This window comes from Hyla sarda, chromosome 3 (assembly GCF_029499605.1).
Source record: "Hyla sarda isolate aHylSar1 chromosome 3, aHylSar1.hap1, whole genome shotgun sequence".
In the NCBI taxonomy this organism is placed as follows: Eukaryota; Metazoa; Chordata; class Amphibia; order Anura; family Hylidae; genus Hyla; species Hyla sarda.
Genome location: NC_079191.1, coordinates 223,004,252 through 223,148,430, shown reverse-complemented (window position 1 = coordinate 223,148,430; position 144,179 = coordinate 223,004,252). Strand labels below are relative to the sequence as shown.

General features: G+C 43.1%; 1 protein-coding gene across 3 annotated transcripts; it reads right to left on the bottom strand.

The window, feature by feature from the left end:
* Positions 1-75,720: 75,720 nt before the first annotated feature.
* Positions 75,721-139,962, bottom strand: FHL5 (four and a half LIM domains 5). Of its 3 annotated transcripts, none has more exons than XM_056563259.1 (6): positions 139,944-139,962; positions 93,885-94,056; positions 92,483-92,657; positions 90,381-90,550; positions 86,834-87,020; positions 75,721-77,732 (listed from the first exon to the last, which is right to left on the bottom strand). In XM_056563259.1, the coding sequence occupies exons 2-6, from the start codon at positions 94,041-94,043 to the stop codon at positions 77,581-77,583; spliced, it is 843 nt and encodes a 280-aa protein (XP_056419234.1). In that variant the 5' UTR covers positions 94,044-94,056; positions 139,944-139,962; the 3' UTR covers positions 75,721-77,580. The 3 variants fall into 3 exon arrangements, with proteins under 3 accessions (XP_056419234.1, XP_056419233.1, XP_056419235.1); XM_056563258.1 differs by lacking the exon at positions 139,944-139,962 and adding an exon at positions 102,969-103,010; XM_056563260.1 differs by lacking the exons at positions 92,483-92,657; positions 93,885-94,056; positions 139,944-139,962 and adding an exon at positions 90,883-90,999.
* Between the last annotated feature and the right edge of the window lie 4,217 nt (positions 139,963-144,179).

Genomic DNA, 144,179 nt, shown 5'->3' with positions numbered 1-144,179 from the left:
GGTTAGTGTTATTTTCGCTTCAGATGCGGCGGTCAGCTTTGATCGCCGCATCTGAAGGGTTAATACAGGGCATCACCGCGATCGGTGATGTCCTGTATTAGCCGCGGGTTCCGGTCGTTGATGGCTGCAGGTATTTGCCGTATAAGATGCACCAACTTTTTCCCCAAAGTGCATCTTATACGGCAAAAAATACAGTATACTATTGTCATTAGTTGACTGCTTTCCCATACATGTAATCTATTAGACAGCAGAACGCTGCCTTTAGGGTAACAGTGAGCCTCGTTTTCTACTGAGCTCCAGTGAAGCTGCACAGGTTGCACATAAGGGATGTCCACCCCTATTCCGTCTGTCTGTCTGCGCTCTCTATCTTAACATTACCGCAAGGTGCTTAAAGCCTGACAACTAATTAAAAGTTCCCAGTAAACGAATGGTAGGGAAACGCTGTGTCTCCAGGGAACCAATGCCCTTACTGCACATCACATCAAGTTAAAAATATCTTGTTCTGTGTTCACATTCAGGGCAGTCATTTCTAAGAATCCATCTCTATCTGCATTTAAACCAAACGTTTTTCCCTTGTGCTACTTTTACAGTTCACCTCTTTAAAAGCTTTTAATAGCTCCTGCTGAGAATTTACAAGGATTCTGAACTGACAATGCATTCTCCAGGCTTCCCAACCTTTTGTCTATTATACAAACAGATGTCAGAGCATTTTCTGCTGCAAAAAAAGAAAGAATACCTTTTTGTACCTTTAATGTTCGTAAAAAAGATGGATAAATAATGCGTCAGATTACTGTCGTTACTGCAAACAATATGTGTAACTGTAAACCCCCAAATCAACATGAAACATTAGGATCTTTGTTAAATATAAATAATGAACAAACATCTCTTTTTCTAATCCCGCATATTGTTACATAGCTAAGACTTGTCAGCTACAGAGTTGAGCATTTCATTTGCCTACACACGGCTTCCCACTGTTACCTATTGTTCTCTGCCAGGATAATCTAGTGCACAACTGGTGATGAAAAATATGATCTCTTTGTATATTATCTCTTGTGGGGAAGTGCTTCGCTACTTTATATTGCAAACATATAAAACATTTTTGGCAGTATAGTAGTGAGTTAAAAAAAATCACATGTAATAACACAATAGATGCAAAAAGCAAAAGGTGCAAAAAATGTCAAAAAATTCCAGCTCCCCAAAAAATCGGTAAAATCCAAAAATTTTATGAATCATATTAAAATGATACCCAAAAATGGTGAAGAGTAAAAACAAGCAGAAACGCCAACGGCGTTTCTGCTTGTTTTTACTCTCCACCATTTTTGGGTATCATTTTAATATGATTCAATACATTTTTGGATTTTACCGATTTTTTGGGGAGCTGGAATTTTTTGCAATTTTTTGCACCTTTTGCTTTTTGGATACTGTTCATACCAAGATTTGCGGCTTGGACCTGTATTCCGTGCTTCCTGTATCACCTGAATTTCCTTCCTATCATACAACCTCTACAGGCTCCCATTAGATGGTCGGCCAATCCTGCCAAAATCAGAGGGTTTCAGCACTTGTCTAATGATGTGGTCTCCTGAACATTGGACAGGGGTTGTATACAAAAAATAAATAATTTGTGCCCTTAGAGAATAAAAATGTACATACACATAATTGAGGCTATGGAGGGAAATCCGAGTGAATGTGAAAATCCATTACAGGAACATGAGGAGCCTACAGAAATGGCAAACGCTGTGTGTGAACAGTGAGTAAAGGTTGCAGGAAACTTGTGTGTTAAGCTGGTGGAGACTAACTTACCAGTGGATAGAGAGGGAAGTGACTAATGTGTAGTCAGTGGCTAGACGGACTAGGATTTTGTTTGTTCCTGTGTTATGTTTTCTTTTATCCTGCAGCCTATCTAATAAAGCTGGCGAGGAGCCAGACTGGCATAAGGAACTATTAGACACACAATAGTACTTACTGGGTGGGGACCTATTATTATCATATCCATAACTATATCACATGGCCATGTTCCAAATACTGATCCTATTGCAATATGCATACCGCTCTTTATCAATATGTATACCAAAGAGAAAAAGAAAGAGCTTTACCACTGCTTTACCAATAAAATCAATAAACTTTATTTATATTTCCATAAAAACATGATTAACTTTACATATAATACACATGATTAGGTCTTACAGTCCAATACTTAAAGTTCAGGGAGGGGGATGTCAGTCACTGAACCACTCTATAATCTTCTATTGTTACATTAAATCATATTGGGGGGCATTTATCAACGGCTTTAGTCAATTTTTTTCTTCTAATTTTGACGCGAAATTGTCGCAGTTGCGCTACACAATTTTCCGTGTGACTTTTTGTTCTGACAGCGAGAAAAGCTAATTTTTTTTCCCCGCTTTTTTTTTTTTGTAGAAAAACTATTTTGACTTGCAGTAATCAGAAATTTATGAAGAAAAAAGTCGCAGGGCATGAAAAAACCTACTAAAATTACTCCAGCTCAGACATGGAGCAGACAAAACCAATACCAAAGTAAAAAAAAAAAAAAAAATTGCTTAAGTGAAAGAAATTTATCAACAGGCTGAAACCAGCTGATAAATACGTCGCGCATAAGCAAAAAAATTGTAAGAAAAAAATAACTAAAAAAAGGAGTACATAAGCAAACATTGATAAATGCCCCCTTTTGCCACTGGGTAAGTATACTATATGGTTCTATTTTTCCATAGGTGGGGGGGTCATAGGTTCCTCTGCTATAGAGACCCAGATCCCAGTGATCCCAATAAGTTACAACCCCAAAAAATGGGAACATTTGTATATTTATTTAATATAGACCTAAAATATGGAAAATAGTAAAAAAGGGTAACTTAGACAATTTATGGACAAGTAACAATCAGATCTAATCTTTTGTCTGTTACCCTTTTTTTTTTTTTTTTTTTTATTTTTTTTTTTTACTATTTTCCATATTTTAGGTCTATATTAAATAATATACAAATGTTCCCATTTTTTGGGGTTGTAACTTATTTTTATATATCTTTTTGTTTCCCTCTTTCTGGTCTTTAGTTGAATCGTGGATGTACAACATGCTATACAAGGAAAATGGAGGTGATCTCTGAAGTCCGCGGGTGGTTGCCCTTAGCAACACAAAAGTGAGAATGATGTGATCGAGTCCACAGTGATTGATTATGAAATCTGGTACTGCAAGTAAGGAGGGGAAGTTCCAACAAACTTATCATATCCAATCTATCACCCTTCAGATTGGGTCGAGCGCATTGTAAGGGAATACCGAATAGTATGACACTGGGAACAATGCGAATGGTATGACAGTGTGAGCAATCCATTTTGCAACTTGTTATATCCTGTAAAAATGGACACTGTGGACACCACATCAAAAGAACCGCCCGCGTAGACACAGAGACCACTTCCACTTTTTTGGGATTTACTGGTTTTCCATTTTGCCTTGTATTTGACAAATGACATAATTGGGTGACCCTCCACATGTATTTTAACTTGTGTGTAATGTTGTAAAGCTAGTCTTCGATTAAGCACGTAAGTGCGAAACGCGTCAGTCGCTTTCTCTCTGTCTGTGACTATTGTCTGATGATACTTGAGAAAAACTTCTTTTACCGCATCCCGAGTGCTGGACGATACATCCTTTTTGCATATGCGGCATTACGTGCCTATGAAATAGAGGGACTAAGAGATCATTATTCCAGAGGAAATTTTAGTCCCAGACAGAAAGATAATGTTAAACTGTTAGGGCCGTATTTTCCACAGATGCTGTAAAAACTATCACACTGTCAGCTCTCATTGTAATGTAATTGTATTTTCATAAAACAATCTGCGAGGCTCTTATTTGTGCTACCTTTTATCATATACCTGACACTTTGCACATAAACAATAATGAGAATATGCAAAGCAATAGTGGAATTATATGAGCTTCCATTTCAATTGCCCACGGATTGGATGTAAATAGATATTTAAATTATACAGTGAATGTGCAGCCAGAATAATGACTCGTGTATTTTAGGACCGTGAATCCTTTGCCAGCCGATGAGCTGTGTTTCTACATATTGCTGCATCATGTGCTTCTGTATTTGCCAGATTTTATATATAGCCAAGATGCAGAGACACTGCTATTTATAGCACTCCAGGTTTTAGGCCTTTGAAAGCGTTATAATAGATCGCTTCCCTAGCAGAATATATCAGTAGATAAAATGTTGCTGCTTAAAATACAGTATTTGTGTTCATGGTGCTTAATTTACGAAATCTTATTTCTACCTTACACAAGGTTATTATTCACATACAGGTGATGCTATTGATCTTGATTGAGCTGTACATTTGTGTTTAATGCCATTTTTTTAAATGTATGTCTTACATTTAGGTTACATTTATGTTTGACATTTATGAGAGAAAATTACCATTTAGGTTATTATATATTCAAACATTACTGTCCCTTCTAAAAACTTTTGACAAGTTGTCCAAACATAGTGCCTATATATATGGAAAAAACTACTGAAGAAACACCGTACGATAAAATGTTTAGTCTTTATTTCATATTAATGAATAAAAACAAAGTAAAATCATAAAGAGTATGGAAAGAAAAAGGTGGGATACTGGGGAAGTAAGTACTCCAGGGAACATGCCGTATGCATGTACCAGAGCCACACTGATAAGTGGGAAAACACAGTATACAAATAGTTGGGTAGGCGTGCAGATTAAAGTAATTAGTAAAATTGAACATATATTTTTGAAAAAATATGTTGGGTGAAGAGATGATAAATCCCTTTCTATGTTTATTCCCTTTTTTTTTTTTATAGAAATAACCGCATGTATGTTAAGAAGTCATTTGGGTTCCCTCTAAGGATACAAAGTTGGTGACTGCTTAGTCTAGAATGAGCTGAATCAGCTTTCCTATCTTAAAGCGGTTCTCCACCATAAGGTGATTTTAGTATGTACCTGGCAGACAGTAATGGACATGCTTAGGAAGGATCTGCACTTGTCTTGGGGCTAAATGGCTATGTTGTGAGATTACCATAACACTATGGCTAGCTTTTTGTGAACTGGTATTTTCTGTTTGAGTTTTCTTCTTTGACTACAAATCCCATAATTTTATTTTTCTCCCTCCCACACATCTGCCACCCCACCCATTGAAACATAAATGAGTTGCATCCATTCAAAAGACCTGTGGTTTTCAATCAGGGTGCCTACAGCTGTTGCATTAGTTGCAGATTGATCCCTCCAGCCATTGAAGCAGGCAGGCTCCCTGTCATCAGCTGACTAGTGAGTCAGGTCTCGGCCGCATTGCAACCTGGGAAAAATCGCATTGCAACCTGAGACAACTACAATTTTGTATGCTGTTAAAAATAAATATTGGGGTGAAAATCACAGAAGAATTGTGAGAAAACCGTCACACACAGGTACAGACACTATATTATGGACTACACTAACCTTATAGCCCCTGTAGCATAGTCAAATAAAAAAAAATCCTGGAATACCCCTTAAGGACGCCATCTGTTTTACCTTAATGACCAAGCCCATTTTTTTTAAATCTGCCATTTGTCTCTTTAAATGGCAATAACTTTGACATGTTTTTACTAAGCTACGTGATTCTGAGATTGTTCTTTTCGTGACATATTGCTCTTTATATTAGCGGTACATTTTTTGTGAAAAACTAGTAAATTTCTGGTGTTATTTTTGAAAATCAGGTTGAAAATCGGGGCCATTGACTCTTTACACTGTATAGTCAAGGGGACCAACAATGATTGTTAACCATAACTGCATTTTAATACATTGTAAACGATGCATGCGCATGATGTAGCTCTGATGCAACATTACTCCTTAGAGAGCTAAACCTTCTGTTACCTCCCAAAGGGCTGCTCTAGTGTGGCAGGACGATAGGTTCCTTAAAGGAGTACTCCGGTGCGCACTTTTTTCATTTTATCCCGTCCGGGCTGCAAAATAAAAGAAAATGCACTTTCTCTTACCTGCCAACGAGCCCCCGGAGCTCCGGTACAGGTGTTCGGTCCCCGGGCTGTATTCTTCTTACTTCCTGTTAGCCCGACACGTCACACGGAGCTTCAGCCTATCACTGGCCGAGGCGGGACATCGCTGCGGCCGGTGATAGGCTGAAGCTCCGTGTGACGTGATATCTCGGCCACCACGCTGAATACAATAGACCATAACAAAGAAAAAACATGCACTGCTTCAGTCCTTTCTTCTCTTGTAAGGGGCTGTTATTATGATTGTGGATGTAATGACTGTATGTGAGTCATGGCTGTGTGTATGTATGAGTGACTGTATGTAGTGAGCAGATGCAGATAGGTGAAGAGATATTTTACTGGCACTTCCTTCCTATAGAGCTGAGTTCACATTAAGAAGGGGGGTTGCCAAATACCAAGAGGCAATGCACATACAGTGGTCCCTCAACATACGATAGTAATCCCTTCCAAATGGACCGTTTGTTGAAACTATCGTATGTTTAGGGATCCGTGCAATGTAAAGTATAGGACAGTGGTCTACAACCTGCGGACCTCCAGATGTTGCAAAACTACAACACCCAGCAGGGAGTTGTAGTTTTGCAACATCTGGAGGTCCGCAGGTTGAAGACCACTGGTATTGGAGGTTATACTCATGTGTCCCTGCCGCTCCGGACCGTCACTGCTCTTCACTGCCCTGGATGTTGCCATCCATCACTGTCGCCGCGTCCCCGGGGTGTCCCTGACGCTCCGGCAAGACTTCTGCTTCCCTGGCATCCTCGCTCTCTGTCTCCTCCATCACGTCGCTACGCACGCCGCTCCTATTGGATGACGGGACGGCGTGCGCAGTGACGTGATGACGTTGGAGGAGAGCGCCGACGATGCAGGGATCCTGAAGAGGACGCGCCGGAGCCCGAGGACAGGTAAGTGATCGTCAGCGGACCACACGGGGCACCGTAAATGGCTATCCGGTGAAGCAGTCTGTGCTGCCGGATAGCCGTTTATGCGATGGCCACGACATACAAAAGCATCATATGTTGATGCTGCCTTTAAAATGCGATGGCCTCTGAGAGGCCATCGTATCTTGAAATGATCATATGTCGGGGCCATCGTAGGTTGGGGGGGTCACTGTATGTTCCACTTAATGGGGTACTCTGCTACTGGTACAGTCTTTAATGTAATATCACATTTAGAAGAAATGAAAATGGCACTCACCAACTGTGGAGCTTCTTATACCTTTAATATGTTATAATCCAAAAGACATCCTGCAGGAAAGATTTCACTGCAAGGGAATATATAAATACAATAGCGCCCAGATATAAACAATGAACCCCAAAGAAAAGGAAACACTATCACTACCAATTAGTAGAAAAATGAATAAATCTTTATTAGAAACACAATAGACATGGCACAATAGACAGTCCCTGTAGTAGACACAGACTATGGAAGGCTAGTGAACGACATATAAGGTATCTTATATCCAAAATAGCCCACTCCTAATAATGACAACAGTAACATCATATAGATATAACACACAAGTTGTAAATAACAAAGCAGAGGGGTAAACATAACAATACAAGATCCCAGTACCACAGAACAGAGTGTGCCAAACCTTTAATATCTTGTATGCATACATAAAACTGTAGCGAAGAGCTTCCCGCCGCGCCTGTCTCCACACAGCTCCGGATGCAGTTTTATGTATGCACCGACAATATTATAGATATAAGAAACTCCACAGTTGGTGAGTGTCATGGTCATTTCTCCTTTATGTGATATTTCTGCATGTAATGAGTAAGAGTGCATGCATTTGTGTAGTGGTGTGTGTACCCACGGCTATAAAAATACTACATATACCACTGCTCACACCATAGTGTTCACAGCATGTCATAATACATTGATCTGATTGAGGTATAGAATAAATAATCCTGTACCTATTCCTCCCTCACACAGCGGACTATAGCTTTATATATTTGACTGTCTGTTTGCCTCCACATGCTCTGATTGCTAATGAATAGTCATTTAGATTGTAGACTCTTGAACAGACCACAATCAATCTCCACCGAGCTGCTGGACAATCCATGCTGAATCAATAAGATCAGACACATAGATGTTCTCTGGCATTTGATTGCCGCCATTTGATTAGTGTTCTTTTCTCAGTGCTCGACTGCGAGTACTAAAATAAGCAGATGGTGGCAGTTTTATTGCTGTGTGTGACTAAATATACTATAATATTATATAATATTATGTTTATTTATTTGTATTACTAAAATTTCAGATTTAATCAAATACTTTTTCTGAATCTTGTATTGATCATGTAGTGGTATAAGTAGGCAGTGGAGGAGGTGGATAGTAAAGGACCCCTATGCAGGGACAATATACAGTATGATCTCTTGCATCCGAATGCTAGTTAGATGGGAAGCAGGGTGCAGGGTGCTACTCATAGATCATTTACTTTCACAAAGTCCCTCACTGGGATTCTAATGGAATTATTAGCACAGTCTCCTAGACCAATACACAGTCTAAAGTGGTATTATTTTATTGTTAAAAGAACCTGTGACTTTTCTGTTTTACTAAAGACATGTACAGTGATCCCTCAATTTACAATGGAATCAACATACAATATATGGTCTTTTCTGGACCATTGTAAGTTGAAACCAGACTCAACATACAATGTACGGACAGTCCAGATCTGTGAAACTTGCCAATGGCTGTAAGAACCGACCAATCAGAATGGGCATTCACTGGTAAAACACCTGTATTACTGAAGTGCATGCACTGACTGGTGTCTGGTAGCGCCCCCTACAGTACAGGGAGGTATTACATGTTCTGTACTCTTTACCTATATTACTGAAGTGCATGCACTGACTGGTGTCTGGTAGCGCCCCCTACAGTACAGTGGGTATTACATGTTCTGTACTCTTTACCTGTGCCAGGGTTAGCTGCTCCTTTGGACACCAGGTGAGGGAGACTCCATTACTTTTTTAGGACACTGTGTACTGTACAGGACCCTGAAGAAGCTCCTGTCCTCTACATAGACCAGTGTTTCCCAAACAGGGTACCCCAACTGTTGCAAAACTACAATTCCCAGCATGCCTGGACAGCCTTTGGCTGTCCAGGCATGCTGGGAGTTGTAGTTTTGCAACAGCTGGAGGCTCCCTGCTTGGGAAACACTGACATAGACAGTGATTTACAGCTCCCAGCAGATCTTTCTTACTTTTATATGTAAGGACTTGCTTTATCTATATTAGTTATCTACTTATTTTTCTTCAATTCTCACTTTTTCGTATTTTTGGATGACATTTTGGTGCCTTTAGAACCAATTACCAGGTTTCCATAGAGTTGTGGTCTCAACATACAATGGTTTCAACGTACAATGGTCATCCCAGAACCAATTAATATTGTAACTTGAGGGACTACTGTATTCTTATGACATAACTGTTCTAGAACCTCTTTCCTTATAGTCTGTATAAGGCTGGGTCCACACTACGTTTTGTCCCATACGGGAGCGCATACGGCAGGGGGGAGCTAAAAGCTCGCGCTCCCGTATGTTACCGTATGCGCTCCCGTATGTCATTCATTTCAATGAGCCGACCGGAGTGAAACGTTTGGTCCGGTCGGCTCATTTTTGCGCCGTATGCGCTTTTACAACCGGACCTAAAACCGTGGTTGACCACAGTTTTAGGTCCGGTTGTAAAAGCGCATACGGTGCAAAAATGAGCCGACCGGACCGAACGTTTCACTCCGGTCGGCTCATTGAAATGAATGACATACGGGAGCGCATACGGTAACATACGGGAGCGCGAGCTTTTAGCTCCCCCCTGCCGTATGCGCTCCCGTATGGGACAAAACGTAGTGTGGACCCAGCCTAAGAATGTATTGTGTCATTCCTCTGATATTCTAACTGATTCTGCTGGTTGTTTCCAGTTGTGGATGTGTCCCTACACTTTGTAGTACTTTCCGCTTTGATTGGATCTGCTCACATCTTGATTTTCGTGACATATTCTACTTTATTTTAGTGGTAAATTTTCGTCGTTACTTGCATCCTTTCTTGGTGAAAAATCCCAAAATGTCATGAAAATTTACAAAATTTTGCATTTTTTTTAACTTTGAAACTCTCTGCTTGTAAGGAAAATGGATATTCCAAATAAAATTTGTATTGATTCACAAATACAATATGTCTACTTTATGTTGGCATCATAAAATGGACATATTTTTACTTCTTGAAAACATTAGAGGGCTTCAAAGTAGAGCAGCAATTTTCAAAATGTTCATGAAAATTGCAAAATCTGAAGGGACGGATGTTACAGAACTACAACTCCCAGCATGTCTGGGCAGTCTAGGCATGCTGAGAGTTGTAGTTTTGCAACATCTGGAGGGCTACCGTTTGGGCACCACTGTAATAGTGGTCTCCAAATTGTGACCCTCCAGATGTTGCAAAACTACGACTCCCTGCATGCAAAGACAGCCTTTGGCATGTGGTGAGTTGCAGTTTGGCAACCACTAGGAAAGCAGCAGTAAAGATAGCTTTACTGCCACCTTTCTTGATGCTCCATGCCGTTGCCTCCCTACCTGCGCCGCTGATCTCCGCTGATGCCACCGATGATCGCCGTTCCCCACCGCATCTTCTTCACAGGTACCGGCCGCCATCTTCTCCCCCCGTTCTGCCAGACATCCAGGGCTGGGCAGAGCGGGGGGTTTCCATGGCAACCCCCCATCTTCAACTGCCATTGGTCAGTACTCATTGCTGACTAATGGCAGGGGATAGGAGGAGGTGGCACCACTGCAACCTCTCTACTATCCCTTAGGATGATTGGGGCTGTCATTCAGCTCCGATCATCCCTATTTTCCAGCTGATCGGGTCACCAGAGACCCAATCAGTCTGGAATAGCAGAAAATCGCATGTCTGGGGGGGGGGGGGTCTCAGGACCCCCTCGGCGATGTGCCGTGATGCCTGCTGAATGATTTCCGCAGGCATCCCGGTCCCGTCCCAGACCGGCCAGCAGCGGGGACCGGAATTCCCACAGGCGTATCCATACGTGTGCATATGCCCTGCATCCTGAACAGGTTAAACCCCTGTCTAACACTTTTAGGAATGTATTCAAGTACAGTAGTTATAAAGTGTTTTTGAGGCTCAGTTATGACGACATGCGGTAACCCATGATAACTATTACCACTTGCCCATTTTATAGGCTTTTTCACACCAAAATAAAGCGGCATAAAGTATCCCTGGTTGTCGATAGATGCCTGCCAATGTTAATATGCAAACTGAGGCATGGGAGGACACAGTGGCTTTTTCCAAGCATGTCAAAAATTATGCCTTCTGTGGATGATGGGTTGGGTATTGTAGGCCTTGCTGGAAGTAGCGTACAGCAGGTGGTGGCTGATTGATGTAACTAGTGTACAGTATAAGATTGTGGAATTATGTCAATAGCATACAGCAGGAGATGGCGGACTGGTAGTAGCAGGAAGGTGATGGTTTTTAAATTAAATTTTGAAAATGTTTCCATTAAGTTTTTTAATTTTGAAATAAAAATAAAAATTCAATTGTATGGTTCCTGGACTGGTGATGCTGACATGCATGGGTTGTGTATGCGTAGACCTGGCTGAAACTACAACAGAACATGTCATAGTGGCTTACTGGAGTAAGTTATAGTAGTCTATATACAGCAGCAGGTTGAGACACCCTTAAAATTAATTCAAATTTGGCCAGACAGTTGACTCGGGCCTGAATGGATGGAGGGAGGTTGCAATAGCAACCTTCAGCATGTCACAGTGATTTACAGGAGGAAGCTGTAGTAGCCACATCCAGCAGTAGGTTGCGAAGCCATTAAAGGAGAACTCCAATGCAAAGCTTTTCCTGTGACAATAAAGCAGTAATGAAAGTTATATAAGTTAGGCATGTACTTGCGTTTCCTATTCTGAAGCTCTGATGGACATTTTCAGATTTTTTCCTCCGACTGAATGTTCAGTAGTTCTGGCTGGTGTGATGACGCTCAACTTTTTCATTGCAGGCCGGCATCTTTAGCCCGATAACTCATCCTCCCATCACTCCTTGCGCTGTTCCCCTGCCTCCCGGGCTAGAGTCGGCTACTCCCCTTGTATAAATATTCATATATTCAGTGATTGCAGAGCCTTAATTGGCCCAGCTCTGCAAACGCCCTTCTTATAGCCTCGTCCAATCGCATTACGTAGCTTGCGCATTTGACTGTAATTGCGATTCGGTCATGTGTTCTACCTGGACGAATAATAAAGCCCCTATCTATGCTAGTGTAGGTAGTACGCTTTTACATACAGTGAAAGGCTGATTCCAGCAGCATGACGACTACAAGTCACAGCATGCCCTTACATAAAAATGATGTACGGGCATGCTGGGACTTATAGTTTTGAAACAGCTGGAGACAGGCTAGTTGGGAAAGTTTTTTTTATCATTACCATGATGGATGGGGATGGGGTGCAATACTTTCCATTGGTTCGGCAAACTGCTGCTCCGGCAATACAGCATCTAGCAATGTTAGCTGTAGGCTTACGACGCTAGATGCTAGCATGCAGTGCCTGCCGACAGCTCATTGGTGATTTGGTAACATGTGAGGACGGACGTACTTTGAATGGGTGGGGATATGGAGATGGGAGGGCAATGGGTGCGTAATTTATTATAATTTGAGGAGTGGGCAGAGCTCTTGAAAAGCAGGGGGAGGGCAGGAGCGGACCGGACATTATGCTAAGGCATTATGGGAGATGTAGTCTTTTACGCTACACTCCCTATGCACTGTACCCGGAAGTGACTGGATTTTCAGATGGGCGTAGCAGAGGAACTGCTGGACCAATTCTTGCGAAAATGTGCTCTATCAACAGGTAGGAGCCTAGGCTATATTTAGGTATTACTTTAGTGCATCGGAGTTCTTTAAAATATATTAAAATTTGGCCAGCCAGGGGACCCAGACCTTGCTGGCTGTAGGGAGGGAAGGAGGTTGCAACAGCAACTTTCAACATGTCACATTGGTTTACTGGGGGAAGGTTTACTAGCCTGCGTGCAGCAGCAGGTTGAAAAACCTATAAAATTTTAATTTTGCCCCAGCCAGGTGGCCCAGGCTCGGCTGGAAGTAGCAGGTTTGCTAAAAAATGTATTTTAGTTTGGCCAGCAGCCCTGGCTGGCCACAGGATGTTTGCAAAAGTAAACACAATCAATTAGAATTTTGCTGCATTGCTGTGGTCTCAGTGTGATCAAACTAAGACCACAGTAATGAAGCAAAACTTTTTTTGCCGACACATATTGCCCCTGACAGTAGCTTTTACTCCACTTATAAACTGTGGCATGCACTGTTCTGCACACAGAAAAGTTCATGGAGTTGCCCACCCTCTCCACCACAATATATAGTGAATTGCATGCGCATTGGAATAATCTTCTGAGCGCTGGTATATATGTTTTTTCTCATTGGAATACACAATGACATCGTCCAGGTATAATAGGACACTTTGAAAATTCAGATGGCCCAGGCACCTTTCCATCAGACGCTGGAACTAGCAGGGGCATTGCACAGCCCAAACGGCATACTTTTAAACTCGCACAGTCCTATGGGCGTTATGAAGGCGGTCTTCTCCCGATCCTCCGCAGCCATGGGCACTTCCCAATATCCACTGGTTGAGTCCAGGGTGGAGAAGTAAGCAGCCGACCCGGGGGCGGTGAGTGACTCCTCAATACTTGGCAATGGATAAGCGTCCTTGTGTGTGACATTGTTCAATTTCCTGTAGTCGACACAGAAGCGGATGGTTCCATCCTTTTTCTTGACTAGGATGAGTGGCGCCGCCCAGAGGCTCTGACTTTCCTGGATTACGTCTGCCTCTTTCATGTCAGCCAGCATCTTCTTGACAGTCCATTACATGCCGGGCACGACCGGATAGTGTCTTTCCTTCATAGGTGGGCTGTCACCTTTGAGGATTCGCTGCTGAATCATTGAAGTCTGCCCGAAGTCTGTGGGGTGCTTGCTGAAAGCCTAATGGTATCTCTTAGCAACTTTGATGATTCAATTGATTTGGGGTAGTGTACTCTCCAACCTGGAGTTGCGCCAACCAGGGCTCTGGAGGGCTCACACTGGATCCTTCAGCCACTTGTGATGCATGCTGTCGGGCCACCAGACGTTCTGTCACAATGTCTTTCGACTCTAGGAGGTACAGCTGGGCTACAGGAGTGTATTTGGGCAAGACAGTAGCAGAATCAGACAGGTTTACTAACCACACCGGGACTCTCCCGTTAGTGACAGTGACAAGGCTTCTCGCAGTTTGAACAAGAGGATGATCCTCCAATTGCATAGGTTACAGCAGGGTTTGATAGTCCCTATTCTTGACTCTGGGATGTGCACAACACCAGATCATGGTCTCCGTGTTGGGTTGTAAGGTCACCGACCTTATGTTTTGAAATTGTACTCTGCAGATTTCACCTTGCTTGTTGGCAAACTTCTGCTCTACCTGTAGAACTTTCAAGTGGTGCTGCGCAGCATGCTGGCCTGAAGGGGACATACGGGGAAGAGAGGCATGCAAGGCATCTAACACTTAAGTGAAACAATTCTTCATAATGTTCATCCCCAATATAAACTCAGCAGAACCCTTATCTGTCACATTAGTTCACTCCCTGCCCGCTAAGTACATGCTCTCCCAACTGAATTGTTGGCTCCCAGTATCCATGTCTGGAGACTAGTTGCCCATTACCCACAACTACTCGGAAGTTAACATCATCAGGCTCACACAATAAACTAGCATCCCAATGCTGATAGAAAACATTTTTAGGTATAGTAGACACTTGTGACCTTGTATCTATCAATCCCTCCAACGGTACACCTTCTACAATAGCTTTTACATAGGGGCAGGAGGTGGCATGAAGTGAGAGTCCTGACTTAGGTCATTCGGGGATTGGACCTGATGACTGTTTTCCTGAGGGTCGGTCCATGACCTCAGGGGAAATCCGTTTAAGTCCCAGCATTGCATTTTCCAAAGTCTTTACATTACAGTAAGTGCAAAAGGGTCTTTGAGTCCCCGAGGGTCTTTTGGGCGGAGGATTGCGGTAATTGAAATTGCGGGGAGCAGGGGCAGGTTTCCTAGGCAGGGGCAGGTCACAGTCAGGTGGAGTGGCCCGGGTGGCAAGCTCCTTCACAGCCTTAGTCAGTTGTTCAATGTCATGCCTAAGACTCTGTAAATCTGAGGCTGCGGTGACTGGCAAAGTAGATAACACTAGGGTGCGGGCTGGTGACGGTGGTGGTATAGGTCTGGCTACTGCCCCTAGATGCTCTGGAACGGGTGTAAGAGGTGTACAAACTTCTTCTAACTCAGTCCCGGACTCAATCACTTGGATAGCCAGTCTTTTGAAAGCGGGGAATGACATGTTGGGGTTTTGGACCGCTAACATTCTCAGCTGGGCTTTGTCCCACTTATTATGAGCCCCATCAATAAATCTGTCCATTAACACCTTGTTGCCCTGCTTGGGAGTTATACCATCTAATTTTTCAACAGTCTCTAGGGCATTCTGTATGGCTACGGCATATGCTCTCAAGGTATCACCTGGCTTTTGTCGCCTTTCATACAGCCAGTGTGACTCAAATTCCCTGTACAGTCCTTTAAAGATCTGCTCTACAGTCACCTTCTCGGAGGCTGGCCAGGTGCGGACTTCCTCTAACAATGGTCCCTGGAGTTGTCCTGTGAGCGATTGCACCTGTTGGTTAGGAGGGAAAGAGTAAAAGACAAACAAACTCTGGATCCTCTCTATTAAATCCCTCAAGGTGAAGGGGTCTCCATTGTAGGTAGGGAGGACAGGATTTCCCATGAATACCGGTGCTGACGCTGGAACACCAGGACTGTAGATGTTGACTGCAGGCAGGACTGGCAAGATCCTAGCTGCTGGCGCAGGTGATGACCTCGCTGCTGGAGATGAAGGGGCACTGTCGCCTGGTTGATCTGGAGGGCTGGGTTCTGATATCCTGTTGAATTTTGAGTGCGCTGTCGCTTTAAGGGAAATAAGGTGCATTCTCTTTAAGATGCTTACTGTAGCACAGCAGCGGCTTTGACTTGACTGATGGGGGTACTGTAATGGATGCTCCCCCTCTGTTTTGCAGGCACCTGGTTGTAATCCGTCTTGCGACCAGACTTGCGGTCACTAACGGGTTAATACTCCACAGGTAACAAAAGAGATGAGCGCAGCAGCCGGAGCTTCCAATATGGCTGCGCCCAGGGAACTTCCTGGTTTGGTCCGGTTGGCAAAATCTTCCCCTGTGCAACTCTTTGGTTCCTCCTCGCAGCACTGAAGAGGCATCACCGTTGGGGACTGACAGGGCGGAGCTGCGATCGCGAGTGCGGGAGACACTGGACCAAGTTAACCCTTTCAGGTACCTACTCTATACAGTTCACACAGTTTACAGTAGCAGATAACAGCCTTTTCTTCACCTCCCCATCTATTTCACAAGCGTCTCGGGTATAACACTCTTCACTGGTAAAGTCCCGTACACTTTTTGGTGCAGACTTAAATCGTATTGGCATGCGGTTTTTGCAGACAATATTGGACACAGTTTAGACAAGGGGGGAGGACTTGTGGCATAAGGCGCACACCCATATCCTGTTCGTCACATCAAAAGTTGTGACAGAGGGTGTGATGCAAAGGGCAGATGGAATTACCCTAGGGGCAGATGACATTAACCCCTTGTATTCATGACGCCAGGGTATGGTTTATCCAAAATACCACCCGAAGGTATACTGCTGGATCCTGGGCTAGGCACGGGGGCAATAATGACCCTGACGCCAAGTTACGGACAACGGTAGCTTTACTGAGGTTAGACAGGTGGAAAAGTCTATACAGTTCAACCAGGGCCCACGGAGGTGACCAGTGACTCAGAGACTTTAAGAGTATGCAGGGACATGTAGTAGATGGGGTCCCTTTAATGCAGGCCACGTTGACTTGACAAATGATGACTGTGACTGACTTGACTTGACTGATGACTGCAATACTGAAACTGTGGCTTACTTGTAGCTGCTTGTGGCTGCAGACTGGACTTGAGGTCTCCTATGATTCTGGACACACACCTAGATTCGACTGCTCTGGACCTCAGCAGGAAGTAAGAGATCGAGCAGAGGCTCCACCCAGGGCTTTCATGGGGGAGGCTCTGGGGGGATCCCATTGGTCACCATTAAGTCACCTGGTCAATTATACCTTCTGGGTAACAATCACGTGACAACTCACATGGTAAACAGTCTTAACCCCTTGCTGCAAAACGCCATTTCTAAACGGCGCTGCGGCACGGGAGGGTTATGAAGCTCGCATCATACCCATACCGTCCCGGCTGCTATCAGCAGCCAGGGCCAGTGGCTAATGCCGGACATTGCAGTTCAGGCAGATGTCTGGCATTAACTCTTTAGACGCGATGATCAACAAAAATACCGCCCTGTATGTGGAAAAATAATAAAGTTATAGGGGTCAGAAGATGACAATTTTAAATGTATAAATTTTCCTGCATGTAGTTATGATTTTTTTCAGAAGTACGACAAAATCAAACCTATATAAGTAGGGTATCATTTTAATCCTATGGACCTACAGAATAAAGATATAGTGTCATTTTTCAAAAATGTACTGTGTGGAAATGGAAGCTCCCAAAATTGCGTTTTTTCTTCCATTTTGTCGCACAATGATTTTTTTTTCCAGTTCGTCATAGATGTTTGGGTAAAATGACTAATGTCATTACAAAGTAGAATTGGTGGGGCAAAAAATAAGCCCTCATATGGATTTTTAGGTGCAAAATTGTAAGGGTTATGATTTTTAGAAGGTAAGGAGGAAAAAACAAAAGTGCAAAAACGGGAAAGGGTTTAAAGTGACAATGCTTTTTCACATATTACACAGTATAATACATAATAAACATATTTACATGGGGGACAGATGCAAGTGGGGCCCAGGGGACACTGAAGGGAGGCTGCCTGACAGGGCAGCAAGGGTACGGGGTAACACCTCCCGTACTGGGCCACCACAAACATATGCATGTTGATTCCCATTCAGTCACTACTTAAACTGATTTCTGCTGGCAACATTGCTTGAGCAATTTGCTTTTATTGTATAATAATGTGTTACTGGTAGATTTATTTTTACATTGCATCGAGAGCAAATAAAATGAAGCTTATCCCTTATCGGTATTAAGTATTTACTGCTCCTAGCTCAGCGTTGTCATGCCAACATAAATGTCACTACATTGGAAGTGTAATTTGCAGACTTTTAGATCACTTCAAAATATGCGATTTATAATAGCTTAGCGTCTGCTCCACTGGTATTGCCAGCAACCACTGTTGTATTTTGAGAATTATTTCCATGTCCCATAATTTGTTTATATGGTAATAATTAGGATGCATTAGAATCCATTAAATTATGGATAGGGTGATGACTGGATCCATGTTTATTTAAACAAAGTTTGGCTGGAAATGCTCCTGTGTATACTCCTCCTCACAGTCTTACATATTCACTTTTAGGAAAAAGTTCCACTTCTTAAAGCCAGTTTTCTACAAAGTGTTTCCCTGGGCAAAATGAAAAGTAGGGCCATAATTCTAAAGGCAGTTTGTTGGGCATTTCAACACTCATCTCTAATGCTTGCAGGAGTCATGATAGGGTCTTAACCTCTTCAGGACACTGGGCGTATGGATACGCCCTGCATTCCGAGTCCTTAAGGACCGAGGGCGTATCCATACGCCCGCGGGAAATCCGGTCCCCACCGCTAGCCGGTTGGGGACTGGAGCCGGATGCCTGCTGAAATCATTCAGCAGGCACCCCAGCACATCTCCCAGGGGGGTCCTGAGACCCCCCCCCCCCCCCCATGTCGGCGATTGGAGAAAATTTTCTCCAATTATGGGCTGATCGGGTCTCTGGTGACCCGATCACCCGGAAAATAGAGCTGATCGGAGCTGTCAGCCACAGCCCCGATCAGCCTAAAGGATAGGAGTGAGGTTGCAAAGCTGCGATCTCCTCCTATCCCCTGCCATTAGTCAGGGGGGGCCAAACTGCAACTCCCAGCATGCCCAGACAGGAGTTGTAGTTTTGCAACATCTGGAGGGTCTCAGTTTGGAGACCACTGTTACTGTGGTGCCCAAACAGTAGCCCTCCAGATGTTGCCAAACTACAACTCTCAGCATGCTTCGATTGCCCAGGCATGCTGGGAGTTGTAGTTCTGTAACATCTGTCCCTTCGGATTTAGCCATTTTCATGAAATTTTTGAAAATTGCTGCTCTACTTTGAAGCCCTCTAATTTTTTCAAAAAGCAAAAGTATGTCCATTTTATGATGCCAACATAAAGTGGACATAGTGTTTGTGAAGAAAAATAAAATTTATTTGAAATATCCATTTTCCTTACAATTAGAGAGCTTCAAAGTTAGAAAAATGCAAAATTTTCATGAAATTTTGGTATTTTTCACCAAAAAAGGATGCAATTAACGCCGAAAATTTATCACCAAAATAAAGTAGAATATGTCACGAAAAAACATGCTCAGAATCAGAATATTCGGTAAAAGCGTTTTCGCGTTATTAATTCGTAAAGTGACGGTGGTCATAATTGCGAAAAAGGGCTCAGTCCTTAAGGTGAAAAAGGGCAGCGTCCTTAAGGGGTTAAAAGATCATAGGCCCAAGCCTTAAGGCCCAGCGGTCAGACCCCCCTCAATCAGATACTTATCCCCTATTCTGGTTACCGGACAACCCCTTTAAGGGGTTAAAGGTGTTATCCACCATAAGATGATTTTAGTACGTACCTGGCAGGCAGTAATGGACATGCTTAGGAAGGATCTGCGCTTGTCTTGGGGCTAAATGGCTATGTTGTGAGATTACCATAACACTGTGGCTAGCTTTTTGTGAACTGGTATTTCCTGTTTGACTTTTTTTTTTTTTTTTTTTACTACTAATCCCACAATTCCATTTTCCTCCCTCCCACACATCAGCCACCCCACCCATTGAAACATAAATGAGCTGCATCCATTCAAAGACCTGTGGTTTTCAATCAGCTGTTGCAGTAGTTGCAGTTGATCTCTCTCCCACCAAGCGATCACTCCACCCATTGAATAAATATTGGAGTGAAAATCACAGAAGAATTGTGAGAAAACCGTCACACACAGGTACAGACACTATATTATTAATTACACTAACTTTACAGCCCCTGTAGCATAGTCAAATATAAAAAAAAAATCCTAGAATACCCCTTTAACCTGTTAAGGACCGAGGGCATACCTGTATGTCTGAGTCCGCTCCTGTTCTATAAAGCGGGGCCATGGCATGTCTAACAATGGCCGGGACCCATGGTTAATAGCTTGCGGCATCATTGTGCCGCACGCTATTAACCCTTTAGACGTGGTGAAAGTAAATAATTGCCGGTAAGCTCAGGGGGCTGTTCGGGATGTACGCGGCATCCGGAACAGCTGTGACACAGCAGGAGGGTCCCTTACCTTGCCTCCTGGTGTCCGATTGCCGAATGACTGTTCAGTGCATGAGATCCAGGCATGAGCAGTCAAGCGGCAGAATCATTGATCAATGGTTTCCTATGAGAAACCATTGATCAATGTAAAAGATCAGTGTGTGCAGTGTTATAGTCCCCTATGGGAGCTATAACATTGCAAAAAAAAGTGGGAAAAAATTGAATAAAGGTCATTTAACCCCTTCCCCCAATAAAAGTTTGAATCACCCCCTTTTCCCATAAAAAAAAACCCAGTGTAAATAAAAATAAACATATGTAGTATCGCCGCGAGCGGAAATGTCCTAATTATAAAAATATATCATTAATTTAACCACATGGTCAATGGCGTGTGTGCAAAAAAATTCCAAAGTCCAAAATAGCGTATTTTTGGTCACTTTTTATGTCATGAAAAAATGAATAAAAAGCGATCAAAAAGTCTGATCAATACAACAATGGTACCGCTAAAAACTTCAGATCACCCCAAACGCGGAAAAATAAAAAAGTTTTAGGGGTCAGAAGAGGACAATTTTAAACGTATAAATTTACCTGCATGTAGTTATGATTTTTTTCAGAAGTACGACAAAATCAAACCTATATAAGTAGGGTATCACTTTAATCGTATGGACCTACAGAATATAGAGAAGGTGTCATTTTTACTGAAAAATGTACTGGGTAGAAACAGAAGCCCCCAAAAGTTACAAAATGGCGTTTTTCTTTTCAATTTGGTCTCACAGTGATTTTTTTTCCCGTTTCGCCGTAGATTTTTGTTAAAATGACTGATGTCATTACAAAGTAGACTTGGTGGCGCAAACAAAAAGCCATCATATGGAAAAAATGAAAGTGCAAAAATGGAAAAAACCCTGGTCCTTAATTAAGGGGTTAATGAAACTCAGATACTATGACTAGTTATTATAACCGTATCCCTATTTTGTCAGTGATAAGTGTGGTAGACAAGATGCCATGATTATGGTAGCCTTTTTGCTAGAGTTAGTTTAAGGGAGTGTTCATAAAAAAATGTTATGTATATAAGGCTAAATTATAGTATAATTTTATAAAAGCTATGCACCATTCTAATATACATTTCTATTATATTCTAATGTAATATAGTTGTAATTCCTTTATTTTTTAAAAGTACTATTTTCATATTGTAGAATGCTCTGGTAAAATGAAAACTGAGCTGTGATAGTTTTTTGTCTCAGACAGTTTTGATAAATTTGCCTTTTTTTTAAATCCATTGAGTAATACACAGCAAAACAAGTAATTCATGGCACTATGAAATTTAATAAATACATGAATTTATTTACATAAGTTGTGGATATATGTACAGTCACAAGAAATGTATAATCCATATAGATAAGTGTTCGATTCTTTTATCTGACTTATTATACAGTAGATTTTTATATAGATTGCAGATATACAGTATATAGTACAGAGAGGTTTCGGTCCACTAGGACATTTGTCAAGCCCTATCTGCTTTGGCAAGTGGAATGTCAGTAGTAGTCAGTCAACTGTATCACCATGCCCTAAGGAACTGTGTCCCTAATGACCTGTGCCACCATGTCCTAATGAACTGTGCAACCATGCACTAATGACCTGTGCCACCATCCCCTTATGACCTGTGCCACCATGTCCTGATGAACTGTGCCACCATGTCCTAATGACCTGTGCCACCATCCCCTAATGACCTGTGCCACCATGTCCTAATGAACTGTGCAACCATGCACTACTGACCTGTTCCACCATCCCCTAATGAGCTGTGCCACCATGTCCTGATGAACTGTGCCACCATGTTCTAATGACCTGTGCCACCATCCCCTAATGACCTGTGCCACCATCCCCTAATGACCTGTGCCACCATCCCCTAATGACCTGTGCCACCATGTCCTGATGAACTGTGCCACCATGTCCTAATGAACTGTGCAACCATGCACTATTGACCTGTTCCACCATCCCCTAATGACCTGTGTCACCATGCACTAATTACCTGTGCCACCATGTCCTAATGACCTGTGCCACCATCCCCTAATGAGCTGTGCCACCATGTCCTGATGAACTGTGCCACCATGTCCTAATGACCTGTGCCACCATCCCCTAATGACCTGTGCCACCATCCCCTAATGACCTGTGTCACCATGCACTAATGACCTGTGCCACCATGCCCTAATGACCTGTGCCACCATCCCCTAATGACCTGTGCCACCATGTCCTGATGAACTGTGCTACCATCCCCTAATGACCTGTGCCACCATCCGCTAATGACCTGTGCCACCATCCGCTAATGACCTGTGCCACCATCCCCTAATGACCTGTGCCACCATCCCCTAATGACCTGTGCCACCATCCCCTAATGACCTGTGCCACCATGCACTAATGACCTGTGCCACCATGTCCTAATGACCTGTGCCACCATCCCCTAATGACCTGTGCCACCATGTCCTGATGAACTGTGCCACCATCCCCTAATCACCTGTGCCACCATGTCCTAATGAACTGTGTCCCCAAGCCCCTGTGTCCTCTGTTGCACCACCTGTCCACTGGCACAAACATACCCTTGTCCTCATATGTTTGCAGCCTGGCAGCACGTCCGAAGCACCGCCACCTCAGCTACTGTACCTTGTTCCTGTTCTGGTGAGCGATTGGGGTCCATGAAAGGACGTCACCAGCAAGGGGCCGACTTTGCTGGCTGGTGCCGTCGGGAATAGCAATGAGCTGGTAAAAACTGGACCAGTGCTGGTCAGTCAGCAGAACATGACCGACCATGGTATTGCCAACCAGCCAGCCAGCAAGCAAGCAAGCTAAGCTACTGCTAGGGAGAAAGGGGATGATGAGGTTATGGGGGAGCTACTGCCAGGGAGAAAGGGGATGATGGGGGTGTTACTGCCGGGGGGGGGGGGGCAGTAGCGCCCTCATCATCCATCGGCAGGATCATCTTCCTGGCAGTAGCACCCCCATTTTCCTGGAGGATGGTGCTGCTAATGGATAATGGGGGTGCTACTGCCAGGAGGATGATCCTGCTGATGGATGATGGGGGTGCTACTGCCAGGGGGGGCAGTAGCACACTCATCATACACCAGCAACACCCCCTCAGCAGTAGCACCCCCATCATCCACCAGCAACACCACCAGTCCCCCCCTGTCCCATGGGAATAGCATTAGCTAATGGATGATGAGGGGTGCTACTGCTGTTGTAGTATTGTATTCAGAGGGTGCACTGTATGGCAATGTTATATTCAGAGGGGGCACTGTATGGCAAGGTTATATTCAGAGGGCGCAGTGTGTAGACACCATTTTCTACCTCACCAGGTGACACCAATCCTAACATTGTCACTGGTTTAACCAAGGAATTGAAGGGAAGGGGTATGTTGGATGAAGGGGAATGGATGTGATTTTATGTTTCTGCATAAGCATTAATGTTTTATTGTTTTAGGAATGTATCTAACCCTGTTTTGAAGCTTTCAACTGTTTCTGCAGTGACTAGTTCCTGAGGTTGACTGTTCCATAAATTCACAGTTCTTATGGTAAAGAAGGCGTGTCGCCCCATTAGACTAAACCTTTTCTCCTCCAGACGGAGAAAGTGCCCCCTTGTCCTTTGAGGGAGTTTAACCTGAAACAGTTTTCCCCATATTTTTTGTATGGGACATTTATATACCTATATACGTTGATCATATACCCCCCCCCCCCACCCCTTAAACGTCTCTTCTCAAGACTAAACAAATGTAATTCTTTAAATCTTTCCAAATATGTTCCGTGCCCCTTATTAGTTTAGTTGCGCGTCTCTGCACCCTTTCCAGCTCCACAACATCCCTTTTATGAATTGGTGCCCAAAACTGAACAGCATATTCCAGGTGAGGCCGTACCAATGCTTTATAAAGGGGTAGCATCATGTCCCTGTCCCTTGAGTCCATGCCTCTTCTGATACATGACAATATCCTGCTGGCTGGGAGTATTTTCAACTGTGTGTTTCTTAACTCCTTAACGACGCAGGACGTATATTCACGTCCTTCACCGGCTTCCGCGATATAACACTGGGTCATGCGGTGACCCCGTGTCATATCGGGTCGGTCCCAGTGGACATCAACTGCTGGGACCCATGGCTAATCCGGACTTCACCGATCGCGGTGATGCCAGGTATTAACCCTTCAAATGCGGCCATCAAAGTTGACCACGGCGTCTGAAGTGAAACCGAAATCATCCCGGCAGCTCAGTTGGGCTGTTTGGGACCGCTGCGGTAGAATCGTGGCATCCCGAACAGCTTGCAGGACACCAGGAGGATCCCTATCTGCCTCCTGCGTGTCCATTCGCTGAATGACTGCTCCGTGCCTGAGATCCAGGCAGGAGCAGTCAAGCAGCGATAACACTGATCAATGCCATGTTAATGCATGGCAGTAATCAGTGTAGGAAATCAGTATGTGCAATGTTATAGCCTCCTATGGGGGCTATAACAATGCAAAAAAAAAGTGTTAATAAATGTGATTTAACCCCTTCCCTACTAAAAGTCAGAATCACTCCCCTTTTCCCACAAAAAAAAAAAACTGAAGTAAATAAAAATTAATATAAACATATGTGGTATCGCTGCGTGCATAAATGTCCTAACTATAAAAATATATTGTTACTTAAACCGTAAGGTCAATGGCGTACATGTAAAAAAATTCCAAAGTCCAAAATAGCATATTTTTGGTAACTTTTTATACCATAAAAAAAATAATAAAAAGTGATCAAAAGTGCGATCAAAACAAAAATGGTACCAATAATAACTTCAGATCACAGCGCAAAAAATGAGTCCTCATACATCCCCATATGCGGAAAAATAAAAAAGTTACAGGGGTCAGAAGAGGGAAATTTTTAAACATATCAATTTTCCTGCATGCAGTTATGATTTTTTTTTTACAGAAGTACGACTAAATCAAACCTATATAAGTAGGGTATCATTTTAACCGTATGGACCTACAGGATAATAATAAGGTGTCATTTTGACTGAAAAATTTACTGCATAGAAACGGAAGCCCGCAAAAGTTACAAAGTTGAATTTTTTCTTCAATTTTGTCACACAATAATTTTTTTTTTCTGTTTCGCCGTGGATTTTTGGGTAAAATGACTAATGTCACTGCAAAGTAGAAAAAATAAGCCATAATATGGATTTTTGGGTGGAAAATTGAAAGGGTTATGATTTTTAAAAGGTAAGGAGGAAATACAAAAATGCTAAAACTGAAAAACGCTGAGTCCTTAAGGTTTTAAAAATTGACAACACAGTTGTTGTTGGGACCCAGAACATGTATGCTGAATTCATGGGCGGGCCCCCTTCCCCTTCAGACACGGTCTCAACCCCTTGAGGCCTCTTAAAGCTGGCTTGTAAGGCTTATTTATCAGCCTGTATTTGTAGGAGGGAAGGAGGGACTCTTTCCCCTTTAAAGCGAGCATGGGGAAGCTTCCTCTCACGTCATGTTAGCGTAATGTGGCAGCATTGGTGTCTCCTGCTAATATCATGGGGCAATAACACAGGTGGAAGTTTGCTTATACGTTTCAATATAATGCAAAATTGCTGTTCTTCTGTAGGAAGGGCATAGATGTGTTGGTTAGGCATGCTGAGTTTTAGGTGGTCTTTTTTTTATAGTCAAATCAGTTTATGTGTGGATAAGGGAGGGCCTCTTGCAAGAACATAAACACTGCTGCTGTTTTATGTTGTATGACCAATGAGATCATTGTGGGGATGTAAGCCACATTCTCACAATGCTCTCATTGGTCAATTTATACATGTGACAATGTAGTCATGGTGACAAATTTTTTTTATCAGCAATCAAGTATATGTATAAAGTGCATCATATAGTGTCTAACATCATCAAGTATATAGTGATGTGTAAACCACTGAACCTTAAATGCGGACCTTTTCCTGTAGTGTTTATACCAATGGTTCACCGTCATCACAAGTTTTTCTCTTCTCTCTTCCATTTGTGTTTATAACCACGCCCACTGTCTCTTTCTGATAGGAGGGACACATAAACACGTGGGCACGATCCCTCCTATCAGAAAGAGACATTGGGCGTGGTTATAAATACACAGGCGCTGTTTAATTGTTTACAAACAGAAGAGAGAAACTTGTGATGATGGTGAACCATTGGTATAAACCCTACAGGAAAAGGTCCGCATTTAAGGATCAGTGGTTTACACATCACTATATACTTGATGTTAGACACTGTATGATGCACTTTATATATATACTTGATTGTTGATAAATTATTTTTGTCATCATGACTACGTTGTCCCATGTATAAATTGTCCAATGAGAGCATTATGGGGATGTGGCTTCTCTATAAATGTAAGCACTTACACCTGTATTTGTACCAATCACAAATGTTTGTACCAAATATATGTATCATGTTCACTTGTTACTTATGCTTGACAAAGGCTAAGTTATAGCAGAAACGTTGCACTGCTGGTAACCAATAAAAGACCACTGCACATGACCACTATACACATATTCGAGTCTGCTGTTATTATGCTGTGTCCTGCACTATTTGGATATATATACATGCAGATTACATGCCTCGCTATTAGAATCACTGTTGCAGAGCGGCACAATGACAGAGCCTGGAGGTGGCATCAGTATGAGGAGACCATATGGTGGCAGAATGACACAGCTTGGAGGCGGCGGCAGCATGAGGAGACCACATAGTGGCTGAATGACACAGCCTGGAGGTGGCGGAAGCATGAGGAGACCATATAGTGGCTGAATGACACAGCGTGGTGGTGGCGGCAGCATGAGGAGACTATATAGTGGTTGAATGACACAACCTGGAAGTGGCGGAAGCATGAGGAGACCATATAGTGGCTGAATGACACAGCGTGGCGGTGGCGGCAGCATAAGGAGACCATATAGTGGCTGAATGACACAGCGTGGAGGTGAGGGCAGCACGAGGAGAGCATATGGTGGCAGAATGAGACAGCCTAAAGCTGGCATCAGCATGAGGAGAACATGTGGTGGCAGAACAAGACAGCTTGGAGGTGGCATCAGCAGCATCAAAAGTCCAGAAAGTGTCCCAGTGGGGCGGTGGGTGGCAATACCAGTACCCGGTGATGAAGATGGGTGAAAGAAGGATAACGTGGCATCAGATGTGTGGCATCAGGCAGGTGGCAGGATCAGAATAGTAGCTGAGGCAGGTTGGCAGAAGAAAACGGTCTCTTTTGTAAAAGTGTTAGTGTGCACAAGTAAGTATTGAGAATATGCATTACGTAAAACTTAACTTTTAACCCCTTAAGGACTCAGCCCATTTTAGCCTTAAGGACTCAGACAATTTTATTTTTACGTTTTCGTTTTTTCCTCCTCGCCTTCAAAAACTCATAACTCTTTTATGTTTTCATCCACAGACTAGTATGAGGGCTTGTTTTTTGCGCGACCAGTTTTCCGCTGTAATGCCATCACTCACTTTAGACTCAGGCTGCTGCTGATGGAGCTGGTACTGCTCCTGCCACCCCACCCCTTCCGAACAGCCATGGCAGTGGAAGGTGAGCACAGAGGGCCCCTCGAGTCAGACCTGCTTGAGAATGGACGATTGCGCAGATAGGCATTGGCCAACTGACTATGTAGGATGTCTCTGTAGTAGGTCAGTTTGTCCTCCCTCTCAGTGGGTGTTAAAAAAGGCCCCCATTTTGCGCCGGTAGTGGGGGCCAAATACGGTGGAGATCCAGAAGTCATCCCGCTGCCAAATGGTGACAATTCGCAAGGCACTATGCAATCAAGTGAGCATGCATCGTTCCATTTGTGCAAGTGACTAGGAGGTACTCCTTGCCTCCATCTCCACTGCATACTGCCACAGTATTTCTGGGTCCTCTGTCTCTTCTTCCTCATCACCCTCTAGCTCCTCTGGCTTCTCCTGCTCCTCCTCTGTCAGATGACTGTGAAAACCACTCATTTTGCGAAACCTAAACTGTGCTCCACTGTCCTCCTCCCACTCTTCCGCTTCCAGTTCAGCCCCCACAGGGCTCATGTGGCTGTGAGAAGTAGACGCCACATCTCCAGTGCGCCCCCGCCGCACTAAACACCCAGGGAAAACTCTGTTAGTTGCAGCCACAAATCAAGTTTGGCTGCCCAGAAGTCCAGCGGATCTTCTAAGTGTGTTGGCATGGTCATGTCAAGGTATGCCACCACCTGCTGGTTCAGGTCCTGCTCCAGGTGTACCTGCTGCTGATGAGTTGCTTCACTATGCAGGTGAAGAAAGCTACTTATCAGCGACTGTAGACTCAGGCTGCTACTGATGGAGCTGGTACTGCTCCTGCCACCCCACCCCTCCCCAGCAGCCATGGCAGTGGAAGGTGAGCACAGGGGGCCCCCCAATTCAGACCTGCGAGAGGATGGCCGATGGGGCCGATAGGCATTGGCCAACTGACTACATAGGATGTCTCTGTAGTAGGTCACTTTGTCCTCCCTCTCAGTGGATGTAAAAATGGCCCCCATTTTGTGGCAGTAGCGAGAGTCCAATAAGGTGGAGATCCAGAAGTCATCCTGCTGCCGAATGGTAACAATTCGGCTGTCACTACGCAAGCAAGTGAGCATGCATCGTACCATTTGTGCAAGTGACTCAGAGGGACTCCCTGCCTCCATCTCCACTGCATACTGCCACTCTAGTTCCTCTGACTGCTCCAGCTCCTCCTCTCCTGTCAGATTACTAGAAAAACCGCCCATTTGGCGAAACCTAAACTGTGCTCCACTGTGCCCCTCCCCCTCTTCCTCCTCCTCCAGTTCAGCCCCCACAGGGCTCATGTGGCCGCGAGATGTAGGCGCCATGTCTCCAGTGCCCTGACCAGCCATCGTTTCCAACACGTGTTGTAGGAAATGAAACAGTGGAATGACATCATTCATCCCGTAATCCTGGTGACTGACTAATAATGTGGCTTCCTCAAAGGGCCTTAGAAAACAGCAGGTGTCTCATTGGAGCTGCCACTGGTTGACATTGAAGTTACACAGGCGAGTCCCCCTATCCGCTTGGATCATCAAGAAATCGGTGATGGATTTTCTCTGTTCGTATAGTGTGTCCAACATATGGAGGGTGTTCACTGTTGAGGAACCTTTCACAGTAACAAGGCCCCAAAAATTTTTTCAGGAACAAAAAAAAACCTAGGTGTAGGTGTATGTACAGTTTACAACTATGAGAGCTGGACAATATGCTCAGCTAAAAACTTTATTAGGCTACAGAAACAAGTGATTAGCTTTGGCTGGCCTTTCACAGTAACTAGGCCCAAATTAGTTTTTCAGGAAAAAAAAAACCTACACCACGTAGGTGTACGTACAGTTTAAACTTATGAGAGGAGCACTATGCGCGCCACTACAAACTGTATAAGACTACAGAAACAAGTGGGTAGCTTTGGCTGGCCTTTCACAGTAACTAGGCCAAAATTAGTTTTTCAGGAAAAAAATAACGTAAACTACGTAGGTGTACCTACAGTTTACACTTATGAGAGATGGACAATATGCTCCACTTAAAACTGTATAAGGCTACAGAAACAAAGGTGTAGCTTTGGCTGGCCTTTCACAGTAACTAGGCCAAAATTAGTTTTTCAGGGGAAAAAAAATGTACTCCACCTATGTACACACAGGTTACACTTATGAGAAGACAATAAGCTCTGCTACACAACCTGTATAAGGCACTGTAAGCAGATGACTATGGCTTTTCGTGCTCACCCTAACTGGCCCCTGTTAGCTTTACAGTTGTTGTACAACCGACTGTAGCAGTATAGAATCGCTGTGGAGTAGAGCCCAGTACAGTATTATTAGGCACTAATAACAGGTGACAATTCAGTTATTGGCCTAACTGGCCCCTTTAAGCTTTAGAGTTGCTGTACATCCCACTGCAGCAGTGGAGTCGCTGTGTATTACACCCAAAAGTGTACTTACTCACACTCTCTCTCTCTCTGTCAGTGTTTTTATGCAGTGATTTGGGCTTGTGGTGAATCGCTGCTGTTTTTCTGTGCAACGCACACAACGCTCTCTCTTAAAGAAAACGCTAAAGTGACTGGCCGCAAGATGGCTGCCGATTATATAGGGCTGTGACATCACAGGGGGGGCTGGCCGCTGATAGGCTGCATGTGATTCAGGGTCATTCCGCCTACCCACCTTCCCAGAGTTCCTTGCCTCATGTCCTCACTTGTGGATCCACCATTTTAGATGCCCTGGAGCCTGGACCACACTAAATGGAGTTTAATAAAGCAATTTGTGCGATCGAATCGTGGCAATATTTGGATTTTTCCTGAAATTCGTAACAAATTCGGATTTGTCACTTTCAATTCGCTCATCCCTAACTACTAACCCTGATCCTGACATCAGCTTTGTTCCTGACTACATTCTGCATTGTCCTTCACTGTCTGACTGGTACCTGATAATTTATTCCTGGATCTGACTTTTGGCTATGTCTTGACTATGTTACCGCTCATCATCTGGCTGCTCTGTACCTGACCACAACTTTTCTTCATCAGTTCCAACACCACCTGTCTGTGACTACCCTAGTGACCGCGATTTTGAAATCATCCTGCAGCTGAGTCCATACCTTTTTTGTAGATTCTTAAAGGGGTACTCCGGTGCTTACACATCTTATCCCCTATCCAAAGGACACCCATGATCTTGCACGCGGCACCCCGTTTGTAATCAGTCCCCGGAGCGTGTTCGCTCTGGGTCTGATTACGGACGACCACTGGGCCGGCGGCGTGTGACGTCACGCCTCCGCCCCCGTGTGACGTCACGCTCCGCCCCTCAATGCAAGCCTACGGGAGGGGGCGTGATAGCTGTCACAGCGGCGGGACTCCCACAAACAGGCATCTTATCCCCTATCCTTTGGATAGGGGATAAGATGTGTAAGCACCGGAGAACCCCTTTAAGGCTCCACAGCCTAGACTAGACTGTGCCAAATGCATTGTGGTATAGAGAATCTAGATACCATTGTGTGAGTATTACATACACAGTCCTATGCAGTGGTGCTCATAGGCAGTCAATGGCTGATGACCCCTTTTCTGATTTAGAACCAGTACTTCCATGACAGCAGTTCAAAGTCTGAATTTTCTTAGCATCAAGTCACTGTGGGAAAAAACTAGTTGTCTCCAGTTGCATCATTGGTATCACTTGCTGTGCTAACACCAGTGTAGCTGGAGATGTACTTGTAACTAAGCTGTGCAATGTTATATTAGCATGGGGCCAAATGACAGAATCTACATGACATACAATGTGTTGCTCCTAGCCCTTATTTTGTCACGGTGTGATGGTGCCTCTGTATACATAGCAGCATGTGTTAATCTGATATTCTGTATGAAAGAGCCTTAGGGCTGGATTGAGAGAAAGTCAAGCACCTCGGAACCATTTATAGCCAGATGGCCAAGCACGATGTAAACTATTTCCATCCTCTGAAGACCAAATGATGTCTGTGACTTCCTATGTTTGCAGATTTACTTTGGAGCTAATGCACACTGGCATTTGACACTGGAGTGCTGGACGCATAATTGCTGTTATTTACTCGAGGCATTTTATTAGATTATACAAATTACCAGGCCATATCACTTCAGGTTTATTTGTAGACTTATTGAGAGAGGAAGTATATACCATAAACAAACACTAGTACAATATTTATATAGCAGCCATTTACGCCTGGCTGAAAAATTGATTTCAGGCAGAGTTTAGAGTTTATTTTTAGTTTAGCTGTAGGATATGGAATTAGCTATTTTTAGAATTCTTTTGGTGAAAAGCTGCTGAGGAAAGACAGTTAGTACTGGAGATTAATCTTTAAAAAAAAATGACTTATTTTCTGTAAAATATACTGGGGGACATATATAAAAATTGTTACTATTTATACCATAGCTATTAAGTAAAAAATTGTGCATGTGCGTTGTATGTTTAACCCCTTAAGGACCAAGCATTTTTCTGTTTTTACACTTTCGTTTTTTCCTCCTTACCTTTTATCATAACCCTTTCAATTTTGCACCTAAAAATCCATATGAGGGCTTATTTTTTGCGCCACCAATTCTACTTTGTAATGACATCAGTCATTTTACACAAACATTTATGGCGAAACGGAAAAAAAATCATTGTGCGACAATTGAAGAAAAAACACCATTTTGTAAATTTTGGGGGCTTATGTTTCTAGGCAGTAAATTTTTCGGTAAAAATGACACTTTATCTTTATTCTGTAGATTCATACAATTAAAATGATACCCTACTTATATAGGTTTGATTTCGTCGTACTTCTCGAAAAAATCATAACTACATGCAGGAAAATTTATACATTTAAAATTGTCCTTTTCTGACCCCTATAACTTTTTTATTTTTCCAAATACAGGGTGGTTTGAGGGCTCATTTTTTGCGCCGTGATCTGAAGTTTTAATCGGTACCATATTTATCTTGATTGGACTTCTTGATCACTTTTTATTCCTTTTTTTATGGTATGAAAAGTGACCAAAAATACGCTATTTTGGACTTTGGAATTTTTTTTGCGCGTACGCCATTGACCGTGCGGTTTAATTAATGATATATTTTTATAGTTCAGACATTTACGCACGCGGCGATATCACATATGTTTATTTTTATTATGGTTACATATTTTTTATATGGAACTTGGGAAAAGGGGGGTGATTTAAACTTTTAATAAGGAAGGGGTTAATGTGTGTGTTTTTAAACTTTTTTTAAATTTTTTTTTTTACACTTTTAGTCCCCTTAGGGGACTTTTAGGAGGAATCATTAGATTCCTCATACAGATCATTGTGGTTTCATAAAACCACAATGATCTGCGTGCTCTGCGCTCGATTGATAAAGCCTGGCCCTGCCAGGCTTTATCATTCAGAGAGCCGGAGCCGCCGCCGCAGCAGGAGAGGTAAGCCCTCAGGCTACCTCAGTAGTGGATCGCTCCCCCGCGATCATGCTGCCTGGGGGGGGGGGGCGATACACCCCACTGGACCACCAGGGACTTAATACAGGCACCTTTAGACGCCGCTGTCAACTTTGACAGCGGCGATCTAAAGGGTTAATAGCCGCCCGCGGCGATCGCCGCATGTCGGCTATTAACGCCGGCCCCCAGCTACAAGAATCAGCTGGGGGCTGCCCGGTATGACGCGGGCTCGAGTCGGGAGCCCGCGTCATACCCCGGTAACGGCCATTGGAGTATAGAGTATAGAGGTCCATGGTCGTTATCGGGTTAAAGCCCCTGGACACATATTTCATTATCTGACAATTTTCAGTCGGTGGCTGTAAATAAATTGTGGCATTTGTCAAGTGCAAACAATTTCTAACATTTAACCCCTTAATGATGCCGTGATTTTTCGTTTTTTGTGTATTCATTTTTTCATCCTTGTCTTTTAAAATCCATAACAATTTTTCATAAATTTTCTATCTATAGAGCTTGTTGTTTGCGGAACTTATTGCACTTTGTAAAGACATCAATGATTTTACCATATAATGTATTGTGAAGCCAAAAAAGAAACTATTTGAAATTTGAAAAAAATCCCATTATGGTTGCGTTTCAACGTAGTGTGCTTTTTGGTAAAAATGATTATCTGTATTCTGTGTATCTTTATACAATTACAGCGATACCCAATTTATATAGGTTTTGTTTTATTTTGCTAGTAAAAAAAAATTACTTTTTGTAAGAAAATCAGTAGGCATAAAATTGTCTCTTCTGACCCCTATAACTTTTTTATTTCTCCGCATACAGGGCTATATAAGGGCTCATTTTTTTTGCACTGGGATCTGTAGTTTTTAATGGTACCATTGTTGTTTTTGATGGACTTTTTAATCACTTTGGTATTTTTTTATGTTTATGTCATTTACCGTGCAGTTTAATTAACATTATATTTTAATATTTCAGACATTGAAGCACGTGGCGATACCACATGTTTATTTATTTATTCATTCATTATTTTTACATTATTTTATTCATAAAATTGGAAGAGGGGGTGATTCAAACTTTTATTAGGGGGAGGGGTTATACACATTTACTACTTTTTTATTTAATATTTTTTTTAGTGGACTATAACATTGAATGTTTTGATTCCTAACTCTGATCATTGCTGGGCTCACAGCATTGATCAGTGTTAACTGCAGTCTGTTGTTCTAGCTTGCCAAAGCAGACTGAGGCAACACAAAGAAGATTCGACGGCACAGAGGAAGGTAGGGACCCTCTGGCCAACAGTTAAGGTGATCAGGACTGGGGTGTGGGGAACGCCTCTGACAGGATGACGTAGAAGCCGTCGCTCTGCTCCCTCCCCCTCCTCCCTCTCCTCCCTTCCTGTACTGCAGTTTAATTGCCTGGGATCCACCTGGAGGCCTGAAGTGAATCAGGCTATGATGGCTGCGCTGCCCGGGATATGTCTTAGCTGTCTGGGATTCGTTTGGAAGCCCGAGCTGGACCGGACTGTGATTGTCACATCGCCCGTGCTGGGTCTCCTGTGGCTCCGATGAGAAGCGGAACAAGACCTTGGTTGGACCTGCATCACGTGAGAGGTAACGCAAGGCTACCATGATGTGCCACAAGACTTCGGAGCACCACGTGATAGGGAAGCAGTCCCCGCCTGCTCTCTTGGGGGAGAATGGAAAGGCACGGTGGCAGATGCTTCCTTTACCTCTGGCTGGACAATACGGGATGCCAGGACTCCAGGCAAGTACCTGCAGGAAATATCATCTTGGTGGCTTATTTCTGACTCCCCTTCTTGGATCTAACTCTGAGGGGGGCCTCGGGCGGGGGAGGCTCAGGTGGGAGCTCCCTGGTACTTAAGGACACAGCACATACCTGTACGTCCGTGGGAATTTCGGTCCTCGCCGCACGCTGGGAGGGGACCGAACCATATCTATCAGCAGGCACCCCGTGAAAATGCCCAGGGGTCCTGAGACCCCCCATGTCGGCGATCGCCGCAAATCGCCGGTGAATTCACACAGGCGATTTGCAGCGATTGCGGGTCATACGGGTCTCCGGTGACCCGGAAAATAAGGGGGATCAGTGTTGTCCAAGACACCCACGATCCCCCTGAAGGGATAGGAGTGAGACTATACAGTGGTCTCTAAACTGTATCCCTCCAGATGTTACAAAACTATAACTCCCAGCATGCCCAGACAGCTGTTTGCTGTGTGGGCATGCTGGGATTTTCAGTTTTGCAATAGCTGGAGGGCTACAGTTTGGAGATCACTGTGCAGTGGTCTCTAAACTGTAGCCTTCCAGATGTTGCAAAACTGCAAATCCCAGCATGCCCAAACAGCAAACAACTGTCTCTGCATGCTGGGAGTTGTAGTTGCGTACCTCCAGCTGTTGCATAACTACATCTCCCTGCATGCCCTTCGGCGATCAGTACATGCTGGGGGTTGTAGTTTTGCCATAGCTGGAGGCACACTGGTTGCAACAGCTGTAGGTTTCCCCCCCCCCATGTGAATGTACAGGGTACATTCACACGGCGGGTTTACAGTGAGTTTCCTGCTTCAAGTTTGAGCTGAGGCAAATTTTTTGCTGCAGCGCAAACTCCTAGCGGGAAACTCACCATAACCCCCGCCTTTGTGAATGTACCCTAAAAACACTACACTGCACTACACTAACACATAATAAGGGGTAAAACACTACAAATACACCCCTTACCCTGCCCCCCCTCCCCCAATAAAAATGAAAAACGTATCATACGGCGGTGTTTCCAAAACGGAGCCTCCAGCTGTTGCAAAACAACAACTCCCAGCATTTCCAGACAGCTGGAGGCACCCTGTTTGAGATTCACTGGCATAGAATACAACTATGTCCACCCCCATACAATCCCTAATTTAGTCCTCAAATGTGCATGGTGCTCTCTCACTTTGGAGCCCTGTCATAGTTCAAGGAAACAGTTTAGGACCACATATGGGGTATTTCCGTACTCAGGAGAAATTGCACTACAAATTTTGGTGTTTTTTTTTTCCTTTTACCCATTATGAAAAGGAAAAGTTGGGGGCTACGCCAGCCTATTAGTGTAAAAAAATGTAAAATTTACACTAACATGCTGGTGTTGCCCCATACTTTTTATTTTCACAAGCGGTAAAAGGAAAAAAAGACCCCCAAAATTTGTAACGCAATTTCTCCTAAGTATGGAAATACCCCATATGTTTGCGTAAAATGCTCTGTGGACGCACAACAAGGCTCAGAAGTGAGAGCACACTATGTACATTTGAGGCCTAAATTGGTGATTTGCACAGGGTGGCTGATTTTACAGCGGTTCTAACATAAACGCAAAAAAATAAATACCCACATCTGACCCCATTTTGGAAACTACACACCTCATGGAACGTAACAAGGGGTATAGTGAGCCTTAACACCCCACAGGTGTTTGAAGAATTTTCATTAAAGTTGAATGGTAAAATGAAAAATACATTTTTTTTTCACTAAAATGCTGGTGTTACCCTAAATTTTTCATTTTCACAAGGGAAAATAGGAAAAAAAGCCCCCCAAAATTTGTAACCCCATTTCTTCTGAGTAAGAACATACCCCATATGTGAATGTAAAGTACTCTGCGGGCGCACTACAATGCTCAGAAGAGAAGGAGCTCCATTGGGCTTTTGAAGAGAAAATTTGTCTGGAATTGAAGGCCATGTGTGTTTACAAAGCCCCCATAGTGCCAGAACAATGGACCTCCCCCCACATGTGACCCCATTTTGGAAACTACACCCCTCATGTAATGTAATAAGGGGTACAGTAAGCATTTACGCCCCACAGGTGTCTGACAGACTTTTGGAACAGTGGTCCGTAAAAATGAAAAATTTTATTTTTAATTTGCACAGCCCACTGTTCCAAAGATCTGTCAGACGCCAGTGGGGTGTAAATACTCACTGCACCCCTTATTAAATTCTGTGAGGGGTGTAGTTTCCAAAATGGGTTAAAATGTGGGGGGTCCACTGTTCTGGCACCACGGGGGGCTTTGTAAACGCACATGGCCCCTGACTTCCATTGCAAACAAATTATCTCTCTAAAAGCTCAATGGCACTCCTCCTCTTCTGAGCATTGTAGTGTGCCAGCAGAGCACTTGACGTCCACACATGGGGTATTTCCATACTCAGAAGAAATAGTGTTAGAAATTTTGGGGGTCATTTTCTCCTATTACCCCTTGTAAAATGTAAAATTTTGGGGGGAAAACAGCATTTTAGTGAAAAAATGTTTTTTTTCATTTACACATCCAACTTTAACAAAAACGTTGTCAAACACCTGTGGGGTGTTAAGGCTCACTGGTCCCCTTATTACGTGCCTTGAGGGTTGTAGTTTCTAAAATGGTATACCATGTGTTTTTTTTCTGCTGTTCTGGCACCATAGGGGCTTCCTAAATGCGACATGCCCCCCAAAAACCATTTCAGCAAAATTCACTCTCCAAAATCCCATTGTGGCTCCTTCCCTTCTGAGCCCTCTACTGCGCCCGCCGAACACTTACACTCGAGTGTAAAAAACTGAAGATTTTGAATTTTCCCTTTCACTTTGCTGCTATTCCTGTGAAACACCTAAAGGGTTAACACATTTACTGAATGTCATTTTGAATACTTTGAGGGGTGAAGTTTTTATAATGGGGTCATTTGTGGGGTATGTCTAATAAGAAGGCCCTTCAAATCCACTTAAAAACTGAACTGGTCCCTGAAAAATTCTGATGTAGAAAATTTTGTGAAAAATTGGAAAATTGATGTTGATGAGTTCCAAAAGTAAAAACATGGCAACTTTATGATGCAACCATAAAGTAGACATATTGTATATGTGAATCAATATATAATTAATTTGGGATGTCCATTTTCCTTATAAGTAGAGAGTTTCAAAGTAAAAACAAATGCAAAATCTTCAATTGTTTCATCAAATTTAGGAATTTTTCACCAAGAAATGATGCAAGTATGGACAAAATTTTACCACTAACATAAAGTAGAATGTGTCACGAAAAAACATTATCCAAATCAGAATGAAAAGTAAAAGCATCCCAGAGTTATTAATGCTTAAAGTGGCAGTGGTCAGATGTGCAAAAAATGGCCAGGTCCTTAAAGGGGTTCTCCGGTGCTTAAACATCTTATCCCCTATCCAAAGGATAGGGGATAAGATGCCTGATCGTGGGAGTCCCGCCACTGGGGACCCCCGGGATCATGCACTCGGCACACCGTTTGTAATCAGTCCCCGGAGCGTGTTTGCTCCGGGTCTGATTACGGGCGACTACAGGGCGGGCGGCGTGTGACGTCACACTCCACCCCGCAATGCAAGCCTACGGGAGGGGGTTTGATAGCTATCAGGCCCCCTCCCGTAGGCTTGCATTGAGGGGTGGAGCGTGACGTCACACGCTGGCGCAGGCGTGACGTCACATGCCGCCTGCCCTGTAGTCGCCGGTAATCAGTCCCGGAGCGAACACGCTCCGGGGACTGATTACAAACGGGGTGCCGGGTACATGATCCCGGGGGTCTCCAGCGGCGGGACTCCCGCGATCAGGCATAAGATGTTTAAGCACCGGAGAACCCCTTTAAGGGGAAAATGGGCTGGGTCCTTAAGGTGTTAAGGACCCTGGATTTGTGCTGATATTTTCTTTTTAATCAGCAGGTTAAAGACTCAGTGAGAATGTTGCTGCTTGCTATTTCTAATTTTGGTTTCGGCTGCTGGACTGTAACTGTGCCACCCCTAGACCCCCTTCTGGATTATGGAGGTATACAAAAATACTGATTATTTGTTTGTATGTTTGCAGCAACACACATAACGATAATTGGAATCTGATTGAATATAACTTGGCAAGGAAATCTGAGGGATGGCTCCAAAATTGAACCAGAGGAGATCAGGCCTCAACTCTCCTAAAGAGAAATCAAATTCAGGGTGAATTGAAAAATTCATGGGATCTCCAGCAGGGCAACCTAAATCTAAAAACAATACTGTACCTTCCCCACTAAGTGCCCAGACCAGTTCTGGGTTTGATATATTACAATATGAACATGGAGATGGAGAGGGGGAGCTCCAACTTAAGGGACAAATGCTGCTAAATATTCTGCAGGAAACACAGCAATGCAATCTTTGCTTAAAGGATTTGTCTACCCAAGTAGGCTCCCTGTCCATTGATATTTCGCTGATCCGAAAGGACATTAATAAAATTAGGGAGAGAGTGACTAACCTGGAGAAAGACATCCCTGCATTGAAAAGAGATCTTAAAACTACCAGTCTTGATATCAACGCAATTAAGAAGGAAAATTCTGTCTTAAGAAAAAAACTGGTAGATATGGAGGACAGATCCCGGCGATCTAATATTAGAATAATTGGTCTTCCAGAGGGGGTCGAAGGGGACATCCCGACTCAATTTTGTGAACAATGGATAAAGGACACTTTTAGGGTTCTTGTCTTGGCTAAGTTATTCACGGTTGAAAGTTATCACCGTGTGCCAGGGAGGCGACCTCTGCCGGGCCTTTCCCAGAGGACTTTAATTTTTAAGACTCTACTATCATCTGATAGGGATTTAATTTTGAGAGCAGCCAGAAACAAGCAAGATCTTGTTTTTAATAGCAGCAAAATTGCTTTATACCCTGACTTCTCAAAGGATACCCAGGTTAGCAGGGCATCCTTTAGGGAAGTCAGGAAGCGACTGCATGAAGCCAACATTAGTTTCTCAGTTTTGTTCCCTGCTCGACTCAGAATTAATTATAAGAATGATGTTCCTTTTTTTTTTCCTGATGCACCAAGTGCAGTGGAATGGCTTGAATCTAAGGGTCTTTGAGGGGATACCGGTAATTAATCTGTTGTTCTATTTTTTCTTCTTTTGGAAGTGAGGGGGGGGGAGGTGAGGAGTGGGGTTAAGAGGTATAAGGATAGAGACCCTGGTGGAGTTGGTAGATGGGGTCATTCTGGGGGTAGGGGTCGAGGGATTTCAAGCAGGGGAAGGTTTGTTTTTTCCCCCTCACTCACTACTTTTTATATTTCTGAATACTTAAGATAATATTGTGGAACATGAGGGGAATGTCGGACAGGGTTAAAAGGTGTGTTATCTTTGACCAGGTCTCCAGGAGCCTCCCAGCTGTTGTGGGGCTGTTGGAGACCCATTTGACGTATGAATCCAATGGAAAGGCAGCCAAGAAGTGGGCTGGGGAGCAGTTTCATTCGGTCTATTCCAATTTTTCTGCAGGAGTTTCATTTTACATTCATAAAAGTATTAATTTTCAATTGATATCAAAACTAATAGATAAAAGGGGTCAGTTTTTTTTTTTTTTTAACATGGTTTCTTTGATCATTATGAATTAATTTTAGCATTTGTTTACATCCCCTAAAGTTTATGTTACGCCGAGCGCTCCGGGTTCCCGCTCCTCCCCGGAGCGCTCGCTTCACCTCCTCCGCTGCAGCGCCCCGGTCACGTCCTCTGACCCGGGGCGCTGCGATCCTGCTGCTAGCCGGGATGCGATTCGCGATGCGGGTAGCGCCCGCTCGCGATGCGCACCCCGGCTCTCCTACCTGACTCGCTCCCCGTCTGTTCTGTCCCGGCGCGCACGGCCCCGCTCCCTAGGGCGCGCGCGCGCCGGGTCTCTGCGATTTAAAGGGCCACTGCGCCGCTGATTGGCGCAGTGGTTCCAATTAGAGTTATCACCTGTGCACTCCCTATATTACCTCACTTCCCTTGCACTCCCTTGCCGGATCTTGTTGCCTTAGTGCCAGTGAAAGCGTTCCTTGTGTGTCCCTTGCCAGTGTTTCCAGACCTTCTGCCGTTGCCCCTGACTACGATCCTTGCTGCCTGCCCCGACCTTCTGCTACGTCCGACCTTGCTTCTGCCTACTCCCTTGTACCGCGCCTATCTTCAGCAGCCAGAGAGGTGAGCCGTTGCTAGTGGATACGACCTGGTCACTACCGCCGCAGCAAGACCATCCCGCTTTGCGGCGGGCTCTGGTGAAAACCAGTAGTGGCTTAGAACCGGTCCACTAGCACGGTCCACGCCAATCCCTCTCTGGCACAGAGGATCCACCTCCTGCCAGCCGGCATCGTGACAGTTTATTTTTATCATTACTAAAGTATTTTATCATTACTAAAGTTTATTGGACCCGGGACTGACATTCCTCTCATAGTGGCTGGAGACTTTAACGCAGTATTAAACGGTCAGCTGGACAAAACGGGGTGCTCAGCTCTAAGAGGGGGAAGGTCACTGTTAAGTAAATTTTTGGGGGAAGTTGAATGGTGGGACCTTTGGAGGGAGATGTATGAAGATTGTATAGTGTATACCTGTTATAGCTCAACACATCAGTCGGCTTCCTGTATTGACCTCTTTGTAGAGAACTACGCAGTTAAAAGTCGAATTAAGAATATTGTACGTCAGGCCAGATCAATTTCGGATCATTCCCCGATAGTTATGCAAGTGAATATTGGTTTGGGTCATGGGACCTTCTCTCCATTGTTCAGGTTTAAAATACACTGGCTTTCTATCTTAGATAAAGATTCTTATTTTAGGGAAGAGATTGGCGCTTTCTGGGAGATTAACATGGGCTCGGAGAGTGTGAATGTGATATGGGACTGGTTAAAGGCATTTTTTAGGGGGCTTCTCTTCAGTGAGTTTGTTAAAAAAAAAAAAGAGACAATATAGGGGAGAAAAGAAGTTATTCAGAAAAGCAGTAGAAGATGCAGAGTGTACCTTTTCACAGACTAGAGAGCCCAAGGCTTTCAAGGAATTTAGCCAAGCACAAGAGGCTCTGGGAGCCTGGCAGAGGGAGGAAGCCCATAATAAGCTTTTTTTTCGCAAGTCATAAATATTTCTGAGAAGGGGGAAAGCCTAACAACTTGCTGGCTAACTTAGTAAACTCGCATGGAGACAGAAAGGGAATTAACTCTATCCAAAAGGAGAACAGGGAAATCACTAAAGATAGGTTAGAAGTGGAGGGGGTCTTTAGAGACTTTTTTCTTAAATGATATAGTTCCAGTTACCAACCCCCTGATTCGACTGCTTTTTTGGACACTCTGAATTTACCTAGAGTGTCTATGGAGGAATCTGAGTTCCTGAACTTACCAATTACGCTGGAGGAGATAGAGGCAGCAATATTATCTGTCCCTGATAGGTCAGCACCGGGACCTGATGGGCTGCCATTTGGGGTGTACAAAAAATATGTAGATGTGTTGGCCCCTATTATGTTCAAAGTCTATAATGAATCCTGTAGGGGAGGCTCCCTCCCAAAATCAATGTTGGAGGCATACATCATACTGATACCAAAAAAGGATAAAGATGCTATGCTTGTAGAATAATACAGACCAATATCCCTTTTAAACTTGAACGTTAAAATTTTGTCAAAGATTCTTGCGAAGAGGCTGGCTAGGGTTATTAACAGTTTGGTCCAGGAAGAGCAGACTGGATTTATTCCCCAGAGGTCACTGTTTGCAAACATTGATAGAGCTTTTGTAAATATTCAACTGGGGTGCTCCACTCAATCCTGTCTTTAGATGCCACCAAGGCATCCGACAGAGTGGAGTGGAGCTTCCTATGGGCAGCCCTCAGGGGTTTCAGGTTGGGGGAACCCTTTATTAAATGGATACAACTTTTATATTTATCCCCTAGAGTGAGTGTAATGGTGGGTAACTCCCCTTCTGAATCTTTTGAGTTATCACATGGAAACTGACAGGGGTGTCCCCTCTCTCCTATGTTATTTGCCTTGTATTTAGAACCGTTAGCAACAATGATTAGGAGACTTCCAGGGATTAGAGGGTTTCATATATATATATATATATATATATATATATTTTTTTTTTTTTTATTTTTTTTTTTTAAGTTTATTAAGTTTGTCTAGGAGATGGTATATTATCCTCTTGTTAGTAATATATTTTTGGTGATGGGGTTAATGTATGGTTTAGTATGATTGTATTGAATATTATGCTCCTGGTGTCAGAGTCGTAGTTTACTGTTTTTCTTTTTATATATATATGTAGGAAAATTTTAATAAAGATATATATAAAAAAAGAGGGTTTCAGTTAAATAGGGTGGAAAACAGGATTTCTCTTTATGCCCATGACCTATTATTTGTGCAACAGCCTGTTAGCTCAACTCCATTAATTATTGAGGCTTTTGATACATTTGGAAAACGTTCTGGTTTGGAAATAAATTGGAACAAATCTTTTATTTTACCAATAGACAAGCAGGTATTGGAGGGGTTGGTTCCTTTAAAGATTATAGAAGAAAGGGAAGCATTGGTATACATAGGGATTAAGATAAGTCGAACCCTAAATAGATTTATTGAAACAAATTTTAAACCATTAATAACTAAATTAAAGAAAAAGATGATAATCTGGCAGAAGTTGCCCTTGTCAATGGCGGATTGAATGGCCCTGATTAAAATGATAGTCTTGCCACAGGTATTATTATTATTATTTTTTTTTAATGCAAGCCCAGTATGGATTCCGTAATCTTGGTTTGATCACTTCCACAGAATTCTGAATACATTTCTGGCAGAAGTTGCCCTTGTCAATGGCGGATCGAATGGCCCTGATTAAAATGATAGTCTTGCTGCAGGTATTATTATTTGTTTTTTTGAATGCAAGCCCAGTATGGATTCCGGAATCTTGGTTTGATCCCTTCCACAGAATTCTCAATACATTTATTTGGGGGAGGAAACGGCCCAGACTCAAATATGAAGCTTGGTGCGCCCCTAAAGGGGAAGGTGGGTTTTCTATGCCGAACTTTAAGATTTATTTTTTAGCTAGAATATTGAAGTATATTATCCAGGGGGAGAAATCGGTCAGCAATACTCAGTGTAATGTCTTAGCAAACTTTAGTTGTAGTTCTGTTTTGGAAAATCTGGAAGCTGGTCGGTTTTGAAACACATTCACTTATGTGAGGATGATGGATAAGGGGTGTAGACTATTTAAGAAATTTATAAATTTTCAAGGGAGCACTTCTTTCACTTTAACCCCTTGTAACAATCACGTTTCAGAAGACAGGAACCCCGGTGAATGTGTATCCGCTGGACCTGTGTGGCAGATGACTCGGACCGTAGCAGGGAGCGGAGTCTAAGGTGCCGTTGGTTTTCACCAGAGCCCGCCGCAAAACGGGATGGACTTGCTGCGGCAGGCGGTACCCCGGTCGCTACCCCTGGCATGGCGAGGCACAGGAGGGATGAGGCAGCTCATAGTCTGGATAGCAGAAGGTCAGGGTAGGTGGCACGGTTGCGTAGTCAGGGCGTAGCAGGAGGTCAATAGGCAGGCGGCAGAGAAGCAAGGTCAGGTCACAAAGCGAAGGATCAGATACATGGCAAGGCAGAAACAGGAATGCTTTCTCTCAGGCTCAAGGCAACAAAGATCTGGCAGAGGAGTGAGGAGGGTGGAGGAATATATAAATGAGCCACAGGTGAATCACACTAATGAGTGCACTGGCCCTTTAAATCTTAAAGCTCCGGCGCACGCCCTAGGGGACGGGGACTTGCACGCCAGAGCAGTGAGGCAGAGGCTGGGGCAGGAGAAGCACCATGTGAGTGACGGACTGGGGCTCGCATGCGGGCGCGTCCTGCGATGCAAGTCCCAGCCCCACCAGAAGCAGCAAGTAACGGGACCATGCACTCACGGCCAGCGTGTGCGGCCGGAGTGCATAACGTAACACCCCTTAACGACCACGGATGTATATTTACGTCCGTGGCTGGTTACCTATCTGTAAACCTCGCTCAGAAGCTGAGTGTGCTTCATATCAGCAACCGGGAGCCACGGCTAATACCGGACATGGCCGATCGGGCTGATGTCTGTATTAACACTTGCCGCGATCAAATATGCTGCTGGTTAGTTCAGCGGAGCTGTTCGGGACTGCCACGGTGAGTACAGTGGGAGGCTCCCTACCTGGCTCCATGCTGTCCGATCGGCATTTGATTGCTCCAAGCCTGAGATCCAGGCTTGAGCAATCAAGCGCACATAACACTGATCAATGCTATGCTATGGCATAGCACTGAACAGTGCCTGCAATCAGTGTAATGCTTGTTATAGCCCCCTATGGGGGCCAGAACATTGCAAAACAAAAGTGTAAAAAAAGAGTTAATAAATGTAATTTAACCCCTTCCCTAATAAAAGTCTGAATCACCCCCCTTTTCCCAATAAAACTGTGTAAAATAAAAATAAACATATGTGGTATTGCCACATGCGTAACTGTCCGAACTATAAAAATATATAATTAATTAAATCACACAATAAATGGCGTACACACAAAAAAATTCCAAAGTCCATAATAGCATATTTTTGGTAACTTTTTATACCATAAAAAAATGAATAAAAAGCAAGCAAAAAGTCTGATCGAAACAAAAATGGTATCGATTAAAATTTCAGATCACGGCGCAAAATATGAGCCCTAATACCACCCCGTACGCTGAAAAAAGTTATAGGGGTCAGAAGAGGACAATTTTAAACGTATACATTTTTGTGCATGTAGTTATAATTTTTTTTAGAAGTAATACAAAATCCAACCTATATAAGTAGGGTATCATTTTAATTGTATGGACCTACAGAATAAAGATAAGGTGTAATTTCTACCAAAAAATCTACTGACATCATAGGACACAGAATAAACATTAATATTTAGAGAGTAAAGACACAAGATTGCATTAAAATGTTCGGCATGGGGACTGTGAACAACATAGCCACTATTTTTTCAAAAACAGCACAACCCCTGTCCTCAGGTTTTGTGCATTATTGCAACTCAGCTTTATTCACTTCAATGAAACTGAGTTGCAATATACACAAAAACTGAGAGCAAGAATGGCACTGTTTCTGGAAGAAAGCAGCCGTGTTTTTCTAATCCTCCATAGTCATTTGATGTTCACTATTTACAAAGATTTTTTTGATGCTGTCACTGATCAGAAAGAGGCAATATAACATTATTTTAATAGTTAGAATATTTGAATATGTGTAAGATTGTATTAAATAGGGATGTCCCGATACTAGTATTGGTATCGGGGCCGATACTAGCCATTTCCATGGTATCGGGGACCCGTTCAATGTCCCCGATACCAAATCCGATACCTGCTGCTTCGCTGCCCCGTTCACCCGTCCTCCCGTCCGCATCTTGGTGTTCCATGGAGGAGCATGTGACATACACGTCACTCCACCTCCTCCACTGCGCCCAGCGTAATGCTGCTGAGGAAGTAGAATGATGTGTATGTCACATGCTCCTCCATAGAACGCCATGATGTGGACGGGAGGACGGGGCAGCGGAGCGGCAGCACCCGACAGAGGACAGCCGCAGGTAAGCTGTCTACAAGGGTGGGTGCTGCAGTCTACTGGGGGCCTGATACTAATGTCTAAAGGGGGGCTCTGCTAATGTCTAAAGGGGGGACCTGCTAATGTCTAAAAGGGGGGCCTGCTAATGTCTAAAGGGGGCCCTGTCAATGTCTAAAGGGGGACCCTGCTAATGTCTAAAGGCTGTTGTCTACAAGGGGGGGGGGGGGTTCTACAGGGGGCTGCAAATTCCCTGTTCTGCCCAATGGAGAAGAGAGAAATCTTTGCTCATACTACAGCAGCCGCCTCCATTGTACACAACAAGGAACCCACATATCAGCATGGTAAGCAGCATCAGAGACCGGGTCACCCTGGTGTCAGATTCCCTTTAAAATAAAAGTACTCGGAATTGGTATCGGCGAGTACTAGAATTAAAGTATCGGTATTCGTACTCGGTCTTAAAAAAATGGTGTCGGGACATCCCTAGTATTAAACGTGGAGTGTTTTACATTCTCAGCAGACAAGGCTGCACTACTCCATATACAGCATTACCTAGCTCCTAAATACAAAGAATTGCAAAATGATATATAAAGAAATCCCTTTGTACAGGGAGATGAACCAGCTTATTAAGTAATGGTTACCTGTAATGTATTTGTCTGTGGTTGGCCCTGCAGTGGATCAGGCAGCATTTTTTATGCAAGTTAAAAGTTTAACCCGTTCTTCAAATAAATTCCCTTGTTCCTATTTTTCAGTGGGTGGACAGTTACCGCTGTCTATGACCTGATATAATCTCTCCCCAGGACATAGGCTGTCATTGTTTTATAAAGAAATCACTTGCAAGAAACATTACCATGGCAACTGAAAAAAAAATGATAGCAGTTTATTTTTCAAAAAATATTTTAGTATTGGGATTGGTTTGTCTCTTGTAGTTTGGTAACTTTTCTCAAATACTAGGAAATGCGGGAATGATTATTGTCACAAGCTATGTAATTGCAATTGCCAATCTCTTAGTAGATAGGGCTAGATAAAAGTTTCTAGGGACCCCTGTGTAAAACAAACAAACAAACAAAAAAAAACTGTCTGTAGTATTTGTATGGAAAGAAAAACATAGCTTATGTAACCTCGTTTACAGGAGACCACAAACATACAACTACAATGATAAATAGCAGCACAGCCACAGTCTACCACACAAAACTATGCACATGCCCAAAATGCCCAAATTACAGATATAAAATGCATAAATGATAGTACATTGTATTAGTACCTCAGTATGATAACTTTTGCAGCTAAACATCAAATACTACTAGATAGACCCAGCCAGACATCTATCCATGTAATGTATGGCTGACAATTAGAGATGAGCAAACTTTTGAAAAATTAGATTCGGCCTATTCGCCGAATTTTTTGAAAAAATTAGGTTCGATCCAAATTTATTTGCGGCGAATCTATATTAAAAACAGCTATTTCTGGACTACAGAGAACCTCAATAGGGGTAAAGAAAACTTTGCTGTGTTCTAACATGCATATGGAGTGTGCTGGGGTAGTGAAATAATACTGTTATTCAGAATGACATGCAGATTACAGGCATCGCTTTTAGAATCACTGCCACAGAGCAGCACAATGACAGAGCATGTGTGGCATCAGTATGAGGAGACCATATAGTGGCTGAATGACACAGCGTGGAGGTGCTGGCAGCATGAGGAGACCATATAGTGGCTGAATGACACAATGTGGAGGTGTTGGCAGCATGAGGAGACCATATAGTGGCTGAATGACACAGCGTGGAGGTGTTGGCAGCATGAGGAGACCATATAGTGGCCGAATGACACAGCGTGGAGGTGTTGGCAGCATGAGGAGACCATATAGTGGCTGAATGACACAGCATGAAGGTGTTGGCAGCATGAGGAGACCATATAGTGGCTGAATGACACAGCTTGGATGTGGCTGCATCATGAGGAGACCACATAGCAGCTAAATAACACAGCGTGAAGGTGTTGGCAGCATGAGTAGACCATATTGTGGCTGAATGACACAGCGTGGAGGTGTTGGCAGCATGAGGAGACCATATAGTGGCTGAATGACACAGCCCGGAGGTGTTGGCAGCATGAGGAGACCACATAGTTGCTGAATGACACAGCCTGGAGCTGGCAGCAGCATGAGTAGACACTAGGGCTTCACAATCCCTAAGATTAAAAGATTAATTTTGAAATTTTAATTGAAGATTTATGGTAGCTAGTGCTACCATAAAATGTTTTAGGCCAAGGCCCAGCAGCATCAGAAAACCATATGTTGGCTGAATGACACAGCGTGGAGGGCAGCATGAGGAGACCATATAGTGGCTGAATGACACATGGTGGAGGTGTTGGCAGCAGGAGGAGACCATATAGTGGCTGAATGACACAGCCTGGAGGTGGCATCAGTATGAGGAGACCATATAGTGGCTGAATAACACAGCCTGGAGGTGTTGGCAGCATGAAGAGACCATATAGTGGCTGAATGACACAGTGTGGAGGTGTTGGCAGCATGAGGAGATCATTTTGTGAAGTGTCCATGCCTGATTCATCTTCACAATGGTCAGTCTCGGCAGACAAATTCACCTTAGAGTGACTATGGCCCCCGCCGCACTAAACACCAGGGAAAACTCTGCTAGTTGCAGTCACAAATCAAGTTTGGCTGCCCAGAAGTCCAGCGGATCTTCTAGGTGTGTTGGCATGGACATGTCAAGGTATGCCACCACCTGCTGGTTCAGGTCCTACTCCAGGTGTACCTGCTGCTGATGAGTTGCTTCACTATGCAGGTGAAGAAAGCTACTTATCAGCGACTGTAGACTCAGGCTGCTACTGATGGAGCTGGTACTGCTCCTGCCACCCCACCCCTCCCCAGCAGCCATGGCAGTGGAAGGTGAGCACAGGGGACCCCCCAATTCAGACCTGCGAGAGGATGGTTCGATGGGGCCGATAGGCATTGGCCAACTGACTACATAGGATGTCTCTGTAGTAGGTCACTTTGTCCTCCCTCTCAGTGGATGTAAAAATGGCCCCTATTTTGTGGCAATAGCGAGAGTCCCATAAGGTGGAGATCCAGAAGTCATCCCGCTGCCGAATGGTAACAATTCGGCTGTCACTACGCAAGCAAGTGAGCATGCATCGTACCATTTGTGCAAGTGACTCGGAGGGACTCCCTGCCTCCATCTCCACTGCATACTGCCACTCTAGTTCCTCTGACTGCTCCTGCTCCTCCTCTCCTGTCAGATTACTAGAAAAACCGCCCATTTGGCGAAACCTAAACTGTGCTCCACTGTGCCCCTCCCCCTCTTCCTCCTCCTCCAGTTCAGCCCCCACAGGGCTCATGTGGCCGTGAGATGTAGGCGCCACGTCTCCAGTGCCCTGACCAGCCATTGTTTCCAACACATGTAAGAAATGAAGCAGTGGAATGATGTAGTTCATCCTGTAATCCTTGCGACTTACTAATAATGTGGCTTCCTCAAAGGGCCTGAGCAAACATCAGGTGTCACATATGAGCTGCCACTGGTTCACATTGAAGTTACACTGGGGAGTACCCCTATCCGCTTGTATCATCAAAAAATCGGTGATGGCTTTTCTCTGTTCGTACAGTCGGTCCAACATATGGATGGTGGAATTCCAACGTGTGGCAATGTCACAAATCAGACTATGTTGTGTGTAGGGTGTGCTTTGTGGTTTAAGAGTGGCTTAAGTGCATGCAAAGTTTCCTTCCCATTGTTAGGATGTCTTGCAAATGGGGGAAACACTTCAGGAACTGCTTCACAACCAGAATGAACACGTGTGCCATGCAGGGTGCATGGCTCAGCCTTCCCAGTCGCAGCGCATTCAAGATATTCTTCCTGTTGTCAGTAACCATGGTTCCCATTTCCAGTTTTCGTGGAGTCATGCTCCGATTTCTTTACGAATGACTTTTAGCAGTTCCTCCCCTGTGTGACTCTGTTCGCCAAGGCAAACCATGTGAAGAACAGCATGACACCGCCGTGCCCTGCACACATGGTATGTTGAGGGGCCACTGAGAATTGTCTGGGCAGTGGAGGCTGAGGACACGGTGGAGGATGAGGAGGCAGAGTCACACACTGTCACAGGACCAATGGCCTGAGAGAGTGGAGGAGGAAGTGGCGTGACCTGTCCAAGTTGGTGTTGTGGCTGTGCAGGAACCACATTCACCCAGTGAGCCGTAAAGGACATGTATTGTCCCTGACCATAGTTACAGCTCCACACATCAGCGCTGCCATGCACTTTCAGTTCTCTGAAAGGTGCAGAGTCCACCACTTGAAACGGGAGCGACTGCAACACCAGCAACTTGGACAGGAGCACATTCAGCTTCTGCGCCTTTGGATGAGTGGATGCATACTGTTGTCTCTTGGACATGGCTTTACCGATGGATTTTTGGCGGAATGACTGACTAAAAGTAGGAGGAACAAGAGCATCTGGAGTGACAGAAGGAGGGTATGACACACTGTTCCCTTCAGCTGAGGTGGTGGAGCCTTGACTCGGTGAAAGAGGAAACGGCTTGCCACTGGGTGATGCAGAAGGCTGGACCACTACATCGGAGCCATGGTTCTCCATGGCCACTTTATTGTGGCGAAGCATATGTTGATGCAGGGCCGTGGTGCCAACATTGGGACCCTGGCCACGCTTCACCTTCTGCCGACATATCTTGCATGTGGCTATGTGACCCTCCTCCGGATGTTTGATAAAAAAAAACTGCCACACCGCTGAGTAGCTGATTTTCCCACCAACAGTCGGCACTTATTGACTGTTATTGCTGCCGTCTCCAAGAACCCCTGTTCCACTACCTCCCAGGAAGGTAGGCTGCTGCGAAGCAGGTAGTCTCCCCCGGGCACGTTTGGCTCCAGAATTTCCACTTCTGCCACCATGCTGACTGCCAACCATGCTACCACCTTGCTGGCTCAGCTGATGCCTCATGGGCAACCTGCAACTCTCTTCTCCTGATGATGATGATGATGAAGCCCCTTCTGCACCCGGCTCCCAATTGTGATCGGCTTCATCATCATCAACAAGTGTCTGCACATCACTGATGTCCTCCTCAGGTTCCTCAACAGTGTCTGCTTCAGGACCCAGAACCTTGGCAACACCGCCTCCCACCACTCTCCTCATCTCTACTTGCCTGCCTAGCGGGGGAAGCGCTGGGCAGAAGCTGCTGACTGTCCTCTATTAGATCGTCCAGTCCGAATAGTAGAGCTGAACCCAAAGCATAAGATACTTCTTTAGAGGAGGGAACAGCATAGGACAGGGACTGCTCCCAGGCCATGCCAACTGAGGGTTGTGTCTGTGGAACCCTACGACTGTTGACTGGGGGTATCAGATGTCACTTGTGCCACTCGCCCCTAGTCTCCTGCGACCTCTGCCTGAGGAATTTAGGCCTCTGCCACTCCTCTGTGCACGTTCTGGCACTTCTCTGCCTGACATACTTAGTGCATATATGAGGGGAGAACAATACGCTTCACTACTCTTAAAACAGTATTTGTCTAGAACATCAGCAGGTGTGTTCTTTTGACTGTCCTTTCACAGTATGTAGGCCCTTGACAGATTAACAGGTACAAAATAGTATACTACTTAGATGTACATATGTGGTATGCACTTATGAGGGTAGAAAAATGCGGTACAGTACGCTTAAAAAAAGTTTTTTAGTTAAACACCAGCCAGTAAGTACTTTTGCCTGGACTTTCAAAGTATCTAGGCCCTTGACAGATTAACAGGTTTAAAATATTACACTACTTAGTATGTATGTGGTATGCACTTATGAGGGCAGAAGAATGCTCTACCGTACTCTTCAAAAATTATTTGAGTAAAACACCAGCCGGTGATTACTTTTGGCTGTCTTTTCACATATCTAGGCCCTTGACAGAGAAACAGGCACAAAATAGTACACTACTTAAATGTACGTATGTGGTATGCACTAACGAGGGCAGAAAAATGCGCTACAGTACACTTAAAAAAGTATCTGAGTAAAAACACAAGATGGTTGTTACGCCGAGCGCTCCGGGTCCCCGCTCCTCCCCGGAGCGCTCACGGCGTCTCTCTCCCTGCAGCGCCCCGGTCAGTCCCGCTGACCGGGAGCGCTGCACTGTCATGGCCGTTGGGGATGCGATTCGCACAGCGGGACGCGCCCACTCGCGAATCGCATCCCAGGTCACTTACCTGTCCCGGTCCCCGGCTGTCATGCTCTGGCGCGCGCGGCTCCGCTCTCTAGGGCGCGCGCGCGCCAGCTCTCTAGATTTAAAGGGCCAGTGCACCAATGATGGTGCCTGGCCCAATCTTCCCAATTAGCTTGATTAGTTTCCACCTGTGCACTCCCTATTTATACCTCACTTCCCCTGCACTCCCTTGCCGGATCTTGTTGCCCTTGTGCCTAGTGAAAGCGTTCCCTTGTGTGTTCCTAGCCCGTGTTCCAGACCTCCTGCCGTTGCCCCTGACTACGATCCTTGCTGCCTGCCCTGACCTTCTGCTACGTCCGACCTTGCTTTTGCCTTATCCCTTGTACCATGCCTATCTCAGCAGTCAGAGAGGTTGAGCCGTTACCGGTGGATACGACCTGGTTGCTACCGCCGCTGCAAGACCATCCCGCTTTGCGGCGGGCTCTGGTGAAAACCAGTAGCTACTTAGAACCGGTCCACCGACACGGTCCTCGCCAAACCCTCTCTGACACAGAGGATCCACCTCCAGCCTGCCGATCCGTGACAATGGTGAGTACTTTTGGCTGTCCTTTCACAGTATGTAGGCCCTTGACAGATTAACAGGTACAAAATAGTACACTACTTGGATGTACGTATGTGGTATGCCTTTATGAGGGCAGAAAAATGTGGTACAGTACGCTTAAAAAAACGTATTTTAGAAAAACACCAGCCGGTGATTACTTTTGCCCAGACTTTCACAGTATCTAGGCCCTAGACAGATTAACAGGTACAAAATAGTACACTACTTAGAGGTACATATGTGGTATGCACTTATGAGGGCAGAATAATGTGGTACAGTACACTTAAAAAAACTTATTTTACAAAAACACCAGACGGTGATTACTTTTGCCTGGACTTTCACAGTATCTAGGCCCTTGACAGATTAACAGGTACAAAATAGTACACTACTTATCTGTACGCATGTAGTGTACAGTTATGCAGTTATGAGGAATGGACTGGTATTAGGAATGGACTGCTGGGTATTATACGTCTACAGACTAGTATAATTAGCAGATGATTTGTTGTGGAACAAAGACACAGAATTGCGCAGAAAAATTATTCCTGCCTCCTCTGCTAAGGTTTATGAAGTTGAGGCAGCTTGTTGAAATGTATGAGGCAACACACAGCTATCTGCCCCTCTCTGTAATACAATGCTGAAAAAAGTGACTGGGAGGTTAATGGCTGCAGTAAAAATCCTTTTCAGTGAAAAAAAACACTGCTTTCTGTCCACCAGAACACTGATGTGACTAGGATGTGAAACACTGCTGGAATGAGCTTTTCTGTGTAACACACACAGCAATGTCCGTCCTATCTCTATGCAGTGTAATGAATGATATGATGAGCCGCAAAATGGCTGCCAAATATACAGGGCTGTGACACCACAGGGGTGACTGGCTGCTGCTAGGCTGCTTCCTGCATGTGATTCAGGGTCATCCCACCTACTTCCCTTCCCGCCTTGCCTTCCCACCTTCCCAGCGTTCCTTGCTCCATATAGTGACGTGGATCTGCCATTTTAGATGCTCTGGAGCCGGCACCGCAGTAAATGGAGTTTAATGAAGCGACTTGCGCGACAGAATCGCGGCGATATTCGCATTCATTGTCAATTTATTATTTCATGAAATTCGTAACGAATTCAGGTTCATCAGCTTCGATTCGCTCATCTCTACTGACAATGATGGGCTGCTCAAACAATCCAGCAATTGTTCCTGTGCTTCAGCTAGGACAAAGATGCTGCTGCAGCAAGACAGGATTGAGTTCTGGATAGCATGTGCTATTTTTTTTTATAAGCCAGGATCTCTATAAAGAGGAAATACATTTTTCTTATGAAGTATATTAGGCTTGGTTTACATATGCCCGATGTCTGGCATAGTTTCCCTCTGGCGTGCACCAAAGGGAAACTAATGCTAGAACTGATCCCATTCATTTAAATGGGACAGTTCACAATCATCAAGCGTCTCAATTTTGACACCGAAAGGTTGGACACACTTGACGGCACCGGACAGTGCAACCCAGGTTGCTGCGTTCCTCTGTCCGGCGTCCAGAAACAATGAATGTCGGATGACATTCAACTAATGACAACTGATGCACATTGCCACTATGCCCTAATGATCTGTGCCACAAAACCCCTAATGAATTGTGCCCCTAATAATCTGTGCCACCACAGCGTAATGATCTACGCCATTATGCCCTAATGACCTTGTCGCCATGCCCTAGTGAATTGTGTTACAATTCCCCTAATAAACTGTGTCACCATGCCCCTAATAATCTGTGCCCCTAATGATCTGTTCCACCACCCCCTAATGAACTGGGCTACCCTACTGTAATTATCTGTACCTCTGTGCCCCTAATAAATTGTGCCAACATGCTCTAATAAACTGTGCCACCATGCTCCTAGTAATTTGTTCCACCATGCCCTAGTTAACTGTGCCACCATCCCCTAGTGATCTGTGCCACCACAGCATAATGATCTATGCCATTATGCCCTAATGAACTTAGGGCATAATAGCATAGATCATGATGCCCTAGTGAACTAGGTCACCATGCCCCTAATAAACTGTGCCACTATGCCCCTAATAAACTGTGCCACGATACCCCTAATCAACTGTGCCACTGTAACCTTAATAAACTATGCCACCATACCCCTAATAAACTGTTCCACTATAACCCTATAACCCTATTAAACTGTGCCACCATACCCCTAATAAACTGTGCCACTATGCCCATAATAAACTGTGCCACCATGCCCCTAATAAACTGTGCAACTGTGCATTCTAAATCATTGTTTTCCAATCTGTAGCTCTACAAATATTGCAAAACTACCACTTTCATATTGCCCCGAAAGCAAGATGGGAGTTGTAATCATACACCATCTGGAGAACCACAGATCGGCAAACACTCCCCATAAATAACCATACCCCCTGGGAAAACTCCCTTGTCCAGAATCCCTCACTACTCTGAGCTCCTCTGGTCAGGTCTGACTGCTGTGGATGTAATCCAGTCAAATCACTCCCGCACCACACAGAAAGGCTGAGCAGTAGGACATGGACCCCAGTGCTCTCTTTTTTCTGCTGCTTCTCAGCTTTTCAATTGTTTCAATGTCTCAAGGACACTGATACAGTTGAACAGAGGGACTAAAGATTATTATTATGGTCTCCAGCCTTGTTGTATTAGGGGACTTGGAGGAGGTAATGAAAATATGCATAATTTACTGTTATATTTATATTTAATTTGACATGTCCAAAGATTGTTAATAGGGATGTTTTTATGCAGTATGTCTAGGATATGTTCACATCTGCATCGCTCTTGCAGACAGGTGCAGTTCCAGTATAGAGGCATGGAAACAGGACTTTTCAAATCAAAGTTCAGTGTTTTATTCACACTTGGCAAACAGCGAACAGTCTTAAATGCAGATCAAAGAAAAAGTAACAAAAGTCCATGTCACGATGCCGGCTGGCAGGAGGTGGATCCTCTGTGCCAGAGAGGGATTGGCGTGGACCGTGCTAGTGGACCGGTTCTAAGTCACTACTGGTTTTCACCAGAGCCCGCCGCAAAGCGGGATGGTCTTGCTGCGGCGGTAGTGACCAGGTCGTATCCACTAGCAACGGCTCAACCTCTCTGGCTGCTGAAGATAGGCGCGGTACAAGGGAGTAGACAGAAGCAAGGTCGGACGTAGCGGAAGGTCGGGGCAGGCAGCAAGGATCGTAGTCAGGGGCAACGGCAGGAGGTCTGGAACACAGGCTAGGGACACACAAGGGAACGCTTTCACTGGCACAATGGCAACAAGATCCGGCGAGGGAGTGCAGGGGAAGTGAGGTATAAATAGGGAGTGCACAGGTGAACACACTGATTAGAACCACTGCGCCAATCAGCGGCGCAGTGGCCCTTTAAATCGCAGAGACCCGGCGCGCGCGCGCCCTAGGGAGCGGGGCTGCGCGCGCCGGGACAGGACCGAGGGAGAGCGAGTCAGGTACGGGAGCCGGGGTGCGCATCGCGAGCGGGCGCCACCCGCATCGCGAATCGCATCCCGGCTGGAGGCGGTATCGCAGCGCACCCGGTCAGTGGATCTGACCGGGGTGCTGCAGAAACGAGAGTGTAGCGAGCGCTCCGGGGAGGAGCGGGGACCCGGAGCGCTCGGCGTAACAGTACCCCCCCCCTTGGGTCTCCCCCTCTTCTTAGAGCCTGGGAACCCGAGGAGCAGACTTTTGTCTAGGATGTTGTCCTCAGGTTCCCAGGATCTCTCTTCAGGTCCACAGCCCTCCCAATCCACCAAAAAGAACCTTTTTCCTCTGACCGTCTTGGAGGCCAGTATCTCTTTCACAGAGAAGACGTCAGAAGAACCGGAGACAGGAGTGGGAGAAACTAACTTGGGAGAGAAACGGTTGATGATGAGTGGTTTAAGAAGAGAGACATGAAAGGCATTAGGAATACGAAGAGAAGGAGGAAGAAGAAGTTTGTAAGAGACAGGATTAATTTGGCACAAGACTTTGAAAGGACTAAGATAGCGTGGTCCCAGTTTGTAACTGGGGACACGAAAGCGAACATATTTAGCGGAGAGCCATACCTTGTCTCCGGGAGCAAAAATGGGGGGAGCTCTTCTTTTCTTATCGGCAAACTTTTTCATGCGAGATGAAGCCTGCAAAAGAGAATTTTGGGTCTCTTTCCATATGGTGGAAAGATCACGAGTCACTTCATCTACAGCGGGCAAACCAGAGGGCAAGGGAGTAGGGAGGGGGGGAAGAGGGTGACGGCCGTACACCACGAAAAATGGGGATTTGGAGGAAGATTCAGAGACTCTGAAGTTATACGAGAATTCGGCCCATGGTAGAAGATCTGCCCAGTCATCCTGGCGGGAGGAAACAAAATGGCGTAAATAATCACCCAGGACCTGGTTAATTCTTTCCACTTGCCCATTGGATTGAGGGTGATATGCAGAGGAAAAGTTTAATTTAATCTTGAGTTGTTTACAGAGAGCCCTCCAGAATTTTGACACGAATTGGACGCCTCTATCCGAGACGATCTGCGTGGGCAAGCCGTGAAGACGAAAAATGTGTACAAAAAATTGTTTTGCCAACTGAGGCGCTGAAGGAAGACCAGGAAGAGGAATGAAATGTGCCATCTTGGAGAATCGATCAACGACCACCCAAACAACAGTGTTGCCACGGGATGGAGGTAAGTCTGTAATAAAGTCCATACCAATCAGAGACCAAGGCTGTTCGGGGACAGGCAGAGGATGAAGAAGGCCAGCGGGCTTCTGGCGAGGAGTCTTATCCCGGGCACAGACAGTGCAGGCTCGCACAAAATCCACAACATCCGTCTCCAGAGTCGGCCACCAATAGAAACGAGAGATGAGTTGCACGGATTTCTTGATACCCGCATGACCTGCGAGATGGGAGGAGTGACCCCATTTGAGGATTCCGAGGCGTTGGCGTGGAGAAACGAAGGTCTTCCCTGGAGGAGTTTGCCTGATGGAGGCTGGAGAAGAGGAGATCAGGCAGTCAGGGGGAATGATGTGTTGCGGAGAGAGCTCTACTTCCGAGGCATCCGAGGAACGAGAGAGAGCATCGGCCCTAATGTTCTTATCGGCAGGCCGAAAGTGAATTTCAAAATTAAATCGGGCAAAGAACAGAGACCACCTGGCCTGGCGAGGATTCAGCCGTTGGGCAGACTGGAGATAGGAGAGGTTCTTGTGATCGGTGTAAATAATAACGGGAAATCTTGATCCCTCCAACAGATGCCTCCATTCCTCAAGTGCTAATTTAATGGCTAGAAGCTCTCGGTCCCCGATGGAGTAGTTCCTCTCGGCCGGAGAGAAGGTCCTAGAAAAAAAAACACAAGTAACAGCATGCCCGGAAGAATTTTTTTGTAGAAGGACCGCTCCAGCTCCTACAGAGGAGGCATCAACCTCCAATAGGAAGGGTTTAGATGGGTCAGGTCTGGAGAGCACGGGAGCCGAAGAAAAGGCAGACTTGAGCTGTTTAAAGGCGTCTTCCGCTTGAGGAGGCCATGACTTAGGATTGGCATTCTTTTTGGTTAAAGCCACAATAGGGGCCACAATGGTGGAAAAATGTGGAATAAATTGTCTGTAATAATTGGCGAACCCCAAAAAACGTTGGATAGCACGGAGTCCGGAGGGGCGTGGCCAATCTAAGACGGCAGAGAGTTTGTCTGGATCCATTTGTAGTCCCTGGCCAGAGACCAAGTATCCTAGGAAAGGAAGAGATTGACATTCAAACAGACATTTCTCCATTTTGGCATAAAGTTGATTGTCACGAAGTCTCTGAAGAACCATGCGGACATGCTGGCGGTGTTCTTCTAAGGTGGCAGAAAAAATCAGGATATCGTCCAGATATACAACAACACAGGAATATAAGAGATCACGAAAAATTTCATTAACAAAGTCTTGGAAGACGGCAGGGGCGTTGCACAGGCAAAAGGGCATGACCAGATACTCAAAGTGTCCATCTCTAGTGTTAAATGCCGTTTTCCATTCATCCCCCTCTCTGATGCGGATGAGATTATAGGCACCTCTTAAGTCCAGTTTGGTAAAGATGTGGGCACCTTGGAGGCGATCAAAGAGTTCAGAGATGAGAGGTAGGGGGTAGCGGTTTTTTACAGTGATTTTATTAAGACCGCGGTAGTCAATGCAAGGACGTAGGGAGCCATCTTTTTTGGACACAAAGAAAAATCCGGCTCCGGCAGGAGAGGAGGATTTGCGGATAAAGCCCTTCTTTAAATTTTCCTGGATATACTCAGACATAGCAAGAGTCTCTGGGACAGAGAGAGGATAAATTCTGCCCCGGGGTGGAGTAGTGCCCGGGAGGAGGTCAATAGGACAGTCATAAGGCCTGTGAGGAGGTAAAGTCTCAGCTTGTTTTTTGCAAAAAACATCCGCAAAGTCCATATAGGCCTTAGGGAGACCGGTTACAGGGGGAACCACAGGGTCACGGCAAGGAGTACTGGGAACCGGTTTAAGGCAGTCCTTGGAACAAGAGGGGCCCCAACTCTTGATCTCCCCAGTGGACCAATCCAGGGTTGGGGAATGGTGTTGAAGCCAGGGTAGTCCAAGGAGAATTTCGGAAGTGCAATTGGAGAGGACCAAAAACTCAATTTTTTCGTGGTGAGATCCAATGCACATTAGGAGGGGTTCCGTGCGGTAACGCACGGCACAGTCCAATCTTTCATTGTTAACGCAATTGATGTAGAGAGGTCTGGCGAGACTGGTCACTGGGATGTTGAACCTGTTGATGAGAGAGGCCAAAATAAAGTTTCCTGCAGATCCGGAGTCCAAGAAGGCCTTAGTGGAGAAGGAGAAGGTAGAGGCAGATATCCGCGCAGGCACAGTAAGACGTGGAGAAGCGGAGTTGACTTCAAGGACTGTTTCACCTTTGTGCGGAGTCAGCGTACGTCTTTCCAGGCGGGGATGACGGATAGGACAATCCTTCAGGAAGTGTTCGGTACTGGCACAGTACAGGCAGAGATTCTCCATGCGGCGTCGTGTCCTCTCTTGAGGTGTCAGGCGAGACCGGTCAACTTGCATAGCCTCCACGGCGGGAGGCCCAGGAACGGATTGCAGAGGACCAGAGGAGAGAGGAGCCGGGGAGAAAAAACGCCTCGTGCGAACAAAGTCCATATCCTGGCGGAGCTCCTGACGCCTTTCGGAAAAACGCATGTCAATGCGAGTGGCAAGATGAATGAGTTCATGTAGATTAGCAGGGATTTCTCGTGCGGCCAGAACATCTTTAATGTTGCTGGATAGGCCTTTTTTAAAGGTCGCGCAGAGGGCCTCATTATTCCAGGATAGTTCTGAAGCAAGAGTACGGAATTGTACGGCGTACTCGCCAACGGAAGAATTACCCTGGACCAGGTTCAACAGAGCAGTCTCAGCAGAAGAGGCTCGGGCAGGTTCCTCAAAGACACTACGAAATTCCGAGAAGAAGGAGTGTACAGAGGCAGTGACAGGGTCATTGCGGTCCCAGAGCGGTGTGGCCCATGACAGAGCTTTTCCAGACAGAAGGCTGACTACGAAAGCCACCTTAGACCTTTCAGTAGGAAACTGGTCCGACATCATCTCCAAGTGCAGGGAACATTGTGAAAGAAAGCCACGGCAAAACTTAGAGTCCCCATCAAATTTATCCGGCAAGGATAGTCGTAGGCCTGAGGCGGCCACTCGCTGCGGAGGAGGTGCAGGAGCTGGCGGAGGAGATGATTGCTGAAGCTGTGGTAGTAGCTGCTGTAGCATCACAGTCAGTTGAGACAGCTCGTGGCCTTGTTGCGCTATCTGTTGTGAGTGCTGGGCGACCACCGTAGTGATGTCAGCGACATCTGGCAGAGGTACTTCAGCGGGATCCATGGCCGGATCTACTGTCACGATGCCGGCTGGCAGGAGGTGGATCCTCTGTGCCAGAGAGGGATTGGCGTGGACCGTGCTAGTGGACCGGTTCTAAGTCACTACTGGTTTTCACCAGAGCCCGCCGCAAAGCGGGATGGTCTTGCTGCGGCGGTAGTGACCAGGTCGTATCCACTAGCAACGGCTCAACCTCTCTGGCTGCTGAAGATAGGCGCGGTACAAGGGAGTAGACAGAAGCAAGGTCGGACGTAGCGGAAGGTCGGGGCAGGCAGCAAGGATCGTAGTCAGGGGCAACGGCAGGAGGTCTGGAACACAGGCTAGGGACACACAAGGGAACGCTTTCACTGGCACAATGGCAACAAGATCCGGCGAGGGAGTGCAGGGGAAGTGAGGTATAAATAGGGAGTGCACAGGTGAACACACTGATTAGAACCACTGCGCCAATCAGCGGCGCAGTGGCCCTTTAAATCGCAGAGACCCGGCGCGCGCGCGCCCTAGGGAGCGGGGCCGCGCGCGCCGGGACAGGACCGAGGGAGAGCGAGTCAGGTACGGGAGCCGGGGTGCGCATCGCGAGCGGGCGCCACCCGCATCGCGAATCGCATCCCGGCTGGAGGCGGTATCGCAGCGCACCCGGTCAGTGGATCTGACCGGGGTGCTGCAGAAACGAGAGTGTAGCGAGCGCTCCGGGGAGGAGCGGGGACCCAGAGCGCTCGGCGCAACAGTCCACCTGCGTTTCTTAGGTGTTTGTTCACACCTGAGTCCATGCCATGCGGCATCAAGCAAGTCTTTTCCAAACCTCCAGGCACTCTGCTCACCAGCTTCCACACTCCAAAAGGAAGATCTCAAAATTCAGCTCTCTCACAGTGTGAGCTGCAACATACAAATCCCCCTCAGCTGGTGGAGCAGCCTGCCTTTAAGGCCAAAAGGCGGTCTGGATTGTAGGGAATGGCCCCCACCCAACACTTGACCATTCCCAGTAAGAGCCATCCCGGATTGGCTTTCCAGCCATGCTACAGCTACAGTGTCAGTCTGCATCGCAGCACAGACATTGGACAAGGCCAGGAGCCTTGGTGACACATACCGACCATCAATCACAATGTCCTTCACCTTCTCACTATATATATATATATATATATATATATATATATATATATGAATAATATATTTGATATAATATATTGGAATAATCTGTGGGACACAAGTAATTTCTGCAACATTTACTGATGGTAAGATGGCTTAGACCAGATCTAATATGTTCTCTCTGATGTCTGTTGATATCTTAAGTATACTCCTCCGATTTCAATACATATGTTTTATATTTCACAAGTTAAAGGGTACCTATCATCAAAAAAACTTTTGATATATTATAGATTAATGTATGCAGAATAACTTTACAATTGCATGTTATTAAAAATTATGCTTCTTTCTATTTAATTTTCCACTTTGAAGAAATGACCACTAGGGGTCTCCCTACCAGTCCTGGCAGCAAGCATTTCAGACTCATGCTGGAGTCCTAAACACTACGAGCTGCAAGTCTGCTTTGTTCACAAAGGAGAACACTCAGAGCTGCCAGCCTGCTTTGTTCACAGCCTGTTTGGCTGTGAATAAAGCAGGCTGGCAGCTCTGAGTGTTTAGGACTCCAGCATGAGTCAGAAATGCTTGCTGACAGCACTGATTGGGAAAAATACAATAGAAAGAAGCATATTTTTCATTAACATGCTATTGGAAAGTTAATCAACATTCATTAATCTAAAATATATCAAAAGTTTATTTGATGAGAGGTACCCTTTAAACATGAAACTTTATCACATGTGCATTAAAAAGAAAATAAATGATGTGTAATTTACATGTATTCCTATTGTGACATGGATAATGAAAATAAAAAATAAAGAGTAACAATAAAAATAAAAAGGATAAAAACTGGTTGTGCAGCTCACAGCAATAAATCTACCAGGTTAACTGGGATATTTTCACACCCAAAGAGAAAAAGAGAGAATTCTCAGTCCTCAGCATACCGACTATTACAAAATAGATGTGTGATGGATTGTCTGTTCACTCTAGAAAAAAGAAAAAAGGAAAAGAAAACTTTCACAAGTTTTGTGTAATTTTTTGTCATTATCGTTTCTTTGTCTTGTCTGATCAGTTTTGTTAAGGTGAATAACAAGTGTCAACTCTGATAAGTATTCTGTATGATCATATGCTCTGAGCTAACAGAAAAGGAATACATAAATAACTACATGAATCTGTTAAACAAAGTATGATCTTATGCATCCAATCACTAAAGATATCCGGCACTGCCCGGCTCAAGCACTAGTTCTTGACCATGTATGACGCTCACCTTCAAGCAGATCCCATAAATTCGGTTCTCGGTTGTGCTCACTGCAGCAATGTAACAGGTAACAAAATGTAGTTTCCTCCAAGAACAGAAAAAACGCAGGGCACTCACCACTTAGCTGAAAAATACTTCTTTATTCAGTGGATCGTGTACATCAATGCGGTAAGACGCTCGACAGGGGTGTGTTTCGGGGCTACGGTCCGTTTCTCGCGATAGTTGCGCTTCAACAGGCCCACGTCATTACGTTCAAGAACACGTCTTAAAAAGTCTCACCTTGTCATGGAGACCCCAAAACAATAGTGCACAGGTAAGTGACTTAAAACCATTCTAAAAACAACATGTGAACAGAGGGAAAAACAAACTTATAAAAGTGCATTAAGTTCGGTCTTATCATTAAGACCTATGTGGCCCATAGCTTCCAGACGTAAGATCCATCTGGTTTCTTTTCTTAGCAGGACCTCGTCTTTGTTCCAACCTTCATTAGCATATTCTACCCTTTCAATGCCGGTAAATTTAAAGGGCTCTGCTTCTCCTCTATGTGCTTCATTGATATGTTCAATGAAGCGTAGAGCTCCTGCCCCGGTTTTAAGGGAACGAACATGCTCACGGATTTGATGGAACAACGGTCTTTTAGTCTTTCCGATGTAAAAACGCTTACATTTACAGATGAGATGATCTACAAGTTATTAACTGTCTTATATCTATGTTATACCCATTTAGGTTAATATTTTTAGCTCTGGAGTTTAGGTGACAGAACGAACAGGAACCGCAGGCAAAGTTGCCCTTCGGTCTCTGTTCAGACAACCAATCTCTATTTTTTACAGCCTTTTTTTGTTTCTGATTTTTTAACAAATCCCCAATGGTTCTGTTTTTCTTATACGTTATCATAGGTTTTTCACTGGTCAGCCTTGAAAGATCCTCATCATTTTGTAGTAGATTCTAATTACTATAGATAGCATTCTTAATCATTTGGTTTTGGGGTGAGTTTTCAAAGGAAAACTAGTCTCTAATTTTTCTTTCTTTTTTTTATTATTACCCTTTAACCCCTTAAGGACGCAGGACGTAAATGTACGTCCTGGTGCGGTGGTACTTAACGCACCAGGACGTACATTTACGTCCTGTGCATAACCGCGGGCATCGGAGCGATGCCCGTGTGATGCGCGGCTGATCCCGGCTGCTGATCGCAGCCAGGGACCCGCCGGAAATGGCCGACGCCCGCGATCTCGCGGGCATCCGCCATTAACCCCTCAGGTGCCGGGATCAATACAGATCCCGGCATCTGCGGCAGTGCGCGATTTGAATGGATGATTGGATTGCCCGCAGCGCTGCTGCGGGGATCCGATCATTCAGAACGCCGCACGGAGGTCCCCTCACCTTCCTCCTTCTGTCTCCCGGCATCTTCTGCTCTGGTCTGAGATCAAGCAGACCAGAGCAGAAGATGACCGATAACACTGATCTGTTCTATGTCCTATACATAGAACAGGTCAGTATTAGCAATCATGGTATTGCTATGAATAGTCCCCTATGGGGACTATTCAAGTGTAAAAAAAATGTAAAAGTAAAAGTTAAAAAAAAGTGAAAAATCCCCTCCCCCAATAAAAAAGTTAAACGTCCGTTTTTCCTATTTTACCCCCAAAAAGCGTAAAAAAGAAATTTTATAGACATATTTGGTATCGCCGCATGCGTAAATGTCCGAACTATTAAAATAAAACAAATGTATTAAAAGTTTTTTATATGCAAATGTGGTATAAAAAAAAAGTAAAGATCATGGCGCAAAAAATGAGCCCCCATACCACCGCTTATACGGAAAAATAAAAAAGTTAGAGGTCATCAAAATAAAGGGATTATAAACGTACTAATTTGGTTAAAAAGTTTGTGATTTTTTTTAAGCACAACAATAATAGAAAAGTATGTAATAATGGGTATCATTTTAATCGTATTGACCCTCAGAATAAAGAACACATGTCATTTTTACCATAAATTGTACGGCGTAAAAACAAAACCTTCCAAAATTAGCTAAATTGCGTTTTTCTTTTTAATTTCCCCACAAAAATAGTGTTTTTTGGTTGCGCCATACATTTTATGATATAATGTGTGATTTCATTACAAAGGACAACTGGTCGCGCAAAAAACAAGCCCTCATACTAGTCTGTGGATGAAAATATAAAAGAGTTATGATTTTTAGAAGGCGAGGAGGAAGGCCTTAAGGCCAAAATGGGCTGAGTCCTTAAGGGGTTAATAAATCCTGTCTGGAAATTCTGTTTGCCTTTTCTCTTGCTTGTTTTATTAAATCACAAGGATATCCCCTTTGTGCGAATCTGGTCTCTAATTCATCAGCTTGTTTTTTTTATATTTATCTTGATTATTGTATATCAGTTTCAGCCGCAAATATTGGCTGAAAGGGATACTTTGCTTGACATGGGGGGGATGTGAGGAATCATAGTGCAATAATGCATTTTTAGAAATGCTTTTTCTGAAACATGATGTTACTATTTTTTCTTGCTCAATATCTATTTGTGCATCCAAGAATTCGAGATGCTGATTTCCATATTGGGATGTGAAGTGCATGTTCATTTTATTATTGTCATTAATGAATTCAACAAACTTGTTGAATTCTTCTTCTGTTCCATCCCAAATAATGAATAGATCATCTACATATCTTAGATACAATTTTAATTTTCCGATAAAGGGATTTTTTGTGGAAAACACATATCTTCTTTCCAGTATGGCGAGGAAAATGTTTGCGTAGACACATGAGGTAGAAGACCCCATGGCCGTACCAAGTATCTGTCTATACCACTCCTCGCCATACTGGAAAGAATTATTAGACAGAATAAACATGATAGCTTCTGAAACAAAATCAATGAATTCCGGAGATTTATCGGTTTGAGGAATAGACGGATCGCCTCCACACCCGCATCATGTTGGATGCGGGTATAGAAGCTCTCCACATCTATTGATGCAAGGCTGTATGTTGGTTGCCATTGGCAACCACTGAGGATTTTGATTAAATCCCCAGTGTCCTTTAGGAATGATGGTATAGTGTTCAGCAATGGGGAGATTAACCAATCTATATAGCTGGACAAAAACTGTGTCGGAGAGCCAATCCCCGAGACGATAGGTCGTCCCGGGGGCTGGCTCTCCGACTTATGAATCTTTGGCAAAATGTACCAAAAAGTTTTCCTGGGTTTTTTGGGAAAAAGGCGCTCTGTTGTTTTTTCTGATATTGTTCCTCTTTCTACATGCCTCCGTAAGAATGCTCTCAATCTATCTAAAATCCTACTAGTGGGATCCGTTTGCAATTTTTCATAAACCAGCTGGTTCATAGCTTCAGCGTCATGGTCTCTTTTTGGCCAGAGTACAATTCCTCCGCCTTTGTCGGCTTTTGTGACAATAATGTCTTCCCTGCTGTTTAATCTATCCAGTGCCTATCTCTCACCTGCAGATAGGTTCTGAGATGGCGCTGGATAAATCAAAGCTTTCACTTCTTTTAATACAGTTTTGCTAAATATATCTAGCACGCTACCTGGAGCTATGGGAGGGTTAAAGGTCGATGGGTTACCGCCCATAAAAATTTGCCTATCCTCATCTAGCTCAGGTATAACTTGTATTTCTGCCAACTCACAAAGATCCAATAAGCATTTACTATCTTCATCATTGAAACCTTCCAGAATGCAAAAACCTATGGAACTAATCTTACATACAGATTCACCATCCCTCTCCTTCATGCTGCTTGCACCACTATTTTTATTTGTATTGTTTGCAAAATATTTTTTTAGGTTTAACTTGCGTATCCCCTTCCACCAATCCTCCTGAAATTTCGTGTAATCAAAGTTCTCCACCAGTCCAAAATTTAAACCCTTATTGAGAAGTGTAATAGTGTCCTCATCCAACAACAGGTCAGTTAAATTCACAATAATATTATTCACTGGTTCCAAGTTATGTTCTTTCTTTTCGGATTCCTTTTCTTTCCTGCTTTTTTTCTTCCCCCTTCCTCTCCGGATTCTTTTCCTAAAGGGCCACCCGATGTTCCTGCTTTCACTATTCCCATTTGTATGATCTTATGTGTCTGTAATGTAAATAATGATATATTATTAAGGAACTCTGGCCAGATACCCCCTTAAATTCCCTTCAATATATGAAACTTAAATGCTCTTCTGATACATATTCTCTTCCAATATATTAACTGAATGAAAATGTTAAATTATCGAGCAACACGAAGCAGCAGATTATAAACGCCCTTGCCATTTAGCAGGCAATCGCCAACCTTTCATAGGACGGCTTGTATTAATTCCCTCACTTTTGCTGCTACCCAGTGGCCAAGAGTGGAATGTTATGTTTTTTTGGTATCCTGCATTGAATGACATTTTACAATATTCTTTATAAAGCTTGGTTGTTTAACTTTTAAGTAACGTGATATTGAATATTCAGACAGAAAGGTCATCAGACAATTCTGTTCGGTTACAGACGGCAGGTCAGATCAATGTTACACAGAACAAAACTGTTAGGTCACATGTCTGGGATAGAGGGACAATAGTTACATAATTGTTTATTTGCATTTAAACAGGGACGTTTTACTAGAAGTTAGAGTTTTACTATAACTGAAAAGTCTTGCTATAAGGACATTCCACTTTATTGGTGTACGGTTATGTAAGAATATGCTGGGTATTTATTGGTGTAGTGTTATGTAAGAATATGCCGGGTATACTGGGCAATGCTTTACTAGCATTGCATAAGCCAGACATTTCACATGATAGTGAATATTCTCAGAAGTAATAAGTTGTGATCAAAGGCAGCGGACTGAAGACTGTTGAAGCGGTGAAGGTCTAGAGGAGGAAACAATTCAGCTGCCTAACAAGGCTAAGTTCATAAGGTAACACAGTTTTTATATATGATAAAAATTCAAGGTACACAATTTTCTCACCTTGAGTTGTTCACTTAGAGTAAATGGATGCAGTCACTTTTTTAGGTTAGTGTTGCAGCTGTAGCAAGACTTCCCTACTTTGAACCTTTGTGGAGCCAGTGAGTTGTAATAATATGTTCTGTGTGTGGTATACACCCATCCAATTACCATCAGGTCTATTGTTTGGATACTTTATTTTATGTTCTTTTTCAAGGCTGTATTTGTCTCTTCTTTTGGCTTATACCTTATACTAGTTGGTCCAGTAGTCAGATATAGCCTAATTGCACCATACCTTAGGGGAGATGATTTAGGAGCATTTATTTACATGCTGCTATTTTACTGCACACACTTAACAATAAAACAAATAGTTTTATTAAATTTCTCACATTAACATTTCTCATAGTGTGTAGTAAAAGACACAAATGATTTCCTCCGGGCACTCCAGAATTTCTCTGTGCCAACACAATGCCTTTTAGTGTCAATAGACATCGAAAGCCTATACACCAGTATCCCACAGGATAAAGGTGTGGAGGCTACCAGAGAGTTCCTTGAGTTACATAATTACATAGTTAGTACGGTCGAAAAAAGACATATGTCCATCAAGTTCAACCAGGGAATTGAAGGGTAGGGGTGTGGCACGATATTGGGGAAGGGATGGGATTTTATATTTCTTCATTAGCATTAATGTTATTTTGTTCCAGGAATGTATCTAATCCTGTTTTAAAGCTGTAAATTTTTCCTGCTGTGACCAGTTCCTGAGGTAGACTGTTCCATAAGTTCACAGTTCTCATGGTAAAGAAGGCGTGTCGCCCCTTGAGACTAAACTTTTTCTTCTCCAGACAGAGGGAGTGCCCCCTCATCCTTTGGGGGGGGTTTAACCTGGAACAGTTTTTCTCCATAAAGTGCTCAGATAAAAGCCCCAATTTTATCAATTTTGTCTGTGACTCCCTGAATTTAGTTCTGTCTTGTAATGCCTTCAAATTCGGTAATGATTGGTATATCCAAGTAGGAGGCGTGGCCATGGGGACCCCAGTAGCCTGCACCCTAGCGAATCTTTATGTGGCCATGTTTGAAAAAAAGTTTGTCTTTAGGAAAGAAATACATTTATCGGTTCTATAGCTTGTTACCACAGATTTGTGGATGACATTTGGACAGGCACGGAGTCCACTTTTGTGGACTTCGTGTCTGCCCTGAACGATGAAAATGATCTTAATCTCAAATTTACTTGGAAAATTGGGGGTTCGGAGCTCGAATTTCTTGATGTGAAAGTCATTCTGTTTGAAGGTGAGTTTATAACTCAGGGGTATTGGAAACTCACGGCCTGCAACTCTCTCCTGCACTACGATAGCTATCACCCTAAGCATGTGAAAAAAGCAGTCCCTTTCGGACAATTTCTCAGACTTAGAAGAATTCATAGTAGTGAAGAAGACTTTGTGGTGAAAGCAAGAGAGTTGCAGGCCAGACTGAAACAAAGACGGTACCCTAACAAAATATTGAATGAAGCTTACCTGAAAGCATATAATTGTGATCGTAGTGATTTACTCAAAAATATAAAATCTTGTAGGAATCATCACAGTCAGTCAAACACAAGGATAGCAAAAGAATGTTTCTCTTTTTCTTTTGTATACAGCCCGTAGCAGAAAAGATCAGAAAAGCTATAAATAACAATTGGTTTCTTCTACAAAACTACCTAGATTTAAAACAATGGTCCAATCGTCCCTTAATAACTTTAAAAAAATTTAAAAACCTGAAAAATACTTTGGTCAGAAGTGGCCTTAAAACCACATCGGAAAAATGTTGTCTGTCAAAAAATACGTTAAAAGGGACCTACAAATGTGGCAGTTGTGACTGGTGCAATTATTGCTGCACTGACAAGTTCGTCTCCTTGGGAGGTGTAGGGGTACCACAGAGGGATTTTATATCTTGCCGCACAAAAAACATCATCAATGCCATTCACTGCACTTGTTTTAGATTCTGTATTGGGTGTACCACCCGCCCCCTAAATGTTAGGTTTCAGGAGCATGTTAATTCCCTTAGAATGGGAAAAGGCTCCCCTAGACTAATACAGCATGTAAGGGAAGTACATAATAGCGATCCAAAAACATTGCAATTTTTAGGAGTTGAAAGAGTTAATGCAGCGAACGGCATAGATGTATGGAACAGTCTGCTGAAAAGAGAAGGGATATGGATTCTCAAGACTAACGCTCTAGGTAACCTAGGACTTAACGGCAGATTAGAAATTAATGCATTTATCTTATTTATGTTATGTTATTTATCTTATTTATATTAAAAAAATTTATGTTTTTCTGGATTTTAGTTTTTAATGTTAATCTTGCAATTTTGCATTTGTAACACCCTCTTCCGTGACATGGGCGAGAGAGGTGTATTTACCTGCCCTTAGGTGGCGGAAGAGGCTGGTCTGATGAAGCACTGCTTGATCAGTGTGAAAGCAGCTGTTAACCTGTTTGTCCGTGGCGTCCCGCTGTCTGAAGTCTAGGCACCGCACCATTTACAAATAAAAGACACCACCTGAATTTCTCCCAAACCGTGAGTGCTCCCTCTGTTCCTTTTTCAGTAATTTCTCACAGTGTGCCGACTACTCTCTATAAACTGTATGAATATTTGGTGGCCTTGAGGTGAACCACTACAGCCTGGCACCCACTAAAATATGACCTTGAAGTTGTGCAGCCTGCTCTACTATTGGAGATGTTTTACAAGACAGAACCCTTGAGAGCAAGTTCTAAAGAATGGAAGACTATCGGCACTGAAACTGTGAAGCAACATAGTTCTGGGAAAGGCTCCACTGAACAGAACAGGCTCCATTTGTGCTACATCTGAAAACAGGAACCATTAAGCGTGGCGCTGTTTGTGAAGATGTGTTTAACAAATTTGATCTGTTTGAATTAAATTGGTCTGCATTTGCCATCACAGGGTTTTCTGAACATCATAAGGGTATGTTCACACGATGAAATTACCATGTGGAATTCTGCATTGGAATTCCGCATTGGAATTTCGCAGGAGTCCCAGTGATAGCAATGGGAATTTGCTGCATTGTGCACACGGCGGAATTTTTGCTGCCGACATGTCTATTCTTTCTGCGGAGTCCGTATGGACATGCATTGCTGTCTATGAAATGCCACATTTCCGAGCAGTCCTAGCACCAGCATGTTCTGCTGGTGCTCCACTGTTGGAGGAATGTCCACACTGAAACATAATCCAACAAATACAATTATAACTGGAAAGATCAATCAGTAAGTTACGTCACCTCTGCATGTAAACAATAAACTATTCCCATTATGAGGCCGCAGACATAAAAAGTTGTATTTTTTATGCTCTTTATTTTGGACAACAGTTAGCCAAAAGTTAAGCTTTAATTTCCATACAGTCGATGAACATATTGATACCAGTTATGTACAGACTGGATATTTGTGCTGGTTATGCTCTACACCTTGTGCCCGCTCATCTGTTCCCTCCTGATCTGTATGAAGGTAATTAGATTAATGAAGTCCACACAAAATAATGGGCCATTTATTAAAATAAAATAAAGCATACAGACAGCTAGTGACAAGGCAAGCAAATAATGAACACACTTAATCGTAGTAATAGACACATGTGCAGCAAGTGATGGAGTGAACCTTCTTATCATAGGTGTGACCAGCACGACCAGCACCAGCGTGCATATTAGGCTGAAAGAAAAGTGAGCATAGTCCTAACATATTCTTGTTCTTTTATGGAAATAGCCTTATTTTAATGAATATTATTAAGTGAGAACATTTACTGTAGGTGAAGTTGTGTATGCTGCTCCATTTGAGATATAAATAAGCTTTTTGCTTGTGCAGGAATTTTAGCAGATGTTGTAACTAGTATATAGGTTGAGTTTCTGCATATACTATGGGGGGATTTATCTAGGCTTTCATTATCTAGGTTTTCCATTATCAAATTTTTGCACAAGTCTCTTTTTTGCTTAAAAATTAGCAACTTTTTTGTATTTTGCACAGAAATCTAGAGCATTGCACAAAAATGTAAGTATTGATGCTTCTACCACTTTTCTACCAGGAAATGCTTAGCTCAGATTTTAAAAATGATTAAATTTGACATTTGTAGACATTTTTCATGCAGAAATCTGTTTAAATACTATTAAAGCTCATAGAGACAGGAGCAGATTAGGGAAATTATGGGGGCAATAAGAATGACAAGTCCTTTAAACAGATCCACCCCTATGCACAGAAAGCCTATATGTGCAGCCTTTCCTACCCACACAGAGTAACTGACAACCCAAAACCACTTTTCTGTGTCAGCACTTAAAGCCCTTTTACACGGGTCAATGCTGCCCTGATCACGAGTGTGGATCTTAGTGATCGGTGCTCATTTACCAAGCCTTAACAGGGCTAAATCAATCCTGCAGATTGGGCTGCATGAACAATTGTTGGATTGTCCTTGTGGCCCTTTAAAGAGGTACTCCCACCCTAGACATCAATCCAAAGGATAGGGGATAAGATGTCTGATCTCGGGGGTCCCGTCGCTGGGGACCCCCGCAGTATTGCACGCGGCACCCACCTGTTTTTTGTCTGGAAGCGCTGGAGGGTCTGAGTCGCGACTACGGGAACAAAAGTCCGTGATGTCAGGACTCCGCCCTCGTGTGACGTCACGCCCGTCCCCTCAATGCAAGTTCATTGGAAGGGGCGTCACAAGATGTCTAGGGTGGGAGTACCCCTATAAATTCATGATTGCAGGTCGTAGGACAATGTGTGGCTGACAGCAATAATTTAATTGGCCATACAAAAGATGAAATCAGAGTTTGCTTGTTCGATGGCTGATCGCTGGCCCTTTTACACAGAATAACTATTGGGAATGATATGAAGAACAAGTTGCAAAAAAATGTGGCTCTAGTTTGTGTTTATAAGTCTGTAAATATTTGTGTTGTTCTTGTGCCTGCATTATGTGAGTCAATTTGCTTCAACATGCAATAGGTTTGGGCTGGGTTTCTAACACAGCAGGTAGGATAATAACATTTAGGGCAGGACTACATGGCAAAATGTTTCTCCTAGTTCCATGGCCCTGCTGGTAGAATGTGGGCTGCCTTTTATAAAGCTTATGATGGGCTGAACAGGTCCCATCATTCTGGATATTGTCCACTTTAATTGCCTATATTACAATGAGACAGTGAAGAAAGGCAACATGTGATCTTGCACTGTGTTAACCATTACAGAATATGATTCTCCTGTAGTAAAATCTAGAGTTCTACTTAACGCATGTTTTATTGTGGCTCATTCAAGTAGTACTGTCTGTGGCCCTCAGCCAAAATATGTTGAACACACTGTTGGATTTCTACGACCTTTCGGATATAATATCATCTCAAGGTGCTCACTTGTTTTCTCTTACTGTATTCTATTATCCGTTCTTTCCAAGCCTTCTTCTACAGTTCCAACCAAATGTAATACATCTCCTTTGTAAATTTGGTTTGTAAAATCTGCTAAATTTTAGCTGTTTTGGTAAAAAAAAGTTAATCAATGATGTAAATGGCTCAACACAACTAATGTAAGAAATGTTTTTCAAATTCAACACAAAATGACACTTTTAATGACTACTGCAATTATTCAACCCCCTTTCTAAGTGTCTTTTGTACTTAGTAGAGCACCCTTCTGTTATAACCTGCTGTAAACATTATGTATAGCAAGATACCAGCTTCTGTCAGCATTCCTGATGAATCTTAGCCCATTCCTTATGGAAAGAGGCCACCAGTTCACCAATATTCTTGGGTTTGCTTCCTTCAACTGCCTTCTTGTAATCTCACCACATATTTTCTATGGGGTTAAGTCATGGGTCTGATGGCCACTCCAGAATCTTTTAGAACTTCTTATGAAACCAAGCCTTGGTAGCATGCCTAGGAATCCAAGCAGAGCCCTGTTGGAAGGTCTTATGATGCCCAGGCTCCGGTTTCTCACAGAAGGTATGATATTTACTTGTAAGATTTTTGGTTACTTTATTGGATCCTTCTTTCCCTTTACAAGTTGTAGGTTTCCAATGTCAGATGAAGCACAGCAGCCCCAGAGCTTCACCAAGACACCACTGTGCTCCATTATAGTTCTTTTCAGCGTATACTTAATTTTTCCATTTTACGGCATAGAGGTGATCTATAGACCGGAAAGTTTCTGTTACTTTATGCGCTCCGGCCAGCGTGTGTGGCCGGAGCGCATAAAGTAACAGAAACTTTCTGGTTACGTTATGTGCTCCGGCCGCACAGGCTGACCGTGAGCCTGCCGCAGCATGTCCATCCTCAGCCTCCTGTGTGGTCGAGCAGTGCCAGGGGTAGCAATCTGGGTGCCGCCTGCCACAGCAAGTCTATCCAGCTTTGCGGCAGGCTCTGGTGAAAACCAGCAGGACCTTAGACTCCGCTCCCTGGTACGGTCCAAGTCATCTACCACACAGGTCCAGCGGATCCACTATCATCAGTGTTCCAGTCTACTGAAACATGAGTGTTACAGTTTCTAGTTTTAGTTTACTGCTTCATAGAACAGAATTCCAAAACTTCTAGGGCTTATATATATCGTATTTATCGGGGTATACCACGCACCGGCCTATAACTCGCACCCTCATTTTACCAAGGATATTTGGGTAAAAAAAGTTTTTTACCCAAATATCCTTGGTAAAATGAGGGTGCGTGTGTGTGCATGCGTATACCCCGATACACCCCCAGGAAAGGCAGGGGGAGAGAGGCCGTCGCTGCCCGCTTCTCTCCCCCTGCCTTTCCTGGGGTCTAGAGCCCTGCTGCCGCCGCTTCTCTCCCGCTGGCTATCTGCGCCGCTGCCCGTTCTCTCCCCCTGACTATCGTGCCGGCGCCCCTTTGCCGGCGCCGATAGCCAGGGGGAGAGAAGCGGCGCCGGCAATGGGGCAGCGGCGCCGACAGACAGGGGGAGAGAAGGGGCAGCGGCACCCATGGCCAGCGCCGCTGCCCCGTTGCCTCCCCCATCCCCGGTTGTATAATATCCTGTTGCCGGGGTCGGGTCCGCGCTGCTTCAGGCCTCCGGTGTGCGTCCCCTGCGTCGTTGCCATGCACTGCACGGCGCGGCGCAATGACGAGTGACGTCATTGCGCCGCGCCGTGCAGTGCATAGCAACGACGCATGGGACGCACACTGGAGGTCTGAAACAGCGCGGACCCGACCCCGGCAACAGGTAATTATACAACCGGGGATGGGGGAGGCAAAGGGGCAGCGGCGCCGCCAATGGATGCTCCATTTCCGGCGCCGCTTCTCTCCCCCTGGCTATCGGCGCCGGCAATGGGGCAGCGGCACCGATAGCCAGGGGGAGAGAACGGGCAGCGGCACCGATAGCTAGGGGGAGAGTAGCGGCGGCAGCAGGGCTCTAGACCCCAGGACAGGCAGGGGCAGTGAAGCCGGCAGTGACGGCAGGTCTCTGCACCTGCAAAGCTGCTGCAGTTCATTGATTTAAAGCGCCCACTTTAAATCATTGAACTGCAGCGGCTTATCGGCGTATAACATGCAGGTAGACTTTAAGTTAAAAATTTTACGCTAGTTTTGAGCAAATTTAATCCAACTCTTCTTGTGATTTTTGGTCAGTAGAGATGTACGTCTTGGAGCTTGGGAATGAAGACTTTCAGCATTTAGTAAGTACCTTACTGTGCAGATGAAAACCTTAGTGCCATAACTCAATGGCTTTGAAGCATTTGCCTTCTCAGGAATCTGGTGGCAGCCGGTGATAGCTTCTCCTTTCTGTCACATCCAGGTAGTGTAGCCAGTGTTCCTTTAAGATTTCACTTGCAAAATATGCTTCCAACTGTATCTCTATACACATTCAGTGCACTCCCTGTCTTTTATATTCTATCTTTTTCTTTCTTTCTTTCTTTCTGCATCAGACAATACCTGATTTATAAAACGTGTGCTCCTTTGAGACATTCTGTTCAGGGGTTAAATAATTCTAACACTGCAGGATTCATAAGATGTGGCATTTTGTATTGTTTTTGGAATAATCACTTCTTACATTTGTTGTGTTACATTTTTCTCGTTTGATTCTTTATTTATTTGTTTGTTTAGTTGTTTTCAAAATTAAATAACAAAAAACAAAGGTTTGTAAATATAGCTAATAATCCTATTCTACAATAGAGATTAATCCTTTTGCAGCTGTAATAACCTCTTTTCATGTAAAATGCCTATTTGTATCCTAATCATCTTTCTTGACTCTGACATGCCGATAAGTTAAAAAGACTCACATTCTGTGGTCACGAGTGGCGGGAGAGAGTAAGGACTTATGAAGTCTAATTTGCTTATATTCAAAAGCAGAATCAGGAGATCACTTTTAGGCTATATTCACATGGTGGAATTTTTTTAGAATTACACAGGATTATTGTGCTCAGTAATCCGGATTGCAGCAACCGCAGAAACATTAAACCGGTTCAATATTTCTGCTGATTCCGCTCGGAAATACATTGCCTTCCTGGAAGACGGTGCACTTCCGAGCAGTCCTAGTAACGCAGAATCAAGCAAATGTGCAGACTGTCCGCCCATATTTTCTGGGAGGACATTCCACACACTTTAGGACATGCGTACATGGCCTTAATGAATATATATATGTATAGTTGCACAATGACTGTCTCCATTAAGTCAAGTGATTGAGGAAGCTTAACATTTACTGGCTTATGAATAGCTTTTACTAGTATTTACAAGGCAAAAATGGCTAAATATATTTTGTTTCTTTTGGAATTTATTCCCTGCTGTTTCAGAAATAAAAAACTTCTTTACTTCACAAAGACCACCACAGCCGTCACTTGAAATGCCCATGCCATCAGGCTCTAGTACAGTGTTACCCAACCAGGGGGCCCTCAGCAGTTGCCAAACTAAAACTCTCAGCAGGCTAGGAGTTGTAGTTTGGTAACAGCTGGAGGCACCCTGGTTGGCTCTAATATATCATTTGGTGCATGACCTACAGTGAGTACATGTAGAGAAGAACAAACATTCCTCTGGTCCATTCTCTCTACTCTTCACTGTTAGCACTAATGCAAGGTCTGACAGTGAAAAACCAAAATGATCTGTGTAATATGTATCGACCCTAAATGTATTCTCCTTCAGTGCTCAACACAACTGGCACCTCTTTCCCAGGAGTTGAGGTTTACTTTATATACATTAAGCATTCAGTGCAGAGGATTATTTTGGCGACATCTTAGATAAAAATATAGTATTCCCTATGAAATGTCACACTCGGCTATAGCTATCTACATGTCCTGACCACACTCGGTGCAGAATATTTGGCTTTCCTGAGAGAGGAACCTTTGGCCAACAAGGGAAGCTTTGCATTTTGAACAGGCGAAGCAGTCACTATGCCACTGAAAATCCTCGAATGAGATGTACTGGCCGCCTCCTTGACCTGTGCAGACAGGAAAGGGATGACAATGTGAGAAATAACACATTAATGCACTGTACCTCCTGACACCAGAATAGCTTCTTATCCACATAGTGGCATGAAGCAGCTTCTATCTTCATTTGTGTGCAAAATAAATAGCTGTTACATAGCAACAAACAAAATATTTGGCTGCGCGCTTGTTTTAGCATCAGCAGTGAGTCACAAAGAAACATGACCCCCAGCCGTCCGTGATAAGAGCCTCCATACAAGACTCCATTGGCCGATCATATTATAGCAGTGAGAACACAGATGCCTGCTAAAGAAAAGGCAGCGTTCCTGATGGATGTTACAGCAGATGGCACATATTATAGAACATTGGATAACATGGCCACATGCAAATCAAATTTTTTAAGGTCGTACATTAAATGCGAAGTTGAGACGATGCCAAATGACAAACACAGCTATGCTATATCTACTATGGTTCACTTCAACCGCTGTGATAGCTTCATCCGGCTATAGCATTCTAGTTGTATTACAAGAAGAGAAAGTCTTTATGGATGTTTAATTGTCTACCATATTTATCGTCTACAGCAGATGGGATATGGGCATTTACATTAAGATGTGTTACTACCACTTCCACTATAGCTGAGGAACAAAAGAGAATTGATTCTCCTGGAGGGGAACACCAAAAGCCATATGGAGACTTAGCCTGGGTTCACACTGCAGAACTTCTGCACTGAATTCTGCATAAATTTATAGCCCATACACTTTAATGGGATTCCGCTGTCCCATTCGCATAGTAGAAGTTGTGCATGAATTCCATTGAAGTGAATGGGCAATTCATTTCTGTGAAATTTGCATCAGAATTTTCATGCAGAATTCCGTGCAGAAATTCTGCTGTGTGAACATAGCTTTTAAAGGTCATTCATGCTACACTGAAAAAAGGGATATGCAAAGTGGCTCCCTTCCAAAAGAAAAATAACTTGTTCTCTGGTGCCACCTACCAGAGAGGGTAGCAATGACACAGCTTCTGTGCTAGCCACGAGCACTATGCTCTGTACTGACAGGGGGCAACAACCCTAAAAATGGATAACTTTACCTTTTAGAAAAGATTATCACTTAGCTTATTAAATCCCCAGTCATGTACTAAAGCTTCTTAAAGGAGTCTTGAAAAGATGTTACCAGAGAACAAGCTCTCTTTCTTGTAAAATATCTTAAAGTTTTAAATGGACAGCAGGGATCTGACCCGTGTTTTTACTTTATTAAAAGTAAAGGACAGCTCATTGGAATCCCCCAACAAATGCATTGTTAGGTGTATCTGATCATAAGAAGGTAGGCCAGGCCCCCTTAATTAAATATAGACACCTCTATACAGTCCCCACAGTGAAATCAGCTTAACACAGCCAATATAAAAATAAAGTCCTGCATATCCGACTGGATCACTGAATTAGTCAGAGGGGAGTAAAAAGCCCTTTAACTCAGCAACAAGGAGAAGGGGGGGGGGGGTTGGCCAACCATCATGCTGTAAATAGATATGGGCAAGCTGTCGTAAGGAGTAGTCTTCCTTAGCCCAATAGTGGCACAAAGGGGGAGATGTATCCAAACCTTTGCAGAGGAGGAGTGGTGCAGTTGCCCATGGCAATCTATTAGATTGCTTCTTTAATTTTTAGAGGCTCATTTAGAAATGAAAGAAGCAATCTGATTGGTTGCTATGGGCAACTGCACCATAGTTCTCCTACACAGGTTTTGATAAATCTCCCCCAAAGTTCAGGCAAGGGCCATCATATATTGGACACAACCTGACCTCCTGGAAGATTTCAGATGTGGTGCTCAGTCCTCCAGCTCCTAGGAAGAGACTAGTACAAAAGAACGTATGGCTTTATTAGGTATCTTCAGATAAAAATGTGCATCCACTTCACACCACAAATGCCAACTTGGCGCGTTTTGAGCGCATGCGCTCTTTATCAAAAGATACATGGACTAGCAGACATCACTGTTAAATGCTCAAATACACAGATGCAATCAATTAAAATAATTTTAGCCTGTCCCCGTGTAGTTTTTATGTGTGGAACACCCAGTAACACCCATCATGTATGCATTACCCCGAACCCATAAAGGGCTTAAACCGCTCAACATGAGACCTATTGTAGAGGTTCTCTATTGGAAAGACTTTCCTTATGGGTAGATCAAATGCTGTAGCCGCTTGTATAAAGAGTGCCTGGGTTACCTCCAAGATTTCAGGGATGTACTTTGCAATCTGCAGGGTATGATCTGGGAATCAAACTGGCATTGGTTAACGTGCGATGTATCCTCTTTATACCAGCATACCCTGGAAGATTGCAATGGAAGCCCTGAATTTTCATCTTCACAAATACAGTACTTACAGCTCGGAGTTAAAACATTTTATACTTAAAGCAACTTGGTTTTGATCTCCCATAACTTTTTTCTTTTGACCGATCATTTTTTCTCCAGCAGAATGGAGTTTCTATGGGGGCCGCCACTCCCCTGCTCTCGCAAATCTAACAATGTCGTACTGGGAGGAGTCTTACATTTTTTCAGTACATAATCCGTACTCATGCAACATAAAGTGGTATGGGAGGTATATAGACGACCTCCTCCTCCACTTTTTGTTGCATATCTCAACTCCAATCCGTACAATCTCAGTTTCACCTCTGAACTTCATTCAGACAGTGGAGCATTCTTGGATTTGTGATTGATGGGTCAATTGGGACAACCCATCACCACTTCAACTTATCAAAAACCCTTGTCAGGGAACACAATCCTTAGAGCTGACAGTAACCACCCCCACATACATTAAAATCCATCCCAGTAGGAGAATTAACCAGAATAAGAAGGAATTGCTCTAGTCTTAAAGATTTTCAAGAGGAGGCAGAACAACTCACATCTAGATGATGAGAACTGGGATATAAAAAACGTGATCTGCATGCTGCTCAAAAATTAGTTACGCAAAAGGACAGGAGCATGTTGCTAACTAAAAAAAACTAAAAAAAACTAAAAAAATTAAAGGTAAAAAAAACTTGGGAAAGGGATTCTCTGCTCTGGTATTAAGCATAACATATACTCCTCAATTTAACAGTATCAAACAGATCATCAAACGCAATCTAAATTTTTTAATGAATGATGAGTGCTTGTCCACCATTCTCAAAAATGGGTGTAGAATTTTTCCAAAAAAGAGCCTACACCTTGGGAGACTTGTCCCCCAGCACAGTTACGTCCAATAGAGGGGAAACGCACACTTGGTTTAAAACACAAGGTTTTTATAAATGCAGGGCAAACAACGCCATACTTGTAAGCAGGGCTGGCAACCCGGTAGTTGCCCAGGGCCCCCATCTAAAAGGGGGCCCCTTTATAAGCTTTAGGTATATACTAACACTACTACATTTTGCTGCAATTTGCGCAAAATCCTGGTAAAATACAGCAGTGTTAGTATAGCCCTAAAGCTGTCTGGGCTGCAGAGAGTCCATAGACAGCACTGGCAGACTTACTATGGACCTTCTAGGACCTGCGATGACTCCTATAGGCTAGGACTCCTGATGTCATCGCAGGTCTTGGAAGATCCATAGTAAGTCTATGCTGTGAATGTGCAATGGATGAAGAAAGGAGGAGGTAATAGGGGAAAGTATGGAGGGGGGAGGATATTCAATCCCAGCACATATATCGCTGCCTACCCAGTGTGGAACCAGTAATAGATATTGTGGGAGGTGATTTAAGATTTTAACCCCTTAAGGGACCCAGCTAATTTAGATTTTTGCCTTAACTCTTATATTTTTCCATACACAGACCCACATGGGGCTTGTTTTTTGTGCCACTAATTGTATTTTGTAATAACACCTTTCATTCTACCATAAAATGTAAGGCACAACTAAAAAATATATTATTTTGTATGGAAATTGAAAAGAAAAATTTAGGATTTTAGTTTTTATGCTTTGCTTTATTCTGTAGGCCAATATGATTAAAATTATTTCCATGTTACAAGCTTTTCTATTATTGTACTGTGTAAAAAAAAAACTTTGTAGTACAGTAAGGAGCATGAAGGTGGACATTATTATACAGTAAGGGGCACAAAGAGGCATTATTACAGTGTGGGGCATTAAGAGGAAAACTATTACTGTGTAAAAAATAAAATGAGCGCTATTGCTGTCAGGCTATGTTCACATGTCAGAATTTCTGTGCTGGATTCCGAATTGGAATTCGGCACAGAGATTCCGCTGCAACAGGATTCTGCTGCTCTGTGCACATGACGGAGTCCGCACAGAATGCATAGTTGTCTATAAGAGGGCGCATTCCTGTGCGGTCCTAGTGCCCTGCAGTTTGCCATGCAGTGCCATGCAGATTCTCTGTGTGGACATTCCGTCGTATGAACATAGCCTTATAGTATATGTGGGCACTATTACTAATAGGCAGCATTGAGAAGATCACTGCTTATATGTGGTGACTATTACTGTATAAAGAACAAGGTGACAGTAATATTTGGCTAGGGCTACATGGCAAAAATGGGTAACACAGTCAAAGATCGCCATGTTGTTCTCCTTAAATCGTGCTGAATCTCAGCTAATGTAAGCAAATGTGGTCACACAGAGAAATCCAGTGCAAATCAGTTCTTGCTCTTTAGGTAGTTGATTAAAGGGGTACTCCCCTGGCCAGCCTTCCGGCTGAGTTCAGAACATCTAGTTCCAAATGCTTTACGCGCGCTGAAGGGGTCAGTCACGCCACCTATGACGACAGGCCATGCCCCCATTACAAGTCTATGGGAGGGGCCACCATGCCCCCTTCCATAGACTTGCATTGTGGGGCGTGGCCGACCCCCGCACCGCAAGCAAGGCGCATGCAACATTAGTTCCGAATGCAGCTGGAAGGCTGGCCAGTGGAGTACCCCTTTAAACCCCTAAAATGGCATCATAAAATGTATGGCTTTCTGTGATCCTGTGACCATACATTTTATGATGCCGTTTTGCGCTGGATTTCTCTACGTGTGTCCTTACAAGTTGCTGTTGCTCCACAGCTGTCCGTGAACTTCATTCTTGCAAAGGGGGAGCTGAGCTGATTTGCACTAAATGGGGTCACTTTGCGACCCCTAAATTACCTCAGCCACAAATTCATCCTGGATGGAATTATTGCGTTTCTCATTTTGTTGTCCCAGCCATTTGTGGTTTGCAGTGCTATCTCATTTACTCACATTAGCTGAGATGCAGCACATTTCAGGGAGCGCAACATGGTGATCTTTAGCCCCATTTAACATTTTTGTCCAGGGCCACACTTGCTGCTGCTTGTAAGTTTGTAAAGCCGTGCAAATAATTTTCCAATGCTTCCCATACTAAAACCTATTTAATTAAAGGGGCACTCGGGTGGAAAAAATTTTTTTTAATCAACTGGTGCCAGAAAGTTAAACAGATTTGTAAATTACTTCTATAAAAAAATCTTTACCCTTCCAGTACTTATTAGCAGCTGTATACTACAGAGGAAATTATTTTTGTCTTGTCCACAGTGCTCTCTGCTGACACCTGATGCCCATATCAGGAACTGTTCAGAGCAGGAGAAAATCCCCATAGCAAACCTATGCTGCTCTGGACAGTTCCTGACATGGACAGAGGTGTCAGCAGAGAGCACTATGGACAAGACAAAAAAGAAATTCAAAAAGTAAAGAATTTCCTCTGTAGCATACAGCTGCTAATAAGTCAAGAAAGAATAGGGTGATCAGGCGTTCAGGTAAAATCTACAGCTTTATTGGAATCTTTAAAAGCAGAATTTACTCCATAGTGCACAGAACAAGGTCATCTGGACACATTTCAAGCCGATCTCCACTCTTTATCACAGACTAAAGGGCTCACACTTCACCTCCCTTAAATAAGGGGAAGGGAAAAAGGAGGAGTATGCACGTCATATGTTTACAAGTGTGGATTAACAAGCAATTAAGAACAATACAATGACTTAAACATGGAGCCGTACTCAAACGCATGCAGTGTGAACAAGACCATATGTGTGAAGGCGAGGCATAATAGCAACGTTCATGTAAGCTGAAAACTCACCATATGCATTCACAGGAAACACAAACAGACAAGCTGATAATGTAACAAAGATATATACCTGAATAACTAATTAAATCAAGCAATAGAACCGTATATAATCATCTAATGTTACATGCATTGCACTAGGCAAATTTACTCATAGTGTATCAGCAATTCTTGTCTGATGTTAAGATCTGCAGGGGCACAACTGTCTAGCATAAATTGCCAATATGCCTCCCTATTTTGGAGTTACTTATGCAAGTCACTACCTCTTTTACTTGGACTTACTTGTTCAATGGCATATGTCTTGAAAAAACTTTTTGAACTGTTGTGTTTTTCAATAAAATACAGAGAGGCACCTGACTTGGAACGAGTGGTGTTCTTTTATATGTCATAGAGATGCTCCAGGATTTGCGTTTTCATTTTCCTTTTAGTACATCCTATGTATTTTAAGTTGCAACTAGTGCACTCTATGGCATATACAACATTTGTGCTGCAACAGTTAAGATACTTAAGTGGGTACTTTGGTGGAAAACTATTTATTTTTATTTTTTTTAAATCAACAGGTGCCGGAAAGTTAAACATATTTGTAAATTACTTCTATTAAAAAATCGTAATCCTTCCAGTACATTTTAGGGGCTGTATACTACAAAGGAAATGCTTTTTTTTTTTTTCTTCTGTCACAACCACATTGCTCTCTGCTGACCTCTGCTGTCCAATTTAGGTCTGTCCCGAGCAGCATATGGGGATTTTCTCCTGCTCTGGACAATTCCTAAAATGGACAGCAGAGGTCAGCAGAGAGCACTGTGGTCGTGACAGAAGAGAAATCCAAAAAGAAAAGCATTTCCTCAGTAGTATACAGCCGCTAATAAGTACTGGAAGAATTAAGATTTTTTAATAGAAGTAATTTACAAATCTGTTTAACTTTCTGGTACCAGTTGATAAAAAAAATAAAAATCATTTCCCACTGTGTTGCCAGATGGTTTTCTGTATGTGGCAGTCTGGATTTGGCAGTGTTCATCTACTGTGATGTTTAATTCTAGAAAGGAAATCTCCCTCAATGACATATAGAACGTGAATTTGAGATTGTACTGATTGTCATTCATGTACTGAATAAACAGTGGTACGGAAGGTACATCGCCACTCCAGACAAACAATATGTCATCTATGTACCTTCCGTACCACTGTAATTGTGCTGAAAAAGGATTGTGAACATGAAAAATATTTTGGTGCTCCCAAAACGACAGTTAGGTTTGCAAGGGATGGGGAAAATTGAAACGCTGCTGCATTGTAAATAATAAGTCTGATTGAACTCTAAATAATTGTGCAACATTAAAAAGTGGGTGACTTAAATCAAGTGTGTACTCACTGAATCTTTTTAAGTGGAACTCCAGGTCTTGCAACGCAACATGCCATGGAATGCAGGTGTAGAGCGAGACAACATCACTATACCTATCCCTACTTCCAGGTAATGTTAGCCACTTGAGCTAGAACATCCTTTGTATCCTTTAAAAATCCCAGTACCCGTTATACCAATGGCTGGAGGAGTAAATCCAACCACGAGGACAATCTCTCAGTAAGGGACCCCCTAGACGACACAATGGGTCACATAGGCTGCTAATAAGTACTGGAAGGGTAAATATTTTTTAATAGAAGTAATTTACAAATCTGTTTAACTTTCTGGCACCAGTTGATTTAAAAAAAAAGTTTTCCACCGGAGTACCCCTTTAAAAATCATCTGAACTGAATTACCACTAATTGTGTATATCTCATTGAATGCCAGGAATGTGACAAAAAATACATAGGTTGTACCATTAGAAAATTAAAAACACGTTTCCTTGAGCATATCAATGACATTACTAAGACTAGTATAAGAAATCACTCAAGTGAGTCTTTACATTTCATCTGAACACATAGTAGACATTTAGGTTCCATTGAAGTATAAGTTATTGAAAGAGTTAACCCACATACCCGAGGTGGGGATATACAACGCTTGATTATGGACCGGGAGGCTGTCTGACAGTTCACACTGGACTCCAGAATGCCGAATGGGTTGAACTTGACGCAAGGAGTTTCTCTTTCATTATTGATTGAAAGATCAAAAATGTTTCAGCATTTTATTTTTTCACCCAAATTTTTTTCCTGAGATCTTGATGTAGTGGTGTTTCATATTATTCACATTCATTCCATTTTTGTTTATTTAGCTATGCTTGTATTCATATGTTATATATTATGTATGAACATATGGAAACTATAACGGCTGTAATTATTATATGTAGTCCGTTCACATGAACAATGCTTGCAGTTCTATCAATGTATTTTTTTATGCCTTTTAGTGAATTCGACAGGTGTAGATTAGTAGTCATATTGTTTTTAAATGTTTCTATGTGTCTCTTACACAGCTTTCCCCCACTCCAAGGGGATGGGCTAAAATTATTTAAATTAATTGTATCTGTGTATTTGAGCATTTAACAGCAATGTCTGCTAGTCCAGTGTTTCTCAAGCGCGGTCTTCAAGACCCCCCAACAGGTCATGTTTTCAGGATTTCCTTAGTCTTTCACAGGTGATATCACTGTGGTGATGCCTGATGCACTGACCATAATTATATTACCTGTGAAAGACTAAGGAAATCCAGAAAACCTGACCTTTTGGGGGGACTTGAGAAACACTGTGCTAGTTCATGTATCTTTTGACAAAGAGTGCATGTGCTCGAAACGCGTCAAAGTGGCATTTGTGGTGTGAAGTGGATGCACATTTTTAACTGAAAATACCTAATAAAGCCATATGTTCTTTTGAATTTCTGGTCATCCTTTGTCTTCGCTACCTAAGAAGGGACTACATGACTTGTGCAACTGTTCTACAGTAACTACTAAGCTGAGGTACCACAAGTGACTGCTTCTACTAAACTTTACATGACTCTCTGTAAAAATAAATGTACTTGTTGTTCCCACCCCATCTGCCTGGGACATTTCAATGCGACCCCCCCAACATGTCATTTTTCAAGCTAGCAGTCACCATTGAGTTTAAATCGTAATTTCCTATTGCTGCTGTACATGAATCCTACAGTTCTTTACCTAAAGAGTCCAGCATGACACTTACCAGAGATGGGTTTTGTACAAGCAGTGCATTTTCGTGCAAAAAGATTACCGAAGCAGTCGATGCAGTATGGAGTATTATCCTTTGATGTAAACTTTTCTCCAGATAGTTTCTTTTTACATTCGGTACATAGAAAGCACTCAGAGTGAAAAGGCTGTTCCTCGTAAGATATTCCGTCCTTGGTGATTGGCTGAAAATTCGACATCAATTATCTCAGTAACATACAGTTTATAGTAATAGTAAAGTTTAGGAGTAGCATAAAGTAGTGACAGACATAATAAATGGGTGGGAATATGTAGTAATTCTGGAGAACACAAGGTTTAATCATTGCAGCAAAGGCAGGAGTCAAAAGTACTTATTCCGCTTCCGCTGAAAGCGGCAGGGAGCATGCATCACATAAATACTTTGGACTCCTTCCTCACAGCATTGGCATCATACTGCAAAGTGGTTGATGGATTTATCAAGTTTAAAAGGGTACTCTGGCCCGAACACATCTTATTTCCTATCCAAAGGATAGGGGCTAAGATGTTTGATCACGGGGGTCCTGCCGCTGGGGACCCCCGCAAGCACTCAAGGAGGGGGTGGGGGGAGGGATGATATGAGATTTGGGGTCCAGGGGGGGAGGGGGGGGATTTGGGGTCTGGAGGCAGCGTGTGTATGAGTGATGTGTGTGTGTGTGTATGTATAATGTATGAATGATAAATGTTGTGTAATCAACATGTATGTATGTATGATGTGTGTAAGCTAGAAGGATATATGTATGATGTGTGGACATGTATTTTGTTGGGGGATCTGGAGGCGGCGGGTGTATGTATGACATGTGTTTATGTATGTGTATGTATGATGTGTATGTATTATGCATGTGTAGGGGGTCAAGAGGCGGCGTTTGTATGAATGATTTATGTGTACTGTATGTATGATGTGTGTGTATAAATGATAGATGTGTGTAAGCAAGATGTATATGTATGATGCGTGGAGATGTGTGTAAGCTAGAAGGATGTATGTATGATGTGTGGAGATGAATTATGCAGAGGGATCTGGAGATGGCGGGTGTATGTATGATGTGTGTGTATGTATGTATTACGGAGGTGGCGTGTGTATGAATGATGCATGTATGTATGTACTGCATGTATGATGTATGTATGAATAATGTGTGTGTATGAATTATAAATGTATGTAAGCATGATATATGTATGTATGTATGATGTATGGGAGGGTACAGCATATAGCATGGTTATTTTTGAGGATTTATATTCAGGGGCACAGTGTGTGGCAGTATTATATTCAAGGGCACAGTGTGTGGCAGGATTATATTCAGGGGCACAGTGTGTGGCAGTATTATATTGAGTGGGTACAGTGTGTGGCAGGATTATATTCAGGGGCACAGTGTGTGGCAGTATTATATTCAGGGGCACAGTGTGTGGCAGTATTATATTCAGGGGCACAGTGTGGCAGAATTATATTCAGGGGGAACAGTAGGTGGCAGTATTATATTCAGGGGCACAGTGTGTGGCAGAATTGTATTCAGGGGGAACAGTAGATGGCAGTATTATATTCAGGGGGAACAGTAGTTGGCAGTATTATGTTCGGGGGTACAGTAGGTGGCAGTGATATATTCAAGGGGTGCAGTGGGTGGCAGTATTATATTCAAGGGGTACAGTGGATGGTAATTTTATATTCAGGGGATAAAGTGGGTGGCAATATTATATTAAAGGGGTACAGTGGATGGTAGTTTTATATTTAAGGGGTATAGTGGATGGTAGTTTTATATTCAGGGGGTGCAGTGGGTGTCAGTATTATATTCAAGGGGTACCGTATGTGGCAGGATTATATTCAGGGGCACAGTGTGTGGCAGGATTATATTCAGGGGCACAGTGTGTGGCCGAATTATATTCAGGGGGAACAGTAGGTGGCAGTATTATATTCAGGTGCACAGTGTGTGACAGAATTATATTCAGGGGGTACAGTAGGTGGCAGTATTATATTCAGGGGGAACAGTAGGTGGCAGTATTATAATTGGGGAGTACAGTAGGTGGCAGTATTATATTCAGGGGGTGCAGTGGGTGGCAGTATTATATTCAAGGGGTACAGTGGATGTTAATTTTATATTCAGGGGATAGAGTGGGTGGCAGTATTATATTCAAGGGGTACAGTGGATGGTAGTTTTATATTCAGGGTCGCAGTGGGTGGCAGTATTATATTCAAGGGGTACAGTGGATGGTAATTTTATATTCAGGGGATACAGTGTGTCGCAGTATTATATTCAGGTGGGACAGTAGGTGGCAATTTTATATTCAAGGGGTACAGAAGGAGGCAGTATTATATTCAGGGGGTACAGTAGGTGGCAATATTATATTCAGGGGGTACAGAAGGAGGCAATATTATATTCAGGGGGTACAGAAGGAGGCAATATTATAATCAGGGGGTACATTAGGTGGCAGTATTATATTCAAGTCGTACAGTGGAGGGTAATTTTATATCCAGGGGATACAGTTGGTGGCAGTATTATATGCAGGAGGTACAGTGGATGGTAATTTTATATTCAGGGGATACGTGGGTGGCAGTATTATATTCAGGGGGTACAGTATTTAGCAGAATTATAATGATTATTGTCTTCATACAGAGTATGAGGATCTACTGACAAAGTGAGGAGCCTGGTGTCCGGGCGTCAGACTCTGCAGAGAAGATGGAGCTGGAAGAAGTCCTGACATCTGGACCAGATGAAGAAGGAAAGAAAAGACAACAGTGAAGATGTCACTCAGGTCTCTGATATCATTGTGTTTTCTCCTGACTGTCCCATCAGCTGTAGTCACTTGTAAGTTCCGCAGTGATGATGGGTGATGCTGTACCCTAATCTATGGTCTCCAGCTGTTGAAAAACTACAACTCCTATAATGCCTGAGGCTCTCCAGACATGGTGGGAGTTATAGCTTTATAACAGCTGATTGGTGATTGGGTGATTGGTGGGGGTCCCAGCAGTTGGACCCCCATCAGAAAAATTGGCTTCTTATTCTTCAATGCCTGTTTTATCTGTCTGGCCCTGCCTGTTAGTCACTTATATAGTTGTGTATTCTCCTGACTGTGTCCCATGCAGTATCTTTGTGCAGCCGAGTAAGGGGTCGTCTGGGATTGGGGAAGAGGGTAGTCAGGTGGTAGGGGGTCCAGGGCAATTTTTCCCACCGGGGCCCCGTGGTTTCTAGCTACGCCCCTGCCCGTGTGACATCACTTTCAGCCCCCTCAATGCAAGTCTATGGGAGGGGGCGTGACGAGAGCTCTCAAAGGTGGGTGCTGAATGACACATTGCGGGGGTCCCCAGTGGCGGGACCCCCGTGATCAGACATCTTAACCACTATCCTTTGGATAGGGGATAAGATGTATTTGGGCCAGAGTACCCCTTTAACGTTTTATAGTGCATAGTCGATTCAAAGGAAGACAAATACCCCCCCCCTCCCATAAAATGGCAAACTGATACTTTAGTACTCATTTCCACCATTTATTTATGTAACAGGAAGAATACTCCACTGTGTATAAAATTCATCTAAATTATTTACCTTTTTGCAGGCAAAACACTGCTGTGCAAATTCTTTTTCATAGCAAGAGATACAATATAGACTAGAATGCTTGGGCACAAATGATTTAGATCCTAAAGGTTGCTGGCAGCCTTGGCATACGAAGCATGTCTCATGCCAGTTACAGCCCTTGTAGTCGATTTTCCGAGAACCTGTAGTATAAAGGAAATAAGTTAGAGTTAAGGATTATGGGGGAGAGTTATCAAAACCTGTACAAAAGAACAGTTGCCCATAGCAACCAATCAGAAAGCTTCTTTCATTTTGCAGAGGCCTTGTTAAAAATGAAAGAAGCAATCTTATTGGTTGCTATGGGCAACTGGGCAACTTTTCCTCTGGACAGGTTTTGATAAATCTCCCCCTATATTTATATATACACAGTCAGTGACAAGATAAGGTTTGGCTGCAAAGTAAACATTTTTGGTTTTGATTTTGAAATTTGTATCATATTACCCAAAACCTAAAAGGATGTAGACAGTGAACTCACCAAACATCTTCAATCATGCTTCATGGATGTAGTCGCCTCTGCAGTCTGTGTGTGTGGGGGTGGGGGGAGGTCAGGTGTAAGAAGGGGCCCCCTGTTCCTTTAGCTGGACTGAAAAGTGCAGCAGTGTGCAGTCTGGCAAAGAACCCGATATGGTCTAAAAATTAGCCGACCGGAGTCACTAGCTGTTTCTGTCCAGCTCACTGAAATGAAAGGGGTATGGCATGGGTCCAATAGGGGTACGGTGGCAAACTGTTTTCAAATTCTGCCACCAAATCCTGCCGTTTTCTCTAAATGTGGTGTGAATGCAGCCTAGGAAACATGTAATGTATAGCGCTGCCTTCACAGTGTTACCGGGAACCAAATTACCCTCTTTACCACTTATAGGATCAGCATTTTCTTTAGATGCTTTTTTACTGGAAATATACCGGTATTTGAAGATTTGTTTGGGATTCATTTTACTCTTCTCTGCAATATGCTTCTCTTATTTTCTACTTTATTTAGGTTTATTGCCTTCTTGCAGCTTTATTGGAAACCTTATATCTCATGAAAGCAGAATCTGTACCATTAGACTTTTTCACATTTATTTCCCTTTTCCCACATACATCTCCTACTTTAAGTTAGTGCCACTATTTGAGAAGATGAGTCCTCGCCAATATACTGGAGTGACACTCTTAAGACCCTTAAGCGTTTCAAAATGAAATGCTTTTATTTTACCTATAGGCTTCCATTTTTTTTATTCTACACCAGGATAGTTAAAATTCCCTAAAATGATCATACTTCCCCTTTTGTGCAGCTGGTTCCGTGTGCAATACAGCCACAGCCAACTCATCTACGTAATGCTAATAACATATTCTATAAGGCTATGTTCACATGCATGGAAATGCTGCATGTATTTATAGCCTTATAAACTTTAATGGGATTCCGCAGTCCCATTTACACTTAAGAATTTTTGCTGCAGAGGTTACGCAACAAAAATTACACATTCTGCGTTCCCGCAAAAATATTAGTCATGTCTTATATTTTTGCCGAATTCAGCTGCAGACACCCCATTGAAGTGAATGAGGCTTTTTTTTCTCAGCAAAATGGGAATATTGTGTGGAATTTTTTTCCGTGCTCTGGGTATTCATGTGGAATTTATATGTAAATTACGCATGATGCATAGATGCGAAAAGATACAGAATTCTGTGGCTGCATTAACTTGGCTGGAATTCCGCATCTTTCTGCAAAATTTATGATATCTGAGTATACTCTTAGGGTCCATTGACACGGCTGAATTTCCGTTTGCGGAATTCCACCTCAAATTAAAGCCCATAGACTTCTATGGGATTCCGCCAACTCCCACTTCTGAATTTCCGCTAGCGGAATTCCGCAAATAATTTCGGGGGGAAGGGGACAAGAAGGTTTTTGTGAGAGGGTGGGGTGTGTCAGTATGACAATCTCATCTTTATTTTCATATTGGGATTTTTTTTTGCTCAGTGTATTGAACTTCATTCTCTCTTTTTTTCAGTTTTAGAAGTTATTTTATCAATATCCCAACTATAAAAGCATTCAAGATAATATATGGTATTGATTTAGTGAATTGTAGACAGATGAGTCTTACCAGGCATTATAGTGGCCTTGCAGTTAAAACACTTTGCAGAATACTCATTGGAGTAGCAGTCAATACACAGAAGGAGCTCATCCTTGGCAGCAAAAGGCTTCTCCACCAAAGAACAACTACACTTGCCACATTTAAAGCAAGCTTCATGCCAATGGCTGTCTTTATAGCAAAGGTCCTTGAAGAGAAATAAACTTTACTTTAGATGCATCAAAATGTTTCTCTGTTCACATTACAACTGTCAATTTTCCAAAAGACATCACATGGCTAGAGACATACCCTGGCACCCTATATTAAAGGAATACTCCAGACAAAACGGATACCTTTGCCAAGCCAAGTGATATCCCTACAAACTCAGTAAATGGGTGGGATACATTAATGTATTCATTTATTTACATTTATTCTTATAGAATAATTGTATGGGACAGATCTGTGGAATGAGAATCTGACAGATGATTCAACATGCACAAAACCCAATACACACTGTTATAGTAAAATGATTTCTAACGTACTTAGTTCTGTGGTCCCATCGCACAGAAATCTAATGTATTGCTAATATGCAAATTTTACTTTTGCGCAATGGAGGCGGGGTCAGGCTTTCCGAGCATCCTTGCCTCCATCCCCTCTGCTGCTAAATTCCCTCCCACCTACCAGTGCAGAGCGCCAATGTGGGCATAGTAATTTACGTCATGTGGAAGATAATATGAATATTCACAAGTTGGGAGTATGGCAGTAGAGAGGATGGAGGCATGAAATCTCGGAATGCTCCCACCTCCATTGTGCACCAGAAACATACCCTTATAAGCGCCGTAACTTAATGCTTTGACTATTGAGTATTTATTATCATATAGTTAGCAATTTTATGCAATATAAGTTTTATTACTATCTTGACTGCTAATAGTTACCAATGATACCACTACTACTAATATAAATTAATTTTTGTTGCTGAGGTAAGATCACAGGGGCCATTTCAGCCTGGCAAAGAATGGAATATGGTCTAAAAATGAGCTGAGCGAAGTCACTAGCTGTCTTTATCCAGCTCACTGAAATGAAAGGGGTATAGCATGGGTCAGTAGGGATACGGTGGCAAACTGTTTTCAAATTCTGCCACCAAATCTGGCTGCTGTATGCCACAAACGTGAATGTGATCTAAGTTGGGGAAAGGGGCGTTCATCTTAAACAAATGCTCTTGAGAAGGGCTCACGGTGTAATGAACTGTAGAACACATTAAGAAACCCACACGAACTAAAGTAATCAAGGTTAAAGAAGTATTTGCCGTCTGAAGAACCAAAAAATGAATTTAGCACTCCACCTATGAATAGAAAATAACTTTTTTTCAGATGGGACATTTCTTTTTAATTTATGGGGATAAATGCAATAAGTTTAAACAAGTTGTCACACTTACCTTGGAATCACATTCAATAGGGTTTTTACAACCTTCACATTTATTAGAAAAAATGCTTTCAAAGCATTTCACACAGTATGGATTGTCCTCTCGCACTGTATATTTTTGACCATAAAGGGAGTTCTTACACTGGTAGCAGTCAAAGGCTTTGTCGTCCATGACCAAAGGGAAGCTGAAGAAAAACGTAGACAAATATAAGATAAAAGGTCAATGTTTAGTTGTGATAAAAGGTTACTAGAGCTATAGTCTGAAAACGTAAAAATATTGAAATTGAAAGGACACTTTTGAAGACTGTTGTGCACAGAACTCTAAGTAAAGGAACTCCTACAAGGCATGCTGGGATGATGCATGTAGATAGATAATTCTTGCTGGCATTAAATGTATATTGCAGGGTTTGTGAAAGTGAGATAAATAAGGCCATTAAGTGCAGATCTACATACTAAACTCCATTGTAGACAAACTTGTAGCTGAAACTATTCCATCAATATGTCCTGTACAATACTAGCCTTTATCTGCATCGTAAATTGTATGAGTATGCCATTAACACTGTTTGACTAAAGTAATAAACTAAATATTTAATGCTGAGGTAAGAGTATAATCACACATAGGCCAACCAAAGACTCCTAGGGGATTTGCCTCATTGTCAATGAATATTCCTTCCTATTGTTAGATACAAAAAATGGTGCATTAGTCAGATACCTGGCATGTTGGAATTATTGTAGAAACGTAAGGTCATTTAACTGGGTTGTACCAGTTGTACCAAAGCTTTTTCACTGAAGTTTTGGAACACCTTATAACAGTCGCACAGTTGGTTTTCAGGCATAGACCATTCACTCAACCTGAAATAGGTATTATCATTCTCACTTGCTTTAGTTAACTTTTTAATGTTTGTCCCACTTTAATAGAAGTAAATGGTAAAATCATAGCACAAGCCATATGATTTTACCATTTACTTCTATTAAAGTGGGACAAACATTATATCATAACACATATTTCAGGTTGCGTGAATGGTCTCAATGTCTTTATCTAGCTCTGTTTGTAAGCCACCCGAACATAATGAATTCTGGTGATATCTTAACGGGACACTGAGCCTCCCATCCATCTCCTACAGCAGTTATGGTGGAACCACATAAGTTTGTTGTGGTTAGACATAACCTGCCGCTAGAGGTGTCTGCCAGCATTTTGTTTTCCTCCATTTGTCCATATTAGTTAACCCCTTAAGGACCAAGCCCATTTTGACCTTAAGGACCAGGCCAATTTTATTTTTGCAGACTAGTATGAGGGCTTGTTTTTTTGCGTGATCAGTTGTCTTGCATAATGAAATCACAAATTTTACCATAAAATGTATGGCGCAACCAAAAAAATACTATTTGTGTGGGGAAATTAAAAAGAAAACCGCAATTTAGCAAATTTTTCAAAGGTTTCATTTCACGCCGTACAATTTACAGTAAAAATGACGTGTTCTTTATTCTGTGGGTCAATATGATAAAAATGATACCCATGATTATATACTTTTCTATTATTGTTGCATTTAAAAAAAATCGCAAACTTTTTAACCAAATTAGTATGTTTAAAATTCTTCTATTTGACTACCTATAACTTTTTCATTTTTCCGTATAAGCGGCGGTACGAGGGCCCATTTTTTGCACCATGATCTGTACTTTTTATTGATACCACATTTGTGGTTATAAAACTTTTATAAATTTTTTTATTCTTTTTTTTAATAAAATGTGACAAAAAAGTAGCAATTTTGAGCTTTTTTTTTATTTTCATGTTCCTGCCGTTCACCATATGGGAACAATACCATTAAATTTTAATAGTTTGGACATTTACGCTCGCGGTGATACTAAATATGTGTATTAATTCTTTTTTTTTAAACTTTATGGGGGTAAAATGGGAAAAAAGGACATTTTCCATTTTATTGGGGGAGGGGATTTTTCACATTTTTTTAAACTTTTTTTACTATCATTTTTACACTTTAATAGTTCTCATAGGGGACTATCTATAGCAATTGTTTGATTGTTAATACTGTTCAGTGCTTTGCATAGGATATAGCACTGTTCAGTATTAACGGTGATCTTCTGCTCTGGTCTGCTCGATCTCAGACCAGAGCAGAAGACCCCGGGAGATGGCCGGAGAAAGGTGAGGGGACATCCGGCTGCCATGCTGGATGATCAGATCGCTGTGTTGATCACGGCATCTGAGGGGTTAATGGCAGACATCGGCACGATCACGGGTGTCCGCCATTATCGGCGGGTCCCTGGCTGCTGGTAGCTGCCGGGACCTGCCGCACATGAAGCGTGCACCCGCCCGGTAAATGTAAGTGTACATCATGGTGCATTCAGTACCACGTCATCATGACGTACATTTACGTCCATTGTCATTAAGGGGTTAAGCCAGTTGTGCATGTTTATAGGGTATACTTCTGCATTAGTGTGTTGGTAAGAAACATTAAACTGCAATTTTCAAAATAGATTTTTGTATGTGGTTAAATACAATCAAGCAATAAAATATTTAAGATACATAATAAAAATCTCATTGCAAAAATCTTCCTAGAGGAAAGTCCAGCAAACAAGAGATACCCCAAAAGCAAGTCCAATCAAAAGCATAGGTGTATCTATTTCCAGTACAGATACATTTGGTCAGAAATGGTCTTCTTGGAAGACTTTCCATAATAAGCCATTCTTTCAAAGTGTAAACTAAAACTCACAAACCCACCTGAACATGGGTGCTAAAAAATGACAGTAGGTGCTATAGACAGTGGTGCTAAATCCAGTATGGCTAGTAGTGGGGGAGGCTTTATTTGGGATTTGATACTGTATTTCTTGATGAGATGAAAACCTTTTTAGCAGCATAAGCTGGCCTTTATTTTGAGAAAATAGGGTGTCATGTTTCAATAATGGTGCTAAACCAAAGATTTCACTAACTATCTTAAAGCATACCTGTCAGATCCCACAAAAAAAAATTGTTATATGTTACTCAGTAACATACTGAGTACTCATGTATCTATTACCTATATTTCACAAAACAATTTGCATATTACAGCTGCTCAATGTCTTTTTCATCTCACCAAATGGATGGAGCATGTCCTCTCTTGCCTGCACTGTGATGACTCCTCCCCTCCCTCTGCTGACTCTGTAACCCTTTCCTCTCTGGATTTATGCTGTACAGACACACACACAATGATTATTGGAGATTGCCTGTACTCTACCAGCAAAGACAATATGGTGAGTGCATTACTTACATCTTCCTAAATTAGTGCAGAGGTTTAGTGCTAAAAGTACAGTTGTTTGTTATGCGTACTATCTGTACCTATGTCATTCCAGTGGCGGATCCAGGGGGGGGGGCAACGGGGCAACGTTTTTTTATGGGCCACAATACATTTGGGTATTTTATTCAGAGGGTGCACTGCACAGCAAGTTATATTCAGAGAGTGCAGTGTGTGGTAGTATTAAATTTAGAGGGTACAGTGTGTGGTAGTATTATATTCAGAGAGTGCAGTGTGTGGTAGTATTATATACAGAGGGTACAGTGTGTGGTAGTATTCTATTCAGAGAGTGCAGTGTGTGGTAGTATTAAATTTAGAGGGCACAGTGTGTGGTAGTATTATATTCAGAGAGTGCAGTGTGTGTTAGTATTATATTCAGAGAGTTCAGTGTTTGGTAGTATTATATACAGAGGGTACAGTGTGTGGTAGTATTCTATTCAGAGAGTGCAGTGTGTGGTAGTATTAAATTTAGAGGGCACAGTGTGTGGTAGTATTATATTCAGAGAGTGCAGTGTGTGGTAGTATTCTATTCAGAGAGTGCAGTGTTTGCTAGTATTAAATTTAGAGGGCACAGTGTGTGGTAGTGTTATATTCAGAGGGCACAGTGTGTGGTAGTATTATATTTAGATTGCGCAGTGTGTGGTAGTATTATATTCAGAGGGTACTGTGTGTGATAGTATTATATTCAGAGGGTACGGTGTGTGGCGGTATTATATTCAGAGGGTACAGTGTGTTGTATATTCAGGAGGTACAGTGTGTCAGAATTATATTCAGAAGGTATGTGCCAGTATTATATTCGAAGAATACAGTGTTTGGCAGTATTATAATAATTATTGTTTTCATATAGAGGATCAGAATTCGCTGACATAGTGAGGAGACGTCTGGGCATCAAGTTCTGCAGAGAGAAGATTTAGCTGGAACAAGTCCCGTGGTAAGTACATCTGAATTAGATAAGGAAAGACTATAGAGAAGACGTCACCTGTAGTCACTGACATCATTCTGTATCCTCCTGTGTGTGTCCCATCAGAGCTGTAGTCACTGAAGAAGTTCTGCAGTAATGATGGGTGAAACAACAACTCCCAGCATCCCCTTACCACTACTTAGGTCATACTGGAAGCTGTAGTTTTAAATGGTAAAAACCTCTTTAGCGCTTTCCCATTCTGTGGCAATTGGTATATTTGATAATTATTCTGACATGTGAACACGGCCTAAGAGTCTTAAACAAGGTTAGGACTGTATGATACATTTAATAATATTGTAAGTTCCGTAAGCAACATCTTATTTTCTGTCGGCGAACACAAAATACTCTAATAGTGCCCCTCCCGAGACTCGACTCTGGATTCGCCCCTGTGTCATTCATGTGTGTCATCCTTTGGCAGTCCTGTAATGGAATAGTTGGAGGTACAGTGTTTGGATAACTCTTTTTTGTAGCAGTGTTGCCTTTAGCTGTGTGTCTACAGCTTTTGCAAAACTACAGGTCCCAGCATGTCCAGACATCCTTTCACTGTCCAGGCATGCTTGGAGTTGTAGTTTTGCAACAGCTGGAGGCACAAGTTTGGTAAAACTCTGTGTTACAGCAGTGAGGCTGCAAGCTGTGTTCTTCCTGTAGCCTTGTCAACCAGTATAGTAGAAGTGTAAACCTCAATAATAATTTTACTTTTCTGGGACACTAACAACAAATCTGTAAGGGTATTGTAATATCTTATATAAAATTATCTTAATATTATAATTAGCAAAGGCTAATTTTCTACTAAATTCAAGTCCCAAGTCACCTTGAGTGAGAATGGTTTAGACGTATGGGTCAACAATTGTAAGTGAAAGTTGGACAATGAAGCATAAACCAGGGTTTCATGGGCAACACTATTACAGGGCACAAGTTTCTTCTCATAATGATTCTGTTTTTTGTGTAGTCATACGTTTGAGGGTTATTTTAGTTTCAATGCTTATGGGGGGTGCATTTGGAAACATACAGTTCTATATAGTGGAACTTTGATAGCAGACTAGATTCTATCCTTAAAGGGGAGCCCGTGATGCCAAGTTATAATACTGTGTAATTTATTTCTATTACTTCTTTGTGTTGCTTTGTCCCGTTTTTGTGTACAGGACCCACACCCAGAAGTGCTGTAGTGCAAGTCATTTTATTTTACTGTTGTCTCTGACATGGCTCCCATGCATGAAAACGGGACAAAGCCATGCACAGAGGTAATATAAGCATATTACATATTATTATAACTTGGCATCATGGGCTCAAAGGCTGAAGAAAAACAAATCCTGGAATACCCCTTTAATGTGCCTTTAAGTAGAAGCTGCATATTTGTTTTCTTTAGAATTCTGAGTCTACTTTACTCTTTCATGGTAAAATTCATTAGTTTTCTTCTTTTCTCTGCTTATTAATCTAAGTGATAGTGACATATCATGATTACATGTCTGGTTGATGAAGTTAAATGATAATTATACTGACGTACTTCATCTAGGGCACTCAGTTCATACTGTCTGACATCTTCTGGAGTTTATGCTTTTAGAAGCAATATTTTTTATGTTCCAGGAAGATATTTCCATTCATCTTCATAAAGTCAAATACAAAGGGTCAAAATATATAAAGTTTCCTATTGGTGAGTGGCATATATGGATCCTGATCATAAGCCATCAGTTATAGGTTCATTTCCAATTTGCAGATGGTAATAGGGGCATAAATGATGACTTCTCACTAGGAGCCATGGATATTCTGTGTATATAGTGTAAGTCCAATTGTAGCTGGTAGTATATTAGATATTGCAACAAAGTCCAAATGTAAGGCAAAGCTCACTCGTACGCCCTTTCTGCGTCTCGGACGAGACTGAACCACGACTCATATAATGATATAGAAATGAAGAGATGTCCAGCGCAGGTTCCAAGCAATACAAAAAATATTTATTCAGCAGTAACACAACATGATGACAGATAGGTGACGCGTTTCAGCCACAATCTGCGGCCTTAGTCATACAACAATAGAGTGCAAGTGAGTCTCTTTTATAGAGGAAAAGGGCGGGGTTCAATCCAACAGGATGGGTGTATCCAGGGAATGCAATTACTCCCTGGATCTAACCCCGCTGCTGGAAGTTAACCCGTCCGTCTCCTGCACAATTGTATATATATGATAAAAACGCATGGTTCGTGTGAACACATGCTAACACTACAATAAAAGAAAAATGTTTTTCATTTTAACTGAGATTCACCGTTGTAACAATTCCCACGTACAGATTAAGTGATCGTGGCTGTAATATGAAAGTATAACAACAAACCAGAGTATGATACTCCCTATATTTATTGTAAAGAAAAAAGGAAGAATTTTTTATACTGGTATTTAATTTATATATAATTTGGTTCTTTGTTATTTCACATTACAGGCACCAGATATTAGAAAAGAGAGGTTTATAAAAAATACTGAAAAAGATTCGTATATATTAATACTATAAGATATCTTGTATTAAAAAAAGGTTTCTATAGATATGGGACCATGTGTTTATTTCAATCATATCATAATGTATAATTAATCGAATACTATTTAGTGAATTCATACTATACTATATTTTTAGAAGGCTTTTCTAAATAGTGATAATGTTGAGTAAAATAACATGGGCCCAATGTAATCATTATTATATTCTAGATTTTAAATTTATGTTATATATAGTATATTTTAATTTCATGAAAGAGGGCTAGTGTCCAACGCTATACACATGTGTTTACCCACGTATATATACATGCTCGTGTACACATGTGTAAAGTGGTCGCTAGATCGGAATATCAGTGACCATTAATTTAATAGTGTAATATCACGTCTTGTCTTTGATTAAGGCCTTGGGGGTACCTGGTCTAATTTAATTATCCAGTATACCTCCCTATCCAGCAACTTTTGTTTGATATTTCCACCCCTGATAGTGTGAACGACTCTTTCTATCCCCTGAAGGCTAAGACCAGAGAAATCACCCTCATGGTTTTCAGCACAATGCTTACTTACCATGGACAAATGTCTAGATTGAAAGTGAGGAATATCTGACAGGTTTTTCCTGATCCTCGCCTTCAGGGGATTCGTAGTACAACCAACATATATGTCATTAAATACACCACACTGCTGGTATTGCAGTTTATGTGTTCAGACATGTTAAAAGTCTCGTTTGTTGTAGTAGACGAGAACGTCTACAACAAATACATTTCTGGTGTCTACATTTATAATTTCCTTTCACATTTAACCCACCTGGGAGGTATACTGGATAATTAAATTACAGACCAGGTACCCCCAAGACCTTAATCAAAGACAAGACGTGATATTACACTATTAAATTAATGGTCACTGATTTTGTGATCTAGCGACCACTTTACACATGTGTACACGAGCATGTATATATACGTGGGTAAACACCTGTGTATAGCGTTGGACACTAGCCCTCTTTCATGAAATTAAAATATACTATATATAACATAAATTTAAAATCTAGAATATAATAATGATTAAATTGGGCCCATGTTATTTTACTCAACATTATCACTATTTAGAAAAGCCTTCTAAAAAATATAGTATAGTATGAATTCACTAAATAGTATTCAATTAATTATACATTATGATATGATTGAAATAAACACATGGTCCCATATCTATAGAAACATTTTTTTTTAATACAAGATATCTTATAGTATTAATATATATGAGTCTTTTTCAGTATTTTTATAAACCTCTCTTTTCTAATATCTGGTGCCTGTAATGTGAAATAACAAAGAACCAAATTATGTATAAATTAAATACCAGTATAAAAAATTCTTCCTTTTTTCTTTGCAATAAATATAGGGAGTATCATACTCTGGTTTGTTGTTATACTTTCATATTACAGCCACGATCACTTAATCTGTACGTGGGAATTGTTATAACTGTGAATCTCAGTTAAAATGAAAAAAACATTTCTTTTATTGTAGTGTTAGCATGTGTTCACACGAACCATGCGTTTTTATCATATATATACAATTGTGCAGGAGACGAACGGGTTAACTTCCAGCAGCGGGGTTAGATCCAGGGAGTGATTGCATTCCCTGGATACACCCATCCTGTTGGATTGAACCCCGCCCCTCTCCTCTATAAAAGAGACTCACTTGCACTGTATTGTTGTACGACTAAGGCCGCAGATTGTGGCTGAAACGCGTCACCTATCTGTCATCATGTTGTGTTACTGATGAATAAATATTTTTCGTATTGCTTGGAACCTGCACTGGACATCTCTTCATTTCTATATATTAGATATTGTCTAGTTGCTAAAGAGCATTTGCTTATATCCTATTATTACAGCTCTTTCTGCAGCTCATGACTGGGGCAAAATGTGATCACAAGGAGAAAAGGAAGATAAACCCAAGTCATGTGCTGATAATTTTCCTTTTTATTTTTGTATAACTCCATCAGTCTCCAGTGTCTGACTTCTAGGCAACAAGCATTCTCTGTGACCCAGTAACAGTATCCCTGCTGTGTGTCCCGTCTGGTCAGTTAAAGGTTAAGACAGCTGCAGAAATAAAACGTCTCTTAATCTTGTATGTATTTCTTAATAAGATAGCGAAGACATGATTGGGTTTACATATAAGTCATTACTCAGCAGTGAATCTGGCATCACTGTATAAAGCTACCAGTATGCTATGTTGACTATAATAACTCGAAATGAAAGAGTATCACCTGAAAAATTGGTCCACATTACAAGATATTGTCAGTAACCATAGTCTGAAGATTTTGCTCATACATGTTTAAAGATGACCTAAATTCATTTAGAATTGCTGTAAAAAAAAAAAAAAAAAAAGCATACCTGCTCCAATTCCGTCCAACTGCTGTTCTGATGATGCTTGGTCCACGCTGCTTTCTGTTTCTTACTGATTCCTGTTACATGTTGTTTCTGCAGAATCTGTCCACTTACAGGGTGACCAACCTCAGACAGTGATTAAATAAGCTCCTGTGGGGACAGCACATCGCAGAATAGCAGTGGCCGGACTTAGCGCAGGTATACCCTTTGTCTTTTATTTTTACACCAATCTGACTCCATTCTAAAATTCAGAAGAGAAGAGAGAAGTTTCACGGCACTCGCCAAAAAATCTGAACGTTAGACCTACGGCTCTTTCATGTCACATGACGCTTTCTCAAGGCTTCCTTGGCTTTTGTAAAATGATCAATTAAAAAAAAATGTTTTTACTACCAGAATACCCCTTTAACCATAACCCTTGGTGTCAGCTGCATAAAACTAGGCATGAAGTGGGACAATCTGCACTGTAAGTGCCCTCTTCGCATTCCATTAAAAAAAAAAATGTTTTAAACATTTAAGCCACAAAATACTTCTAATAATACAATAAAGACAAATAAATACAAATAGCTTACTGGAGACACCAAATAGGCATGATACTGCAACAAAAATGTCAAAAATATCTACCAGCACTGTTTTTTTTTTTTTGCCCATTTCATGCACACGCATCATGACTAGTCATAGAGTGCCCTTTGTTTTATTCCAGTACAGCTGTATCTATGCATTTTAGCACTGTAATTTGGTCATGTCATCACCAGTCTGATTTAAAAAAAAAAAGTAAAACACAATAGAAACAGTCTAGTCCGGCAACTGCGGGATGATTGTAGAGACTACTAAGGACAGATGTATAGGTGAAGGTTTAAGGCTACGAAGATATGTAGGGGGTGCTCTGGCTTAGACGTATACAGTTCCACATACAAAATCCATAAGGAAATACAGTCGGCAACTCACCGGTCTTCTTCTTCAATCTTTATTGATACTCACATGAATCTTTACAGAAGGGGGATAGTGCAAAGGGGGGTACAGCAGGCAACGGTAGCTGTTTCGCACAGGTTAGTGCTTCATCTGGCCATAGGCCAGATGAAGCACTAACCTGTGCGAAACGGCTACCGTTGCCTGGTGTACCCCCATTTGCACTATCCCCCTCCTGTAAAGATTGATGTGAGTATCAATAATGCTTGAAGAAGAACACCGGTGAGTTGCCGACTGTATTTCCTTTTGAATTTAAAAAAAAGTTACTGTGCTTAGTGTGAGCGACAGAATGTCATACCAGGTCTCTGACTTCCACTGGACTACAGATGACATCACCATCCAGATCCCCTCCTAATAGCTCCCAGACCCCTCCCCTTCCAGTTTCATCTGCTAACTTTATGGGATCAGGATTTAGAGTAGTTATACACCTCCCCTGAGGCTGTGTTCACACGTTGCATTTCTTGCTCCCCTTTTTTCTGTTTATGCTGTGATTTTGCCCAAATCATGGCAAAAACAGAGATATTGTACCGCAATTGTGCAGTAAAAATTCAACATGTGAACACAGCCTAAAGACGTCAAATCTTCATAAAGGTAAGGAAAAGCCATACACAAAAACCTCTATATTGTTTTCTAATAATAGCCTGTGATGCACTTATTCTGAAATGCTTCTTGAAATATGAAAACACATATTAGTTTAAAGTTTTTCCCATTATTTTAGACATATTAATGTTTGTTCCTCTCTAATGATTAAAGGGGTACTCCGGTGAAAACCTTTTTTCTTTTAAATCAACTGGTGGCAGAAAGTTAAACATATTTGTAAATTTTTTCTATTAAAAAATCTTAATGCTTCCTGTACTTATTAGCTGCTGAATACTACAGAGGAAATTCTTTTCTTTTTGGAATGCTCTCTGATGACATCATGAGCACAGTTCTCTCTGCTGACGTTATTATAATAATAATAACGCTTTATTTATTGTTGTCCTTAGTGGGATTTGAACCCAAGTCCCCAGCACTGTAAGGCAGCAGTGCTAACCACTGAGCCACCATGCTGCCCTTAGCATACATCTGCTATGCATCTGCTATGCATCTGCTATGCATCTGCTATGCATGGTTGCTAAAATGGACAGAGATGTCAGCAGAGAGCACTGTGCTCGTGATGTCATCAGTGTTCCAAAAAGAAAGGAATTTCCTCTGTAGCATTCAGCAGCTAATAAGTACTGGAAGGATTAAGATTTTTTAATAGAAGTAATTTACAAATATGTTTAACTTTTTGCCACCAGTTGATTTAAAAGAAAAAAGGTTTTCACCGGAGTACCCCTTTAACATATAAGCAGTGAAGTGCCCTTTTAGAAATAAGGGAAGGTCATCCTTTCTACCATTCCCAAGGGTGTAAATAAATTAAATGGCCCAATCCACATCAAATGACACAAGCTAGGACCCTGACCAAATAAGGGTATTTGTTATTTGTTCATGATTCTAGGATTAGACAAAGTTTGATTGATTTTGATCATTTTTTTATACCCATGTTTTTGTGCATTCTATTTTTCTTGTGTAACTATTAAGCATGTCACATTTGTATGTGAAATTTCATTCATTGACCTCAAGGACTCTAAGGTATTCCTGTAAAGCAGTGATCTTTAAACTGTGAATGTCCAGCATGCTGGGAGTTGTTGTTTTGCAACAGTTGAAGGTCCACAGTATGGACACCACTGCTGTAAAGTATAAAATGGGGCTTATGCATTATGTATTTCATGTTGGGACTTATTACCCATATTTAAAAAGTGGTGACTGCATCTAAATTTCTGGATATCTGGACCATAAAGGTTATTTAGTCTTAGTTATTTAGTTAGGCTTTGACATAGTAATCTTTGTAGCGTGTAATCTTTTTTGACAAAACTGTCTCCCCCAACCGCACCTCACCCACAACTGGTAGGCTCCTTATGATATGAGAAGCATTGCCCTAAAGCATAGATCCTTGACTTCCCAAATGCAGTACAGTATGTATTCCCTGCCATTGCTTAAACAGAGACAAAGGGCGAAACCAAATATCTTCAAACCTTCTTCTACAGACAAGTAAATGAAATTAAGCCTCCTGATTTTCATTACCGCTAGGATAAGATTATAGAGAATTGCGTTTCTTTATTAATTCTTCATCCAGAACTGAAGAAAACTGTACTTGTTCTTTTTAATTGTATTTTTAAATCAGAATGTTAAATTTAATATGTTTAATATGTTTATTAGGTTACATTAGAAAGCATTTCAAAGAAGTGGGTGCCGGGACATTTTTCTACTGACTTGGAATTAAAGGAATACTGTTGTGGAATATAACTTATTACCTATCCTACCCCCCCTCGATCTCCTGTACGGGGCTGCGCCAGTCTGCTGGAAGAGGCCGTGCCGTCCCAGCATGACGCGGTGGCCCACAAGCCCCATCCATGTATCCCATAGAGATACATTGAGGAGGCATGTCTGCTGTGGCTTCCTGCTGGGGACGGCACAGTACTTTCTGCCGCGGCCCCGAACAGGAGATCACGCGGGGGGGGGGGGGGGGGGGGGGGGGGGCAGCGGTTGGACCCCCTGCGATCTATAACTTCTCCCCTATCTTTTGGATAGGGGATAAGTTATATTCTACTACAATACTCCTTTAATCCCTTCACAAGCACCACACCAAGTGCCATGCTGCACCTACTGATCTCAGTGCATGGTAAGACTGAGAGGCTAACATTTGGAACTAGCTTAACTTTTTCAGGTTAGGTCTATATTTATGTAGATGTTTGTGGCTGAAATACCATTTCAATGGCTTTCCTATTATGCAGCTAAAAAATTCATGGTGTACATAAGAGCCAGTATAGTGGTTTGATTCAAACCAGACACAGGGGCTGCATGTCCTAAACACCATTGCATGTTGTGTCCATATGAATCAGTTTGACAATGCTCGTGTAAATTGAAAAGATTGTGACATGAAAACATTAGGGCTTACAGAACTCATAGAGGGGAATCTCCTGCTCAGGACTCCCTCTACAAGTAAGAAAAGTGAGCCTTAGAACACTACAGATGTGGCTTTTTCTGAAAGTACAGCTGATCACCAGGGTTTAGAGAAGCTGGAACTGCTCCAACTAAAGTATCTGGCTTCCACTTACAAATATTTCACTATGTACAACACATTGCTGACATTATAAGTAACAACATATTCCATACAATGAATGATGGTGATTAGAGATGAGGGAATTGTTTGAAAAATTTGATTCAGACGATTCAACGAACTTTCCCAAAAAATTTGTTTCGTTGCAAATTTATTTGCGGCAAATCCCATAAAAAATGGCTATTTTTGGCCTACAGAGAGCCTCAATAAGGGTGTGCTGGGTTAGTGAAATAATACTCATTCATTTTGACTGGCAGATTCTTTTGGAAATGTCCTTCATGCCATGAGAATGTAGTGACAAGAGTTACCTTCCATTCTGGACTTCTTACCTGGCTTTTTTTTTAATCAAAGTTATTTATTTAAATTCTATAAAATATTATCTCAAAAGTTACAAGTCCCTTTTCATAAATTATAAAAAGTCTGCAAACTACAAGGCCACCAGATAAGTGCTAAACATTGTTACATGATGTGCATTACAGACAGAGCTGTAGCTAGCTCTTTTTGCTCCTGAGGCGAGAACAGAAAATTGTGCCCTCCCCCCCCCATTTTGGCTTGGGGCACCCCTTGGGGAAAAAAAATTATCGGGACACCCTTGCCGAATAATTTTTTTAATATGTTACTTATGTAGATTACAGTACAGTTTTATGTAGCGACTCACAAATGACACATTCACTGATCAGAGTCATTCTCTTCTTTACTTCTTCCCCATCTGGCACAGAACATCATTATAATCTGTTCCAGCCAAAACTCTTGGGCAGAACCTGCAACACAAACATATTAGTGTTAGGCTCTGCACTTTTCCAGCATTATCCTCCCCTTTTCCCTGCAAATGACTCCAGCCTCCTCCAAACACAATGCCACCAGCCTTCCCACAACAAACAAGGGGGGAGATTTATCAAAACCTGTGCAGAGGAAAAGTTGCCCAGTTTCCCATAGCAGCCAATCAGGCCTTTTTTATTCTTTATCAAGGCCTTTGCAAAATGAAATAAAAAATCTGATTGGTTGCTATGGGCAACATTTCCTTTTCACAGGTTTCGATAAATCTACCCCAATGTTTCCAGCCTCACTCAAATGCCTCCAACCCCCCCCCCCCCTACACACACACACACAATGCCTCCTGCATTACCCTACACAGTGACATGGGGTGTACATGGGAGACAGGGGTGTAGAGGGGTGTATATGGGTGACAAAGGGGCATACAGGGGTGACAGAGGGGTTTAGAGGGGTGATAGAAGGTTGTAGTGGGGTGAAAGAGGGGTGTATGGGATAACAGAGGGGTGTCCAGGGGTTACAGAGAGGTTACAAGGGTGACAGAGAGGTGTAGAGGAGTGAAAGAAGGGTGGGGGTGCACTACCTGAAGCTGAGTAGGCCTCTGTCAGCACTGCCACTGCTCCCTCCCTCCATCCACATCATTCTGCTGAGGGACCAGGGAGAATCCAGAGTTCAGAGCTGCTCCATAGGAGAGGGAGGATACACGAGGATTGGAGCTGCAGCATCACCCGTCCCGACACTGTACACAGACTTCCCTCCCACCTGGCCTGCATGCCTGTGACTCACAGGTGCGCAGGCTTGGGCAGAAAAATCAAAAAAAGTTAGCACCATATTTCCCACCAGGCACCCTGGTTGGGAATCAATGCCTCAGTGTAATGTGTGCTGGACCCCCCTTGCACCCCCTTGCAACAGCGCACCTGAGGCGATCGTATCACTCGCCTCATCGGAGCTACAGCCCTGATTACAGAACATGCAAGTGCAAAAAATACAACTTCAAAAAACACTAAAATCTGTGATAAAAGTTCTATAAAAAAAAGAGGTAATATTATATGTGACAAGGGGGGCAGTTTAAGTTGTAGAAATGTCTGCAACAGTCCGTTCCATAAACCTGAGTGAGGGGAACTCTGAGATTAATGTTTTGCCACCAGTTGGTTTCAAAATTTTTTATCCACATTTGTAATTTTCTTCTACTTGGTATGAAGTGGATTAACCAATTAATGACGGCAGATGGGTTGCTGGTCGAGACACAACCACTAGCTGATACCGGGAGCTCAGGCCTCTCGCTGCGACTCCTGCTGCCACTCGCCCCTAGTCTGCTGTAACCTCTGCCTGATGAATTTAGGCCTCTGCCACTCCTCTGTGCACGGCCTGGCACTTCTCTGCCTGACATACTTAGTGTGTATATGAGGATAGGACAATACACTCCACTACACTTAAAATAGTATTTGCGTACAACACCATCCGGTGTGTACTTTTGCCTGGCATTTCACAGTATCTAGGCCCTTGAGACTTTAACAGGAACAAAATAGTACACCACTTAGATGTACTTATGTGGTATGCACTTATGAGGGGAGAAAAATACGCTACAGTACGCTTAAAAAAGTATTTGTGTACAATACCAGCCGGTGTGTACTTTTGTCTGGCATTTTACAGTATCTAGGCCATTGAGACTTTAACAGGAACAAAATAGTACATCCCTTAGATGTACGTATGTGGTATGCACTTATGAGGGGAGAAAAATGTGCTCCAGTACACTTAAAAAAGTATTTGTGTACAACACCAGCCAATGAGTATTTTTGCCTGGCCTTTCACAGTATCTCGGCCCTTGAGACTTTGTAACACACTGCAACACACTGCTCTCTGTCCCTCTCTGTAATAGAACGCTGTAGACAGTGACTGGGAGGTAAATCACTGCAGTAAGAATTGTCACGATGCCGGCTGGCAGGTAGTGGACCCTCTGTGCCAGAGAGGGATTGGCGTGGACCGTGCTAGTGGACCGGTTCTAAGCCACTACTGGTTTTCACCAGAGCCCGCCGCAAAGCGGGATGGTCTTGCTGCGGCGGTAGTGACCAGGTCGTATCCACTAGCAACGGCTCACCTCTCTGGCTGCTGAAGATAGGCGCGGTACAAGGGAGTAGGCAGAAGCAAGGTCGGACGTAGCAGAAGGTCGGGGCAGGCAGCAAGGATCGTAGTCAGGGGCAACGGCAGAAGGTCTGGAAACACTGGCAAGGGACACACAAGGAACGCTTTCACTGGCACTAAGGCAACAAGATCCGGCAAGGGAGTGCAAGGGAAGTGAGGTAATATAGGGAGTGCACAGGTGATAACTCTAATTGGAACCACTGCGCCAATCAGCGGCGCAGTGGCCCTTTAAATCGCAGAGACCCGGCGCGCGCGCGCCCTAGGGAGCGGGGCCGCGCGCGCCGGGACAGAACAGACGGGGAGCGAGTCAGGTAGGAGAGCCGGGGTGCGCATCGCGAGCGGGCGCTACCCGCATCGCGAATCGCATCCCGGCTAGCAGCAGGATCGCAGCGCCCCGGGTCAGAGGACGTGACCGGGGCGCTGCAGCGGAGGAGGTGAAGCGAGCGCTCCGGGGAGGAGCGGGGACCCGGAGCGCTCGGCGTAACAGTACCCCCCCCCTTGGGTCTCCCCCTCTTCTTGGAGCCTGAGAACCTGAGGAGCAGACTTTTGTCAAGGATGTTGTCCTCAGGTTCCCAGGATCTCTCTTCAGGACCACAACCCTCCCAGTCTACTAAAAAAAAATTTTTTCCTCTGACCTTTTTGGCAGCCAAAATCTCCTTGACCGAGAAGACGTCCGAGGAGCCGGAAACAGGAGTGGGAGGAACAGATTTGGGAGAAAAACGGTTGAGGATGAGTGGTTTGAGAAGAGAGACGTGAAAGGCATTAGGGATACGAAGAGAAGGAGGAAGAAGAAGTTTATAAGAGACAGGATTAATTTGACACAGAATTTTGAAAGGACCAAGATAGCGTGGTCCCAACTTGTAGCTAGGGACACGGAAGCGGACATATTTAGCGGAGAGCCATACCTTGTCTCCAGGGGAAAAAACGGGGGGAGCTCTTCTTTTCTTATCCGCGAACCTCTTCATGCGTGAAGAAGCCTGTAAGAGAGAATTTTGGGTCTCTCTCCATATAATGGAAAGGTCACGAGAAATTTCATCCACAGCGGGCAGACCAGAGGGCAAGGGGGTAGGGAGGGGGGGAAGAGGGTGACGGCCGTACACCACGAAAAATGGGGATTTGGAGGAAGATTCAGAGACCCTGAAGTTATACGAGAATTCGGCCCATGGAAGGAGATCTGCCCAGTCATCCTGGCGGGAGGAAACAAAATGTCGCAAATAATCACCCAGGATCTGGTTAATTCTTTCTACTTGTCCATTGGACTGGGGATGATATGCAGAGGAAAAATTTAATTTAATCTTGAGTTGTTTACAGAGAGCTCTCCAGAATTTAGACACGAATTGGACCCCTCTATCCGAGACAATCTGCGTAGGCAACCCGTGAAGACGAAAAATGTGTACAAAAAATTGTTTAGCCAACTGAGGCGCAGAAGGAAGACCAGGAAGAGGAATGAAATGTGCCATTTTGGAGAATCGATCAACGACCACCCAAATAACGGTGTTGCCACGGGAAGGGGGTAAATCAGTAATAAAATCCATACCAATCAGAGACCAAGGCTGTTCGGGGACAGGCAGAGGATGAAGAAAACCAGCGGGCTTCTGGCGAGGAGTCTTATCCCGGGCACAGATAGTGCAGGCTCGCACAAAGTCCCCAACATCCGTCTCCAGAGTTGGCCACCAATAGAAGCGGGAGATGAGTTGCACAGATTTCTTGATGCCCACATGACCTGCGAGATGGGAGGAGTGACCCCATTTGAGGATTCCGAGGCGTTGGCGTGGAGAAACAAAGGTCTTTCCTGGAGGAGTCTGTCTGATGGAGGCAGGAGAAGTGGAGATCAGGCAGTCAGGTGGAATGATGTGTTGCGGAGGGAGATCAACTTCTGAGGCATCCGAGGAACGAGAGAGAGCATCGGCTCTAATGTTCTTATCGGCAGGACGAAAGTGAATCTCAAAATTAAATCGGGCAAAGAACAGAGACCACCGGGCCTGGCGAGGATTCAGCCGTTGGGCCGACTGGAGGTAGGAGAGGTTCTTGTGGTCGGTGTAGATAATAACAGGAAATCTTGATCCCTCCAGCAGATGCCTCCATTCCTCAAGTGCTAATTTAATGGCTAGAAGTTCTCGATCCCCGATGGAGTAGTTCCTCTCCGCTGGAGAGAAGGTCCTAGAGAAAAAACCACAAGTGACAGCATGCCCGGAAGGATTTTTTTGTAGAAGAACAGCTCCAGCTCCTACTGAGGAGGCATCAACCTCCAATAGGAAGGGTTTGGAAGGGTCAGGTCTGGAGAGCACGGGAGCCGAAGAAAAGGCAGACTTGAGTTGTTTAAAGGAGTCTTCTGCTTGAGGAGGCCAGGACTTGGGATCAGCATTTTTCTTGGTTAAAGCCACGATAGGAGCCACAATGGTAGAAAAATGTGGAATAAATTGCCTGTAATAATTGGCGAACCCCAAAAAGCGTTGGATAGCACGGAGTCCGGAGGGGCGTGGCCAATTTAAGACGGCAGAGAGTTTGTCTGGATCCATCTGTAGTCCCTGGCCAGAGACCAAATATCCTAGAAAAGGAAGAGATTGGCATTCAAACAGACATTTCTCAATTTTGGCATAGAGTTGGTTGTCACGAAGTCTCTGAAGAACCATACGGACATGCCGGCGGTGTTCCTCTAGATTGGCAGAAAAAATTAGGATATCGTCCAGATATACCACAACACAGGAGTATAATAGATCACGAAAAATTTCATTGACAAAGTCTTGGAAGACGGCAGGGGCATTGCACAGTCCAAAGGGCATGACCAGATACTCAAAGTGTCCATCTCTGGTGTTAAATGCCGTTTTCCACTCGTCCCCCTCTCTGATGCGGATGAGGTTATAGGCGCCTCTTAAGTCCAATTTAGTGAAGATGTGGGCACCTTGGAGGCGATCAAAGAGTTCAGAGATGAGGGGTAAGGGGTAGCGGTTCTTAACCGTGATTTTATTAAGACCGCGGTAGTCAATGCAAGGACGTAGGGAGCCATCTTTTTTGGAGACAAAGAAAAATCCGGCTCCGGCAGGAGAGGAGGATTTACGGATAAAGCCCCTTTTTAGATTCTCCTGGACGTATTCGGACATGGCAAGAGTCTCTGGGGCAGAGAGAGGATAAATTCTGCCCCGGGGTGGAGTAGTACCCGGGAGGAGGTCGATAGGGCAATCATAAGGCCTGTGAGGAGGTAGAGTCTCAGCTTGTTTTTTGCAGAAAACATCCGCGAAGTCCATATAGGCCTTGGGGAGACCGGTTACTGGAGGAACCACAGAGTTACGGCAAGGGTTACTGGGAACCGGTTTTAGACAGTTCTTGGAACAAGAGGACCCCCAACTCTTGATCTCCCCAGTGGACCAATCCAGGGTTGGGGAATGAAGTTGAAGCCAGGGAAGTCCAAGGAGAATCTCCGAGGTGCAATTGGGGAGGACCAAAAGTTCAATCCTCTCATGATGAGATCCGATGCTCATAAGAAGGGGCTCCGTGCGGAAACGTATGGTACAGTCCAATCTTTCATTATTTACACAATTGATGTAGAGGGGTCTGGCGAGACTGGTCACTGGGATGTTGAACCTGTTGACGAGGGAGGCCAAAATAAAATTTCCTGCAGAACCAGAGTCCAAGAAGGCCACTGTAGAGAAGGAGTGTACTGAGGCAGTGACGGGGTCATTGCGGTCCCAGAGCGGTGTGGCCCATGACAGGGCTTTTCCGGACAGAAGACTGACTACGAAAGCCACCTTAGACCTTTCAGTGGGAAACAGGTCCGACATCATCTCCAGATGCAGGGAACATTGGGAAAGGAAGCCACGGCAAAACTTAGAGTCCCCATCAAACTTATCCGGCAAGGATAAGCGTATCCCAGGAGCGGCCACTCGCTGCGGAGGAGGTGCAGGAGCTGGCGGAGGAGATGACTGCTGAAGCTGTGGTAGCAACTGTTGTAGCATAACGGTCAGTTGAGACAGCTGTTGGCCTTGTTGCGCAATCTGTTGTGACTGCTGGGCGACCACCGTGGTGAGGTCAGCGACAACTGGCAGAGGAACTTCAGCGGGATCCATGGCCGGATCTACTGTCACGATGCCGGCTGGCAGGTAGTGGACCCTCTGTGCCAGAGAGGGATTGGCGTGGACCGTGCTAGTGGACCGGTTCTAAGCCACTACTGGTTTTCACCAGAGCCCGCCGCAAAGCGGGATGGTCTTGCTGCGGCGGTAGTGACCAGGTCGTATCCACTAGCAACGGCTCACCTCTCTGGCTGCTGAAGATAGGCGCGGTACAAGGGAGTAGGCAGAAGCAAGGTCGGACGTAGCAGAAGGTCGGGGCAGGCAGCAAGGATCGTAGTCAGGGGCAACGGCAGAAGGTCTGGAAACACTGGCAAGGGACACACAAGGAACGCTTTCACTGGCACTAAGGCAACAAGATCCGGCAAGGGAGTGCAAGGGAAGTGAGGTAATATAGGGAGTGCACAGGTGATAACTCTAATTGGAACCACTGCGCCAATCAGCGGCGCAGTGGCCCTTTAAATCGCAGAGACCCGGCGCGCGCGCGCCCTAGGGAGCGGGGCCGCGCGCGCCGGGACAGAACAGACGGGGAGCGAGTCAGGTAGGAGAGCCGGGGTGCGCATCGCGAGCGGGCGCTACCCGCATCGCGAATCGCATCCCGGCTAGCAGCAGGATCGCAGCGCCCCGGGTCAGAGGACGTGACCGGGGCGCTGCAGCGGAGGAGGTGAAGCGAGCGCTCCGGGGAGGAGCGGGGACCCGGAGCGCTCGGCGTAACAAGAATGCTTTTCTGTGAAACACACACTGCTCTCTGTCCCACTCTCTGTGCAACAGAATGCTGACTTGACTAGGAGGTGAAAAGCTTTTCTGTGCAACACACAATGCTGTCTGTCCCTATCTATCTCTCTGCAGTGAAAGGCTGTAGTGACTGGCCACAATATGGCTGCCGATTATATAGGGCTGTGACATCACAGGGGTGACTGGCTGTTGATAGGCTGCAAGCTGCATGTGATTCAGGGTCATCCCGCCTACCGTTGTTCCCGCCTTCCCAGGATTCCTTGCCCCATATCCTTACATGTGGATCCGCCATTTCAGATGCCCTGGAGCCTGGACCGCACTAAATGGAGTTTAATGAAGCAAATCCAATTTTTCCTGAAATTCATAACGAGTTTGGATTCGTCAGATTTTATTCGCTCATCCCTAATGGTGATACCAAGTAGTACCTTGACCAAAGTTGCATTTCATCTCCATCAGATAATCACAGATTCCATTTACTATATTTCTATATTTTATACTGTATGTGGTTTGGCAAACATAAAAGCAATATAGAGTATAAATCCTATTAGTCATAGTGAACTAATCATATGACTCAGACTACTTGGTTGTAACAAAACATAATATGTACCGGATTAGAATTGCCTGGTGATCTTCACTAAATCACCCATTGCCATTAAGTCTGGACAATGTTATTAGTTGTCTGCAATGTTCCATGTTTCCCTAGAAGAGGTCAAGTTGCAATTTTCCCAAGACGCGAAGCAGAACAGTGAAGTTTTGTGATATAGAACAGATGCTTATATCATGCTTTCTAGTTATTTATTCGTAGAACATTGCTAAATAATCTACAGTAACAAATCTGAGGTAACAGGAAATCTTACAAGAATCTTTGAATTGCTGTATATGTAATTTATTGTGGGATGAAAGCAGGGGGAGATCTGGAGATGACAAAACTAGAACCATTGATCTAGTACTGGCATAGTCGTAATCTTAATAGCTAAAAGCGTAGATACATTGGCAGCGAAAATGTTTTCAAAGTTCTAGCCTGCCCTAGTCTCTGAACTTAAAGGGTTACTCTGCCCCTAGACATCTTATCCCCTATAAAAAGGATAGGGCATAAGATGTCGGATTGTAGGGGGTCCGCGATCTGCAGCCCAGCACCCTGGTGTTCTGAACATTTATGTTCAGAACGTCGGCTGTGCTAGGCTTCAGGCGGTCATCAGGCCCCCCATCATTAATGTCTATGAAGGGGGCGTGGCGGCTGTGGTCACTTGTAATCCGGTACAGAGCGGAGTTCACTCTGTGCCAGGCCAGATAGGGGATAAGATGTCTAGGGGCGGAGAACCCCTTTGAAGCTGGCCATACACATATCTCTCCCGATTCCCTACATATCTTCTATTGGAGAAAGGTACCATGTCCATTAGATGGTTGGCAAATCCCACCTGAGTTGAAGGGTTCAACCAACACTAATCTAAGTAACTGGCCAGCTGATATGAAAATGAGTACACAGATGAGAAATAAAAAAAATAATTTTTCAGTGATCCATGCATTACAGTATATTAGGTGGGGTTTTCTTAATGACAGCGTCCCTCAGCATCCTATTAGTCACTTGAAGGCAACTCAATGATAATGGTCTTGACCAATTTAGCAAGAACAAAGACAAAGCAAATGAAATGAAACCTGTTTACATTATTACACTTTGTCCTCTTTAAGAAAAGAACAACTTGTTATGTGCTGATAAAACAATTTGGCACAGAATAGTAATATGTGAAAGACAGAAGTGTTTCTATATAAAGCCAGTACTGCATTTGGAGTTCTTTTTTTTTTTTTTTGGGAGCCCAGAAAGATGATGAGCACAAACACATTACAAACACAGTACCTAGGTGATACCAAAGCACATTGGGGGACATGTTCATACCCCTGTATAATTTATGTTATGATAATATTAAAGGGGTACTCCGCTCCTAGACATATTATCCCCTATCCAAAGGATAGGGGATAAGATGTCTGCTCGTGGGGGTCCCGTTGCCGGGGACCCCCCGCGATCTCTCTTGCAGCACTCCCGTTCTTCAGCTGCACGAAGCGAGGATCGATACAGGGAATGGAGTATTGTGACATCATGGCTCTGCCCCTCATGATGTCATGCCACGCACCCTCAATGTAAGTCTATGACATGACTTCAGGAGGGGGCGGAGCCGTGACGTCACAACACTCTGTCTCCTGTATCGCCCGTCATCAGCCACGGAGTGATGCTCGCTCCGTGCAGCTGAAGAACAGGGGATCTGCAGGAGAGATCGTGGGGGTTCCCCAGTGGCAGGACCCCCACAATCAGACATCTTATCCCCTATCCTTTCGATAGGGTATACAGTGCAAAGTGAAAGTATTCGGCCCCCTTGAACTTTTCGACCTTTTTCCACATTTCAGGCTTCAAACATAAAGATATAAAACTGTAATTTTTTGTGAAGAATCAACAACAAGTGGGACACAATCATGAAGTGGAACGAAATTTGTAGGATATTTCAAACTTTGTTAACAAATAAAAAACTGAAAAATTGGGCATGCAAAATTATTCAGCCCCTTTACTTTCAGTGCAGCAAACTCTCTCCAGAAGGTTGGTGAGGATCTCTGAATGATTCAATGTTGACCTAAATGACTAATGATGATAAATAGAATCCACCTGTGTGTAATCAAGTCTCCATATAAATGCACCTGCACTGTGATAGTCTCAGAGGTCCGTAAAAGGGGTATTCCGGGAATTTTTTTTATTTGACTATGCTACTGGGGCTGTAAAGTTGGTGTAGTTCATAATATAGTGTCTTTACCTGTGTGTGACGGTTTTCTCACAATACTTATGTGATTTTCACCCCAATATTTATTTTGAACAGCATTCAAAATGACTGCTGTCTCAGATTTTTCCCAGCTTGCAATGCGGTCGAGACCTGACCTACTAGTCAGCTGATGACAGGGAGCCTGTCTGTTTCAATGGGTGGAGGGATCAATCTGAAACTAATGCAACAGCTGTAGGCATCCGGATTGAAGACCACAGGTCTGCAGCTCATTTAAGTTTCAATGGGTGGGGTGGCTGATGTGTGGGAAGAGGAAAATGGTATCATGGGATTTGTAGGCAAACAAGAAAACTGAAAACAGGAAATACAAGTACACAGAAAGCTAGCCACAGTGTTCTGGTAATCTCACAACATAGCCATTTAGCCCAAGACAAGCGCAGATCCTTCCTAAGCATGTCCATTACTGTCTGCCAGGTATGTACTAAAATCACCTTATGATGGATAACCCCTTTAAAGCCGGATTTGGATAAGAAAAAGATTTCCCAAGCTTTAAACATCCCAAGGTGCACTGTGCAAGTGATAATATTTAATGGAAGGAGTATAAGACCACTGCAAATCTACGAAGACCTGGCCGTCCCTCTAAACTTTCAGCTCATACAAGGAGAAGACTGATCAGGGATGCAGCCAAGAGGCCCATGATCCCTCTGGATGAGCTGCAGAGATCTACAGCTGAGGTGGGAGACTCTGTCCATAGGACAACAATCGCTCGTATACTGCACAAATCTGGCCTTTATGGAAAAGTGGCAAGAAGAAAGACATTTCTTAAAGATATCCATAAAGTGTTGTTTAAAGTTTGCCACAAGCCACCTGGGAGACACACCAAACATGTGGAAGAAGGTGCTCTGGTCAGATGAAACCAAAATCAAACTTTTTGGCAACAATGCAAAACGTTATGTTTGGCATAAAAGCAACATGGCTCATCACCCTGAACACACCATCCCCACTGTCAAACATGGTGGTGGCAGCATCATGGTTTGGGCCTGCTTTTCTTCAGCAGGGACAGGGAAGATGATGGGAAGATGGATGGAGCCAAATACAGGACCATTCTAGAAGAAAACCTGATGGAGTCTGCAAAAGACCTCAGACTGGGACGGAGATTTGTCTTCCAACAAGACAATGATCCAAAACATAAAGCAAAATCTACAATTGAATGGTTCATAAATAAACATATCCAGGTGTTAGAATCGCCAAGTCAAAGTCCAGACCTGAATCCAATCGAGAATCTGTGGAAAGAACTGAAAACTGCTGTTCACAAACGCTCTCCATCCAACCTCACTGAGCTCCAGCTGTTTTGCAAGGAGGAATGGGCAAAAATGTCAGTCTCTCAATTTGCAAAACTGATAGAGACTTACCCCAAGCGACTTACAGCTGTAATTGTAGCAAAAGGTGGTGCTACAAAGTATTAACTTAAGGGGGCTGAATAAACTGCATGCCCAATTTTTTTGTTTTTTATTTGTTAAAAAAGTTTGAAATATCCAATAAATTTCGTTCCACTTCATGATTGTGTCCCACTTGTTGTTGATTCTTCACTAAAAATTACAGTTTTATATCTTTATGTTTGAAGTCTGAAATGTGACAAAAGGTTGAAAAGTTCAACGGAGCCGAATACTTTCACTATGCACTGTAAGATGTCTAGGGGTGGAGGACCCCTTTAATCATGCTGCTTCTATTTTTGCCACATAGCCCAATTTTTTGCATTGAAAATATAAGTTTTAAGTTTTTGCCATTATTTGCCATTTTGCTGTAAAATTTTTATATTTTTGCACCTATTTAAAATCCAGAAAAATTCAGGCAGAAAAATTCACACCACAAGTACCAAGATTGGGATATATTGTTATTGCATTCTTCAGAGACATTATACATTTATAATTCAAACATGGCTCAAGGAGGTGACATTAGATACATTAATATATCAGTTTCTACTCATATGGTAGGAATGCTGAAATGAATGGATGGGTATGGATCTCATGCTGTAACCAATGAAGAAGAAAAAAAATAGTGCATCAACTTAAAAAAACTAAAAAAAACTGCAAATACAGATATGCCAAAAACCCAACTAGGGAAACGAAAAAAAAAAAAAGCTACCATTTTACATTTAATTTACAGTACTGTTGTGGTATTATTTGCAGTACTGTTGTGGTATCATTTGCAGTACTGTTGTGGTATTATTTGTAGTACTGTTGTGGTATTATTTACAGTACTGTTGTGGTATTATTTACAGTACTGTTGTGGTATTATTTACAGTACTGTTGTGGTATCATTTGCAGTACTGTTGTGGTATTATTTGCAGTACTGTTGTGGTATTATTTGCAGTACTGTTGTGGTATTATTTGCAGTACTGTTGTGGTATTATTTACAGTACTGTTGTGGTATCATTTGCAGTACTGTTGAGGTATTATTTACAGTACTGTTGTGGTATTATTTGCAGTACTGTTGTGGTATTATTTGCGGTACTGTTGTGGTATTATTTGCAGTACTGTTGTGGTATTATTTGCAGTACTGTTGTGGTATTATTTACAGTACTGTTGTGGTATTATTTACAGTACTGTTGTGGTATTATTTGCAGTACTGTTGTGGTATTATTTGCAGTACTGTTGTGGTATCATTTGCAGTACTGTTGTGGTATTATTTGCAGTACTGTTGTGGTATTATTTACAGTACTGTTGTGGTATCATTTGCAGTACTGTTGAGGTATTATTTACAGTACTGTTGTGGTATTATTTGCAGTACTGTTGTGGTATCATTTGCAGTACTGTTGTGGTATTATTTGCAGTACTGTTGTGGTATTATTTACAGTACTGTTGTGGTATTATTTACAGTACTGTTGTGGTATTATTTGCAGTACTGTTGTGGTATTATTTGCAGTACTGTTGTGGTATCATTTGCAGTACTGTTGTGGTATTATTTGCAGTACTGTTGTGGTATTATTTGCAGTACTGTTGTGGTATTATTTACAGTACTGTTGTGGTATCATTTGCAGTACTGTTGTGGTATTATTTACAGTACTGTTGTGGTATCATTTGCAGTACTGTTGTGGTATTATTTGCAGTACTGTTGTGGTATCATTTGCAGTACTGTTGTGGTATCATTTGCAGTACTGTTGTGGTATCATTTGCGGTACTGTTGTGGTATTATTTGCGGTACTGTTGTGGTATTATTTGCGGTACTGTTGTGGTATTATTTGCGGTACTGTTGTGGTATTATTTGCGGTACTGTTGTGGTATTATTTGCAGTACTGTTGTGGTATTATTTGCAGTACTGTTGTGGTATTATTTGCAGTACTGTTGTGGTATTATTTGCAGTACTGTTGTGGTATCATTTGCAGTACTGTTGTGGTATTATTTGCAGTACTGTTGTGGTATTATTTACAGTACTGTTGTGGTATCATTTGCAGTACTGTTGTGGTATTATTTACAGTACTGTTGTGGTATCATTTGCAGTACTGTTGTGGTATTATTTGCAGTACTGTTGTGGTATCATTTGCAGTACTGTTGTGGTATTATTTGCAGTACTGTTGTGGTATCATTTGCAGTACTGTTGTGGTATTATTTGCGGTACTGTTGTGGTATTATTTGCGGTACTGTTGTGGTATTATTTGCGGTACTGTTGTGGTATTATTTGCGGTACTGTTGTGGTATTATTTGCAGTACTGTTGTGGTATTATTTGCAGTACTGTTGTGGTATTATTTGCAGTACTGTTGTGGTATTATTTGCAGTACTGTTATGGTATCATTTGCGGTACTGTTGTGGTATTATTTGCGGTACTGTTGTGGTATTATTTGCGGTACTGTTGTGGTATTATTTGCGGTACTGTTGTGGTATTATTTGCGGTACTGTTGTGGTATTATTTGCAGTACTGTTGTGGTATTATTTGCGGTACTGTTGTGGTATTATTTACAGTACTGTTGTGGTATTATTTGCAGTACTGTTGTGGTATCATTTGCAGTACTGTTGTGGTATCATTTGCAGTACTGTTGTGGTATTATTTGCAGTACTGTTGTGGTATTATTTACAGTACTGTTGTGGTATTATTTACAGTACTGTTGTGGTATTATTTGTAGTACTGTTGTGGTATTATTTGCAGTACTGTTGTGGTATCATTTGCAGTACTGTTGTGGTATTATTTGCAGTACTGTTGTGGTATTATTTGCAGTACTGTTGTGGTATTATTTACAGTACTGTTGTGGTATCATTTGCAGTACTGTTGTGGTATTATTTGCAGTACTGTTGTGGTATTATTTGCAGTACTGTTGTGGTATTATTTGCAGTACTGTTGTGGTATTATTTGCAGTACTGTTGTGGTATCATTTGCAGTACTGTTGTGGTATTATTTACAGTACTGTTGTGGTATTATTTGCAGTACTGTTGTGGTATTATTTGCAGTACTGTTGTGGTATCATTTGCAGTACTGTTGTGGTATTATTTGCAGTACTGTTGTGGTATTATTTACAGTACTGTTGTGGTATTATTTGCAGTACTGTTGAGATGTGTGCTTAAAACACAGAATTCTGCCAAATTTCAAAGCCCCATTGACTTCAGTAGGATTCCACCTAGAATTCTATTAAATTTTATGAAATGTTCAATGTTTCTGCAGAATCCAGAAAGCAGAATTTTTGCAGTGGAAATTTCGCCATGTGAATGGGACAGTGGAATCATCATTCAACACAATGGATGAGGTTTATCAAAACTTGGTTGAAGAAGCGATCTGATTGGTTGCAGTGGGCAACTGGGTGATTTTTCCTCTTCACGGGTTTTGATAAATTTCCCTCAATGTGCATTAAATTTAATTGAATTTCCTGGCAGAATTTTTCCAGCAGATTCTACTAAGAAATTCTACCAATTTGAACATAGCCTTAGGCTGCGTTTACACTTGGCAGTTTACTTTGGAAAATTGCTGCTGCAGTTTTTGAGCCAAAGTCAGAAATGGATTCAATAGGAATGAAAAATATAAGGCTAGGTTCAAACTGCGGAATCTCCGGGCAAAAAATTTCCGCCCAGAGATTCCGACTGCGGCAAGTGCTGACTGAATCAGTCGGCGCTAGGACCGCACGGACACTGCAGTCTCCAATAGACTGCAATGTGTTCCACAGGAAATTCCACCTGAAGAATGAGCAACGCCATTCTTCAGGCTGAAATTTTCAAGCAGATTTTCCGTTCACAAATTCCAAAGTGTGAATTTGTGAACGGAAAACCATTCACTATACTATACATTTTAGTAAGCGGAATTTCTACCTGCAATTTCAAAGCGGAATTGCAGGTGGAAATTCCGTAGTGTGAACCTAGCCGAAGTCCTTCCATTATATTTCCCAATACTTTTGAATATACTTCTGGCTTTAGCCTCAATAACTGCAGTGGCAATTTTCGTGTAACGAGAGAGAGATGGGGGGGGGGGGGGGGAATAAGTAACAGTGCACTCCCTGGTGTAATACTGTCATGTTTAGCTGACCCACCACCACACCACTGGTGCAATAGTAGCCTTGGCGGTTGCACTATCCGTATAGGTACAAACCCAAGTTGAAATGTAATAGCAGTATGCAGCTCGAGGACCCTATCTGCATAAACTAGGGTGCAGATAATAAATGGAACGGACAAAAGGGAGAAAAACAAGGGTCTGATACGAGCGCTGCTGCTGAATTCGCACAATAAGTTTCACGTCACCACAGTAGCACAGGACTTTATTCAGTCAATGGACAATGTAATTTTGTGTGCCAAAAGTAAGCTAATACTGTATGCATTGTCCCACTATGGGTAAAAAGGTTCTGTACATCACTTTAGTATGCACTGTCACTTTAATATATATGTGTGTGTATTCACTCCTAAGTCCACTCATGCAGTTTGGCATTCCATGGGTTACAAGTAAGTCACTTCACACATTTGCATATAATGCTATAAAGCTGACATAGGTTATAACACAATGCCATCTAGTGGCCACAGTTTACAGCAGCGCTTTCCATAGAAAGCAATGGAAAAGAGAGGGCCCTAGTTCTGAAAGGTTCCAGGCACATGTCAGGGCATGTGAGTCAGAGTCCATAAAAGCCCTAAGTCACCTTCCCTCAGCTGAGGAGTTGAAACAGTTCAATAGGAGAGAAAGAAGCTACATTTCACAAAGCCAAGACCTCGTTGACAGCATAGTGCTCCGATGAGTCGCATTGAAGGAAGATACTCTGCAGACTTAATTTCAACGAGGATTTGGATGTTGCATGCCTCCAGGTCATGCTCCAGATAGCACCAATATGATACATCACAAGTCATTTGGTGTGGAATCTTGCGCCATTCTATAGAAAGTTACCTCAGCTACAACCCTGAGAATAGCCTGGACAATAGGGGGGCATTCATCATTGTAGGTGTAAGTGAAGCATTTTTCAGTGGCTTTGTGCCTTTTTTTGCACCTTTTCACAAAAAGGCGCAGTTCATAAAACTCATCCGTATCATGTGCAGTGCCAAAATCAGTGGATTACAACTCAAAATCAGTAGAAATGTGTAAACTAAAAGGCACAAAAAAGGGCACTTGCGCCAAAATAGTGCCAAATATAGACAGAAAAAAAGGGTAGAGTACTACTTTGGCAGTGCAGAACAGGTCAGATTATACTACAGGGACCTATAAGAAGTCCAGGGATAGAACCGACCTCTGTGCAGCATGCACAAGAATTACCCTTGCAGCTGTTAAAGTACTATTTTGTTGTACCATCTGAAGTTATAAAGTGAATTTGTGTTGCACTGTCGCCTTGCCTCCCTGAGTAGGGTTTCTTGCTCCCATAACACCATCATGCTACTCTGTCGTCATGTAGGATCCTGCTACACTACCATCATGTGGATCATGCTACACTACCATCATGGGGATCATGCTACATTACCATCATGTGGATCATGCTACACTACCATCATGGGGATCATGCTACATTACCATCATGTGGATCATGCTACACTACCATCATGTGGATAATGCTACACTACCATCATGTGGATCATGCTACACTACCATCATGTGGATCATGCTACAATACCATCATGTGGATCATGTTACACTACCATCATGTGAATCATGCTACACTACCATCATGTGGATCATGCTACACTACCATCATGTGGATCATGCTACACTACCATCATGTGGATCATGCTACATTACCATCATGTGGATCATGCTTCACTACCATCATGTGGATCATGCTACACTACCATCATGTGGATAATGCTACACTACCATCATGTGGATAATGCTACACTACCATCATGTGGATAATGCTACACTACCATCATGTGGATAATGCTACACTACCATCATGTGGATCATGCTACACTACCATCATGTGGATCATGCTACACTACCATCATGTGGATAATGCTACACTACCATCATGTGGATCATGCTACACTACCATCATGTGGATCATGCTACACTACCATCATGTGCAGGCTTTCTATTGCAAAGATTGTTTGGGACAGTTATCACCACGTCAATGTTCTACCGTCTGGGCGTGGACGGAAGAGAAAAATTGATGAAAGGTGTCAATGCAGGATAGTCCGGATGGTGGATAAGCGGCCCCAAACATGTCTCAAAGATATTCAAGCTGTCCTGCAGGCTCAGTGAGCATCAGTGTAAGTGCGAACTATCCATGGCCATTTAAATGAAATGAAACGCTATGGCAGGAGACCCAGGAGGACCCCACTACTGACACAGAGACATTAACCCCTTCCCGCTATAGGACGTATGCATACGTCCAATCATGCGAAATGTTCGCACATTTGGACGTATGCATACGTCCTAGCGATCTCCGGCACTGCTGCTGGCAGTGCAGGAGATCGGTGACGGGACCCAGCTGTTAATCACAGCCGGAGTTGATAGGGGGAACGCTCTCCCCCTGTTCTCCAATGGCGGCGCCGCGATACGATTGCGGGTTGCTGTTGGTTTCTATGGCAGCAGGAGGTGAGATCATGACCTCCTGTATGCCTGCTAGGGAAGCCTGTGAGATCCAGCCAGAGGCTGGATCGCACAGGCTGTAGTGTCTGCAGCTCATGAGGTTATACTGTGCTGCAGTACAAATGTATTGCAGTATAGTATAACCTGTAAAAAGTGTAAAAAATAAAATGAAAAGTTCTTCAATAAAAGTATGAAGTGTAAAAAATAAATAAATGCCCCTTTCCCAATAAAAGCCCTGTAATATCACCAAAAGAGATCAAAAACACAAATCATATACATAATAGGTATTGCCATGTCCGTAAAGATGTGAATTATAAAACTATAATGTAAATGAAAAAAAACATCAAAAAAAGCGCATAATTCTGCAATTTTGGTACAAATAGCGGAATAAAAAAGATCAAAAGGTAGCACGTAGCACAAAAATGATATCAATAAAAAGAAGAGCTCATCCCGCAAAAAAATAAGACCTTACTCAATGGCGTCGGATGAAAAATAAAAAAGTTACGGCTGTTGGAAAATGAATGGCAGAAAAAGAATTTTGCTCAGAAAAGAAAAAGAACATAGAAAGCTATATAAAATGGGTATCGCCGTAATCATACTGACCCGCAGAATAAATATAACATCCCTTTTACCGCACAGTGTACACCATACAAAATTCAAAAAAAGCCAGAAATGTTCCAGTTTTTCACAATATTTAGAGGTTTTTCACAAAAAATGCTGCATGTGTCAACAAAAATGCACCACTTATATAAAGTACAATATGTTACGAAAAATCTATCTCAGAATCGCTCTGCTCAGAAAAAGCATTCTAAAGTTATTACCATTTAAAGAGATACATGTAAAATTTTTAAAAAGCCTGGTCATTGAGGTAAAAAATGGGTCCGTCCTTAAGGGGTTAAAAAGCAAGACTACATTTTGCCAAAATGAACTTGAATAAGCCAAAATCCTTCTGGGAAAATATCTTGTGGACAGATGAGACCAAGATAGAGCTTTTTGGTAAAGCCCATTATTCGACTGTTTACCAAAAACGGAATGAGGCCTACAAAGAAAAGAACACAGTACCTACAGTGAAATATGGTGGAGGTTCAATAATGTTTTGGGGTTGTTTTGCTGCCTCTGGCACTGGTGGCCTTGAATGCTTGCAAGGCATCATGAAATCTGAGGATTACCAATGGATGTTGGGTCTCACTGTACAGCCCAGTGTCAGAAAGCTGGGTTTGCATCCGAGATCTTGGGTCTTCCAGCAGGACAATGAACCCAAACATACGTCAAAAAGTTCCCAGAAATGGATGGCAACAAAGCGCTGGAGAGTTCTGAAGTGGCCAGCAATGAGTCCAGATCTAAATCCCATTGAACATCTGTGGAGAGATCTCAAAATTGCTCTTGGGAAAAGGCACCCTTTCAATAAGAGAGACCTGGAGCAGTTTGCAAAGGAAGAGTGGCCCAACATTCCGGCTGAGAGGTGTAAGAAGCTTATTGATGGTTATAGGAAGCGACTGATTTCAGTAATTTTTTCCCAAAGGGTGTGCAACTAAATATTAAGTTAAGGGTGCCAAAAATTTTGTCCAGCCCATTTATGGAGTTTGGTGTAACATTATGTCCAATTTGCTTTTTTTCCTCCCCTTTTTTGTTTAGTTTCAATACACACAAAGGGAATAGACATGTGTTTAGCAGAACATGTGTTACTGCAATCTTTTTTTGTGAGAAAACTTAATTTTGTTGAAAAATTTCAGGGGTGCCAACATTTACGGCCATGACTGTAAATAGTACACATATATTAACACTATATTAACCTATCAGCATGTTATTGGAGTGTGGTTGGAAAAGAGACATCCCACCCGCATATCTACTCAACACTAGAACCCACAAGCTCCATAAAAATGTTGCTCTTGGTTGAAATTGAAAACAGGACCCCAGTGCTGCCCCACACATAAACCATGATGTATTTGTGCTTAGGGCACTCAGCATAAAAAGTTCACAAAGCCAAAATATTACTTAAAGGGGTACGCCACTGGAAAAAAAATGTAAATCAACTGGTGCCAGAAAGTTAAACAGATTTGTAAATTATTTCCATATAAAAATCTTAATCTCTACAGTACTTATCAGATGCTGTATACTACAGAGGAAGTTCTTTTCTTTTTGAATTTCCTTTCTGTCTGACCACACCTCTCTGCTGACACCTCTGTCCATTTTAGGAACTGTCCAGAGTAGGAGAAAATCTCCATAGCATACCTCTCCTGCTCCGGACAGTTCCTGAGACAGCCAGAGGTGTCAGCAGAGAATACTGTGGTCAGACAGAAAGGAAATTCAAAAATAAAAGAACTTCCTGTGAAGCATACAGCAGCTGATAAGTACTGTAAGAATTAAGATTTTTCTAATAGAAGTAATTAACAAATCTCTTTGGCTTTCTGTCATCAGTTGATTTAAGAGTACCCCTTGAAAGTACCACAATCATTTCAGACCTATTCTAAGTCAGTTCCAGAGCATTTATATAGAGAGATATGATTTAATGGGTTAATTCAGAGTTGTACTGTATGTCAGCTTATACATTATGAAAAGATGTAACTGTATATCACTGGATTCTCACAGATTAGAGCAGACTAACTATAACTTCCTAGGAAAACATTATTGAAATTGTATGAAAAATATTTGAAAAACAAACAAGGAATGAATAGCTAAATAAACCACAAACCTCAAAGGAATAGTTTATCCCCTTCCCCTCTTCTCTCCCTCCCCTTACTCTGTCCTGTTTTCTAAAGTCTATTTTTGGAAAATCCATAAAAAAGTATTCATACAAAACTTCTATCTAAATTTCCTGGTGGAAAGAAAAACAACAATCCCAAAGTTATGGAATAAGCAAACAATTTTCGGTATCATTTCGCTACATAGGTTTAAAAAAAGACACGTGCTATTTATGCCTGAGACCTAAGGCTAGGTTTACAAGGTGAAGCTATCAAGAACTCAATGGCAAAAAATAAAAAATAAAAAACACCATACAGTTTCACCACAGGTTGCCACCTATTCGTGATAATTTGCACTAAACCACTGGCAGCTTTGCCAACGTGTCAACCTAATCTTACCTCTTCATCTAGTGAAAGGTGAAAAACAACCCTTTGGGCAGCTGTCGACAATTTTGATTTATAGGGCGTAAATACTTTCCCGCTGATCTAAGAAAGGAAGTGATATCTCCCTAGACTAAATCGTTCACTATTACCCTCTTATTATTGATACGTGTTGATATCTTGTTTAGAATTCTCATATTGTTTTAACATTGCTTTCTATTAATGTAGTAATAAATTCGAAAGTGGGACAGCTCAGCTATTAGTAAGAGCACTAAGGGTCTATTCACACAACAGAATTTTCTCATGCGGAATTCCGCCTCAAATTAAAGCCCATAGACTTCTATGGGATTCCGCACTCCCATTCACACTTCTGAATTTCCGATTGTGGAAATTATTAAAGTAAGTAAATGCAGAGTCAGCTCACCCTTCCATGGCTTTCGTAATGGCACAGGAATCCATCTGTTGGAAGCAAGGTTGATGGCTGGGCCGGATCCCATGTAGGAGCACAGAGAAGGAAAGGTAGAATTTCCAGCTTCCATAAAAATGTAGAATTTTATTTCACTCCATTATAAAATGTAAGCTTTGTGCCCAGTTTTCTGCTAGTCACAGCTAAAGTGGCATTGTCATAAGCTGTACAAACATCTGCATACTACATTTTGGCTTGTTATACTGATTTACTTGCAGCTTATGACAAAGCTCCTTGGCAGTGCTTGGACCCATGTTGTAGAAACAAGTGGGGGAGGGTCATTCTAGAGGAAAACAAAATGCCAGGGTTTTGTCTAGACTTACATTTTTAAAATGGAACTGTCAGTTAAACAATCGTGCATGAGGGTGCTTTCACATCACATTTTGGGGATACTGCAGCTGGATCCGGCAGGAGAATTTGAAAACCGGACCCGTGCCGCACCTCATTCAATTGCAAAAAAACCGGACTGAGTCAACTAGTAACTGCGGTCGGCTCATTTTTGGACTGTTTCCTATTTGGTTGGCAGACCAAAACTGCAGAAGACGATGGTTTGCAGTCTGGCAACAAAACAGGATAGGGTCAAAAAATGAGCCGACCGGAGACTGACTCTGTCTGGCTCATTCAAATGACTGAGGTGCGGCGTGGGTCTGGTGGGAATACGCCGGATCCATCTGCCGTATCCCCAAAACATGATGTGAATGAACCCTAAATCTGTAGTGTAAGCATAAACTGGCAACTCTGTTATATGCTTCCTACTCCACTTACCAGGTTACTGCCCTTTCTTATTTGTTCATCAGTAAGGGATGCCTGTACAGCAGATTGAAGATAAGTCTTCAGCTTCAAATTAGCTTCAGAGAGATCAGATTACACTGCCCATACAAGTCTATGGAGGTTGAGGGATTGAGACATAATGGAGGAAAGGAATGCTGGAAACACAGGATGAAGTAAGGTCCTGTTTTCTGTGTGCATGCAGTGTACAGAAGCCATCATATATAGGCTAGTCTGCATTGAGCTCATCGGAAACTGACAGCCTTCAGAGGGAGAACCAGGTGAAAAATGTCATGTCATGTACAGGTTATATAATGACAGCTTATACTGAAAAGTTACCTGAATGACTGCTAAGTTTTAACTACTGTACACCCCTCCCTTTCATCCCTAGAAAATACATTTTCCAGTTTTAAAGGGAATCAGTCAGCACTATCCGTAAATTAAATAAGTCTAAAGCTGTATGCAGTGAAAAGTTCTGCACCCTTCTAACATATTCTGCGGTTTAATTCCTTGCAAACTATGATAACATTTATATGCACTGAGACATTGTAGCAGACCCTCAGGACAGGAGAGAGGTGTGCTACTTATGTGTTTAGGTCACAAGAGGATTGTCAAGGCTTCTCAGATGTGAGAAGTAGAGATGAGCGAACTTACAGTAAATTCGATTTGTCACAAACTTCTCGGCTCGGCAGTTGATGACTTATCCTGCATAAATTAGTTCATCTTTCAGGTGCTCCGGTGGGCTGGAAAAGGTGGATACATTCCTAGGAAAGAGTCTCCTAGGACTGTATCCACCTTTTCCAGCCCACCGGAGCACCGGAAAGCTGAACTCATTTATGCAGGATAAGTCATCAACTGCCGAGCCGAGAAGTTCGTGACAAATCGAATTTACTGTAAGTTCGCTCATCTCTAGGGAGAAGCATTAGGTCTGTATGGATTTTTAGTCAATGGCTTTAAACAAAAAGCAGTAAACAAGGTTTTCATTCCCTGATTTCAATCAGAGATCTTGCAAACATGGAGGGGTTTACAGCACTTCATTGCACAATGAACAACCTTTATTTACAGAAAACTGGAAATGACAAGAGATAATACCTCAACTGAATTTTGCCACTGAGCGTAAGGGATTTACTTTAATATATGTATGAATACTTTCTTCTTATGCCAAGTTTGAGCTAGAAATCTGTAGATGGAATCTGCTGTTATTAATATAAGATTATTTTAAAGCTTAATGTTAAAGTAAAATAATGTATCTGGTATTTACTATGTAACACTTCTGGGGTTAAATGCAAAAACTGCATTTCAAGTAACTCCAGTCTCTCCTCAATAGAGATATCCATATCCGAAACTGGACGGCAAATGATCACACTCAAGAAACTGGCACCATTTAGTGACCATTGTAATGTTTCTTCTGTATTGTAAAAGCATGGAGAAGACAGTGATAGAATGATATCTCTTCTGTACGCATCTATAAGGATGAATGAAATCACAGTTATTTGAAAATATAAACTAGGTTCTAACCCATGGAAACATTAAAAAGGCTAGAATGCTTTCGTGTCACTTAAAGCAGGTGACTGACAGTGCTGTTGGGTGTTATTCTGTAGTTGACAGGAAGTCAGCTGACCCAGGACAGACCACTTCCTCAGACACATTAAACATTGGGATTTTCTGTGGGTCAGACTTGGGATCACATGACCAGGTTTCAGTAATGAAACACATAGATGCAGCTGTGCTGGCATGAAACAAATGGTGAAATAGAACTATTGATGGTAAGTGCGCATGATATCGGCATATAATAAACCGGCAGTGCATTTTTTAAGAATAAGTCATTTATTATAACCCCTTTAATGCTATCCCTGTAAGATGTATGTGCCAACTACACAGTTTGGCCCTTGTGTTGTCCCTTATTATAGGTTATTGTTACGCCGAGCGCTCCGGGTCCCTGCTCCTCCCCGGAGCGCTCGCGGCGTTCCTCTCTCTGCAGCGCCCCGGTCAGACCCGCTGACCGGGAGCGCTGCACTGACACTGCCGGCGGGGATGCGATTCGCATAGCGGGACGCGCCCGCTCGCGAATCGCATCCCAAGTCACTCACCTGTCCCGGCCCCCGGCTGTCATGTCCTGGCGCGAGCGGCTCCTCTCCTTAGGGCGTGCGCGCGCCAGCTCTCTAAGATTTAAAGGGCCAGTGCACCAATGATTGGTGCCTGGCCCAATCAGCCTAATTAGCTTCCACCTGCTCCCTGGCTATATTACCTCACTTCCCCTGCACTTCCCTGCCGGATCTTGTTGCCTTGTGCCAGTGAAAGCGTTTAGTGTTGTCCAAAGCCTGTGTTCCAGATCTTCTGCTATCCACATTGACTACGAACCTTGCCGCCTCCCGCTGAGGTGCCGCTGCCAAGTCTCGCTGACCTATCCACGGTGGTCGCTCAGCAATCCCAGCAAATTGCCCAACAAGGACAGCAGCTGTCGCAGTTGACTGCCACGTTACAGCAACTTCTGCCACTGCTACAGCAGCAACCATCTCCTCCGCCAGCTCCTGCACCTCCTCCGCAGCGAGTGGCCGCTCCTAGCCTCCGCTTGTCCCTGCCGGACAAATTTGATGGGGACTCTAGACTCTGCCGTGGCTTCTTGTCTCAATGTTCCCTACATATGGAGATGTTGTCAGACCAATTTCCTACAGAACGGTCGAAGGTGGCGTTCGTAGTGAGTCTTCTTTCTGGAAAGGCCTTGTCTTGGGCCACACCGCTCTGGGACCGCAATGATCCTGCCACAGCCACAGTCCAGTCCTTCTTCGCTGAAGTCCGTAGTGTCTTCAAAGAAACAGCCCGAGCTTCTTCTGCCGAGACTGCCCTGCTGAACCTGGTCCAGGGTAATTCTTCAGTAGGCGAGTACGCCATCCGATTTCGTACTCTCGCTTCCGAATTATCTTGGAATAACGAGGCTCTCTGCGCGACCTTTAAAAAAGGCCTATCCAGTAACATCAAGGATGTGCTGGCCGCACGAGAGATTCCTGCCAACCTGCAAGAACTTATCCATTTGGCCACCCGCATTGACATGCGTTTTTCTGAGAGACACTAGGAGCTCCGCCAGGAAAAAGACCTTGATCTCTGGGCACCTCTCCCACAGTATCCTTTGCAATCTACCCCTGTGCCTCCCGCTGGGGAGGCTATGCAAGTGGATCGGTCTCGCCTGACCCAGGAAGAGAGGACTCGCGGTAGGGAAAAAAATCTATGTCTGTACTGCGCTAGTACCGAACATTTCTTGGTGGATTGCCCTATTCGTCCTCCACGTCTAGGAAACGCACGCACGCACCCAGCTCACGTGGGTGTGGCGTCTCTTGGTACGAAGTCTGCTTCTCCACGTCTCACTGTGCCTGTGCGGATTTCTCCTTCTGCCAACTCCTCCTTCTCAGCCGTGGCCTGCTTGGACTCTGGTGCTTCTGGAAATTTTATTCTGGACTCTTTGGTAAATAAGTTTTGCATCCCGGTGTCCTGTCTCGTCAAGCCGCTCTACATTTCTTCGGTCAACGGAGTGAAGTTGGACTGTACTGTGCGTTACCGCACAGAACCCCTCTTAATATGCATTGGACCCCATCACGAAAAGATTGAATTGTTCGTCCTTCCCACCTGTACCTCTGAAGTCCTCCTCGGTCTGCCATAGCTCTAGCATCATTCTCCCACCCTTGACTGGACCACCGGGGAGATGAAGAATTGGGGCCCTGCTTGCCGCAAGAAATGCCTCACGTCTCCTCCCAGTCCCGTCAGGCAAGCCTCAGTGCCTCCTCCTACACCTGGTCTCCCCATCAGGACTATGCTTTGCCTCCTCATAGCCCCTGTCCTGGTAACACTCTGCCCCGTGCCAAGCTTCACCCTCTGCCCTCCCTCCCCATTCCCACTCCTGCTGAACTGCCTGCCTTTGATGGGGAAACCCTACAATTGCTCCCAGTGTTCTCGTCCCACGTGAAGCAATTCCTGGACAAAAAAAGGGGGAGACCTAAGGGGGGGTACTGTTACGCCGAGCGCTCCGGGTCCCTGCTCCTCCCCGGAGCGCTCGCGGCGTTCCTCTCTCTGCAGCGCCCCGGTCAGACCCGCTGACCGGGAGCGCTGCACTGACACTGCCGGCGGGGATGCGATTCGCATAGCGGGACGCGCCCGCTCGCGAATCACATCCCAAGTCACTCACCTGTCCCGGCCCCCGGCTGTCATGTCCTGGCACGCGCGGCTACGCTTCTTAGGGCGCGCGCGCGCCAGCTCTCTAAGATTTAAAGGGCCAGTGCACCAATGATTGGTGCCTGGCCCAATCAGCCTAATTAGCTTCCACCTGCTCCCTGGCTATATTACCTCACTTCCCCTGCACTTCCCTGCCGGATCTTGTTGCCTTGTGCCAGTGAAAGCGTTTAGTGTTGTCCAAAGCCTGTGTTCCAGATCTTCTGCTATCCACATTGACTACGAACCTTGCCGCCTGCCCCGACCTTCTGCTACGTCTGACCTTGCCTCTGTCTAGTCCTTCTGTCCCACGCCTTCTCAGCAGTCATCAAAGTTGAGCCGTTGCCGGTGGATACGACCTGGTTGCTACCACCGCAGCAAGACCATCCCGCTTTGTGGCGGGCTCTGGTGAAAACCAGTAGCAACTTAGAACCGGTCCACCGACACGGTCCACGCCAATCCCTCGCTAAAACAGAGGATCCACATCCAGCCTGCCGAATCGTGACAGTTATTTTTCCTTGATTTGCTTTTACTAGGTATGCACCCTTCTTTAGGCATACCTATATGATCGGCTTAGGCACACCTCAGGCAACTTCAACACCCTTTATACATACACATATGTACACAACCACAAACAGGTAGGACAATTCTGCATGTGGTGGTAGCAAATATGTTGACTATTTTTATTTATTTTTATATATATATATATATATATGTATATATATATATATATATATATATATATATTTACTTATTTAGTGTAATGAGAAAAGAAGGGAGATTTTATTTGTATTAGGGGAGGGGATTTTATATAATTTTAAAACCCTTTTTTTTTTTTTTTTTTACACTTCTTAAATTTCCATAGGGGACTTTTATATGCAATCATAAAATTACATTCACCGTATAATGCTATGTCTATTGCATAGCATTATACAGTGTGATCGGGGCTCTATTGATGCAGCCTGGCTCAGCACTCACATTGCAAGAGTCCAATGTATACCTCTGAGCTACCGGCATGTTTTATTTACTCTTTTAGATGCCATGAACTGCATTGATCACAGCATCTAAAGGGTTAATGATGGGCAGTGTCTGAATTGCTGCTCCCTGTCATTAGAAGTGAGTGTCTGGTTGCTGGTAATTGCCGTCACTCACAGCCTATGAAGGGAGCACAGTTCTTGTGCCCGCTATATAGTCACTAAACGCTCCAGGGTGTACCTTTATGCCCCGGTGCATTAAATTTCAGGCAGCAATCGTGTACATGTATGCCTGATGTCCCAGTCATATCACATAAATCAATAACACAAGTAGATTTAAGAAGCTTTGTACTATAGCTTATTAAACAAACCATCTTTGCATCTTTCTAGATTTATGAGGCTCTTTTCTGCCCTCCCTTAAACACATCATTCCCTCTAAAAAACTGCTCACTAAAGTATCAGGTTACTGCTGCCCATAGAAGTCTACAGAGAGGAGAGGAAGAGGCTGGAGTTAGACAGAAATGTAGAGAGGCTATAGCAGTTTGTAGTAAGTTTTAGAGCCCAGTGTTTGATTCACAGCTTACATTGCTCACTACGGGGTCTGCTATAGGAAAGGGTTAAAAACCCTGCACTATTACACTATTGTATGTTTATGTCCATCATTGCTATACAATCCTACACTATATTTCACCAGTTCTCTCGAATTCCGAAATGGAAACAAGACCAGTATATGGAGGGTTAATTCAAAAGTAGCAACTAATAGGTCACCTTGTGGCGACCCAACATAAACCCTTTAATTTCCTATATACCCAAACGAATTGTAAATTTTTATTGGATATATACACACCAATTGTTAAAATCCTGTGCTATCCATCCATTCTGGTCCTAAATTGTGTTAAATATTGCACTTGCCCACCTGGCCTTTATATGTAAAAATATTACGTTTTTGGTACCTGCGCCTGCAGTAACACAGGTATCTATTGGCCAGGATGGATGCATATGTTATTAAAACCACTGTAACTCGGCCCCCCCTCAACATGTTTCACCACATCAGTGGCTTTGTCAAGAGGTGGATGAGCACGTTCAATATATAACACAATGTAGGACCAGAATAGATGGACAGCACACTATTTTAACAATTTGTTTGTATATAACCAATAAAGATTTATACTTTGGGTATATGGAAAAATAAAGGGTTTTTGTTGTGTTGCCACAAGGTGACCTATTATTTGCTACTTCTGGACACCACTGCAGTGTGTGTCAAGGGATAAGTAGTATATTGTGCTGTTGTTAAAAAGACTATACAGAGCCCTCCTAACAAGTTTCATAACCCAAGTGATGTCCTCAGAGGTTATGAGGCCTATTGCCATTCTTGAGACGGAGTCCACGTGGAAGACATTGCTGTCTATGGGGACAAGCAGTGTCTGTGCGGTCCTAGCACCAGCAGATTCATTTGGGCAATTGGGGGCACCTTTGTGCATGTCTCTGACATCTGTAAATCATGTTCAAGAATATGAGGGAAAATTTTAACTTAATATGGAAAAAAAAAAAAAAAAACATGAATTAATGATACATGAGGGGTAATAAATCTGAAATGAGAGGAGGTGACACTTTAGAGGGTTAATACATAGATGAAGGAGGGAGAGATGATACTTAAAGGGGTACTCCATTTCTAGACATCTTATCCTCTATCCACAGAAATAGGGATAAGTGTCTGATCACGGGGGTCTGGCCACTGGGGGTTCTGCCCGGCACCCCAGTAATCTGCATGTGCAGAGCATTATCAACCTGAAGCTGTGTCCAACATGCCCCTCCATGTATCTCTATGAGATATACAGAAATATGTGATTGCTGTATCTCCATCTCTCCCATAGATCTCAATGGAGGGGGCATAATGACCATGGCCGCTCCGAAGCCTAGCACTGGCATTATGAACCTAAATGTTCAGGATGATGGGGTGCAGGGCCAGAGATTGTGGGGGGGGGGGGGCGTACCCCCTGCGATAAGACATCTTGTCCCCTATCCTTTGTATAGGGGATAAGATGTCTAGGACCAGAGGAATTACCAGACGCCGATTGTTCTACTAACCACAAAGTGATGATCCATGACTGAAATTATTTCTTTTTCTATGCACTAGTACATCTATTTGTCACGTATGAAATGTAAATGAGTAAATATTGTATACACTTTCCAAGTCTAGCAAGTAAACCAGGGGGACCTTGTTCTTAATGCAGATTAGAAATGTAATTCCCTGCATGCTATGTCAAGTATTCATCCGCATGGTTTATACATCTGCAGGCCAGATGGTACAGGTATGGTATATCGAATATCATATGTAAATACATCTTATTCAAATATATTCCATTTATAGTCTTCACAGTGGATAATCTATTGCCTGAGATATAAAGCAGAGCGTGACACATCATACATTACTGAAGCTGACACAGATCATCACTCTGCTATCACAGCCAGCATTAAGCCATAAATACATGCTGGAATCTAATCCCAGGGAAATGCAATTTGAAAGAACTGAACTGTTCTGTACATGTTATTGAATTGAAATCTATACATCTGTCTAGAAGATTGAGCACAGTCTGGATAGATTAACTAGTGTCACCTTCAGTATTAGTGCTGTTTTATTGAGTCAGACTAACACTTCAGCGTAGGACTCTTTAGGGCTGTATACAGTGCATTCGGGAAGTTTTCAGACCCTTTCATATTTTTTTTATTTTGTGATATTAAGGTCTTGTGCTGAAATAAAAAATAAGACGTCTTCCTTCATCATTCTGCTCCCAATACCCCATACTAGCAAAGTGAAAACAGACCACATAGACAGGATTGTGTGGAGGCACAGATCTAAGAAGAGTACAACAAAAATATCTGCTACACTGAAAGTGCCCAAGAGCATGGTGACCTCTGTAATTCTTAAATGAAAGAACTTTGGAACAACCAGGGATCTTCCTAGAGCTGCCAGCCCCACCAAACTAAGTCATCAAGAGAGATGGGCTTTGGTAAGAGAGGTGACCGAGAACCCAATAGTTACTCTGGCTGATATCCATAGATCCTGAGTACAGATAGGAGAAACTTTCAGAAGGTCAACCATCCCTGCAGGCAGTACTCCACCAATCTGGGCTTAATGACAGTGACCAGACACAGACACATGAAACCCCACCTGGAGTTTGAAAACCCATAAATTATGTCCCGATAGTTGCCTTATATAGAGCCCATTACAGCACCTGAGGGGAGGACGAGGAAGCTCTCCAAGGTGTTGGCATAGGGCGAAAGGGAAAAACACCTAAAGGACTCTTGGACTATGAGAAACAAGAATTCATGTTCTAATAAAACCAAAGTTGAACTTTTTGGCATCAGTTTTAAGCTTAGCGGACAAGATTTATCAAAACTTGTGCAGTGGACAAGTGGAGCTGTATCCCATTGCAACCAGATTGCCTCCTTCCAGAGGCCTTTTGAAAAAGAAAAAGAAAGCTATTTGTTTGGTTGCTACACAGGTTTTGATAAATCTCCCCCCATGTCTGGAGGAAACCAGCCCCTGCTCATCACCTGCCCAATGCCATCTCTACAGAGAAGCATCATGCTGTGGGGGTGTTTTTCAGTGGCTTGGAAAGAGTGACTGGTTAGGCTTGAAGGCAAGCTAAATGGAGCAAAGTACAGAGATATTTTAATGAAAACCTGATTCGGAGTGCTCAGGACCCCAGATTGGGCCGAAGGTTCACCTTCCAACAATACAATGACGTTAGACACACAACCAAGACAACACAGGAGTGGCTTAGGGACAACTCTGTGAATATCCTTGAGTAGCCCAGCCAGAGCCATTATTGGCACATAATTCTTTTCAGTACTATTGGTTTAGAGGGTTCTCTCAGGGTTGAGCTGACAATTCACATCAGACATGCTGACCTACCAATTTCAGCAGTCAACCATCTAATATGTACGGGGGTCTCAAGACAGCAGATGTTGGGGGAGAAAAACTTGAGGCCTGTTGGACCTCAACTTCCTTTTTTTTTTTCGGGGTTCACGAGAGATCGTGTGAGGATTTGCCCAGATGCAGTCCGCTACACCAGCCCCGTATCACAATACTGCCAGGGACATTCTCTACAGAACCACTAGCTGCACCGCGGGGGGTTGGCAAACCATTTGCATGTAGAGTACACTGAAATCAGATCCCTTATCGCCAGTGAGGAAAGCAATGTTACCACTAGTCAGGGCATCCTATATATCGATACATTTATATTGCTCTGGCTGTTGGCAAATTCTCTTGAATGAGAACAAAATATAAAATTGCAAATACCCTAACGGTCAATAAAATAGTGAAGAATTTTACATCAAACAAGATTATTTATTGGTGCATAAATAACATATCTTAATGGAGCCAGATTCATCTTCTAAATATTGCATTTATGTCCTGCCATAAGTGTATCTATTGGAGGAATTTCATCCTGAAAATAAGGAATGTTTTCAAAATATTCTGCTTTTCCTCAAAAAATCTACCAAGGAAACTTCCTCCGGATTAGTTAGTATGTAGATTTTAAACATATCAGAGACAGGTTTTTTCCAAAAATGATATAAATCATATAGCCAAATATCAACATTCAGTATATGAACATAAACAAAAACGTGTAGGTATCGTGTACGCAATATTAAAATGAGTTAAACTTCTCAGCTTCGATATGTTGCTGAAAAGAAATATAGTATAATATCAAGTAAATAAGAGCTCAATAGTTACTTGCAGAAGTGAAGCATGTTATCTAGATCATCGCCCCATGGCTTAGATCATTTCTACGTCTCATGGTAATAGGAATGTTATCACTTAGAAGTATTAAAGCTGCAGAAAGTAATCAGGACAATGTAAATAGTAGTAACTTAGCTGTAGATCTTATTTCAGTACATTGCAATACATGTTACAAGAGTCGTACTCAAGACAGATACTTACAGCTTCTTCTCTCCCTCTCAGCTGAGCTGCTAATGGCTTGTAGGGACGGTTCCCAGTTACATACTGGAGTCTGTGAGCAATGTTTCAGTAATTCAAGTCTTGTCAGATTTTGGCTCTCAGGCAGAGAGCGGCTTTGTTATTCTCCACATTTATCCTAATGCCTGCCTCTCAAATAGCAATAACGGATGTTTATGTTCAGGTCATAAACTTGCAAATTAAAAAGAGCAGCATAGATTTAATGGAGAATGTAAAGTTCAGCGGGGCTCCTTTTAACCATGGCCAGAACCCAAAGGGCCAACTTTTGGAATTTGAGTGAGAGAAAAATGAATGGAATGTGCATCTCATAGTACAGTTATAAGGAGGATGTAAAGATGTATAGATACCATTCAAGGGCTGTTGTTACTTTACTATATGTTCTTAATTCATTTACAGGAAACGATCAGTTCAAGTTTATTACATTTTACAGGAAGCAAAAAGAAACCAAGAAAAATGTGAATATTTTGGGTGATTGATGTTTCCTAAAGTGTTATCGTATAGGATAATCACAACTCAGAATTAAGTAACAATGTTAGGCTTAAAGGGCTACTCCACCCCTAGACATCTTATCCCACCGTGACAGCTATCACGCCTCCTCCCGTAGGCTTGCATTGAGGGGCGGAGCGTGATGTCACACGGGGGCGGAGGCGTGACGTCACACGCCGCCGGCTGTGTGGTCTCTGGTAATCAGACCGGGGGCGAACATGCTTTGGGAACTGATTACAAATGGGGTGCCGCATGCAAGATCCCGGGGGTCCCCAGGGGCGGGACTCCCGCAATCAGGCATCTTATCCCCTATCCTTTGGATAGGGGATAAGATGTGTAAGCACCGGAGTACCCCTTTAAATTGGGACGTAAAAAAAAAAAATCTATTTATAAAACTCAACGTGTGTATATATGTATGTATGTTCCAGCATCACGTCCAAACGGCTAAAGATATTAACATGAAACTTGGCACACATGTTACTTATATGTCAACAACAAACATAGGATAGGTAATTTAACCCATACTCACCTCCATTTGCCAGGGGTGGGGCTTATGTTTAAAGGCCTATACAAGTCAATGGGAAATATATGTTACTGCAAAACTTCCAAACGGCTGGAGATATTTCCATAATACTTGGTCACATGTTACTTATATGTCAACAACTAACATAGGATAGGGGATTTACAGATCTTTTGACAGATCTTTGGAATAGATGGCTGTGCAAATGAAAAATAAAATTTTTCATTTTTACAGATGACTGTTCAAAAAATCTGTCAGACACCTGTTGGGCGTAAATGCTCACTGTACCCCTTATTACATTCCTTGAGGGGTGTAGTTTCCAAAATGGGTTCACATGTGGGGGGGGGTCCACTGTTCTGGCACCATGGAGCTTTGTAAATGCACATGGCCTTCAATTCCAGCCTAATTCTCTCTTCAAAAGAGCAATGGCGCTCCTTCTGTTCTGAGCATTGTAGTGCACCAGCAGAGCACTTTACATCCACATATGGGGTATTTCCATCCACAAATTTTTGGAGGCTTTTTTTTCCTATTACCCCTTGTGAAAATGAAAAATTTGGGGTAACACCAGCATTTCAGGGGAAAAAAACACATTTTAAATTTTCATGTCCAATTTTAACGAAAATCTGTCAAAGACCTGTGGGGTTTTTGCATTTATGTCAGAACCGCCGTAACGATCAGCCACCTCTGTGCAAATCACCAATTTAGGCCTCAAATGTACATGGCGCTCTCTCACTCCTGAGCCATGTAGTGCGTCCGCAGAGCATTTTACGTCCACATATGTGGTATTTCCGTACTCGAAAGAAAATTGCATTGGAAATTTTGGGGGTCTTTTTCTCCTTTTACCTCTTGTGAAAATGAAAAGTATGGGGCAACACCAGCATGTTAATGTAACATTTTTTATTTTATTACACTAACATGCTGGTGTAGCTCCCAACTTTACCTTTTCATAAGGGGTAAAAGGAGAAAAAGTCCCCCAAAATTTGTAATGCAATTTCTCCTGAGTACGGAAATACCTCATATGTGGCCTTAAACTGTTGCCTTGAAATACGACAGGGCTCTGAAGTGAGAGAGCGCCATGCGCATTTGAAGCCTAAATGAGGAATTTGCAATAGGAGCAGGCCCGGCTACAAGGATGGGGCTTGTCTCCACCAAAACCCTACAGCAGTGTTTCCCAAACAGGGTGCCTCCAGCTGTTGCAAGACTCCCAGCCTGCCAGGACAGTCAATGGCTATCCGGCAATACTGGGAGTTGTTGTTTTGCAACAGCTGGAGGCTCCGTTTAGGAAACACTGCCGTATGAGATGTTTTTCATTTTTATTGGAGGAGGATGTACATGTATATGAAGTGTTTTATTTTTTATTATGTGGTAGTGTAGTGTAGTGTTTTTAGGGTACATTCGCACTGGCGGGGGTTCACTGTGAGTTTTCCGATGCGAGTTTGAGCTGCCTGGCAAATTTGCCGCAGCTCAAACTTGTAGAAGGAAACTCACTGTAAACCCCCGCCCGTGTGAATGTACCCGGACCCTCAGGTACCAGCCACATCTCCCCCCTGCTCTGCCCTGACATCCAGGGTCGGGCAGAGAAGGAATTTCACCTCTAACCCCCCGCCCCCAACTGCCATCCATTGGTCAGTTAGTTCTAACTGACTAATGGCACCCCTGCCACCTCGCTCCTATCCTTCAGCATGATCGGAGCGGTCTCTGACAGCTCCGACCATCCCTATTTTCCGAGCTATCAGGTCATCTGAAGTGATCGCCGACATGGAGGGTTCTCAGGACCCCTAGGCATTGCCACAGGATGCCTGCTGATAGATATCAACAGTCATTCCGGTCTGGTCCCCGCCCGGCACGCGGTGGGGACCAAAATTCCCATGGACATACAGGTATGCCCTCCATCCTTAAGTACCAGGATGCGAGGGTGTACCTGTACGCCCTTCGTCCCCAACAGGTTAAAAGGGTACTTCGGTGGAAAACATTTTTTCCTGTTTTTCAAATCAACTGGTGCCAGAAAGTAGGAGTAGGAGCAAATCCCCATAGCAAACCTCTCCTGCTCCAGATAGTTCCTCACATGGACAGAGGTGTCAGCAGAGAGCACTGTGGTCAGACTGAAAAGAACAACTTAACTTCCTCTGTAGTATACAGAGGAAGCTGATAAGTACTGGAAGGATTAAGATTTTTTTATAGAATTAATTCACAGATCTGTTTCATTTTCTGGCACCAGTTGATTTGAAAAAAAAGTTTTCCACTGGAGTACCCCTTTAAGGCAGTGGCAAATCCAAGTGGAGCCTGCAATACTCAGTGAATAGCAAAAACTTGTAGCCATGGCTAGTGCTGGGAGCTCACCGATAATTGCGGGCTATATCTGGATTTGTCAGTGCTTATCCACTGAAAAATGATTTACCCAAGAAGTTTCTCCTCACCTCCCTCGCATCCTCCAGTATTGGCCCCCAGTCTCTGCCACTGCTGCACTTCATGGAGCAGCAGGCACCACATGACGTTATCGCCTAGCCAATCACTGGCTACAGCAATGTCCCGCCTAGTCAGTGATTGGTTGAGGAACTATGTGACATTGTGACTGCAGCTGTGTGATATGCAGTGGCCATAGAGACAGGGGGCCAATTCCGGAAGCTACTAAGGAATGAGGAAGGTTAGTAGAAATGCAGCTTGGGCACCTCGGTTAAATAAAATTTGTCAGTGGGCAACCCCTTTAAAGTGGCAAGGGGCTGCCTACTGACAAATTTTATTTACCCGATGTGCCCAAGCTGCATAGTAAAACAAAAAACTAAAGTTTTTACTAACCTTCCTCATAACTAAAATTATGATTAATGCATGTGCTCGCCGTGGCCAACCTGATGATTTTACCTTGCTTACCCGTTAAAGATGGACTCTTCTCGACCCTTTTTTGTTTTATCGTTGCATCCTAAAGTTCAATTTTTGCAAGGTTTCTTATTTTTATTTTTTTTACCCAGCATTTCCCAGGCTTCCTACCTAAACCTTGTGGGAGAGAAAAAGCAACAATGATATATAAATAGCACTATATTTAATGCTAATATTTTGTTTAAACAAATTAAAGTAAAATATGGATGTGTTCTTTTAATTATAGAGTACTGTATTTCATAACTTCTTTACAACAATAAGCCTAATTTTGCCATTTTACGTTACGGGTTGTGAATGATTAAATAGAATACATTTCTCTC

Excerpts from the sequence above, each read along its gene's own strand:
- FHL5 (XM_056563259.1), bottom strand. The coding sequence starts at position 94,043 with ATGGACGACAAAGCCTTTGACTGCTACCAGTGTAAGAACTCCCTTTAT. Across the intron at positions 90,551-92,482 it reads CAAGGCCACTATAATGCCTG|GTTCTCGGAAAATCGACTAC; the intron begins GTAAGACTCATC and ends TTTATACTACAG. Across the intron at positions 87,021-90,380 it reads AGTGTTTTGCCTGCAAAAAG|CCAATCACCAAGGACGGAAT; the intron begins GTAAATAATTTA and ends TCGAATTTTCAG.